Source organism: Girardinichthys multiradiatus, chromosome 10, assembly GCF_021462225.1.
Source record: "Girardinichthys multiradiatus isolate DD_20200921_A chromosome 10, DD_fGirMul_XY1, whole genome shotgun sequence".
NCBI lineage: Eukaryota > Metazoa > Chordata > Actinopteri > Cyprinodontiformes > Goodeidae > Girardinichthys > Girardinichthys multiradiatus.
The window spans coordinates 14,860,219-15,002,772 of NC_061803.1; the positions used below are offsets into that span (position 1 = coordinate 14,860,219).

General features: G+C 38.8%; 10 protein-coding genes and 1 long non-coding RNA gene across 18 annotated transcripts; 1 reads left to right on the forward strand and 10 right to left on the reverse strand.

Annotated features, from left to right (window-relative positions):
- Window positions 1-15,427: 15,427 nt before the first annotated feature.
- On the reverse strand, window positions 15,428-22,324 carry bub3 (BUB3 mitotic checkpoint protein). Of its 2 annotated transcripts, XM_047377371.1 has the most exons (8): window positions 22,116-22,322; window positions 20,869-21,063; window positions 20,716-20,785; window positions 20,329-20,480; window positions 20,075-20,233; window positions 18,187-18,364; window positions 17,587-17,803; window positions 15,428-15,792 (listed from the first exon to the last, which is right to left on the reverse strand). In XM_047377371.1, the coding sequence occupies exons 2-8, from the start codon at window positions 21,061-21,063 to the stop codon at window positions 15,783-15,785; spliced, it is 981 nt and encodes a 326-aa protein (XP_047233327.1). In that variant the 5' UTR covers window positions 22,116-22,322; the 3' UTR covers window positions 15,428-15,782. The 2 variants fall into 2 exon arrangements, with proteins under 2 accessions (XP_047233327.1, XP_047233328.1); XM_047377372.1 differs by lacking the exon at window positions 15,428-15,792 and having other exon boundaries at window positions 17,583-17,803; window positions 22,116-22,324.
- Window positions 22,325-27,192: 4,868 nt separating this feature from the next.
- Window positions 27,193-30,566, reverse strand: LOC124875411 (homeobox protein HMX3-B-like). Its single transcript, XM_047377557.1, has 2 exons — window positions 30,094-30,566; window positions 27,193-29,850 (listed from the first exon to the last, which is right to left on the reverse strand). Exons 1-2 carry the CDS (start codon window positions 30,374-30,376, stop codon window positions 29,270-29,272), a joined length of 864 nt encoding a protein of 287 aa, XP_047233513.1. The 5' UTR covers window positions 30,377-30,566; the 3' UTR covers window positions 27,193-29,269.
- Window positions 30,567-36,837: 6,271 nt separating this feature from the next.
- acadsb (acyl-CoA dehydrogenase short/branched chain) lies at window positions 36,838-42,856 on the reverse strand. Its single transcript, XM_047376359.1, has 11 exons — window positions 42,706-42,856; window positions 42,276-42,438; window positions 42,087-42,187; window positions 41,036-41,242; window positions 39,658-39,828; window positions 39,369-39,494; window positions 39,202-39,294; window positions 39,019-39,108; window positions 38,782-38,919; window positions 38,429-38,528; window positions 36,838-37,482 (listed from the first exon to the last, which is right to left on the reverse strand). The coding sequence occupies exons 1-11, from the start codon at window positions 42,736-42,738 to the stop codon at window positions 37,406-37,408; spliced, it is 1,299 nt and encodes a 432-aa protein (XP_047232315.1). The 5' UTR covers window positions 42,739-42,856; the 3' UTR covers window positions 36,838-37,405.
- Window positions 42,857-43,903: 1,047 nt separating this feature from the next.
- LOC124875257 (zinc finger protein Pegasus-like) lies at window positions 43,904-47,990 on the forward strand. Its single transcript, XM_047377292.1, has 3 exons — window positions 43,904-44,273; window positions 44,362-44,550; window positions 45,630-47,990. Exons 1-3 carry the CDS (start codon window positions 44,105-44,107, stop codon window positions 46,541-46,543), a joined length of 1,272 nt encoding a protein of 423 aa, XP_047233248.1. The 5' UTR covers window positions 43,904-44,104; the 3' UTR covers window positions 46,544-47,990.
- Window positions 47,991-49,058: 1,068 nt separating this feature from the next.
- LOC124874699 (L-seryl-tRNA(Sec) kinase-like) lies at window positions 49,059-52,215 on the reverse strand. Its single transcript, XM_047376173.1, has 6 exons — window positions 51,719-52,215; window positions 51,313-51,559; window positions 51,017-51,218; window positions 50,847-50,922; window positions 50,647-50,740; window positions 49,059-50,561 (listed from the first exon to the last, which is right to left on the reverse strand). Exons 1-6 carry the CDS (start codon window positions 51,935-51,937, stop codon window positions 50,335-50,337), a joined length of 1,065 nt encoding a protein of 354 aa, XP_047232129.1. The 5' UTR covers window positions 51,938-52,215; the 3' UTR covers window positions 49,059-50,334.
- A 1,179-nt stretch (window positions 52,216-53,394) lies between these two features.
- On the reverse strand, window positions 53,395-80,661 carry LOC124874690 (transmembrane protein 150A-like). Of its 6 annotated transcripts, none has more exons than XR_007039868.1 (9): window positions 80,377-80,643; window positions 78,327-78,416; window positions 77,732-77,779; window positions 74,500-74,586; window positions 72,813-72,880; window positions 70,178-70,305; window positions 59,299-59,476; window positions 56,493-56,569; window positions 54,665-54,800 (listed from the first exon to the last, which is right to left on the reverse strand). XR_007039868.1 is itself a non-coding variant. In XM_047376159.1 (8 exons), exons 2-8 carry the CDS (start codon window positions 78,389-78,391, stop codon window positions 54,553-54,555), a joined length of 825 nt encoding a protein of 274 aa, XP_047232115.1. In that variant the 5' UTR covers window positions 78,392-78,416; window positions 80,377-80,643; the 3' UTR covers window positions 53,395-54,552. The 6 variants fall into 6 exon arrangements, 4 of the variants coding, with proteins under 4 accessions (XP_047232115.1, XP_047232116.1, XP_047232118.1 ...); XR_007039867.1 differs by lacking the exon at window positions 54,665-54,800 and adding an exon at window positions 55,568-56,368; XM_047376159.1 differs by lacking the exon at window positions 56,493-56,569 and having other exon boundaries at window positions 53,395-54,803.
- A 4,362-nt stretch (window positions 80,662-85,023) lies between these two features.
- LOC124875783 (elongation of very long chain fatty acids protein 6-like) lies at window positions 85,024-94,595 on the reverse strand. The gene is made up of 4 exons (XM_047378191.1): window positions 94,329-94,595; window positions 90,745-90,876; window positions 90,312-90,463; window positions 85,024-86,289 (listed from the first exon to the last, which is right to left on the reverse strand). Exons 1-4 carry the CDS (start codon window positions 94,409-94,411, stop codon window positions 85,859-85,861), a joined length of 798 nt encoding a protein of 265 aa, XP_047234147.1. The 5' UTR covers window positions 94,412-94,595; the 3' UTR covers window positions 85,024-85,858.
- A 7,614-nt stretch (window positions 94,596-102,209) lies between these two features.
- pde6gb (phosphodiesterase 6G, cGMP-specific, rod, gamma, paralog b) lies at window positions 102,210-105,118 on the reverse strand. The gene is made up of 4 exons (XM_047376484.1): window positions 105,027-105,118; window positions 103,688-103,902; window positions 103,561-103,601; window positions 102,210-103,476 (listed from the first exon to the last, which is right to left on the reverse strand). Exons 2-4 carry the CDS (start codon window positions 103,831-103,833, stop codon window positions 103,400-103,402), a joined length of 264 nt encoding a protein of 87 aa, XP_047232440.1. The 5' UTR covers window positions 103,834-103,902; window positions 105,027-105,118; the 3' UTR covers window positions 102,210-103,399.
- A 4,613-nt stretch (window positions 105,119-109,731) lies between these two features.
- oxld1 (oxidoreductase-like domain containing 1) lies at window positions 109,732-113,091 on the reverse strand. The gene is made up of 2 exons (XM_047376354.1): window positions 112,889-113,091; window positions 109,732-111,365 (listed from the first exon to the last, which is right to left on the reverse strand). Exons 1-2 carry the CDS (start codon window positions 112,937-112,939, stop codon window positions 110,967-110,969), a joined length of 450 nt encoding a protein of 149 aa, XP_047232310.1. The 5' UTR covers window positions 112,940-113,091; the 3' UTR covers window positions 109,732-110,966.
- A 5,799-nt stretch (window positions 113,092-118,890) lies between these two features.
- Window positions 118,891-124,063, reverse strand: LOC124875466. The gene is made up of 2 exons (XR_007040035.1): window positions 120,832-124,063; window positions 118,891-120,381 (listed from the first exon to the last, which is right to left on the reverse strand). It is a non-coding gene; the product is annotated as an uncharacterized LOC124875466 (long non-coding RNA).
- A 604-nt stretch (window positions 124,064-124,667) lies between these two features.
- gprc5c (G protein-coupled receptor, class C, group 5, member C) lies at window positions 124,668-138,504 on the reverse strand. Of its 2 annotated transcripts, XM_047377912.1 has the most exons (6): window positions 138,421-138,438; window positions 138,252-138,309; window positions 135,128-136,147; window positions 131,332-131,432; window positions 130,227-130,352; window positions 124,668-127,514 (listed from the first exon to the last, which is right to left on the reverse strand). In XM_047377912.1, exons 3-6 carry the CDS (start codon window positions 136,113-136,115, stop codon window positions 127,482-127,484), a joined length of 1,248 nt encoding a protein of 415 aa, XP_047233868.1. In that variant the 5' UTR covers window positions 136,116-136,147; window positions 138,252-138,309; window positions 138,421-138,438; the 3' UTR covers window positions 124,668-127,481. The 2 variants fall into 2 exon arrangements, with proteins under 2 accessions (XP_047233868.1, XP_047233867.1); XM_047377911.1 differs by lacking the exon at window positions 138,252-138,309 and having other exon boundaries at window positions 138,421-138,504.
- Between the last annotated feature and the right edge of the window lie 4,050 nt (window positions 138,505-142,554).

The following is a 142,554-nucleotide window of genomic DNA, read 5'->3' on the forward strand; positions in this document are numbered from 1 at the left end:
TTGATAAAGCTTATAGTTAGAGTGGCTTAGTTTATCAGGGAGGGAGCCTTCCTCCCTCCCTGTTGGATGGAGTAAGGGGGAGTCAGGTTTATCCTAAACCGGCTCAGTTATGGTTGAGGTGCAAACGCACTCTCCATTTCTGCTACCTGTATGACTCCCTCTCTTTTCCAATGGTTATGGTCAATCCGACAGAGAGAAGTATCCCAATCGTTGTGGTTTCTAGTATAAGAAACAATGGCCATCAGTGGGCTCTAGATGGACAAACTGTCTACTTTTAAGGCTAGGCTTAAAATGTTCCTTTTTGATAAAGCTTATAGTTAGAGTGACTTAGGTTATCCTGAGCTATCTCTGTAGTTATGCTGTTATAGGCTTAGGCTGCTGGAGGACATAATGACCACTTTCACCCTCTTTGCTACATTCTCACACTACTATCCAATTTTGCATTATTTGCTGTTATTTTAGCTTTTAACCTTGTTCTCTCTTTTCTCTTCCTAGAAGCTACACCTGGCCTGACTCTGTGTCTACCTGTGACACCTTCCTGGAGAGGGGCATCGTCCGAGCTTCTGCTGGCAATAACTTAATGCTCACCCTCTACCGATGATCCACATGGCCCTGTCTTTTAGTGTTTAACCCTTTCTCTCTCCTAGACATGGCAATTGACTGAGCTTTTACTGTGACTAACTCTATGTGCTTTCTTTCAGACTCTAACCTTGAAAATTGGCTCAGAGTTTATCTGTTCTTTCTTTCTAGTTGAAACAACTAAAGGAGCTACATCCATTAACATTTACTTTACCTTCCAATAGAAAGTACTCCTGGATCAGTGCTTCTGTGTTCTCTTTGTGTCTCTGCTCTGTTCTCTCAAACCCCCAGTCGGTCGTGGCAGATTGACCGCTCACACTGAACCTGGTTCTGCTGGAGGTTTCTTCCCGTTAAAAGGGAGTTTTTCCTCTCCACTGTCGCTACATGCATGCTCAGTATGAGGGTTTGCTGCAAAGTCAACGTCAGGGACTGTCCACTGTCTCTACATGCTCATCCACGAGGAGGGAATGCTGCAAGTCACTGACTGGATGCAATCTGCTGGCTTTCCTTAGACAGAAAAACTTTTGATCCAATTTCAATAAATAACTGAATCTGACTGCACTGTTCAATGGTTAGGAATTACTTGGAATGTATGTCAATTGGCGCTATAAAAATAAACTGAATTGAATTAAATAAATAAAAAATAAAAAAACAGAACATGTTTAAGTCTGAACTCTGGCCTTTGAGCAGGTCCCTGGAGGTTTTCCAGGTCATGTGACTCGTTTGACCTTCTGCTGGACAGAAAGATGACATCACTCCTAAACAACACCTGTTACAGTAAGTTCCTGCATCACTGCATTATACAGGGATTCATTTAACATCTAGGAAAGAGCCCTCCAACATATTTGCTGCAGTTCCTTAGCTCTTCTTGAACATACGATCCTGTCAAATTCCAGCACATAACTAATTCAACAGTTTGACATCAATATCCAAATGCACAACCATGTGTTATATTATGCTTGAGCTGAAACAGCTTGGAGCTTCGACCCAGAATTATGTTTAGATTACCTAAAATACAAATCGGTTTCTATCTGAAAAGGCCAAGAGAGATGAAACTACGGTGCAAAGAGAAGCTGGTCCTACAAAAAAAACGCTATCAGTTCAGTGTAACCTGTATCAAGGATTATAAAGGTTTTACAAGAATCCATCATAGCATTCCTATGCTTTAAAGTGCATTTAACCAGATGCCAGAGAAAGCAGCCATCCCAAACACATATCAGATCTTGTTTGGGAATGAACAAACCAGGTTTCTGGAATGGACTTCCCAAAATCCCGACCTAAACCCAATTGAAAATATGTGGGCTATGCTTAGAAGCCAGATCTCTCAGAGGAAACCTATCAATTTTAACAACATCTACCAATTCTGCCAAGTACAGCGGTCTGACATGCCCGGGGAGGTTTAACTAAATATCAATGAGGGTGTATGCACATTTTGGAGCCTGCATTTATATTTTGACCCAGATTGGAGAAAATCAATGATTAATTACAATTTATGCACCAAATTATTGTTTTAAAAAAAATCTTTGAGATTGTATCGTTTTTCTACCCTGCAAAAAGAACAGTGCAAATGCATCCTTACAGGCTGAGGGTGGATGTACAGGGGTTGGACAATGAAACTGAAACACCTGTCATTTTAGTGTGGGAGGTTTCATGGCTAAATTGGACCAGCCCGGTAGCCAGTCTTCATTGATTGCACATTGCACCAGTAAGAGCAGAGTGTGAAGGTTCAATTAGCAGGGTAAGAGCACAGTTTTTGCTCAAAATATTGAAATGCACACAACATTATGGGTGACATACCAGAGTTCAAAAGAGGACAAATTGTTGGTGCATGTCTTGCTGGTGCATCTGTGACCAAGACAGCCGGTCTTTGTGATGTATCAAGAGCCACGGTATCCAGGGTAATGTCAGCATACCACCAAGAAGGATGAACAACAGGATTAACTGTGGACGCAAGAGGAAGCTGTCTGAAAGGGATGTTCAGGTGCTAACCTGGATTGCATCCAAAAAACATAAAACCACGGCTGCCCAAATCACGGCAGAATTAAATGTGCACCTCAATTCTCCTGTTTCCACCAGAACTGTCTGTCGGGAGCTCCACAGGGTCAATATACACGGCCGGGCTGCTATAGCCAAACCTTTGGTCACTCATGCCAATGCCAAACGTCGGTTTCAATGGTGCAAGGAGTGCAAATATTGGGCTGTGGACAATGTGAAACATGTATTGTTCTCTGATGAGTCCACCTTTACTGTTTTCCCCACATCCGGGAGAGTTACGGTGTGGAGAAGCCCCAAAGAAGCGTACCACCCAGACTGTTGCATGCCCAGAGTGAAGCATGGGGGTGCATCAGTGATGGTTTGGGCTGCCATATCATGGCATTCCCTTGGCCCAATACTTGTGCTAGATGGGCGCGTCACTGCCAAGTACAACCGAACCATTCTTGAGGGCCATGTCCATCTAATGGTTCAGACATTGTATCCTGAAGGCGGTGCCATGTATCAGGATGACAATGCACCAATACACACAGGAAGACTGGTGAAAGATTGGTTTGATGAACATGAAAGTGAAGTTGAACATCTCCCATGGCCTGCACAGTCACCAGGTCTAAATATTATTGAGCCACTTTGGGGTGTTTTGGAGGAGCGAGTCAGGAAACGTTTTCCTCCACCAGAATCACGTAGTGACCAGGCCACTATCCTGCAAGAAGAATGGCTTAAAATCCCTCTGACCACTGTGCAGGACTTGTATATGTCATTCTCAAGACGAATTGACGCTGTATTGGCCGCAAAAGGAGGCCCTACAACATACTAATAAATTATTGTGGTCTAAAACCAGGTGTTTCAGTTTCATTGTCCAACCCGTATGTACACCTTTCACCCGCACTGCATAAAGTATAAATGTTTGAATGGATGATATAAAGGGGATATTAGTTGAGCTTTAGTAGGTTCCCCCAAATTACATTTTGTTCAGGGCTCCATTCAGCCTTGGACCAGCTTTGGACATAATAAACAGCATATAGCAGCTGAACAGCAAAATAATATAGCTGTTAAGCAGCTGTATTTAACCCATTAAGACCTGATGTTACATATGGCTGTGGTGGTTCCCATTTTCAGAGGATGCCTCAACTCTTAATGGGTTAGTACAAAACTCATGTGTGAGAGGGTTAAGAGAGCCTACGAGAATAATGGACCAATGAAACACAGTCAAAAACCTCTGAATGCATTTTACAACAGGATAAAAATGTAATTGTGGCAAAAATACAACTGTAAGCTACATTTTGCAGGCTATTATACAACCACTCGAGCGTGGTGATGAAAGGAAAGACAAGCCATCCCTTTTCATTCCCACCGACCTCTGTTCTGTCTCTACAAAGCACTCCAAGTGTGAAAAGCAGGATTATTTATCTGAGATTAAATGTTATTTTTTTACTTCTTGCAGATGTTCAAGGATAAATATCATCAAAATTCTATTAAATCTTAGTTTTTATACAGGGAAACAGACAAATGAAAGGTTTTGGGTAAATGTGTTTTTACAAAATAAATAATTAAAGATATGGGCACATAAGGCAGCTACAGGTAAGAGGTCTGTGGAAATTAGCCAGATTTTCTAAACTACCTCTCAAAGGCAATGCACTATACTGGACAACAAAGGACACGCAGGAGTGAATGAAGCGAAGCTTTCTTCCCAATTAGTACTGCGAATGATGGGGCTTTCTGTGCTTCACACAAAACAATTTCTTTTCTCCTCTTTCCCCAGGCTATTGAGAGGGGATACATTAGCCAGGAGGGATGGATGTAAGGTGGAGAGGGAGTGAAGCAGTTTGCAGTCATACAGCTCACTTCACGCCTGATGTTTTAGTCCTCTCTTATGATTTCACTCCCAGTGCTCTCACGCAGCCTGATTTTTACCATGTTGCTTGCTGTTACCCTTTGAACAGAAAAATCACACAAGAACACACAAAAACAACTGTTCAGTTTTATCTTGTCTATGTTTTGTTGTTCATTTCTCATTTAGCAGATTCAAACCTACAATAGCTTGCAAAAGTATTCACAACTGATGAATCTTTACACATTTTGTTACCTTACAACATCAAACCTTAATTTATTGGGATTTTATGTGCAAGACCAACACAAAGTTGAGTATAATTCTGAACTGGAAGAAATATGACAGGGGTTTTTCTATGTTTTTTTTTTACTTAAAATCCACAAAATGTGATATGCATATGTATTTATCTCCCAGTTGCCAGTTGCCTTTGTACATCACGTAATTAGTAAATACAATAGTGTGTAATTTAATCTCAGAAGAAACCCATCTTGTAATGTTAAGCTCTCGGTTGTTTGTTGGAGAACATCATAGAACAAACACCATCAGGAAGACTACAAAATACACAAAACAAGTTGGGGATAAAGCTGTGGAGAAGATTAAAGCAGGGTTATTTTACACAACAATATCCCAACCTTTGAACATCTCAGAGCGCTGTTCAATCTATTGTCTGAAAATGGAAAGAGGAGAATACCACTGCATATGCAAGACAAGGCCATACACCTAAACCAGGGGTTGCCAGCTCTGGTGCTCAAAAGCCACTGCTCTGCAGCTTTGAGATGAATCCCTGTTCCAACACACCTGAATCAAATGAATGATTCATTACCAGGTCTCTGCAGAAATTGATGGTGTGCTGTGGAAGCAATAGCGCCATTTGATTTGAGTGTGCTGGAGCAGGATCGCCTCTAAAACTGTAGAACAGTGGGTATTGAGGACTGGAGTTGGAGAACCCTGACCTAAACTGACATGCTGACCAAGAAGAGAATTATTCAGAGAAACAACCAAGAGGCCCCTGGTAACTCTAGAGGAGCTGCTGATCTTTGCAACACAGGTTGAAATATCTGTGAATAGGACAACTATTAATCATGCACTAACATGATGCACTAAATTATGCAAGAAGGGACCCTGTTTGTAGCTTGCCACTGGCCATATAGAGGACATAGAAACCATGTGAAAGAAGGTGCACTGATCGGACAAGACAAAAACTGGATGCAAAAGGCTATGTGTGATGAAAAGAGCTGCACGTCACCCTGAACAGATCTTTTCCATGGTAAAATGTGGTGATGGCAGCGTCATGCGGTGGGGGATACCTTTTTTAAAAGGGTCAGGGAAGCTGGTCAGAGTTTATTGGAAGATAGATGGAGCAAAATACTGGGCAATCCTGGGTGAAAACCGGTTAGAGGCTGTAAAAAACCTAAGAATGTGGATATTCATTTTCCAGAATAACAACAACTCTCAACATACAATACAGTGGTTTCCAAAATAAATCCATGGAAATAAAGTGTACTATAAGGAAAAAACCTTTTGGAAAATAATATACAACTAAAACAAATGTAAGATTTAAGCATTTTTATGACTATCTTTTGAACATTAATGCTTATGCTTTAGGTAGGGGTATCAGGTTGAAAGGGGCTAAATCCAAATGCACAATATACTTTTTTAGATTTTATTTTGTACAAATCAAAATAATTTTCCTTCAAGTTCATAATTATGCACTACTTTGTGTTGGTCTATCAGAAAATCACAATAAAATAGACTTAGTTTTGTGGTTGTAACTTGACAAAATCTGAAAACACAAAATTAATATATGTACATATGTCACTACTAAATCCATTTTCAGTGGGATTTTAGACCACCTCAGTTTACAAGCTCTGAAGGGTTGCAGTTATGCGCTTATGAATCCAGTTCTTGATGTAGTGGATAACAACATCCATCATGCTATTTCATTAACACTGTCCCCTGACCTGTTCCACATAATGTTGTAAAATGTGTCAGGTACCGGATTATTGGGAGAAATGATGATCAATATCTGAATGGGAGAGTGCTCGGTGTGACCGCTGCTGGCAGGGCTGCCCTCCATCCAGCATTTTGCCGCCTGGCATATAACTAAAAAAAAAAAGAAAAACAAATGGACCAGCCTGAGGCAACAGCCATCAATAATAAAATAATGTGTGTGTAAGATGATGAATTAGGACCAGACTTCTCAATGCCCCACTGCAGCGCGCACAGAAACATTATTAGATGAGTGGATTGATCTCCTGCATTCATATTATTTTGCCTAATCTGCGACTGAGTCGATGGGGCAAAACACTGTTTCACTTTACCGAATTTAGAAACGTTAATAATGTCCAATAATCAAAAGCTATTTATGAAAATACCTACTATTTGTGGCATTGATTTGCCTCCATAATGCAGGACAAACAGTGATCTCTCAGACAGAATGCACTTAGGAAATGACAAATGTACTTTATATTCAATAACATAGATTTTAGGAGGAGTAAACACATTGTGGGAAAAAAAAGAAAAAAAAATGTTCCACCTATATAATAAAGGACATTTAATCAGGGAAAGACAACCCTGACAGCATGATGTAGGCAAAAAAAAAATCTCAAAAAGCAACACATCATCCATTGATCAAAGTATTTGAAAGGCAGATTAAAAGCAGCATTTTTGATCAGCCGTGTAAGGGTTACAAAGCCATTTCTAAGGATTTAGATGTTGAGACGCATTATCTACAAATAGAGAAAACATGGAACAGTGGTAAACCTTTCCAGGAGTGGTTGGTCCACCAATAATATTTCAATAGCCTATGAGGCTACAAAAGAACCCAAAATAAAGTCTAAAGCACTAGCCACCTCACCTGCTCCAGGTAAGATCAGTATTTATGATTCAATTATAAAAAAAGAAACCGGGCAAAATAGAATCCCTTGCAGAGTTCCAAGGTGAAGACCACTGCTGACCAAAAACAACAAAATGTTTGACAAAAGCATCTCGATGATTAGACTTATGGAAAAATATTCTTCAGATTGACGAGACAAAAGTTGGACTTTTTGGAGGATGTGCATTCTGTTACATCTGGCGTAAAACTAACACAGCATTTCAGAAAAAGAGCATCATATTAACAATCTAACATAGTGATGGTAGTGTGATGCTTTGCTGTTTCAGAACCCAGATGATTTGTCAAAACTGATCCATGTATTCTGCTTTCTAGCAGAAAAATATATGATTATATTAATTTTAACATAATGCAGTTCAAGTAGTATAGGACTGAGATTATGGCTTGCGAAATGCCTAACCTTAAATGATTCAGATCTGAGTCTGGGACAACAATACCTGGATGTCTCTTTTAATGTAGTAATTTATACTCATAAACTAATTAATATTACCTAAAGATAACAAAATGAAATGCTAAAAAAATATATCCTGCTTTTATTTTTGATTGGCATGGCACCTAAAAGTATCTCGAATTCCCTTAAAAAAATATTTTATAGGAATAGCTTTGGTGGTAGTGTTCCTGTTTGCTAAATACACCCAAAATATCACTTGATTTTGACCTAATTGCTTAAATGTCAGTGGACAAAGCACACAACTAATCAATTAATTATGTTATGAGATATGAAAGAGAGATAAACGCAGACATAATTGTGTCATATTGATCTGGATATGCAGCTCTGTCTGACATCCTTTGAGACACTTGTGTCAACAGCTATGTAACTAGATAACATGAAGCATTACTAGCAAATAAAATTCATAATCTCGATTTTTTTCCCGAAGAGCAAAACTGTGACGCCTACACTGACAACAGCCGGCCTGACGTTGTATTCTTCTGGGGATTTTGTAAGTAAGATCTATTAAAGCAGCTTGAAATGGATACAAGCAGTCAGTTAAATCTTGCCCGCAGTCAGTCAGGGGGTGCAGAGGAAACCTGAGCCTCAAAGACTGTGGTGCATTAGTTCTGCTAAGCTAACCGTGAATGCTAATTGCAGGAAAGGACAAACTGTAACCCTTGCCCTGTGGCCATAAAGCCATTGAATGACACAGGGAGCTTCATAGAAACAGACAGCCTACAAAGAGAGGTGCAATCTGATTTCTGTTTGAATGGAGAGAACCACTGTTTTTCAGTCTCCCCCCTTGGGAGACATCCATATTTTTTAACAGTTTCAACAAACCACAATGGGCCAAAAAAAAATCTACCTGTCATGAATGAAGCAGGTTCACTGGTTTCGGTTAGAATATGTTGTGTAATGTGCTGTATTTTCTTTTGGACATTTGTTCATGGCGTCATCCCTTGGGCAAGTTCACAACCATGTTGGGTTTGAATTTGATGTTAAATACCTGCAAACGTTATCCACAACTTGTGGTATAAACTTTTTTTGTGACACACTAAACAAAGCCTAAATATTCCAATTAGAGCATGAAATGTTGTTGGGTTTTCTTAGATAGCAACTGGAATGCACATTTGTTGCTGTGCATGTTCACTTTCAGTCTCAGTTATTCTAGAAGCTGTTAGACAAAAATTTCCAAACATGACCTGAATGACCTCTGTGCCTCATCTTCTTTATAAATAGATTCATCACTTTGACAGTTGACATCAGAGCTTATTTAAGTGTTGCACCATCCTTTACAAAAAATAAAAGTTCAGTACTTATTTGGGCAATTCAAATTAAAAAAATTAAACTCAGAGATTTTGAAGGAAAGGAAAGATGAGCAGAAGGAAAAAGCTAAGCAACAGGGGTAACAGGTCTCAAGAGAATATCGAAGGAAAGCCCATTCACGAGTTTAAGGGAGATTTTCAAGACCAAGACTGCAGCTGTAGTCAGACCTTTAGTTCATTTGGAAATCAAAGTCCCATAGCCCAATTTATGTTGTCTGAGAACATTTTGGACTGATGACCAACAGTCCAGTCACTTTTCTCCTTAGCCTAGAAAAGAAGCTTCTGACATCTCTGGGTCAGGAGTGACCTAACGCAAGTAATGTCCCACTTGTAGTCCATGTCCTGGGTATGTCTTTGTGGTGGCCCTAGAAGCATGCACTCAAGCCACAGCCGGCATCTTGTGGATCTCTCTGAAACTCCCCCCAAACTCCACTTTTTTCCTTCCACTCAACCTTCCATAATATACTTGGATACAACATTCTGAACAGACGGCTTTTTAAGCAGTAACCTTTTCTGGCTTGTCCTCCGTGTTGATGGTGTCAATGGAAGTATGCTAGACAAATGTCGAGTCAGCAGTCTTCCCCAAGATTGTGGAGGCCATCGTATGGCCGCAACAATGTCTGTGTATTAAAGCTCCTTATTTATTGGTTGATGTAATACTCCAATTTTCATGAGATGTTTAATTTTGGGTATTCGATAGCAGTGAGCTAATTGCATGAAATATGACTGTGTAGTGAATCTGTAGACTTCAAATTTCACTCTTTGAATTTAATTACTGAAATAAATAAACTTTTCAATGAAATGCTAATTTATTGAGAAACACCTCCATGTTTGTTTTTTAAATTTCTTTTTTTTTTTTTGTGTAGCTTTAACAGAACAGATATGTAGGACAATTTGTTTTTGTTATTAACGCAGGTGGTGCTGTTTCAGCATAATGCACATTTCTCATTCAGAATAAATGACGGAAGGCTGTTTATAACAAACTAAATCTGGGTTTCATAATGCTGCAAAGGTTTGGAGAAATACCCATTCCATACATCTCATTTATCAGCTGATTAATTTCCTTCACAACACCTCAGAGCAAAAATGAAACCTGAAATCCCAAATATATATCCAACCTCCTTGCCATGCTAAGAGATTTGTGATTTACTGCAGTCCAGCTGCCGGGTGAGCACACCCTTCACTAGTCAACTCACGCAGCCTGCCTGACGGGTCTGGACAGAGATGAATGGCTGTTAGTGTGACACCTAGCAGTGGGTTACATGGCCTTGAGCTTTATCGTCTAATTAGGCTCTAATGTAACTACAATGCTCTTGAGAAGATGTTGTCTTGCCCACCAAGGCTTTTTAAAAGCCTCCCTGGGGCAGGGGACAGCTTGGAGTGAGGTCCTGTGGCAGACCACAGCCATGCCCAAGCAAAAGTGTCAGGTTTCTTCATCCACTGCTTCAATGTACTGGAAACAGTAAGCTGTTGGTTAAACAGAATTTACAATTCGGCCAAAATCAAAACATTTTACGCAAAGTGTAGCTTTTCATAGTAACGATCTGATTTCTAACGTCACACTATAATGTCATTGAGCAAGTAACATCTTACAATGTCTTGTCGGTCAAGTGATAAACAGAACAAAACCTGTCTAAAATTATAAATATAAGCTACAAAATTAAAAAAAAGGTTTAGATTCATCTGATTCAATTTATTTCCATTGCTGTTAAAAAAAAGTATGTTTTACCCTTCAAATTTTCGTCTTTATTTTTGTTTTAGATCATCAAACTAATTTTAACGTAAAAGCAAAATGTTGATTTAAAATGGTAATTTAATTAATTTAGAGAAAAAGCCATCCAAACCAATCTGGGCCTATGTGAAAAAGAAATCAACCCCTTTGTTAAATCATGAATTGGCCTACCTGTTATTTAACTTTTTTTTGTTGTTCAGTGTGACAAACAACACCAAGGTCAGTTCACTGCCAGACCTGCATAAAAAAAATCTTTTAAAAAAGAACCTTTATGATAACACGAGGTAGGCCATAAAATCTCATATCCTGCTCTTATCTAAAAAAAAGATTATAGATAGATAAAAACTTGGCATCTATCACTCTGAAAATTGTTACGAAGGATCCAGAAGTGCATCAAAGATGCATTCAGGAGGTCACAAAACAACCACGAACTTTTAAAACACTGCAGGCCCAACTTTCCTCAGTAAAGGTCAGTGTTCATGATTCAACAATGAAAAAAAAAATAACTAAGCTAAAATGGCTTCCATGGAAAGGCTAGTACCCATGCTGCCCAAAAAGAACACAAAGGCCTGTCTCTCATTTGTGGAACCTTTTGGATGGTGCATACACCATTAAATCTGGTGTAAAACTAACAGCATTTAGGAAAAAGGATATCATAACAAACATGGCAATGGCAGTGTGATAGCTGGGGGCCGCTTTGATGCTTCAGGTCCTGGACCATTTGCCATAATTGATGGAACCATAAATTCTGTTCTCTAAAATCCTCAAGGAAAATATCCAGCCATCCGTCTGTGACCTTTAGTACAAGCACACTTGGGTTATGCAGCTTGGCAATAATCTGCAGCAAACTGCAAGTCCACCTCTGAAAGACTCAAGCAAAAAAGAAAATTTTTGAGTGGTCTAGTCAAAGTTGGAACTTAAATCTGTATGAGATGCTGTGGCATGACCTTAAAAATGCATTTTAGGAAGCCTCTGTGGTTCTGGGTGGGTATGTACAGGGGTTGGACAATGAAACTGAAACACCTGTCATTTTAGTGTGGGAGGTTTCATGGCTAAATTGGACCAGCCTGGTAGCCAGTCTTCATTGATTGCACATTGCACCAGTAAGAGCAGAGTGTGAAGGTTCAATTAGCAGGGTAAGAACACAGTTTTGCTCAAAATATTGAAATACACACAACATTATGGGTGACATACCAGAGTTCAAAAGAGGACAAGAGCCACGGTATCCAGGGTAATGTCAGCATACCACCAAGAAGGACGAACCACATCCAACAGGATTAACTGTGGACGCAAGAGGAAGCTGTCTGAATGGGATGTTTGGGTGCTAACCCAGATTGTATCCAAAAAACATAAAACCACGGCTGCCCAAATCACGGCAGAATTAAATGTGCACCTCAACTCTCCTGTTTCCACCAGAACTGTCCGTCGGGAGCTCTACAGGGTCAATATACACGGCCGGGCTGCTATAGCCAAACCTTTGGTCACTCATGCCAATGCCAAATGTTGGTTTCAATGGTGCAAGGAGCGCAAATCTTGGGCTGTGGACAATGTGAAACATGTATTGTTCTCTGATGAGTCCACCTTTACTGTTTTCCCCACATCCGGGAGAATTACAGTGTGGAGAAGCCCCAAAGAAGCGTACCACCCAGACTGTTGCATGCCCAGAGTGAAGCATGGTGATGGTTTGGGCTGCCATATCATGGCATTCCCTTGGCCCAATACTTGTGCTAGATGGGCGCGTCACTGCCAAGGACTACTGAACCATTCTTGAGGACCATGTGCATCCAATGGTTCAAACATTGTATCCTGAAGGCGGTGCCGTGTATCAGGATGACAATGCACCAATACACACAGTAAGACTGGTGAAAGATTGGTTTGATGAACATGAAAGTGAAGTTGAACATCTCCCATGGCCTGCACAGTCACCAGATCTAAATATTATTGAGCCACTTTGGCGTGTTTTGGAGGAGCGAGTCAGGAAACGTTTTCCTCCACCAGTATCACGTAGTGACCTGGCCACTATCCTGCAAGAAGAATGGCTTAAAATCCCTCTGACCACTGTGCAGGACTTGTATATGTCATTCCCAAGACGAATTGACGCTGTATTGGCCACAAAAGGAGGCCCTACACCATACTAATAAATTATTGTGGTCTAAAACCAGGTGTTTCAGTTTCATTGTCCAACCCATGTATGTCACCACAAAATAGGCTGCAGCCTCTAGCAACCCCTGTCTTCTAATCTAATACATGGGAGGAGTTTTGTGGAGTTTAGTGTTTTAGATATTATACAGACCCATTCAATAAATCAGAATATTTTTGAAAAGTTCATTTATTTCAGTAACTTAGCTCATTAAGTGAAACAATTTATTCTGTTAATTATGAGGATTTTCGGCTTACAGCTAAAAAAATGTGACATTTAAAATTAGAATTTTACATCGGATCAATAAAAAAAACTTTTTCAATACAGAAATATGGGCTTTTTCATAAATGCTTAAAGGTTATTTTCAAAAAATACTCTTAATCTGACAAACAATCCTTACACATATTCAATTCTTTTTAATATGACTGTAGTTAGTAGAATGTATCAAAGATTTTAGGGTATTGCTTTCAAAACATGCCTGGTCAATATAAATATGTTGATGCCAAGTCTGGGTCCAAACTGTTCTCAAATTTCTATAATATATTCAGGAATCGATTTAGAAATGTCAAATATTCCATCTATGAACTTATAACAAGTCTTTTACAAATAATAAGGGTTTTATATGCATACAGGCCTGATCAATTAGTTTGAGAAACAATGAAATAAACTCATTCTTTTATGGTATAAAATATATATTACTCTTCAACCCCTAATTATAAATAAATGAATTGTTAGCATTCTGTCGAATGTCAGGAGTAATGTAGGACACAATGTTTTGTCAATATTTTCCTGAAGCATCATGTGATTTCCCATAACTCACAGCAGCTCATGAAGGATGGTATCATTGCTTTCGTATTAGAAACCGGTCTTGAGGGATAAAGTGTCTGACTGAAGGTCATCAGTGCCCTCTTGAGTGAACATAAGAGCTCTTTGTGGTCAGATTAAATGCACCTGACAGGCCGTTGCGGCGCAGTCACCCTTTTTAATTGTCATGTAAAGGTTTCATGTAGAGCCAAACTGTCTGCAACACTTCAGCTGCTGGAAACTAGAGCTCAGCCACACACTGTGGTTACCTGGATTGTTGCCACATGAGCATTTAAAAATTAGAGGGCTCTTTAATCAGTCAAAAGTATTAATACTCTTTAAATCTCATATTGTCAATTTAGGCTTTAATGTGTTTTATTGGAAATGGAAAACGAAATGGATTTCAAAATATTTTTACAACCACTAGTCTTTAAAGTATGATGTGCTTATGTATTTGACCAATTTTGGGGCACATTTCTACCAGCCTTACACATCTAGAGACTGAAACCTTGTCCCACTGTTTCTTACCAAAGAATTCAAGCTCAATCAGATTGGAAAGAGTGTTTCTGAACATCGATGTTTAAGTTTAGCCATCAGCATCCCTGTCCCAGCTGAAGAAAAAAAAAAACGTTCCTACAGAATGATGCTACCACCACTATGCTGCCCAGTATTAGTTCTCCACCACAAAGTTTTGCATGTAGGGCCAAAAATGTTAAAGTCTCATCTCACCAGAGCACTTTCTTCCACATGCCCTAGATTAAATCACACAAAAGTGGAGTGATCCACATTTGTGACTTCACATGGCAATTTGTTGCATTTAAGGGGTATCACATTAAAGGGACTGAATACATATCACACATTTCAGACAAACCATGAAACCCATTTATTTAATTCCACTTAAACGTTATGCATACCTTATACTGGTCTATTCCTGGTTTGAGGTTGTAGGATGAGAAAAAGCTGTGTTTTAAACCTTATATGTAGCAAATGCAGTCATAGCTGTTTTCAAGCTGAACGGAAGTACCTTCTAAAACAAAATCTGAATTACCTTTACTTCCGAAAGCAGAACCTCCAACAGGTTTGATACATACTACCAAAACTAATCTTCACAATTCAGTAGAAGGACAAGGAAAAAAAATAATTCACTTTAGCCTCAATAACAAACCCCCAGCCATCCTGCGTCTGCCTCTTGGCAGTAATTATGGTCTAAAATGAAAGCCATTTCATATTAAGCTATGGTCAGAATCAGATGTCAAAGGAAGGCCTATTCCAGACAGTCACAGAAATGAGTTTTATAATTTCACCAAACCAACGTAATCATTTCTAGGAACAATGAAAATGTCTGCAACGTGACCATGTACAAAACAAATAGATTTAGATAATTCACATACAAAACATTAGTCCAGTGAAACTTAAGTGCATTTCTGAACCTGAACGCAATCATTGAAGTCGTAAAGGTGTTAGCCTGCTGAGATCATTCTATCTGATTTAGAGTAATTTTTTTCCTTGTCAGCTTAGTGGTTCTCTACCAGTTTACCCAGTAACAAAGTAGAATTTACCTTGGACATTACAAAGCTGTGATGTCCATCAGCACAGGTCACTGTCTGGGGGCAAGTGTAGCCCCCAGCATAACCAGAGCATGTCTCATGTTCTCCTACTGGTATGTGGCAAACGGTGGAAAATGAATCAAGTCATTGCTGAAAAACAAAGTTTTATTTGCAATTAAGTGTCAACTTTAGCCTTCAGTCAGTATTAAAACATGGAACCCAGGACAGTGACAACATAATGTTCAAATATGAACTTTAAAACAGAGCCTACGGTTTATTTAGACTTAAATCAGTTTAGCTCAGGGGAATACAAGACAACAGGAAACAATGAAATATTTACCATGTAAATAATAGCCAACATACATCACAGTACATATACATCAAGTAAAAAGTTGTGTAGGTAAATTAGAAAGAATTGACAGGTAATAACATCAGTACACTGGATGCCAGCAGAAACCCAACATGGTGAAGGAGTCAAGCACAGATAGAACCAGTACACTTCAGTTTTAGGTTGACCTGTAAACAAACATAAAAAAGAAATTAGCTTTAGAAATCATTCATTTAGGACAGAAAAGAAATAATGTATCCTGCAAAGTATTCACATCCACTGAACTTTTACATTTATAATGTTACAACCATAAACGTTAATATATTTTAGTTAGATTTTATCAGGTAAAATAACACAAAGTAGTGCATATGTCTGAAGTAGAAGGAATTGAAACTTTTCAAATTTATAAACGAAAAGTGTGGCGTGCATTTTGTTTGCAAACCCTCTGAGTCAACATTTCACAGCTGACAGTCCTTTGGGTTTGTCAATACCAGCTTTGCACATCTAGAGATTTAAAAATGTAAAGATTCTTTGCTAAATAGCTCAAGCTTTGTCAGATAGGACGGCCATATGTGAAAGTCAAATTTCATTCTTCATTTAAATTAAGTCTGAACTTTAACTGGGCCATTCTAATACAAATATGTTGCGATCTAAACCATTCCATTGTAGCTCTGGCTGCATGTTTGAAGGTGAACCTCATGCCATTCTCAAGTCTTTTTTATATTTCACAGCCTGTCCTGTCCTATATTTAGCTCCATCCAACTCTGTCCAGCCTTCGTGTCCCTGCTGAAGAAAAGCATCCCCACAGTGTGATGCTGCCACCATTGCCATGTTTCACAATGGTGAAAGTGTGTTCAGGGTGATGTGCAGTGTTAACTTTCATCCACCCAGTTTTGAATGGAGACCAAATGAGCTCATGTTTGGTCTCATGACCAAAGCCCCTTTTCCACCAATAGTCCTAGGATTTAAATTCCTGGGATTTTTTTTTTACCCGGGTAAAATGGCCTCCATTCTCAATCACAAAAAGTACGCTTAAATATGAATCTTGTATAAAGTAGAAAACAACACCACCGTGCAGGTCTTAAATATGGCAGGTGAGCGGAAGTCAGAACATTGAAACAGAGAGTCCACCAATCATTGTTGCTGAGCACATAACTCCTCCCCTCAACACTCCCAGGATAATCTGGATCCTCGTCTGCGGCTGGGCCCAGACAAGGACCTTTTATTCGGGGAAGTGCGGATTCAGGAAATTAAAATTACTCAGGTAAAACTGTGTCGAAGCACGTGGAGGGCTTTCAAAATTCTGGATAACAGCAAAAAGTCCCTACAATGAAAAATGGGCTATTGTCCTAGCATGGCTTGTGGCAAACTGAGATTTCTTACAGAGAACTCTATTTACTAATTAATGCCTTATGAAGGAACCTGGCTGCACTGGACTTATTTAGAAGTACTACAGCATAGGGAATACACATGAACACAACAGTTCTGAGTTGTATTACTAAATGTTTTTGTGGTTGTAATGTGACCAAAAAGAAAAGTTTAATACCCAATGCTTTTCCAAGCAACAGTTTCATTGTCATTCGTCACAGACAAAACTACTTTGTTATATGCTATTATACTAATGCATTAATATAGACATTAATAAATATCCAAAATACAACTTTTCAGAAGAAGTGGTAACATGGCTACAAGAAAATGCAATTTTCTACAAAACAATAAAGTAATGGAGCCAAATTGAGCCAAATTCATCCAATCACAAATACATTCATACACCAATATGCAGACCAGCAGGCAACTTAGAATTAAGTGCCTTGCCCAAGGGCACACTGACATGTTACAAGAGGAAGCAGGAATTGAACCAACAGTTTTCAGACAGCTACTCTTCCCACTGAGCCACTGTCACCCAATGCTCACAGGTATGGGCAATACAAAAACAGCAACAGTGTGTCTTACTGTGGCAAAAAAGAAACTGGAAAACTCACTTGGGCTTTGTTTCAGCATCTGTAACCTGACGAATAAAGATGGCATCCTCTGGGTGGCTGATGTCTCCTTTCTCGTGCATGTAGGAGGAGGCAATGGCAAGCATGGTGCCGTCGTTGCTGAAAGCCAGGGAAGCAATGCTGGTAGGATAGCGGTGGAACTGACACAGGCGCTTTTTGTTGAATGGATCCCAGATATTCACAAAACCGTCTGACCCACCTGGCAAGAGGAGAGGCTCATGGTTAACCTCAGAAGTTTCAAACTGAGTGACTACAGAGATTAGGACTTTATTAACAGGCAGGTAAGTGACAAAAGGTCACAGGAAGCGTTTCAAAAGCAAATCACTTCAAAAATACAATATTAAAACAGAAAACCAGTTTTCTAAAAGTTAGAATGAAAGTAAATTTCAGACTTTTTGAGACAATTTTTCCTTAGATTTTAGACCTGTTAGTTATTTTAAAAAATAGTTTACTTCATTTGGTGTTATAGGAGTCCAATATGTAACTGTGTTGCTTTTACAATTAAAGGTTGTCTATATAATGCCTTGTAAATGCACTTCACAGCCACAAATGTCAATGCGGTTTGCTGGAAAATCCATGTACCTGTGGCAAAGGTATTGTGAATGCTGTGAAAGGAAATGGCATTGACAGGGTAGACCTGTTCAATTCCCTCCTCCTTTAACCTGTGGCACTTGAATGCATATTTCTTCTTCTGCACCTCCTGGCTCGGATCCAGGTACTCCACAGCTACACGGCCTTCGATTGAACTTAACACATAGCCCTGAGGCCAAGAAGAAGAAAAAAGAAAGGTTTACAACATCCTCCCAATAAAAAATCTGTATTCATAACATTACAGGTCCTTCTCAAAATATTAGCATATTGTGATAAAGTTAATTATTTTCCATAATGTAATGTTGAAAATTTAACATTCATATATTTTAGATTCATTGCACACTAACTGAAATATTTCAGGTCTTTTATTGTCTTAATACGGATGATTTTGGCATACAGCTCATGAAAACCCAAAATTCCTATCTCACAAAATTAGCATATTTCATCCGACCAATAAAAGAAAAGTGTTTTTAATACAAAAAACGTCAACCTTCAAATAATCATGTACAGTTATGCACTCAATACTTGGTTGGGAATCCTTTTGCAGAAATGACTGCTTCAATGCGGCGTGGCATGGAGGCAATCAGCCTGTGGCACTGCTGAGGTCTTATGGAGGCCCAGGATGCTTCGATAGCGGCCTTTAGCTCATCCAGAGTGTTGGGTCTTGAGTCTCTCAACGTTCTCTTCACAATATCCCACAGATTCTCTATGGGGTTCAGGTCAGGAGAGTTGGCAGGCCAATTGAGCACAGTTATACCATGGTCAGTAAACCATTTACCAGTGGTTTTGGCACTGTGAGCAGGTGCCAGGTCGTGCTGAAAAATGAAATCTTCATCTCCATAAAGCTTTTCAGCAGATGGAAGCATGAAGTGCTCCAAAATCTCCTGATAGCTAGCTGCATTGACCCTGCCCTTGATAAAACACAGTGGACCAACACCAGCAGCTGACACGGCACCCCAGACCATCACTGACTGTGGGTACTTGACACTGGACTTCTGGCATTTTGGCATTTCCTTCTCCCCAGTCTTCCTCCAGACTCTGGCACCTTGATTTCCGAATGACATGCAGAATTTGCTTTCATCCGAAAAAAGTACTTTGGACCACTGAGCAACAGTCCAGTGCTGCTTCTCTGTAGCCCAGGTCTGGGGAATGCGGCACCTGTAGCCCATTTCCTGCACACGCCTGTGCACGGTGGCTCTGGATGTTTCTACTCCAGACTCAGTCCACTGCTTCCGCAGGTCCCCCAAGGTCTGGAATCGGCCCTTCTCCACAATCTTCCTCAGGTTCCGGTCACCTCTTCTCGTTGTGCAGCGTTTTCTGCCACTTTTTCCTTTCCACAGACTTCCCACTGAGGTGCCTTGATACAGCACTCTGGGAACAGCCTATTCGTTCAGAAATGTCTTTCTGTGTCTTACCCTCTTGCTTGAGGGTGTCAATAGTGGCCTTCTGGACAGCAGTCAGGTCGGCAGTCTTACCCATGATTGGGGTTTTGAGTGATGAACCAGGCTGGGAGTTTTAAAGGCCTCAGGAATCTTTTGCAGGTGTTTAGAGTTAACTCGTTGATTCAGATGATTAGGTTAATAGCTCGTTTAGAGACCCTTTTAATGATATGCTAATTTTGTGAGATAGGAATTTTGGGTTTTCATGAGCTGTATGCCAAAATCATCCGTATTAAGACAATAAAAGACCTGAAATATTTCAGTTAGTGTGAAATGAATCTAAAATATATGAATGTTAAATTTTCATCATGACATTATGGAAAATAATGAACTTTATCACAATATGCTAATATTTTGAGAAGGACCTGTATATTCTATTAAGAAAAAATACATGATCAAATCTGACAGCCTGCTGCTTTTATTTGTCATGCACAAACTACCTGTTTGTTGGGGAAGGCTCTAATGCAGCGAGTCTGATACTTGAGGCTGGACTCTCTTCTTTGCTGCACGTAGCCCATATTTCGCAAATCCCACACCAAGACTCGTCTGCCTGCTGTGCCAACAATCAGCCTGTCTCCGGCCACAGAGAGGGTGTACACCTTCACAAAAGATGGCAGGTTTAAAACCAGTGAGATGTTTAAAATGGTTTAAAAGGAAAGAGATCTATAAAGTACCCCCTAATGTGTTTTGCTACCTTGTCAGGCTGAGTGAAGGTGCCAGCGTTGCAGGGTGTCCGCGGGTCCCACAGTCGGACTGATCTATCCCAACTGCCTGTTACCATAACATTAACCTCTGGGCAGTACTCCACACAGCGAATGGGGGCATCATGTGTTCCAACTATTGTATCTGTTTAAAGAATAAAACTGTTTCATACGTTTTAATACAGAGGCACAAAGAAATTAGCTGGTGAACAAAATCAGACAAATTTACAACACCCTGGTTAGTGATCAGCAGCTCAGAAGAGAAAATGGAGTAGGGTGAAATCATTATCAGCAGGTCAGAGCTTTATAAAATCTGTCAGAATAATACAGATTCTATTGTTATAAGAAAATTTATCATTTAAAGGAAGTTTTTGGCATACCTTGGTCTGTGTTCAAATCATGAGTCTTTAGGTGAGCATCTAAACCTCCACTCCAAGAATGTGTCGGGTCCTACAAGAAAATTTGACATTATCCACTTGCATCAAGCTTGTTAAATAAGGCCATTGCATTAAGTCAAAGGCAAAACAACGTACATAAAAAGCACAGTCAAGAACAGGAGCTGTGTGCTGGTACTTCATCCTCATTGTGTTTCCTCCAACATCAAACAGACGGACTGTGCAGTCCCATGAGGAAACCAAGAGGAACTGGGCAGTGCTGGGACTGAACTTCACAGCAGAGATGCTGTCTTCAGGTCCCTGGTTTAGCTTGTATTCATTGCAGCCCGTCATCTAAGGAAGAGGAAAATAGGGTCTTTATGTGAATCTACACTTAGCAACCTTCTATATCAGGATGTCAATGGTTGATTGCAATCACTTTGGAATTATAACCATCAGCTGAGTTCAACTACCAGAAATATTAAAAAACAAAATCCCTCCCAAAGTTTTATTTAGCATAGTCTTGATATTTACCCCTCCGGCGTGTCTATGAATTATTACACCCATATGGGTCATGGAGCTAGATTTGTATCAAAACAGCAGAGCAAAAAGCTTTGGAAGGTAGAATAATGTCAAATTAGATTTCACACATTTCCAGATTTTTAAAAAAATCTAAATACAAACGTTTTCCACGACACTGTGGCAAACCTTTACAGTCGTAGACTTTACAACCGTGAGAAAAACAAAGCCTGGAAAAAAGGTGGTAAATATGGATGCATTGATAGACAATCAGCTGGATTGATGAAGGACAACTGGATGGATGTATAGACTAACATACCCCTTAGATTATGGCATAGAGAAGAAGAGTCTGTAAAATATTTTTACATTCTTTATTTTCTTGTAAATAAGTCAATCCCAAACTTTTTCAGACTGCGTAGGAACCCTGTACCCAACTCAGAGACATTAGGTAAAATTAAAATAAATAGATGAAAACAAATTCTAACACAGGGATAATTTACAACAGGCACAGCTAGGACTTCTAAACGGCGTTTTAGAATCGCCGAAACTCACAACTAGATTAAAGTTGAGAAAATTGACCAGAATTTGTGGTCGAAATCAACTACGAGCTACAGTTTAATCTTGAGTAAAGATCCAAGATACTTATTTTCCAAATCGTCATTTCAATGAAATAATATTTACTGCGTTAATTAAACCTAAAAAAATAACGCTTCTTGACACACTCTAGAAGTTCTTGGAAACGTTTCTGGAACATTCGTTTTTCATTTAACTGGAATAAAAGTAATTAATGTTCTTATACCGCTAACTGCAGTAATTGCGCCGAGCCCAGTTCAGCTAGTGCTACAAAGCGGCTACAAACCTTAGCGTTGCTTTTTCGCTTTACTTACCGTTTCAAGTTCGTGTTGCACAGGGGCGACTTGGAAATATATTCCACAAGGCCAAATAATATTGCTCACCACCAAATAAGAGATGAGATATAAACGTAGAAAATGCTAGAAGGCGATGCGGTAGCGTGTAGCCAGTTCGCTTCCTTGCACAATGAATACTGTCAACACACCAAAGTAACCGATTGGCTGGAATAAACGTTCAAATTCGCGCCTGCGATTTTATTGGTTGGTTTTTAAACTACGTAATATTTCCGTTGAATCCACACTAATCATGTGATGTGAGTCTCTTCTTTTTCTTCTTCTTCTTCTGCCCCGTCTTCTTCTTCTTCTTAGGTCTATTGGCGGTTGGCAAACAGTTTCATTACCTCCACCCTCTGAATTGGAGTGTGAACCAGAATGGAAACCCTATATTCGACTATTCGGTTCTGATTTTACAAGAAACTAAAAAAAAGATTAGACTCGCCAAAACTCCTGCTGTTTTTACTCTGAACATTGTCTGTAAAATTTCTATTATAATATATTGTCTTAATTGAGAGTGAGAAAGCTTTATGCTGAAGATAGCACTACTTGAGTCTCTGGCAAACAAGGCAGACTTTTGCTTATTCTACCGACAATAACTTTAAAAGGATGGCAACTAATTCACAGTATAAACTGATACATTATCACTGATTCTTTGATTTGACATGTAACCTGTTTCAAGTACAATAAAAGCAGATCCTGCCCTATAATCAATTTTTGAAACATCAGTGTAAATATTTTGATACTCTGAACATTCAATTCAATTCAAAAATACTTTATTACTCCCAAAGGGAAAGTAAATGTTGTTGTAGCTCATATTATGCAGGTTTCTTCAAAGAGCCGTTGTAGATGCTGATGGGTGTGGGCAGGAGGATCTCCTGCAGCGGTCTGTAAGACAGCAGATCTGTAGAAGCCTCTGATTGAAGACACTTTGTTATTGTACAACAGCCTAATGAAGAACATTATGGAGAACCCTGAGCATCATCTTCATTAGGCTGTTGTACAACAACAGTGTCTTCAGTCAGAGGCTTCTTCAGATTTGCTGTAAGACAATCTGTTGTTGTACAACAGCATAATGAAGATTCAATTCAATTCAAAAATACTTATTAATTCCAAAGGGAAATTAAATGTTGTTATAGCTCATATTATGAAGGTTTCCTCAAAGAGCCGTTGTAGATGCTGATGGCTGTGGGCAGGAAGGATCTCCTGTAGCGCTCCGTCTTACAGCAGATCTGAAGAAGCCTCTGACTGAAGACACTCTGTTGTTGTAGGACAGTCTCATGAAGAGGATGCTCAGGGCTCTCCATAATGTCCTTCATTTTATGAAGAATCTTTCATTTGTACAATGATCTCCAGAGGTTCCAGAGAAGTCCCCAGAACAGCAACAACCTTCTTTATTAGCTTGTTGAGCTTTTTTAAGTCCCTGGCTCTGCTGCTGCTACCCCAGCAGATGATGGCAGAAGAGATCACACTTTCCACAACAGACTTATAGAAGATATGCAGCTTCTTGCTGCAAACACCGAAGGTCCTAAACTTCCTCAAGAAGTACAGTCTGCTCTGTCCCTTCTTGTAGACGGCTTCACAGCTGCATATCCACTCCAGCCTGTTGTCCAGGTGAACACCGAGGTATTTATACTCCTCCACCACCTCCACTTCTTCTGCTATGATGGAAATAGTGTTTGACTTATTCCTGTTTCCCTTAAAACCTGCAATCATCTTTTTTAGTTTATTCATTTTCAAGATGAGATGATTGTTTCCACACCATGTCACAAAGCGGACCACCAGCTCCCTTTACTTAGCTTCTTGTCCATCTCTGATCCACCCCACGACTGCAGAATCATCCGAGTATTTCTGCAGATGACAGGAGTCTGTCTTGTACTGGAAGTCTGAGGTGTACAGAGTGAAAAGGAATGGTGAGAGTACAGTCCCCTGTGGTGCTCCTGTGCTGCTGACTACCTGGTTAGACACACAACCCTGCAGTCTCACAAACTGTAATCTGTTTGTCAGGTAGTCTTCGATCCAGGAGATTGTTGAGGCCTCCACCTGAGTCTTCTGGAGTTTCTGACAAAGTAAATCAGGTTGAATTGTATTAAATGCACTGGAGAAATCAAAGAACATGATCCTCACAGTGCTGCTGGCTTTGTCCAGATGACAGTGGGTTTGTTAAAGCAGGTGTATGATGGCACCTTCAACTCTAACTCTACAGCAAAAAGCAAACTGTAGGGGGTCCTGATGGTTTACTGTTTGCTTACTCAGGTGGGCCAACAGGAGTCTCTTTAAGCCTGTGATCTTCTTCATCCATGACCACACTTCTCTGATATTGTTTTGCTGGAGCTTGCTCTCCAGCTTCTTCTTGTACACCTCCTTGCTGTCTCTTATTTTTGTCTCCGTATACTCCTCAATAATTCTCTGTTTTCCTCTGAAGGCTGTTTTTTTCTTGTTAAGCAGGTTCTTCAGGTCACTGGTGATGCAGGGTTTGTTATTGGGGAAGCATCTCATCGTTCTGGTGGGGATGGTGTTATCCACACAGAGGTTTATATAGTTGGTTACACATTCAGTCATGGCATTGATGTCCTCTCCATGTGGCTGGCATAGTGCATCCCGGGCTGTAGCCTCAAAGATTCTGGACTGTATAACATCTTGTTTGTTCAGATTTTGTTTGTGTGTTTTATCATTTGCCAATGATGGAATTGTTAGTCCAAAACCAATGTTGCTCTTTCTCTTGGCTTGGTTGCAGTCCCAGCTTTGTAGGATAGACAGCCTGATGCCCTTTTAAATTGGCCCAGGACACCAGTGCCAGCTGTTCCTTTTTGAGGAATTTTTCCCAATTCAACTTGTAACCTGGCCACTGGTGTAAATTTAGCTGCAATTTTTAAATGTATCAATAGTTTTTTTTTCAATATGCACTGCCAGGTAAGCTTTTTATCAAGCTAAATCCCTAAATATTTGAAGGACTCCACTAATTCTAATTGTTCCCCATACATCTTAAGGTTTACTTCAGTAGGCTTTATTCTTTCAGTAATTATAACTGCTTTGGTTTTTACCACTGAAAACCTGAACCTCCATTTCAAGGCCCATGCCTCAACCTCCTTTATTGCCTTTTGCAATTTCTTAACAATAAATTCATCATTCCTTCCCCTTTTCTATATAAACCCATCATGTGCAAACAATGAAACTCCATAAGCCTGGTTAATACGATGAAACACATAATATATTATAATTGAGAAAAGTACCAGGCCAACAATACTTCCTTGTGGGGCACCATGTTCCTCTCCATAATCTGAACTAAATTCAGTGCCTACCCTAACACAAATTCTTCCATCTGTTGAAAAACCTTTTATCCATTTTCCAGTTTTACCCCTTATTCGAAGGTTATGCAATTTAATCATAAGTTCCTTCTTCCACATCATATCACACACTATCTCCACATTGAAAAACACACTACTGGGGCTTTCTTTATTGATGTGCTTTTCTGATCTCATCTTTCAGTTTATCCTTTGTCTTATTTAAAGTATTATTCAATTCCATGATAGAGAACCTAGTGTTGAGAATATTCTTAAATTCCCCTTTATATTAAAGTGCTTCTCGATTATTTTGTATTGTCGAATCCCTTTGTCTTTTTTCCTTATTAGTAAAATTATCTGTCCTATGCACATTAACAGATGCTCTTGCTAAAAGCTCTACTGTATCCTTATTTTCTATTCTAACATTTTGTCCCTCTTTCATGATTTTGTACCCATATTCTGCCCTGTTCCCACCCATCTTCTTAATCATTTCATTACCTTTCATAATGGTGTACATTGTCCAATAGAGTCAGAGATTTATCTTCTATATTCCTCCTTAGCACACTTCACAACTTTCCTAACTATTGCCCGTTTCCTTTAAATTAAAAGAAAATTATGGGTCAATTAAGGGCTCCAAAATGATTCATTTAGGCTCTTAACTGCCTTTGCAGTCTTCTGTCTGACTTCTGCAAACACAACTTAACACTTGCAGTTGAGACGTTTTTACGTTTTGGAGAAAGAATTATATCCAGCTTTAACCAGCTTAGCAACAGCAGTAAACTCAAACTTAGTAGTAAGCTGCTTTTCTTCCCTATATGAGGAAGTGCCAGTGAACAGCACATCTTAGCTATGGTTGTCAGAGAAAAGATCTGCATGCCACCTTTTTAAAAGAGATTTAAAAAGCTTATTACCATTCCAGTAAAGCTTTAACCTTAATTCCAAATCTTTTTTTTTAAATGCTATTTACCATGGAAAAGACAAAACGTTATTCTAATAATTAATGATAAATTAGGTTGAATTTAACAAATCCAGCTGAGTAAGTACAATTTAAAAATTGATTGTAATTAAAGGCTCCTCTGGCTACTCTTAGCCACCTGCATCAAATTCAGGATGGAACGACTCCCATGTACTTGAATGATCTTACAAAGGCTAATGTCACGACTCCGTCTCTCCAGTCATCAAAGCATTGCTGGCAAGCAGTGCCTACACCACGCTCAAGTCAATCCAGACTCTTTTCCTGTGTGGAACGATCGAGGGCTACAGAACAGGGGCGTCCCTGTCTATCTTGAAGAAACTCTGGAAGATTTAGATCATCAGAGAGCACCTCCTACCCTTGCACCTACCCTGTACTTATCTACCCCCTCAACTATACTCTGTCTTTGTGCACTTCCCTCTATGCCTGCACTCTGTTTCTACACTGACATCCTTGTCATTTCTGACAGAGCCTGACTAGTGGTCTTCCTTCTAAGTAGCTCATTGTTATCTTTGATATTATCTGCATTATTATATCCTCATTTATAAGTTGCTTTGGATAAAAGGGTCTGAAAAATGCATAAACATTCAAGTGTCTTTAAACTTGCAAAGAAAATATCGCCAAAGATTCAGCCAAATTAAATCTGCAAATCTCTACAGTTATGTCACTGAATTCTAACACTTTGTTTTATCAGTGCGTGATGCCATACCACTACCATTACTACTATTAGTACGACTAATACTAACAACAACAATAATATTAATAATAATCAAGTGATATTTTTAAAAGGCTACGTTGTGAATCTCTTTACTAGAATCTTTAATAAAACTGAAGAAAAAAAAAAAAAATACAAATGAACTTGTAAAATTCGAACCGATTCAACTGAATTAGTAAAATTATAACAATTTTTACAACATCATTTTATATGTCCCATATGGTAAAAAGAAACAAAAACTGCACTGTAGAAACTGACAGCCCCCTTAGGTCAAACACACTTATTATATATCACAAACTCCACTTGTTGTAATGTGTTTTTTACACAAACTGTTATTTGTTTTCCAGTGTTATAGTTGTAAATTATCCTGACTGTTCTTAAGCTTGTCAGTATTGATTCAACCCATGTCTACAAGTTAAAGCTTGCATGATCAAAAAAAGAGATTGGGGTGAAGGTGGTGAGTGCATGTGTAGCTCAAAATGTTTGCTGTGTGTGTTTTTTTTAAAGAACAATCTATAAATTACTGTAAACGTAATCATTTTCAAGCAGGACTAACTGTATATAATTGGACAACCACACTGTATTTAAATATCAGCTGAAATATCCATCCATCAATTGTCTATGCCCGCTTATTGCAAGGTACGCCGTAGACAGATCGCCAGTACAGCTGTAAAATTTTAGTTTGCATAGAATTTTACAAAACACAAAATGTATCACTAAATCTATTTACTATTATTAAGTCTATTCTAACAAGGTAGCGTGTAATCATTTTTCCTCACAAACAGAGGGTAGAATACATTGTTGTCTGGGAACACCTTGGCAACTAGTAAATTTGACCTTAGTATTGCCGCTGTTGCTAAACAAATTAAAACTACACACAAGCTTACATTCTTGCTCTAACAGAAAAATCCTCAACCGCAAGTCTTATGACAGTTCTGAACCTTTACTAAATGTATGTATTCATTCATAATTGACCCCCATCAACATGTCGTCCTTACCGTTCTCAGCTGGACACCACAGACAACAAATAAGAATTGGATTTGACTGAACGAACATATTCAGCTAAATTCTAGTCAAAATCTTTAGTTTAGGATTTGTTACAAAATTACATAGATGTTGTTATAAGAATACAGATACAAATTGCTTAGCACTTCATTAATTTTAATGGCTAACATTGAATACCCCCCAAAATTCCTTTTTTACAGTGTATATGACTGGCTTTTCTATGCAATATTTTAATTGACATGCCTTGACTTTTGACCTTTGTTGCTGCTTTCAGTAAGCTTTAAATACAGAGAGCTATTCCAAAAAAAATTAATTGAACAAGACTGACACTCTTGCAACATTACAAAAATGTAATCATAACGCATTCTTAACAGTATAAACATTAATTAAGAAAGACATTAATAGCCAATTAAAAATGAAGCCAAACATAAGCATTTAACTTAGGTAGGTGAATAGGGAAATGTTTTTTTATGGTTTTAAGGTTCGCCAGCCATCATTTTTAAACGACGCTACAAATTTGAACCTCGTTGCATAGACTGCAGATTCTAGGGACAACCCTTGCTAAACCTTAAAATAATAAAACGATTAATTTACTTCGCATTAATAACAGATGAGCAACATTTTTTAATGAAACTTTACTGAGCTTAATACTATGTAATATATACAGAATTTATTTATCAGGGGGAAAAAAAACAACCGAGGCTATTTTTTTGGCTCTGGTAACCTTCAAACTACAGCTGTCGTAAAAAAGCAAAAAACAACAACAACAACAAAAAAAAACCAACAACAAATAAATGTTTTGTACAGCTTTCGGGTATTCTTTCAAGAATCGCATGATTGTCCTCACTATAATAAAACCCCCCCAAAAACAGTGTTTCGCTTTTAAAAACTGAGCTTTAGGTGGCAAAAAGGCGGAGAAACCAACAGTATTGCACGACTTAAAGATATCAAAATATTCCCACATTTTTTCACACAAACACTGACGCCCATTTTTTTTTTAAATACAGACATGACCTTGTTTAAAACAAGCTTATATTTCCCCGAAATCAAATAACAATTTATTTACAAGGTTTTTGGTCTAATAATAATAATAATTTACAAAATGTACAAAATTCCATTTTCTCTTTTGAACTGCTCTCATTTAAAAACTCAGTCGGTGTTAAACGGGCCTCAGCAGCGGCGTGGGATGAGAGTAGTACATGTGATGAGGGAAAGCCAGCAGTGACTGACCGCCTGGTGAGTTCGTGCCTGGGCTGCCGCTTGCGTCCGCGGCCCCCCTCTCGTGGTAAAGTATCGGCACACGCACGATCCTCTGCGCCGCCGAGTGGCTCATGTTTGCCGCTTCCAGTTCGGCGGCCAGCTGCCTCTTCCATTTGTTCCTCCGGTTCTGGAACCAGATCTTCACCTGTGTCTCGGTAAGGTGCAGCGACGCGGCCAGGCCGGCCCGCTCCGAGCTGCTCAGGTAGCGCTTGATATCGAAGGTGGACTCTAGCTGGAAGACCTGGCTCCTGGAGAACACCGTGCGCGTCTTTTTCTTTCGGCAGGGCTTCTTGTCTGGGTCCAGTTCATCCGGCTTTCTCCTCCAGTCCTCCTCCTGGTCGGTTTCCTTCTTTGACTCATCGGCGTCGCTCTCGTCCAGGGCCAGGTCGTCGTCGGCGCTCTCTTCTTTGGCATCTTGGTCGTTTTTTTGGAGATCCGGGGTGCGCCTTTCTTCTTCCCTCTGGTTGACCTTTTCCAAACCTGCCGATTAAAAATATGATTTAATTATTTTTACCATATGAATATACGTTTTTCTGCACACAAAATATTGACCATATGTTTTTATGGTCATTATTTTCTACTAAAACAATATTCATTTGTGCTTTAAAACCGGTCGTAAATTTAATTTAAAGTATTTTGAACTTTAAGAAAAAATCAAAATCAAAAAGTTAAACTCACAAACATTTTGGAAAACAAAACAAAACAACAACAAAAAACATTTACCCGAAGCAGTCCTGAAATGCGCTCCCAGCGTGTATGGGTACCACCAGGCAGACGCTCTCTCCAAATACTGCGCTGACAGACCGATCCTCTGCGCGGGCAGCTCAAACCGAGGCAGAGACAGGTCACTGAGCCTGGAGAAAAAGCTCCCTTCGAACACTCCTTTGGAAGACCCGAGCGGGGGTGTTGGCTTCGGAGGCTTGTCTTCGATGCTGAGCAGGTTCTTTATGGAGAACGGGGAATCCTTTGCGGCTTGGCGAGTCTCCTGTGTGTCAGATTCTGCCATTACCGCTTATTGTCCTATTTGGATGACCATTAAAAAACTTCTAGAGGTAGAAAACAGTAAAAAAAAAAAAAAAAGCAGAATTTCACGAGTTTTTTTTTTTTTTATTATTAAAGTGAAGGATGTAAAAAAAGAAGTTGAGTCCTGGCCTCTCCAGAGGATGGAGTGAAAAAGCGCAGGGATTACTGCGTCAAACTCGCGCTGTATTGTAATGACGGAGAATAGAAATGCCATCTGACTTAAAGCGCGCTCGGTCTCTGCTATTGGGCAGGTACAATAGCAAATGGGATTTGAGATGGAAACGCGATGGGGGGGGTGTGTGTGACGGAAACAGGATCCAAACAGAAGAAGGCCGCGCAAGCGTTTTGGCTCTGGGCTCAATAGTAACGCACTCACTTATCATCCAATTAGATTAAAGAGGAAAATCTCTCTGGGTTTTGGTGCGGGCAAGGGGGCCGTGCACGAACCACAATCATCTGCCAGTAAATTGAATAAATGTGGTTAAAAGAGAAGGTTTTGGTTCATAATGCAAATTGCACGCTTACCCATTTACGCACAGCATTAACCTATATATATATATATATATATATATATATATATATATATATATATATATATATATATATATTCATTTGCATCTTGCAGGATGAGTTTAGTGGAATTTGATTTATGAACAAGCTAAAAAAAAACGATATTTTTTAGAAAAATGCAATAGAATTGTAACAAAACATTTATGGCATATATTATTCACTTCATTGTTACTTGTGCAGTACTGATGTCCAACTGTGCATTCGTCTAAGTGTAATTTTTGCCGTGAATTAATAATAAAATGATGACAGGGTAATTGTTCCAAATGAGTTACTACTATTTTAACAAAGAAATAATTTTTGCAAAACTCCAGACAGTTCCCATCTGTATTGGCAGAGATGTTTGCAGAAAGGAGTTTGTTTTTTTGCATAGCAGAAATATATCTTCTTTGCTGTTTTTTGAATACTGAGCTGAATTTTTGATCCACTGAATCCAGTCTGAAGTTGTAACCAATTGTAAAAAAAGTGGCATAGGTTTATATCCATTACTAGAACTTGATCAAAATGTAACATTGTTGAGTAAGATGTAACACAGTGTTTCAACTAAATAAGCATGGAACGGTATGAGAGTTTCACAATATGATGGCATGGTATCTACTCAACGTTTTAAAACAAAAAACATTACCACTGTTTGCTTTTTTTGCAGAATTTTCAGGACACATGGAGGATTTTTGAAACTGTTCAAAGTCCAGAATATAACTAGGCCAATCCAAAACCATAATTCTGGTTGTTTTGACCCATTCTGAGGCAGATCAGTTGGTGTGTTTTGGATCATTGTCCTGCTGGATAACCCAAGTGTGCTTGATTTTAATGTCACAAACTGAAATACAGACATCTTGCTTTGACAGACATCTTGCTTTTTTTTCCCAGGCCCAGGCCATCACACTACCACCACCATGTTTGGCTCTTGGTATGACTCTTTTCTGAAATGTTAGTTTTACATTTGATGTAACAGCATGCCCACCTGGCAGAAAGTTCCACTTTTGTATTGTAATTCCACAGAACATTTTTCCAAAACTCTTCAGGATCATCCAGATAGGCCTTTTTGTTCTTGTTGGTCATCCTATGAATGCCATTATTGTCCATTTTGTGCTTTAAATGTTGTTGTGGGTTCTTCTGTGACCTCCTGGATGAGTTGTTGATGAGCTCTTGGTGTAATTTTAGTAGGCTGGCCACTCCAGGACAATGTCCACCATCGTTTCATCTTTTCCCCATTAATTCATAGTGACTCTCACGGTGGTTGGCCAGAGTCCCAAAACCTTAGAAATGATTTTGTAACCATTTGCAGACTTATATATATAGCAGTTTTTTTTTTGTTTTTGTTTATTATTTGTTCTTGAATTTCTTTATATTTGTGCGTTGCTTGTTAAGACAGGTAGTGAAAGAGTTTTCTTCATTCTATGGGTCAGGCAGTAATTAGGTTTGATTGTGGCTTGTAAAATTGAACCAAATATATGTTCAATCAGAGTTATTTTTGATTTTACATACAGCCGAGTTGGTTTGGATAGCGTTTTACTACTTTTAATGTTGAAATATGTCAAAGCTTGCTTGTCCTCCACAGTGTTATCCAATGCAAGCTGATCAGCACAATTCCTGTTCCTCTTGAGATCGACCTACATACATACAAAGTGGAAATAACAGTTTTTTCCCTGTTTATTTCTTGAAACCTTTGTATTTTGTGAAATCTTGCAGAGGAATATTTTATTACTCTGCTGTGTTTTTACTGTCAATATAATATTAACTGTATAAATAGACCACTGGATAGTGTCTAAAAGCACAAAAACATACAGTAAAGCCACTAAATAATTATTGATTTAATTTGTTTAAGTGGGATCTGCTCTGATGCAGCCCATAGTTCATCTGTTCCACCTTCAGTAGAGAAATATGTGCAGTTTACCTGGACCAGAGCTTATTGACTTCAGTGTAATTTTATTAGACAGGAAATGCTGCAGGCAAGTTACAAACTGAATGCCTTCCATCCTGATAAAGCCTTTTCAGATCAGCTTTGTACTAAAAACCCCAACAGGTGACCTAATGCGGATGACAACAGTAATGTTCCTGTCAGATATAAATGCACATGAATCGAGCAGATTACATTTGTCGAATGAGATATTAGGGCCGAATCCCATTTCCTAGGGTTATCCCTCCCCTATAGAACTCCTCCTGTCCTTTAGAACTAAATTCAGAGGTTTAAATGTTCCACAGAGCACTCCTTAAAGAACCATAACATCACTCATTTCTTGCCTGCAAACATATGTAACCTACGATGCACAGCGGGTTGTTAAATTCCTGCAGTATGTATTGTTTTTATTCCTTTTTAGGTAGAAATATTACTATAGTGCCAAAAGTAACCCAGTGAAAAATTAATCTATTGGAATGTTTCTTCTAAATATTTTTATATTTTTGACATAGTATTGCTAGTATGCTAACAAAATATAGAATATGTCGTATACAGGTGCGTCTCAGCAAAACAAAATACAATTGAATTCACTTGAAAAACACCTGTGGTCTTTTAAGTGCTCATGTTGCTTTAATAGCAGCCTTGAATTTTGGGCAACACTGTTTCAACAGATTCTTGGACCATGTTTTATCAAATGAAATGCAAAATGTACTTTCATCTGAAAAAAGGTCTTGGGATCAATGACAAACAGTTCAGTCTCTTTTTCTCCTTAGTCCAGGTAAAAGGCTTATGACCTTGTCTCTGGTTCAGGGGTGGATTAACATAAGGAATGCCACTGTAGTAGCCCATGTCTGCACATAAGTCTTTGTGTTGTGGTTCTTGAAGCTCTCACTCCAGCCACTGTCCATGCCTTGTAAATATCCACCCAAACTCCTGTATTTCCTTTGCTTCACAATCTTCTCACAACTGTTGTTATGATACACTTTTTCCTTCCACTCAACTTTCCATAATAACATTATTATTGGAAAAACCCTCTGTAAAAAGCCACCATTTTTAGCAAATACCTAAATTTACAAATGTGAACCTACTTGTACCATTGTTTTTGGTTTGATTGGTATGCATTAAACTACTTATTCTAAAAGTTGTAATGGTAAAAGATGTTATATTAAGAAATATCTTACATTTGCTATTTTGTATGCTGATTAAAAATAACAGATACATGGGATTTTATCAAACTAGACATCAGAGTGGGTAATCGGCCAATTAAAAATATCTTAGTTTAGAAAATATTCACGTTTTTGAGTGTGTTTGCAAACAAATCTCTGTTTTAAAGAGCTACAAAGCCATTTCCCTGTGCCTTCGCCCTACAGTTGGGATGTCGTCACCCCTAAAAAACAAAGGAATAAGGGGTGAAATGGGACGTAGGGTGAAGAGATTAGATCAGATGCTTTCTGTTTTAACTTTTCACTGAAGCAGGGATAGGATAAATATTTTCTTTTGCAGAGCAGAATATATATATTTGTAGTTTTGTCTTAGATTTATTTATATTCTTACTGAAGAAAAAGGGGTAAAAACAAATCCATAAAACACACAATCTGCAGTTTGCATTTATCATTTATACCAAACCAGCAGCAGACGCAGAGAATTAATCAACCAAATTGAATTTGCTCAACCTGCATGCACACAGCCTGTCCTTTTAACTCATTGAGCGCTCTCCAACGCGAAAGGACAACACAGTGTTTTGTGGAAAGCTACTTGAATCCTTGCATAATTAGAGGTCTCATAGCTGTGTTGAAGATGGGGGTGGAGAAGAGGCTAGCTGAGCTGCATTTAGGGATGCAAAGTGAAAAGCAGCTGTGTTTCAGCGGATTGTGTTCATTAAACAGATAACTGAGAATGGATCAGAGGGGTGAGACGAGTAATCGGTGATGCAAACGAAGACCAAATTTGATAAGAGAATTTTGGAAAAAAACTTCTAAGCATCAATATTATATTGGGATTAATTGAATTTCCAGCTCAGTTAGAAAACTAAAGATTAATATTTTGTTAATCACATCTGAGGTAAGACTGCAATTCCAAATTCCTGTCCAGATTGGTTTCTTTAAAAAGTATTTTTACAATTTACTACATTTAAAAGTAGTGGATAAAAACACAATTAGAAATCACTGTCAGACCAAGGGGGAAAACATATTTCTGTAATCTGTAAAATCCTTTCCAAAATAGCAGCCTAAAATCCGGAGGTTGGATATGAAATACTTTAAGGCAATTTTACAGACGTTTTCAGTCTCCAGAGGTTTTTAGGTTCAAAATAGATAGTGTCTGTAAATAGAAATCAGAATGTTTTTGCTAAAGATTCGCAATTAGATTTAGTTCTGGAGTTTGACTGGGCCATTCTAACACATGAATATGCTTTGATCTAAGCCATTCAAATATGCTTTGGCTGTATGTTTAGGCCAGATCTCAAGCTTTAAGCCCAACCACCCCCTGAGTCCCAAGTCTTTTACAGCCTCTGAAGGTTTTCTTCCAGGATCCTCCTGTAATTAACTTATTTTATCTTTCTACCAACTCTGACCAATTTCCTTGTCTCTGTTGAAGAAACCCCTGCCCACAGCTTAAACTGCCTCCACCATGTTTTACAGTAGTTACAGTGAATGCAGGTTAAAGTGCAGTGTCCTGTCAATACATATTTTGCAAGTAACATATTAATTGGTTTCATCTGATCAGAGCATCTTCTTCCACATATTGGTTGTGTCCCAACCAAGACTTTTTTGGCATCTCCTTTGGCTTCCTTTTAACTATCCACTCTTCAATGAAGGTCAAATGTTTAGATTGCACAAGTAATATATGTCCTGTCAAGATGTTCTCCCACCTGAGCAGTGGATTTCTGCAGCTACTGTAGAGTGATCACTGGCCTCTTGGCTGCTTCTCTGATTAATGCTCTCCTGCCCTGTCAATTTAGGTATATTGCCATGTCTCTGTAAATTTTTGGATGGTGGATTGAACATTTTCTGTGAGATGTTCAAAGCTTGGGATATTGCTTTAAAACTTAGCCCTGCTTTAAATTTCTCCACAACGTTATCCCTATCTTCACGGTGCTGTTTGTTTACTAATGTGCACTAACAAACCTCTGAGGCCTTGACAGAAGAGCTGTAATTATGATGAGATTACAGACATATTGACTCTATTTACTAATTAGGTTACTTCTGTAGTTGGTAGTGCCTCTTTTTGTTTAGAGGGTATCAGAGTAAAGGGGTTTGAATGTATGAATGCAACAGATTTCAAATGTATTTGTAAAAACCTTTAAAAGACCAGAAGTCACTTCCCTTTCATCTCATTTGGGCCACTTTGTGTTGCATAAATTTCCACTAAAATATTTAAGTTTGTGATTGTAGTGGGAGAGGTTCAAGGGATATGAATACTTTTACAAGACACTATTAAATTATAACTTGCAGAGTAAAATTAATCCTGGATGAGGTTCAAATATTAGCATGGTTACAGATATAGATATTAATCATAGAATCTGGGGGTCAGCATAGTTGGCATCAACATTGCAAAGCATTTTGTTGTATTTTTACCCCTTCAATTTTTAATCTTTGCCTTTTTGTCACACAAGGCATTCTTGCAAAAACATAATACTTCCTAAGTGTTTGCGTGTAACAACTGGGTCTGTGCTCTTCGGAAACAGCATGTGTCTTAAACAATAGAACTTATTTTGCACAGCTGAACAATTTAATCAGCCTAAGCTACAAAATGATCAGTGAGTGAATTATGCAAAGCAGGCTCTTTTCATCTGAAGCACCAGTATAATTAAGCTGATATAAAATATCATTAGAGGTGACAGGCTGTTTAAAGACACAATAATTGACTGAACTCTCACTGAGGAGCTGCCTCCGCAACGAGTGCAGCAGTTGTATGGGGAAGTGCTGCCATCTAGCGTCACAGTTCAACTACAGCAAGGATGGTCACCTAAACATCACTGTGGCAAAATTCACATTTAATACAGACAGATCACATCTTTATTGTGATTTTTACTGTGGTGTAAAATCAGTCAGTCTACAGGATGCTGCAAATGGCTGAACTGTAACAAACCAACAGTTAAAGACAAAATCCTCTGAAGGCACTGAATCACCTGAAGAATATTTTGATCAAATGTTTTCAAACATTCAAACTCATATCCAAACCCATAGGTGTGTTAGGCTTGCAAAACTGATCATCACATGCAACAAATGTGGGAGAGACATGATATAGTGAAAGCCATAATGTCCTTCTACACTGCTTTGGTAGACAAATCGTACAGAAAAATAGTTGTAAAATTAAAAAAAAATAGAAACTCAACTTTAAACCTAAAGGTTGGTGATACAGAATTCACTAAATCAGTAACATTAGTAATATGAACTACTTTATGAGATGCAACAAAGCCCTATTAGATGAGAGCCACAGTGATACAATACTCCAGGGCTGAATCTACTAAAGTCATGACAGAAATGACAGGAACACAGGAGTGTTACAGCAAAACGGGATCAATCAGCTTGTGGCTTGATGGTTTCAGTGGTCATACTCCTTATCAATGAACTTGGCTATAGTGGATAGCTGGACATTTGTTGTACCCTCATAAATGGTTCCTACACACAGAGACAAAACAGAAACATTAGATTTCATTCCTGGATTGCACAAAAAGACCAAATGTGTCATTCTCCCCCCTCCCCTGGTACTCAGCGTTATTCATTAGATGTGTTCTAGCTCCATTATTTGACCAGATTATACTGTACAAGCTTTCTAAATTCAAATATAAATATTCTAAAGTGAAATATAAGAGTTAAACTGTATGTGGCAAGTGATTATACAGTATATGTTATATATGTGTTTACTACCCCTTTTGTTTTTCATGTTGTCCTCTGGGTATAATTTAGTGAGGATTTGTTTCGATGCATGTTTTGAAATAAAAAAAAAAGTCTAAGGGGACTTTTTATACTGGTCAACATCCCTGTGCAGAAGCTGGAGAACTGAAAGCCAACAAAAAAACAATAGTAATGAGTACAAACTGTGTGTTGGTGTGATGACACTGTGAGGGGCACTGGTGGGGGGATTCCTACCGGGTCCAGTTACAACAGTTGTGTCCCTAACATATTACAGCTTCTCCTGTAGTTACATACAGTACCTTGAAAATCTGTTCATTCCCCTTAAAACTTTTTCAGATTTTGTCCCAACCATAAACATCAGCGTATTTTACTGAGCTTGTATGTGGTAGACCAAAACAATGAAGTGCATAATTGTATAGTGGAAGGAAAATTATTTAGGTTTCCCAAACCTTTACAAAATAAAAGTCTTATTTATATTGAGACCCAGCTTCCCTGTCCCTGCTAATGAAAACCATCCCCAAAGCATGATACTGCCATCACCATGTATCAACATGGTAATGGTGTGTTCAGGGAGATTTCTATTTATAAATACTGAAAATCATGTACCCCTTTTCCTCCTACTTCTCAATTATGTGCTATTTTGGCTTGGTCTATCGCATTAAATCGAGCCAATTTTAGTGAAGTGGTGCAACATTTCGTCAAGGCTCACCAATTTTACAGTCTCTGTAGTATTTCTCTATGGGGTAGTCCTTAGTAAAGCCCACTCCCCCCATCCACTCGATGCATTTCGATGTAGTTAGAGTGGCAACCTGGTTAAAATTAAAACACAAACACTTAAAGATACTTGGCTCAAGCTGATGTTATCAAGTTTCATAAAAAAAATTCTTGCTAAAGATAGAGGCATATCTCAGAGAAAATAAATAACAGAAGAGGAATTTTACACAAAAAACACAAACAGGGACAAAATCAGTGAAAACATCCTTTAGAAATTGTTTCAATATCCTAATAGGAATGGTGAAAATACAGAAACAGCTTCCCTTTTTAAACAATTGAAAAGCGAACCTCGGAAGATAAATATTTGGCCATGCAGGCCTCTTTAATGAAAGGTCTGCCGGCTTCCTTCAGACGGGCAGCGTTGTACGTCAGCAGACGCGCCGCTTCGATCTGTGTCGCTACATGAGCTATTTGATGCTGCATGCCCTGGGGTACAAAGCAGTAACAGCTGTCAAACAATACACTGCCCTCAAAAGTGAATGTGCATGTACAGAAGAGGGGACTCGTCTTTAAGATCCTACATACCTGAAAGTCAAAGATCCGCTTTCCAAACTGCACCCTCTGTCTGGTGTAAGGAATAGTATGGTCAAAGCAACCCTGAGCCAGTCCAACCATCTGCAAGCCATGGAGGCAAAGGTAGCACATCCCTAAGTTAAATTCAGTACATTTTATTAAAAAACATTAACCCAAATAGGTGTTGCTGTATACCTGTGCTGCAATTCCAATCCTGCCTTCGTTCAACATTCCAATAGCATACTTGTATCCATGGCCGACCTCTCCTAAAATATTCTTCTCTGGTACCTACAACAAACGATGGAAATTAGTAAACACTCGGTTTACATCAGCCCAGTGCAGCTCAGAGTGTTCGGTTCCACCTTGACATTGTCAAAGTTAAGGGGGCAGGTTGAAGAAGCGCGCAGGCCAAGCTTGTTCTCCTTTTTGCAAATCTCAAGCCCCTGAGTGTCCCGGTCCACGATGAAGCAGGTAATCCCTTTGTATCCCTGCAAAACAAAAAACAAAAAACCTTAAACTGATGTACATTCCACCACAGAAAGAAACATCGACGGCATTCTGCTATGTTACTAGTTTTAAGAAATTCTTACAACCCCAAATTAGGGAATGCCATCACTGAAAATGCAACTTAGCAGCTTTAGTGTGTCTCACAGCAGAAGAATCCACGTTGGCCATCACCAAGAAAACTCCTGCATTCTCCGCGTTACTGATCCACATCTTGGATCCATTGATTATGTAATAGTCCTTGTGTTTTTCAGCTCGTGTCTTCAGAGAAAAAGCGTCGCTCCCAGATTCTGCTTCAGAGAGGCAGAAGCTTCCAATCTGTCATAAATCACAAGATGCAAAACATAATAGTAACTGTAGGTGCATTATCATAAATATAACAGTGCAATCTTTCCCTTCAGTTGCAGTGAAAGAAAATGTTTTCTTGCTGCAATTTTCATAGAAATATGAGCACCTAATGCAGTGAAACCCAAACAGTGATAGTTATTCAGTAGAAACTGATACAACTGTTTTGTATAAAGAGATATACAGGGGTTGGACAAAGAAACTGAAACGCCTGTCATTTTAGTGTGGGAGGTTTCATGGCTAAATTGGACCAGCCTGGTAGCCAGTCTTCATTGATTGCACATTGCACCAGTAAGAGCAGAGTGTGAAGGTGCAAGGAGCGCAAATCTTGGGCTGTGGACAATGTGAAACATGTATTGTTCTCTGATGAGTCCACCTTTACTGTTTTCTCCACATCCGGGAGAGTTACGGTGTGGAGAAGCCCCAAAGAAGCGTACCACCCAGACTGTTGCATGCCCAGAGTGAAGCATGGGGGTGGATCAGTGATGGTTTGGGCTGCCATATCATGGCATTACCTTGGCCCAATACTTGTGCTAGATGGGCGCGTCACTGCCAAGGACTACCGAACCATTCTTGAGGACCATGTGCATCCAATGGTTCAAACATTGTATCCTGAAGGCGGTGCCGTGGATCAGGATGACAATGCACCAATACACACAGCAAGACTGGTGAAAGATTGGTTTGATGAACATGAAAGTGAAGTTGAACATCTCCCATGGCCTGCACAGTCACCAGATCTAAATATTATTGAGTCACTTTGGGGTGTTTTGGAGGAGCGAGTCAGGAAACGTTTTCTTCCACCAGTATCACGTAGTGACCTGGCCACTATCCTGCAAGAAGAATGGCTTAAAATCCCTCTGACCACTGTGCAGGACTTGTATATGTCATTCCCAAGACGAATTGACGCTGTATTGGCCGCAAAAGGAGGCCCTACACCATACTAATAAATTATTGTGGTCTAAAACCAGGTGTTTCAGTTTCATTGTCCAACCCCTGTATATATTTTATTTATTTAACTTGATTATTGATACAGTGCAATGTAAATGACCTAACGCACTATTTGCCTGTTCCATCTGTTGAAGGGAAATTAGCTCAAATGTTTTTCACTTTTGATGCCCTTACTTTAGATATAGGAGAGCTTGTTTATCATAATTCACTGTTAGGATAACTAATGCCTCACCATATCAGTTGACAGTCGGTTGAGGTACTTCTCTTTCTGAGCCGGGGTTCCGAGTTTCACAAACAGAGTGTTAATGAGTGTGTTTTGGATGTCACAGAGCACAGCCACAGAGGCATCCACCTTCGCTAGCTCTTCAATCACCAGGATGGAGGAGAAGAACGATGAGCCAGTGCCACCATATTCTGGGTCAATTTCCAACCCCATAAGCTGGAGAGTAAAAGGAAGTAAAAAAAATTTTGACAGTAACTTCAATTAGAGGATATTTAATAATAATTACAATTGGTATTCTAAAGTCTTGGTTCACAGAAAGCTTCAAAAGCATCTCAGTGATCTTATTATCACAAGATATCAGTCAACAGAAAGATACAGAATAAATCCCAGAGCAATAGATATGACAATAAAGGACCCACCAAAATGTCTGACAAGTAGTCTACTTGGTTGTATAGTACCTGCAGCAACAATCTACTGCACTCTTCATATGTCTGGACATATGGCAAGACAGAAGCATTTTTTAGAAACCAAAACATCCAAGTCTGGCTAAATTTTGCAGAAACACATTTGAGGTTTCCCAAAAGCAGGTGGAAAAATGTCTTCTGGTTTGATGAAACCGATGTAGAATTTTGTTTAACATAGTTAAAAAATTATATTAGGTTCAAAATGTCCACTGCACGTCACCAGAGAAGTCATGCCACTCACTGTGAAGCACAATGGTGGTAGCATCATGTTTTTCTTTAACTGGAGCTGAGGCCTTGGTCAATGTGGAGATAATTAGTATAGACTTTTTATATCTGCTGCACTTTCAACAGGCTGACATTTATCTATAAAAATTATTTTTTACTGTTCTTATGTAATATTTAAATTTTCTGAGACATTGAATTTTGAGTTTTCCTTATCTGTCAGTCATAATTATCAAAATTTAGAAATAAATGCAGGGAATGCATGACCCTGAGTGAAATACAACTATACTGTATATGAGTTTCACATTTTGAACAAAATTTCTGAATCAACTTTTCAATGATATTTTAATTGATTACGATGCACCTGAACATACCCCTTGTTCAAACAGGGATTTGATGACTTCTTCATCCATGGTAGAATTTTCATCCATCGTTGGCACAAACGGGGCAATGCGCTCTTGAGCATATTTCCTTACTGTTAAACAGCAACAAAAAGCTTCAGTTAATGAGAAGGTTTTGTCTGCAGCTGTCTGCAGCAGGACGAACACAGCTTTGTAACTCACCTGCGTCCCTCATCATGCTCTCCTCCTCTGAATATGTCTGAAGGGGAGGGAAGGACACCACTCCACCTGCCTGGTTTGAAGCCACAGCTGAGGCAGAGGTGGTCCTGCTCCTCAATCCACACTGACATGCCCCCCATGATGGTCGAGAAATCTGTGTGAGGGCCTGACAGGCAACCGGAGAGAAAACAATGTATGCACATCGAGGTATCCATTTATAACATCCATTATTTAACAATAAAGTTGCAAACAGACATTTGTTTATGCCTTCAAGCAAGTTAGATAGTGCTTTAGCAAATGTTAGCATCTACTGGGTAATAAGCTAGCTAGGTTACAAAAATAGAAAATTTTGGACAAAATCAGTGAAAAATACATTGTTTTCGTTATTTAGGCCTGTTACATGAGATAAACTGACATCATTATATAGTATCACCTTTGAGAAAAGCCTGACCCACGGGGCAGCCATGGTTTGTTATGAAACTGCGACAAGAGGGCTGGTGACGCATTCAAGGAAACTTGAAAACTCTCCTTTTCACTCAAAAATGACGGCTCTTTGTTAAGATGTCTGGTTACGGGTTTTATTCCGACTATACCATGCGATAATACATCTATCTAAAAGTATTTTTTAAATTTTGCGCTGATATAAGCGTTCTGAGGCTTTTGAGAATTTTGCATCAACCTAATTGATTGTCTTTTATCTGATGACAAACGAAGGTAACATTTCCGCCATATTTGTTGCCCCGTGGAAACCGTACGTCAGCTTCTGCCATATCAGGAGTGGCAAGTTCACCCTTAAAAATAACACAACTATGCCTAGAAACAGGGTGACATTAAAAGGTACTGTAAAATAACTGAGACTGATCGCTTTATATGCAATTATTCCTGCAATAGTGTATTAAACCTAACGTAATATGCCCCCAGAAAACACACACACACACACACACACACACACATATATATATATATCATTTAACATCTAAAAGTACTAAAAGCAATTAATTTCATTTTCCACAGATTTTTAATTGAGGTTATGTCTGGAATTTGACCAGGCCATTCTAATTCATAATAAAACATAATACATAACTAATACATTTGTTATTTACTTTTCGAGTAAATATATACTGTATGTACAGTAAGCGTGTTTGTATTTGTTTATATATTTATTTTCTCTTTTTGGCACCATGCAACACTCTAAATGTCAGTGTACTATCTACAATAATTATAAATATATTCAAATGCAAATAAGACAGTAGGCCTACCGTCCATGGATAAACAACGTATTCTGATCTGACTTTTGAAAATAAGTAACTTAATGTATTTTTAGTCACAATTAAGTCGTAATTAATAATATTGATACCAATAAAGTATTTTAAAAACTATTATTAACAGCGCTATTATCGACACTGCTTGTTAGGAATAACGCATGACTAAAGATATTGGAAATCATCTAATTACTGGGGATTTTAATGAATAATTGTTGTAACTTTATGTATATGTATTCAGGGCGTAGTAAATAGTTTATACCAGAAATGTAGATTTTAAAGAACGTTTTATTTTAACACAATAAATTGTTATGCCACTCACAATATGGCGGCGACATTGACGTAAGACACTTCTATAGAAATAAAAAACATGAGCTTCATTTCCTTGTGCGGACTGAGCTTCAAGTCGAAACGTGAAATGGGAACCCAGATGAAGATGGTTTAAACCTGAGTTTAATAGAATGTCTTCAGAGAGATGAAGAAATAGCAATGGCATGTTAGCAATGATGCTAACAGATAACTACTGGAGAGAAGATCAGCTGCGACACGACTCTCTCTAGACATCTTTTGATGTTCTTTCAGGTTCAGCAGAGAGAACAAAACATGGAGGAGATAAAGACTGAGCCTGTGGATTTCGTGAAAGAGTTTCAAGAATACCTAACCCAGCAAACTCAACATGTCAACATGATCTCGGGCTCTGTTTGTGTTGAAAAGGAGACAACGGAGCACTTTCAAGCCGGTGGGAAGGAGTACAATGCAAAATAGTGAAAATATGTGTCAGATTATTCAAATAGTGAAGTCATATATGTATATATGTGTGTTTGTAGTTGCCCCCAGATGTGAGCAGAATGTCCTGCACCCTCCTTCTGTGGAGGTGAGCCTGCCTGTGGAGGATGGATCAGATATACAAGTGGAGGGTCTGGAGAGAACCTGCGATGGGAAATACAAGTGTAGCTACTGCAACTATGCTAACAAGGGCATGGCTCGTTTAATAGAGCACATCCGCATCCACACAGGTCAGAGCTCCTATTACATTTTAACACTGTAGGTGATTATAATAAACTGCTCACAAACAGTTCAGGCATATTTTATTGGCATCTTTGGTAAAGGTGTGTTTAAAAACATCTAATATATTTAGGGGAAAAACCTTTAATTTGAATTAATGCCAGTGGAAAAACAACAGAAAATATGAACCATTTCCTGTGTTGATTTGGCTAAATGTTTTAAACCTATTTTTGCCTGACTGAAATTGCCCCTTAGATTTCTACCTAAAGCGTGTCACCCTAACAAGGTTCCCAAGGCCTTTGGAAGAATAGGCCCACAGCCTCACAGATCCCCCACCATACTTCACCATAGCCATGCAGTGCTTTCCTATCTATTAATCACATCTGGATTGGTGTCGAAAAGCTAGTAGGATGGAAAAGGGTTGTTTTTTTCCAGGCAAGCCACCAAAACAACTAGTTGGTTTGTGGATACTATCCAAATATTGTTATTATTTGGACTTGATGACGCTAATATGCCACTTTGGAGATATGTCATCTTCTTTCCTGTCGTCCTCACTAGGGGTGGTAAGATAGTTCAATGTGTTTTAATAACTGACCTGGCTGTATGTATGTAAATTTAGATGAGTTGTTTTTTTCTTGTAGCCATGTTCTCACTTTTGAACATAAGCATTCACCTGCCTTACTTGTATGGGATGTTGTCTTGTCTCCAACTTCGAAGAGTCGCTAAAGGAAAGGTCTCTGTACCATGTCATATTTTACCCCAGTAGTACACTCTCATCAACTTAAAAAATGAAAGCATGCATCATAATTTATTTCATGGCGATCGTTAGGGATACCAATAATTAATTATTTACAATTAACAGATTAGACATGATGGTATTGCAATGAAACTTTAATTACATTCCTTTTACAAATTTTTACCAGGGTTGCCAGTAAATTCTGCTGCCGGTTTCTTACATCATTTATTTTTTTAATAAGGCATCTCTACATATTATTTACATATAAGATTTTTTTTTCCATAGAATATATTTATCAGTTATGCCTTATTACCTGTGTTGGGTAATAACATTTGGAAATATCCCTTTATACAGGCGAAAAACCGCACCGCTGCCAGCTGTGCCCATTTGCTTCTGCATACGAGCGCCACTTGGAAGCACACATGCGCTCCCACACAGGAGAGAAGCCATACAAGTGTGACCTCTGCGCCTTCCGATGCAGCGACCGCAGCAACCTATCACACCACCGCCGCCGCCGCCACAAGCTCCTGCCCACCAGGGCGGTCCGTTCATCTTTCTCCAACAAAAGGATGCTGAGCGCTTTGCAAAAGAGGACAGGGTCGCTGGGCTTCGGCCGCCGGCTTCTGATCAACCTTAACCCTCCGTCAGTTGTCATGCCCAGGTCTGACTATTTTAACGAATTTTCACACAAAATCCACCAGTTGAACAGCAGCGAATACAAAACCCCTCCTAAGGTAGACAAGAACGAGAGCCAAAACAGAAGTGAAAATGGTTTTAGAAACTCACTGGATCAGCTTTCCACTTATGCAGGTCAGTTGACCAACCCTCACCCTGAGTCTCAAAGTCCTGTGTCCCCAGACAGGCAGTCCTTAGAAGATGAGAAACCGATCCTTGTGGGACAGGTTGCAGTGTGCTCCAACGGCGTGCAAACATCTCCACCCAAAGAGGAGTCTTCCACCTCAGGTCACAAAAGCTGCAGTCCTGGGTCTGGCTGTGGCATGGAGACAAACATCAACACTTTCAGTGGAAGTGTTAGCAACAGCCAGGCGAGCACACCAGCTCCTGCTGCAAATGCTCCAAATGAAGAAGACCAAAACTTCTTACACAGATGCCAGCATTGTGATATTCACTTTTCTGATAACATAATATATACCATTCACATGGGCTGCCATGGCTATGAACATCCATTCCAGTGCAACATCTGTGGTCATATGTGCATGGACAAATACAATTTTGCATGCCATTTTGCCCGTGGACAACATAAGTGATATAAGTACTCAGGCATCTAAATTGGAAAAAAATAACGATTTCTTCCTGAACTATTTATCCCTTGAGCTTATGATTTGTCACATTAAAACCACAAACCTCAATGCATTTCTTTTTTTATGAGATAAACCAACACAATGTGGTGCATCAGTCTGAAGTGGAAGGCAAATAGTACATTGTTTAAACCCCGTTTTATTTGATACAACTAAACAAACTGCAGTGCAACCAATTACCTTCAGTGGATAGACAGCACTGTTGATTCTGTTAGCCGAAAATGGAAAGAGTACGGCACAACTGTCCACCTACACTGACAGGCCAAGTAGCTCTGGAGGAGCTGCAGGCATATACAGCTCAGGTTGAAATGACAACGATTATAATGCAAAACACACCTATCCAATAGTGAAACATGGTGGTGGTAGATAATGCTATGGGGAGGCTTTTCTTCAGCAGGAACAGAGAAAATTGGTGATAGTTGATGGGAAGATGGATTAAGCTAAATAGCTGGCAATTTGTTAGAGGGCGCAGATGACTTGAATCTGCAGCAGAGGTTTACCTTCCAGCAAGACAATGACCCTAAACATACAGTCAGAGCTAAAAGGTTTACATCAGAGCATATTTATGTATTAGAATGGCCTAGTCAACTTCCAGACATAACTTCAATTGAGAATCTGTGGAAAGACTGATGTTGACAGATGTTTTCAATCCAGTCTGACTGAGCTTGAGCTGTTTTGCAAAGATTGGTTTAAAAATAAAAAAAGTCAGTTAGCAGATGTGCAAAGCTGGCAGAGCCCAAATGTAAAGGACCTGCAGCTATAAGTGCAGCAACAGATGGTTCTCAGTGTAAAGACTCAGGGGGAGGGTGAATGAAAATGTCACATTTTTCAGATTAATTATTTTAAAAAGTCAAAAAACATGTTATTTTTCTTCCACTTCACATTTATGGATTGTTGTGTTGATCTGTCACATAAAAAAAACTAACTTCAATACTTTGAAGTTTGCAGTTGCAGTGTCAAAAGGTCCAAGGAGTATGGATAGATAAGCAAGGCACTGCAGGGTGTTAAAGCAAAGCAAAACTTGTTCATCCAACTCTGAAAGTTTCTGGTCTGTGCATATTATGTTAGCAATAAGCATACAGGGTCATTATAAAGCACATGGTACTCATTTGTGGTCCTGGTTTAAAGACTCAGGATCTGTAACGTTACATTACTCAGGAGACTTTTCAAAGGACCTGTCGGCTTTCACAGTAAAACCTAGAAGTGAGCTCTTTTAAGCACTAAGAAATACACTGTCTGGCCAAAAAGCAGCCACCACCAAAAAAGGTCACACTAATATTTTGTTGGACTGCCTTTAGCTTTGATTACGGCATGCATTCACTGTGGCATTGTTTCGATAAGCTTCTGCAATGTCACAAGATTTATTTCCACCCAGTGTTGCATTAATTTTTCACCAAGATCTTACATTGATGATGGTAGAGTCTGACCGCTGCACAAAGCCTTCTCCAGCACATCCCAAATATTCTTAATGGGGTTAAGGTCTGGACTCTGTGGTGGCCAATCCATGTGAGAGAATGATGTCTCATGCTCCCTGAATCACTCTTTCACAATTCGAGCCCGATGAATCCTGGCATTGTCATCTTGGAATATGCCCGTGCCATCAGGGAAGAATAACTCCATTGATGGAATAACCTGGTCATTCATTGTATTCAGGTAGACAGCTGACCTCATTCTTTGAACACATACTGTTGCTGAACCCAGACCTGACCAACTGCAGCAACTCCAGATCATAGCACTGCCCCCGCAGGCTTGTACAGTAGGCACTAAGCATGATGGGTGCATCACTTCACCTGCCTCTCTTCTTACCATGATGCACCCATCACTCTGGAACAGGGTAAATCTGGACTCATCAGACCATGACTTTCTTCCATTGCTCCAGAGTCCAATCTTTATGCTCCCTAGCAAATTGAAGCCTTTTTTTCCGGTTAGCCGCACTGATTAGGAAATGCTCTTACTTTCACTATTAAACATAGCCCAGAGTTCTTCTGTTCTTTTTGTTTGATTTCACCAAACATTTAAGTGATCACCAATCACAATCATCAAAGACGATGTGTCCCCACTATCCTTCCAATTTTTAATAAAGCGTTGGACAGTTAACCCAATTTTGGTAGTTTCTTCAATCTCCTTAGATGTTTTCTCTGCTTGATGCATGCCAATGATTTGACCCTTCTGAAACAGACTGAGATCTTTTCCACAACCACAGGATGTGTCTTTCGATATGGTTGTTTAAGAAATGAGAAGCAACTCATCGCACCAATTGGGATTAAATAACTTGTTGCCAGCTGAAACATAATCACCCATGCAGTGATTGTCCAATGGGAGGCTTGTACCTATTTGCTTAGTTGAATCCAGGAGGGGACTTTTTCTTGGCCTGGCAGTGTAACAGCCTGGCTTTTTCAGATACCAACAGTATATGAAAAACTCACTCAAGCACAATCACATATATTCTGCGACTTCATACCAATCAACTTTCCTAATTCTACTTGTTTTATTATTGATCAACTGTCAACAAGTTACACATTTTAGGAAGCTACTGTACATGTAATTTATTTCAAATAAAAGACCAAAGCAATATTTACATGTTTGTGTTCACACTGCCAACCTGTTTTACATCCAGTTCCTGGATGTGTAAAAAGCTATAAAGTTCATCTTTTATTGCATGTTGTCACACAAAAAAAAATGAAAAAAGTCCAACTTTTAGTTGGTGGGGGAAAGGAATACCATTTAAATCACAGATGGAAACCCTTTAAAATAAATGCAACTGAAGCATTTTTAAACAGTGTCAGCCCATTGATTTTCTGTTTCTCAGGGCTATAAACACAGCGTGACACAGACGTCCATTTCTCTTAGCCACTAGCCACAAAGCTAGACGAAGGCCTAGGTTGACCTAGTCACCACGTACAGTGAACGAGATGGTAAAGGAGAAAGAAAAAAAACTAGAGAGCTTCACCAGAGTAACCATTAGATGCTGTCTATATACCAGCCAGTTTGGAGCATAACAGAAAAATAGTATTTTTTTTGTCCAACCATCTTAAACAAAAACCCATGGAGTTTTCCTGGTGACCTTGTTATAATGCATGACACCATAAGCTCTTTGAAAACCAGAACATTGTAAATTAAAAACATGGTGGACTCGACTAGCTAATTAAGATGAGGCATCGCTGACTCTTTGAGCAGGATAATGATCTAAAACATCTAGCCAAATCAACAGAGAAATGGTTCACAAGATACAAAATCAACCAATTAATGCAATAAAAATGTATTTAAACTTTTTATCTTCTTTGTCAGAAGTACCCAATGCGTGTGGAGGTTGCTATATCTACTGTATACTTTAATAATAGTCAAGCTATTTTAGACCTTACTAACTTGCATGTTTTTTTTATTCCAATAGTTAGAGATTATCATTTAATTATGAAGTTCTGGACTTCCTGTGATTTAGAAGAAGAAAAAAAAAAAAGATCAGGTAACGTACATTTGTTTCAACTCGATTGAATGTCAGGAGTTAGTGATTTGGTTAAACTTTGCACCACATCACGTTGGACAGAAAAGGAAAAAGTTTTATCTTTCTTTGTCCTAGTTTGTCAAAGAACTAAATTATTCCAACATGAAACAACTTTCAGGAGATTGTCTCACTAACCTGTGAGCAAATATTCAGCAAACATACATTTTGTATTAATTTAAATATATACAAGCATCACACATTTATTATGAAAAGCACTTTGAAATTATCTTAAAGAAAATCACATTGTTTTATGGATGATTATAAACTGTGACAGGATTTCGTTCTTTTTGTCATCGAAAACACTCTCCACTGCTCTCTTCACCACCTGCGCCACATTGACGTCCTCCTCTTGAAGGAAACGGACCTCCTGCAGGAACTGTTTCCGTAGATCGAGAAGGAATGTTGCTTTGCATTCGTTCAGCCGAGCAGCCAGAACCCGCATATGTTCAGAAGGGACTTGATTTTCTACAAATAAAGGTGGCAACGGTCGTCGTTATGAAACGTGACAAATGCATGTAGGAAACGTTATCTGGGAAAGGCCTCAGCTGACCTGTGGCAGTCTTCATAGCCTCAGATATCAGACGTCGACAAGCCTGATCAGCCTGGTGGACCACGCTCATGGCACATTTGAGACGATCAGCTTCCTGCAAAATTAACAAAATACATTTGTGAGAAACTATCCACATGTGTAGCTTTCAGCTTTAAATTCCCGTTTAGTGTGTTTATTAGATTTGAGAAACAGCAACACACCTTTTGTTCAGTGTTATCTTCAGCGGGGCTCAATGGATTATTTAGTGCCGTAGAGATCAACTCAATTACTCTCTGGCTGATAAAAAGTCACACAGGAAGATAAACCCAAAAAAAAGCTTCATTAACTACCTTGAAATAAAAAACAAAAACTGTTAATTCTGCTGTCTTACATGTCGGACTTGGACACATCGTTTGTTGAGTTGAGTGAGATACTTGGGAATTCCCACGGGTTCTTATGTGGATTTGGATATTCCAAACGCTTCTCCATCTCCATGATCACTTTGACGGGAGTGGGTCGAGGCCTGCTTTGGTTTCTGCTGATGCAGGTCTCTAAATCACACTGCAGATACACCTGGCAGAAACCCAGCGAAACTGCAACCACAACTGACACGTTTTAAAACACCACCTCAAAGACCTCATGTTGATCAGGAGCATTTTTTTTTTTTTTTTGACTAAGAGTCCTTACGCTTTCTCGCAAGCTGGTACACTTCGTGTCTCATGCTTTGGTAGTAGAAGTTGTCATCTAAAAGAAAAAGCAGTGGCGTCCCATCAGTGTTTAACTCTTCAGGCTGCAGCAGAGGTTGAACACATAGTTGCCATGCAGCTCCATGGATGAGAGGGCTGCTTGGCAACTCCACAACCACTTCAGGCCTCTCCAAAAACTGCTCGATATACTGCAGCACTGCTTGTCTGTGGGACTTCCAATTAGTGTGCTAGAAAGGAACAAAAGAGTCCATGATCATTGATAGAAATCTGCCTATTTAGGAAAATTTGGAAGACAGACAGATTTTAAACATACTTTCTGTTATCGGGTTACTGAAATAAATGAACCTTTCGGTCATACTATCTTCTTAAACTATCCAAGCTCCTACCATGTCTTTCAGTTTGACACCATCCTCCTCCACTTCAGTGTAATAAGCCTGCTCGGGGATCAGCTCATCGTAGGACACCACTGCTGCTTTCCAGCCGTGCTCTATAGCGGTACCGAGAACCCTGTGGGTCAGCGTTGACTTCCCAGCGCCAGGCAGCCCGCAAAAGACGCACAAACAGGCCGGAGCCCTGAGGACCCTCTGGGACACCGCTGCGGCCATAAGCTCCTGCAGATACCGTAATTGGCGCAAGAAACATCCAGCTGCAAGGCAAGCGTCGACCTCAGTCCTCTTCCGGTTCACAAATATGTATTTACTCTCATGCCCTAACTTGATCTGAGATTTTGCCACATAACCATGGCTTTAATAACAAGCGGTATTTATAAGTCGTTATAAAAAGCCTGTGTTGTTTATTACGCTAAGCACAGTCTTGAGCCAGAAGAACATGCGCATGCCCCAACCACCCTGCCTCTTCTTCCCTTGGAAGTTAGCTGGTGGTTGGCAAACCAACCTAAGGTGCATTTACCGCCACCTACCGGACTGGAGTGTGGACGTCAAAGATAGAGGCAATTTGCTTATGTATGTACTGTACCTCGGGCTATATATACCCCGATGTATTATACAAAAATTGAATACGAAATAAACAACCCTGTGTTGTTTCAGAAATCCCATATTTTTCGATATATCTCTTAATAGATTAACTAAAGTAAGTGCCTTTCTCTCTCCACTTAGGGCTGATGTTAGATATTAACTCTCATCTTAGTATTTGTTAAACTTTACTAAGACAAGTTCAACCATTTCTTACTGACCACAATAGCTACATGCTCTCATTTGACGTTTTCCTAATGGGTAAAGAGAAAGAAACGTCCTACATGAACTAGCAGGTTTTTTGAACTGTGGGTCTTCAAAAAATAAAATGCAAGACTTTCACATTTAGAAAGTGTAAAGTACAGCAATCATGCATAAGGTTGTGAACACTGACAGGTGAAGCAAATAACAGAATTTCTTTCTATTAAGACAGTAAGTAAACATTTTGTCCTCAAAGTAGACTTGTTAGAAGCAGAAAATACAGACACTTTGCAGATTTGAGTGAGTATGGTGAGACCTACACTGTTATGGCTAGAAGACTAGGTCAAAGCATCTCCCAGCACTTGTGGGATGTCCATGATCTGAAGTGGTCAGTGCCTATCAAAAGTGATCCAAGGAAGGAACATTGGTGAATGTGTGACAGGATCATGGGTATCCAAGGCTGACTGGTGCACATGGTGTGTTAATGCTGGTGGGTGTGGTCCACTACTGTGGCTCAAACTACTAAGAAATTAATGGTGGTTCTCATTGAAATGTGTCAGAATACACAGTACATCACTGTTTGTCTGAAACTGCACTGACACCATCCTCCTTGTCTGCTAAAAAAAAAACTATCAGGGATTTTATGATAATTTTTGTGTTCATGTTTTGTTTATATTTAAATCATAATAACCTTTAAATTGTTAAAACTTTTAAAATTGGGTGTAATTAAAGGTGAAATTAAAGTTGCTTGTATAAGTATTCATAGGTCTTGATTTTTATTGGTTTTTAGATTTTGACACATAACTACAAGCATCACTGAATTTTGTTGAGATTGTTTGGAGATAGCAACAAAAGAAAGAACACTCTTCAAACAATACACTCTTCAAATATTTCTGCAAATATCAAATTTATTCAACCCCGTGGTTTAACACTTTGTTGTTAGTAAACCTCCACCCCAGTCTCAAGTCTTTTGCAGCCGCCCACAGGTTTTCTTCCAGTACTGCGCTGTATTTTGTTTTGTTCATCTTCCCATAAACTCTGATCAGATTCACTGTCCATTCTGAAGAAAAGTATCCCCACAGCATGATACTGCCACAACCGTGGTTCATGACATCCAAGGTCTGTTCAGGTTGGTAGTTTTCCTCTACACAAAGCATTTTGAAGGTTAGCCAAACATTCAATTTAGTAAAATTAAGATTCTCCGCATTTTGCAGTGAACAGTGAAAGACATTAAACTTGCAAATGAAAAAAAGAGATGGAGCTCACTGTTCCAATTGTCTCATCAATCTGACCACTCTTTCTTTAACACATTTCAATAATATTGAAAAAACAAGCGCCCTTTTTTCATTTTGCTTTATTTTCTTATCTGTATGCTCTTTACAGAATTTAATCTCTCAGAAAACTATTATTTTATCTGAATAAATGCAGGACATTTGCTTCAGAGCTGAGCTTATATGCAAATGAGGCAGCTATCTCAGCAGTATGTTGCATTAGCTTGCATATTGTAATCTGAAACACCAATTAGATGAGATGTTCATAATCAAGACAAACACCGATGTCATAAGATTTGGGTGGAAAATCCACTTCAGAAGAAAGAAAATTATTCTTGGCACCCAGTTACGTCCACCTATTGTCTGAAGCTTTCGGAAAATCTCACCTTACCGCAGCCAGAGAAGGTGAAAGGTGGTGATGTAACAGAACTTCCTGAGTGAAAACAATACCGAGGCTCTGTGTCTGAACATCTAAACTCTGAAAAACTTCTAAGGCACATTTTGAAGAGGTTTGTTCAGATGAAAGGCGACTCCAGCTGAGGATTCAAAGGGTGATGGTTACATAAGGACAAAATAACAAACAAACAGCGAGGACATGTCCACGAGTAGCTTGTAACTGGCCTCTGTCTTCAGGAAGGCTATATTGTGCAATGTTATGCAGCGTAGCAAGCTACATGTTTGTGAATCTTTTGTCTCTTCTGCACTGAGGCTACTGAATGTGCAACACGGTAATTAGGGTCTTCGATGTTTTACACAGTGACCTCCAGTGCTACTCAATTACAGAGTTGACAGGTTCTCTGCGTGGTGGTGACCGGACCCTCCACTGATCTCCGGCCTGTGCCCAGAGAGGGAGAAGCTTGGAAGTCCCCCTCTTCTCGAGAGAACAATCAGAGTGTCAGCTGACACGCCCCCAAACTCAAGGGCAAATGTCCCATAAAAGAGCATGATGATCATGCAGTAGACCCACTCAAAGATGGCAGAGGTGTGCTGCAGGGCAAAGCTCTCCTGGCAGAAGAAAACTCCACCTGGTGAAGGGAGGTTAAGGAAAACAACACAATGGTGATTGGTCACCCCAGATCTGATGGGCAATACGTCATTTTAATCAGCCCAATAACACTGGCAAATACACAGTTTGGTATATTGTTTAATCCAGGGCCAGTTGCCGGTGTCAGATTGTCAAAATAATTGCCAGCTGAGTCTGTCTTGAGTTCTTTTCAGATCAGTTTGTGATCTGAGCGAAAGCTGGCACTGTCTTACTTTACCTGCAAGTTTTGAAAATATGAACTCAAGGTTTAGATAGCTTAGTAGGGCATTGCAAATGTTCTCTCAGTCCCCTACTAACAATGGCGCAGTGAAGCAAATATGTGTATCATGTGTGGTGCACGAACTAATACTTTGCTTTTAAATAGTAACATTTTAATTAGGAGGAGTGTCAGGGAAGCTTCAGGAAAGCTTAACATTTTTTCCAAGTGTAATTCGTGTAAAGCAGTCTGTTCTCCAGCAGGGGGTGATGCTAAACAATGTACGCAGTGGCTTCAGTGCCATTCAGAGAAGCAGACAAGGATGATCTTTCTAAAATGGGAACTCAGTAACAGCCCAGTAAGGTGTTCCAGACTAGGAAGATTTCAATAACTTAAAAGAAAATGTTTTCACCTTACATAAAAAAGGATGAAATGAGGAATACTGGCTATGATTTGCAAATGGGTGTTAATTAAAGTTGGTGATTTTAGCAGCTTCATGCTTTGGTGTAAAATCTACAGTCTGCCAAAGTTTAAAGACTGATTTTTTTTTTATTTTACAGATACATAAGTAAATGCATTTTATTAATACGACACTTTTCACAGATAAGAACAACTGCAAGTGCTTCACAATAAAACAGAAAATACATAAAACACAAAAGTATACATAAAATGACAGTTAAAACTAAATACAAAAATGAAAACAATAAAAGAAGACAAATAACAGTTAGACCCTTTTTAACTGATTTGGTCATTATGACTGAGTTAGAAAAGCAGAATAGTTGCTTTAAAAGGGGTTCTAAAAATCACTCTTCTTTCGTCAACCATGGTTATCATTGGTATGCATGAAAAGGGCTACACAGGCAAGGATAAAAAAGCTTGGCACCACTTCACAATACTGCGTCCCCCTTATACAACTAATGAATAGAAATTAAAGTGCCTGTTATTTCTTTATGAACCCTTACTATAGAGGTACGGTGCATTATCAATGCAGGGTGAGAGAGAAGTTAAAACTGTCTAGTGCCTTGCCAAATAGCTGTTTTGCATCAGTGAATGGCTGCCTCATAAGGGCTTCTTGGTGGATTATAAAGTGTTAACAGCTTAAATAATATCATAATTAACTATTAATTTAAGATTGTTTTAAGCCTTTTTTAGTCTTGTTTCAAACTGTACAGAACCATTTATTGAACTTTAAAGAGAGAGGATGAATTGCTGTCAAGAAAGCTTCAGGCACCTAAAAGACTAGTCATCAAAGAAGGTGGGTTGCCACCAATGCCATGCTTGCTCAGGAATGGCAGCAGGAAGATGTGAGTGTTTCTGCATGGACAGTGAGGTGACGACATTTGGACGGTTGCCTTGTATCATGAAGAGAAGCAAAGAAACCAGTACTTTCCAAAAATAAAAAAAAGCACAGACTGACAATCTGTAAGAAGTGCCTGAAATAAACTACAGGGGGGATATTAAGTTATTTTCACTTACTTTGCCCAGTGATCCAGGAAACATTTAATGATGAATGAAGATTTTTTGAGCATCATGTTAAAAGGCGAAAGTTATAACTATGTTGTTAAGGGATCAAAACACTTAAATTTTGGATTTGAGAAACTCTTCAGATCATATTCCTATTGAAAACCAGTTACAGGCATTGCAATCAAAAAAATCTCAGAAAACCTGAGACACACAAAACCAAATAATATACAGTACAGACCAAAAGTATGGACACACCTTCTCATTCAAAGAGTTGTCTTTATTTTCACGACTATGAATATTGTAGCTTCACACTGAAGGCATCAAAACTATAAATTAACACATGTGGAATTATATACTGAACAAAAAAGTGTGAAACAACTGAAAATATGTCTTATATTCTAGGTTCTTCAAAGTAGCCACCTTTCGCTCTGATTACTGCTCTGCACACTCTTGGCATTCTGTTGATGAGCTTCAAGAGGTAGTCACCTGAAATGGTTTTCCAACAGTCTTGAAGGAGTTCCCAGAGATGCTTAGCACTTGTTGGCCCTTTTGCCTTCACTCTGCGGTCCAGCTCACCCCAAACCATCACCATTGGGTTCAGGTCCGGTGACTGTGGAGGCCAGGTCATCTGGTGCAGCACCCCATCAGTCTCCTTCTTGGTCAAATAGCCCTTACACAGCCTGGAGGTGTGTTTGGGGTCATTGTCCTGTTGAAAAATAAATGATGGTCCAACTAAACGCAAACCGGATGGAATAGCAAGATGCTGTGGTAGCCATGCTGGTTCAATATGCCTTCAATTTTGAATAAATCCCCAACAGTGTCACCAGCAAAGCACCCCCGCACCATCACACCTCCTCAACCATGCTTCACGGTGGGAACCAGGCATGTAGAGTCCATCCGTTCCCCTCTTCTGCGCCGCACAAAGACACGGTGGTTGGAACCAAAGATCTCAAACTTGGACTCATCAGACCAAAGCACAGATTTCCACTGGTCTAATGTCCATTCCTTGTGTTCTTTAGCCCAAACAAGTCTCTTCTGCTTGGTGCCTGTCCTCAGCAGTGGTTTCCTAGCAGCTATTTTACCATGAAGGCCTGATTCACACAGTCTCCTCTTAACAGTTGTTCTAGAGATGTGTCTGCTGCTAGAACTCTGTGTGGCATTGACCTGTTCTCTAATCTGAGCTGCTGTTAACCTGCGATTTCTGAGGCTAGTGACTCGGATGAACTTATCGTCCGCAGCAGAGGTGACTCTTGGTCTTCCTTTCCTGGGGAGGTCCTCATGTGAGCCAGTTTCTTTGTAGCGCTTGATGGTTTTTGCGACTGCACTTGGGGACACTTTCAAAGTTTTCCCAATTGTTCAGACTGACTGACCTTCATTTCTTAATGATGGGCACTCGTTTTCTTTACTTAGCTGCTTTTTTCTTGCCATAATACAAATTCTAACAATCTATTCAGTAGGTCTATCAGCTGTGTACTGTATCCACCTCCTGCACAACACAACTGATGGTCCCAACCCAATTTATAAGGCTTGAAATCCCACTTATTAAACCTGACAGGGCACACCTGTGAAGTGAAAACCATTTCAGGTGACTACCTCTTGAAGCTCATCAACAGAATGCCAAGAGTGTGTGGAGCAGTAATCAAAGCAAAAGGTGGCTACTTTGAAGAACCTAGAATATAAGACATATTTTCAGTTGTTTCACACTTTTTTGTTCAGTATATAATTCCACATGTGTTAATTCATAGTTTTGATGCCTTCAGTGTGAAGCTACAATATTCATAGTCATCAAAATAAAGACAACTCTTTGAATGAGAAGGTGTGTCCAAATTTTTGGTCTGTACTGTAGATAAATGTCGATTTCCAAGAATGTTAAGAGAAAAAAACATTTGTCTGTCTACATTTCCCACATTAAATCAACACGTCCATTCAATTTAATATTAATCCATTATGTATATCTCAATAAATGCCTTTGAAACCACTGACATGTTTATCATTGAGCTTTAGTATGCCATAAAAAAATCTGACAAAACAAATCTAACAGCAATGAAGCAGCAAGCCTTGACAAAATCAGTCTTAAAATCTTTGGCAATGACTATAAAGCCTCTGACAGTTATAAGACACAGAAATAAGTTACAGTTTAGGACACAGTTAGTCAACTAATTTAGGTTAAAAGAGTTGTTTGAGGAAATTATGAACAACCAGGAAATATCCAGTAAAATATCTAATATAACAAAAGAAACATCAGTCAGTCAGTCAGTCATTTTCTACCGCTTATTCCATAGTGGGTCGCAGGGGAGCTGGTGCCTATCTCCAGCAGTCTATGGGCGAGAGGCGGGGTACACCCTGGACAGGTCGCCAGTCCATCGCAGGGCAACACACAAACAACCAAGCACACAGTCATTCATACACCTAAGGGCAATTTAGAGTGACCAATTAACCTAACAGGCATGTCTTTGGACTGTGGGAGGAAGCCAGAGTACCCGGTGAGAACCCACGCATGCATGGGGAGAACATGCAAACTACATGCAGAAAGACCCCCGGCTGGGAATTGAACCCAGGGCCTTCTTGCTGCAAGGCAACAGTGCTACCAACTGCGCCACCGTGCAGCCCACAAAGGAAACATAAAAAACTTTAAACTTTTAAATTTATTTTAAATTTATTTCCTTTCAATGTTTTCTTCCCTGTGATATAAAAAATAACTGCTGTATTACTTGACCTCTAGAAGGCATTCCACAATGTAGGATATGGCCCTGTAGCACAAAGAGCTTGAAAACATTAGAAATTTGGAGGAAAATGTAAAATTAAACATAAAGGATACTGAGAACCAGGAAGATCAGTGCCAGCAGAGCCATCCCCACTCGTATGTGACCGACCCGGTACTCCTCCTGGGTTTTGGCCAGTCTGTAGGTAAGAGCTGCTTGGAGGCACACAAACAGCATGCTGGACGGGAAGGCAACTCCAGCTCCTACATAATGGAGGACTTTGGCAAAATCCACCTGAAATAAACACACAAATAATTGTGTTCTGAACAACAAAAAATAGGTAAACTTTATTTTCTAAAGGCCTTCTTGTAAGTGGATCAAGCAATACAAATAAACCTTACATAATAAGTTGACACAACACAGATCATAGCACTTAAAAATCGTCTTCTCTACCACTTTAAAAAAGCAACACAGGACAATAGATCGATTTGTACCAGAAAACTCTCTAATGCAGTGTTGTCCAAACTTTGTCCACGTGGGTCAAAATCATCAAAACAAAAGTTCTCATAGGCCACAAAAACATAATTTTGTTATTTAACAAAAAACATATTCACAGATTCTTTCTAGATGAAAACACTAAAGGAGTTACATCCATTAACATCTTACTGTTCCTTCCCTTAGAAAGTATTCCTGGATCAGTGCTTCTTTGTTCTTTTTGTGTCTCTGCTCTGTTCTCTCAAACCCCCAGTAGGTCGTGGCAGATGGCCTCTCACGCTGAGCCTGGTTCTGCTGGAGGTTTCTTCCTGTTAAAAGGAAGTTTTTCCTCTCCACTGTCGCTACATGCATGCTCAGTATAAGGGATTGCTGCAAAGTCAACGCCAGTGACTGTCCACTGTCTCTACATGCTCATCCAGGAGGAGTGAATGCTACAAGTCACTGACTCGATGCAATCTGCCTGGGTTTCCTTAGATAGAAAAACTTTTTATCCAATTTGAATAAATAACTGAATCTGACTGCACTGTTCAATGGTTAGGATTAATTGGAATATATATACCTGACTTTTGTGAAGTGCCTTGAGACAACATGTGCTGTGAATTGGCGCTATATAAATAAACTGAATAATAATTTGTTGTGCAGCAAATAAAGTTTTCTTATTTTGTGTGGGAAAGAGGTCTGGAAATCATTGTAGAATCAAAACATGGTGTTTTGTAGATGTGCCTTTTTAAAAGAAAGGCATGCAGTTTTATTTTATTGGCTTGAAAATATTTTCTATATTTGGCCAAGGTATGGCTAAATATAGAAAAATTAAAAGGCAGATCTGAATGCACCCAGGTCTCTCATACATTTTAATGTATATTTAATGCATATTTGAACAGCCAAAAGTAGATTTTGTTTTGAAATTTTATATAACTCGTACTCCTACTTGTCGTCTTCCGCTTATCTGGGAGCGGGTTGCGGGGGCAGAAGACTCAGCAGAGACACCCAGATGTCCCTCTCCCCAGACACCTCCTCCAGCTCCTCCGGGGGGAGCCCAAGGTGTTCCCAGGCCAGCCGAGAGACATAGTCCCTCCAGCGTGTCCTGGGCCGTCCCCTGGGCCTCCTCCCGGTGGGACGTGTCTGGAACGCCTCCTGAGGAAGGCGTCCAGGAGTCATCCGGTGTAGATGCCCGAGCCACCTTAACTGGCTCCTCTCGATGTGGAGGAGCAGTGGCTCTACTCCGAGCCCCTCCCAAATGGCCGAGCTCCTCACCCTTTCTCTAAGGGAGTGCCCGGCCACCCTACGGAGGAAGCTCATTTCAGCCGCCTGTATCCGGGATCTCGTTCTTTCGGTCATGACCCAAAGTTCATGGCCATAGGTGAGGGTAGGAACGTAGACCGACCGGTAAATTGAGAGCTTCGCTTTTGGGCTCAGCTCTCTCACAACGGACCGGCACAGCGCCCCCATTACTGCGGCAGCCGCACCGATCCGTCTGTCGATCTCCCGCTCCATTCTTCCCTCACTCGTGAACAAGACCCAGAGATACTTGAACTCCTCCACTTGAGGCAGGAACTCCCCTCCAACCTGAAGAGGACAAGCCACCCTTTTCCGGTCGAGTACCATGGCCTCTGACTTGGAGGAGCTGATCTTCATCCCAGCCGCTTCACACTCGGCTGTGAACCGCCACAGCGCATGCTGTAGGTCTTGGCTAGAGGGGGCCAGCAGGACCACGTCATTTGCAAAAAGAAGAGACGAAATCCACTGGTCCCCAAACCAGACCCCCTCCGGCCCTTGGCTGCGTCTAGAAATCCTGTCCATAAAAGTTATGAACAGGACCGGTGACAAAGGGCAGCCCTGCCGGAGTCCAACATGCACCGGGAACAGGTTCGACTTAGTGCTGGCAATGCAGACCAAACTCCTGCTCCACTTGTACAGGGACCGGATGGCCCCTAATAAAGGGCCCCCGATTCCATACTCATGGAGCACCCCCCACAGGGCATCCCAAGGGACACAGTCAAATGCTTTCTCCAGGTCCACAAAACACATGTAGACCGGTTTGGCAAACTCCCATGAACCCTCGAGTACCCTGTAGAGGGCATAGAGCCTTCTGAGGCGCCAGACAGTTTGCCAGAATCGCTTCGAGGCCAACCGGTAGTCCTTCTCCTTGGCCTCACCGAACTCCTCCCAGGCCCGTGTTTTTGCCTCTGCCACAGCCCGGGCCGCGGCACACTAGCCCTCACGGTACCCGTCAGCCGCCTCTGGATTCCCACAAGCCAGCCACAGCCGATAGGACTCCTTCTTCAGCTTGACAGCATCCCTTACTGCCGGTGTCCACCACCGGGTTCTGAGATTGCCGCCGCGACAGGCAACGCGGACCTTACGGCCGCAGCTACGGGCAGCAACATCAACAATAGATGCGGAGAACATCTACGTCTCCAACAATCCCCGGAATCTGGTCAAAGCTCTCCCGGAGGTGGGAGTTGAATACATCCTTGGCCGAGGGCTCCACCAGACGTTCCCAGCAGACACTCACTATGTGCTCGGGGCTGCCAAGTCTGTATGGATTTCTCCTCCTCCAGCGGATCCAACTCACCACCAGGTGGGAATCAGTGGACAGCTCAGCCCCTCTCTTCATCCGAGTATCCAAAACATGCGGCCGAAGGTCTGATGATACGACAACAAAATCGATCATTGACCTCCTGCCTAGGGTGTCCTGGTGCACTGATGGACACCCTTATGTTTGAACATGGTGTTCATTATGGACAATCCGTGACTAGCACAGAAGTCCAATAACAAAGCACCACTCAGATTCAGATTGGGGAGGCCATTCCTCCCGATCATGCCTATCCAGGTGTCACTATCATTTCTCACGTGGGCGTTGAAGTCCCCAAGCAGAATAATGGAGTCCCCGGGAGGGGCACTATCCAGCACCCCTAACAGGGACACCAAGAAGGAAGGGTACTCCACACTACCGCTCAGCCTGTAGGCCGAAACAACAGTCAGAGACCTGTCCCCAACCCGAAGGCGCATTGATGCGACCCTCTTATCCACTGGGGTAAACCCCAACACGAGACGACCGAGCAGGGTGGCAATAAGCAAACCCACCCCAGCCCGCCACCTCTCCCCGTCGGCCACTCCAGAGTAGAAGAGAGTCCAGCCCCTCTTGAGGAGATGGGTTCCAGAGCCCACGCTGTGCGTGGAGGTGAGCCCGACTATTTCTAGTCGATATCTCTCGACCTCCCGCACAAGCTCGGGATCCTTCCCCCCCAGTGAGGTGACATTCCACGTCCCTAGAGCCAGCCTAAGCATCCGGGGATCGGGCCGCTGAGGTCTCCACCTTTGTACGCCACACAATCCTCTTTGCACCGGTCCCTCATGGTTCCCCCTGCAGGTGGTGGGCCCACTGCGGGATGTCCTCGCGTCTCTCATTCGGGCTTGGCCCGGCCGGGTCCCGCGAGGAGCAACCCGGCCACCAGGCACTCCCCAGCGAGTCCTGACCTCAGGCCTGGCTCCGGGGTCCCACCCCGGAGCCAGCTACATCATGTCTGAAGTTAGGACATGCTAAAAAGTTTGTATTAAACGTGGAAAAATAAACCATAAATTGTTCAAAATTAAGACTTCTGCTGAGCTGCTGCCCTAATAATGATCACAAGGAGCACTCTACTTGCAGTGATCCCCTCCCTCTTAAATATAATTGCAGATAGTAATACTGCTGCTTACTGCATAAAAATTACTGTCATAAAAACAGTAGCCTGCAAAAGCATTCATACCCCTTGAACCTTTCCACATTTTGTCTCTTTGCAACTACAAACTTCAGTCCATTTTGTAGTTAATTTATGTGACAGAACAAGTCAAAGTAGTGCATAAGAGTGAAGTGGAAGGAAAAAATACAACTTGGTTTTCCAAATCTCCAAAGAAGGAAAAATCTGAAGTGCATCGTGCAAACCCCTAATTAGTAAACAGAGTCCACTGTGTGTAGCTTGAACTCAGGATAAATGCAGTTGTTCTGTGAAGGCCTCAGACGTTTGGTTAGAGACCATTGAACAAACAGCATCACGAGAAACGAGTAACACACCAGACAGGTCATGGATAACTGTGAGAAGATGTTTATATAGGGTCATAAAACAACATCCCCAGCTTTGAACATCTCACAGAGCACTGTTTAATCCATCATGGACAACTAAGCTATAGAGAGAGAATGGCCCTGCTACAACCTACAGCAACCATCTACCTAAACTAACTGGCAAGGAGAGCGTTTTTCAGAGAAGCAGTCAAGAGAACCATGATGACTCTGGTGGTGGCAGCACCATGTTATGAAGAGGCTATTATTTAGCAGAGAAAACAAGGCTGGTCAGAGTTGATAGGAAGATGGATGAGGTTGACTGTTTTCTATTTTCATGGTCTAGGAATTTTGTTATGTTTATTTTCATCAACACAATTGCGATTTGGGCCACTCTTTGAAAATGCTTGCCACATTTAGCAAAGTCTTGTGAATTTAGTTAAAAAATATATATTTTGGTGCACCCAAGTCTGCTGTTGAGTAACAGTCACTGGATAAATGTGATCAAATTTACTATCAAAAGACAAATAAATGATGTTGCATTCACTAACATTTATTATTGTAAGCAGATTTCAAGTGGTCAGTAAACAAAGTCTCTACCTGCATCTGCAGCCTGTGCAGGTCAGTCAATTTTTTTTACCATTCTTAAACTGCATTCGGGGGCCGCAAAGAATCAGTCCAGGGGCTGCACACTTTTAACACCTCTTCGGTGTAAATGTATGTGTTTCACATAAAAACTCCAAGATGCTCAACTCTGTAACATCTAAGTGAAGGCAGGTATGACTCCTTAGTAAATCTGTCTGTCCTAACAGCTATGCAACACTCCTTACAGAAAAATTGCTTTTCAGATCTCGCAACACCAAGTGTGTTTTCAGAGTGAACAAACAGAACATGAAAGAAAATTTACTTTGGAAAGTCTACAGAGAATGGACAATAGAGAACACTAGATGGGCTCAGCAGTCGGCACACAGCAGAATCTTCATGGGAACATGACTGGAGAGAGTTATCAATCCCAGCAGCACTTGGGGACTACCTTTAAGACATTAAATATGTGCTTGTTTTGCTGTTAAACCTTCTGCCTAAATGCTACCTGTATCCTCTGGACACATGAGTAAAGTTTCTTAATAATCTTTTATTCAATTGTCAAAAACTATTAATGATTATCCAAAGACAGGCGGGATGAGCTGAAAAGGTTTTGTAATCATATTACAGACTCTCTTCTTTTTTTCAGATGGGACTGCCACATAAATTAATACCGGACTCTGCGCTGCAGCTGGCAGGATTCCAGCTCTACAGAGCGGACAGACACACGGAACTCTCCGGCAAAGCGAAAGGTGGAGGAATCTGTTTTTACCTCAACAGTGGTTGGTGCAACGACGTGACAGTGATTCAGCAGCACTGTTCTCCAGACCTGGAAGCCTTCATCATAAACTGTAAGCCTTTCTATTCCCTCCGTGAGTTCGCTTCGTTCATCCTGGTCGGTGTTTACATCCCGCCGCAAGCTAACGTGCAGGTCGCACAGCGCATGCTCGCCGACCAGATACTGAGTGTGGAGCGGACCAACCCGGACTCCTTAGTTATCGTCGTTGGCGACTTTAACAAAGGTAATCTCACCCACGAACTCCCCAAATATAGACAGTTTATAAAATGTCCGACCAGAGAGGACAACATTCTGGATAACTGTTACACCACCATCAGAGACGCTTATCACACCGTCCCACGTGCTGCACTGGGCCAATCCGACCACATCATGGTCCACCTGATTCCTGCATACAGGCAGAAACTAAAGCTCTGCAAACCTGTTGTGAGGACGACAAGGAAGTGGAGCAGTGAGGCTGTGGAGAATCTCCAGGCGTGTTTAGGCTGTACAGACTGAGATGTGTTCAGGACTACTACCAACAGTCTGGACGAGTACACAGAGGCTGTGACTTCCTACATCAGCTTCTGTGAGGACAGCTGTGTACCATCATGCACCAGGGTGAGTTACAACAACGACAAACCCTGGTTCACAGCCAAACTCAGAAGGTTAAGACTGGATAAGGAAGAGGCCTTCAGGAGTGGGGACAAAGACATATACAGAGAGGTGAAGTACAAGTTTGGCAAGGCAGTGAAAGAGGCCAAACGACTGTACTCTGAGAAGCTCCAAAACCAGTTCTCAGCCAACGACTCTGCGTCTGTCTGGAAAGGGCTCAAGCAAATCACCAACTACAAGCCGAAAGCCCCCCACTCCATCAACGACCGACGCCTCGCCAATGACCTGAACGAGTTCTACTGCCGCTTTGAAAGACAAAGGGACAGTCCTGCAACCATCCCCCATGACGCCCCCCAACAGCTGCAGCCACAATCCACCACCCCCATCTCTCCAACCTCAAGAGGGGCCTTGGCACCTCCAACCCCCACCCTGAAGTTCCCCCCCACCAGCCCCCTACCCACGCCGAGGACGGCTCTTTCCATCCAGGAGAGGGATGTCAACAAACTCTTCAGGAGACAGAACCCCCGGAAAGCTGCTGGTCCGGATTCTGTCTCACCAGCCAGCCTGAAGCACTGCGCTGATCAGCTGTCTCCAGTCTTCACAGACATTTTTAACACCTCACTGGAGACATGTCATGTGCCAGCCTGCTGCAAGTCCTCCACCATCGTCCCTGTTCCCAAGAAGCCAAGGACCACAGGGCTTAATGACTTCAGACCCGTCGCCCTGACCTCTGTGGTGATGAAGTCCTTTGAGCGCCTTGTGCTCTCACACCTAAAAGACATCACCGACCCCCTCCTGGACCCCCTGCAGTTTGCCTACAGAGCCAACAGGTCTGTAGACGATGCAGTCAACTTAGCCCTTCACTTCATCCTCCGGCACCTGGACTCCACAGGAACCTATGCCAGGATCCTGTTTGTGGATTTCAGCTCTGCCTTCAACACCATCGTCCCAGCTCTGCTCCAGGAGAAGCTCTCCCAGCTGAGTGTGCCCGACTCCACCTGCAGGTGGATCACTGACTTCCTGTCTGACAGGAAGCAGCGCGTGAGGCTGGGGAAGCATGTCTCTGACTCCCTGACCATCAGCACCGGTTCCCCCCAAGGCTGTGTTCTCTCTCCTCTGCTCTTCTCCCTGTACACCAACAGCTGCACCTCCAGTCACCAGTCTGTCAAGCTTCTGAAGTTTGCGGACGACACCACTCTGATCGGACTCATCTCTGATGGTGACGAGTCTGCGTACAGATGGGAGGTGGACCATCTGTTGGACTGGTGCAGCCAGAACAACCTTGAGCTCAGCGCTCTAAAGACAGTGGAGATGGTTGTGGACTTCAGGCAGAACCCAGCCCCACCTGCCCCCATCACCCTCTGTGACTCCACAATTGACACTGTGGAATCTTTCCGCTTCCTGGGAACCATCATCTCCCAGGATCTCAAGTGAGAGCCAAACATCAGCTCCCTCATCAAGAAAGCCCAGCAGAGGATGTTCTTCCTGCGGCAGCTGAAGAAATTCAACCTGCCAAAGACTATGATGGTGCACTTCTACACAGCCATCATTGAGTCCATCCTCACCTCCTCCATCACCATCTGGTACGCCGCTGCTACAGCCAAGGATAAGGGCAGGCTGCAGCGTGTCATTCGGTCTGCTGAGAAGGTGATTGGCTGCAGTCTACTGTCGCTCCAGGAACTGTACACCTCCAGGACCCTGAAGCGGGCAGGGAAGATTCTGGCTGATCCCTCCCACCCCGGTCACAGACTCTTTGAGACTCTCCCCTCTGGCAGGAGGCTGCGGTCCATCCGGACCAAAACCTCATGCCACAAGAACAGTTTTATCCCATCTGCCAACAGCCTGGTTAACAAAGCCCGGAAACCACCCTGACACTCTCCCTTTCCCCCACACCCCCCCCTTTTTTGCTGACAGGACACTTGTAACTTGTAACTCTATGTGTTACATTAATGCTCAACTTGGACTCCTGCTTTACTTGCACTGCCATACTTGCACAATGATCACCTGCACTGTTGTATTGCTCTTGCATCTTATACTGCTCTACTTTTACTCTCACTCACTTAAAACTGTGCACATATATTTATATTATATTGTAGATATGTTTATACTGTTTAATTTGTACTGTATTGCACCGACTACGCCAAAACAAATTCCTTGTATGTCCAAAAACGTACTTGGCAATAAAGCTTTTCTGATTCTGATTCTAAATCATGTTTTATCTAAACATTGACATCTGCATGTAATTTGGGGGCGAAATAGATTATTTGATTCCCATTTTTTATCAATTATGTGTGAAATTACACGTCACAATGCTATCAATATATTTTCTAATTACAAAGGCCATATTGTTATGTACAATAACACTACTTCCTACTGGTGTTTTGTTCTGATTAGACTTGGAATTCCTGCAAAAAAGATCAAACATCCATTTAAAAAAAGACAACAGCACAAAAGCCGGAAGTGGTGTGAATAGCTAAGAGGGAGAATACAGTCTGACTGGAAGTTATATAACGCTATAGATGTTTTAAAGGTCTTGAAATAAATACATCTTGCATTATTTCTCACAGACACTCTTGACAGTGTGAAAGACAAGATAACATGCAACTCCAGTAAGGCCTGTTGTGTGGCTATGGCATATTTAACCTTAGCATGCAAGAATAATGATAACCTCACAAAATAATAAAATTTTTGACAGAGTTCTCCTCATGTCCAATAAGATGTACAACAGAGACTTCGAATCATGTACCTTTGGCATGAAAAGTCTACACACTCATGGTAAAATGCCAGGTTTATTGACGTTAAGAAAAATTAGTGCGATAAATCCTTTAAAAACCTTGACCAGATGTAACAAATAAGAAAAAGCTGCAATGACATGCGTATGCGCACACATTTTTGATATAGTTTCAGCACTTTTTTTTGGTAGGACGTCATCAACATTCAACTTGTTGTGGACAATACTGGCCCAATCTGCCTCGCAAAAGTTCTCAAAATGTTTCAGCTTGTGAGGACATGTCTTGTACACATCCCTCTACAGGGGACTCCACAGATTTTCTCCCTGATTTAGTTCTGGACTCTGGTTAGGCCTTTCATTTTCTTCTGGTGAAGCTATACTATTGTTGGTGATTTGAATGCATGCTTGGTGTTGCTGAAAAATAATATCCCGATTAATCTTCAGCTTTCTAGCACACACCTGAAGGTTTTCGGTCAAAATGGACCAGTGTTTAGAACTGTTTATGATTTTCTTTCACCTTGACAGAATTCTAGTTTTATCTGCAGAAAAGTAACCCCAGATCATGATGCTGCCATCACCATGTTTCACTGTGGGTATGGTGGTGTTTTGGTGACGGGCTTCGTTGTTCGTGTGAAACATACCATTTGGAATTGTAGCTAAAAAAGATCAAGTTTGGTTTCTTTCGACGACAAGGCATTTGGAAAGGTTTGGGGAGATTTCGGGATATCTGGATGGTTTCTTTGGATAAAAAAAGTCATCCAACCCTGCTCCTTAGTCCAGATATATGGAGAATGCAGAAGGCTCATGTAAAACACAACAGCTACTAACCAAAAAACTTTGCAGCTCACTGGCAGTTCTTTCTTGAAGGGTGCCCTGGGTTAGCCTCCGCTGTTGCCAACCTAGTCTACCTATTTCATCAGGCAGGGGTCTCTATTGACTGCACGTGCATAAAAGAAATGGAGCTCTTGTTTAGACAGATAAGTTATATTTGTATCTGTTGCTTGTGTCCCCCCTTTTTAACGTCACCTTAGGCAACTGCATACAACCCATATCAAGACTCTCCATCGTGTCTTTTTTTTAATCAGTTATGGAGAAACGCTGAGTATTAGCAAGGGTCATGTTTTCTTTAATTACTTATGACTGTCTTTTTTAAGCCTTCTACTGACTGGTACTGTTGTACAAGAAGATCCTTCAAATCCATTGTAACTATTCTGCTAATTGTGGCTTTAGATGAAGCGTACAAATAAGCAAATGTTAGGAAAATCCTACCGGGACAGTTCACAAAAATTGATAGCAGGTATTTATTTACCAAATATGACTGAATGGTGGAAGTGAAGAACTGCTTCAGCAATAAGTTTACGGATGTGCAGTTATGCATCCAAGTTATTGCAGCATTTTTTATTTATCGCATTTTTCCCGCAGACAGTTTTGGTTTTATTTTAGTGGAATTGTAGAGGATATATGTGACATTAAAGGTGGAAAAAGCTTTGAAATGGTTGATTGGTCTATTTCCTTCTCATATTTAACCAATGTTTTAATTCTACTGTTAAACCTTTAAAAAGATTGTGGGCAGACTTCCTAGAGCCTGCAGAATTCAGAATGGGTCACCTTTGTTAATCTTATGTTTAATTTACATTCAGTAAACAATTACAGCACAGAATGCTGTGAGCAAAGGTGAAGCTAACATCTTGACTGTTACTGCACTTCTCTGCTAAGGGTCTAAAGATAAACCGGAACTTAAAGGTGGTCGATTACCTGGAAGTTTCCCACCATAGTGAGACCAGCAGCACAGATCCAACCAGTGGAAAGGCTAGCCATGTTCAGAACGCAGTTCTGGTGCTTCTCAATCACGTGAGCGTAACGCAGCAGGGTGATTAGCATCACTGAAAAGAAAATTAAACATAGAAAGAAAGACATTACACATTATACGGTCACATCTTGTTATTACTAGGCAACTGGCCATTTTTTCTTATTTCTTATTTAGACATTGTGGGGAAGTTCCACCACTGGTAAAACCATCATCTGAAAATGGAAGAAATCTGAGACATAGCCATCCACCTAAACTGACAGGCCCAGCATGGAGAACCTTTATCAGAGAAGCAGCCGAGAGTCCCATAGTAACTCTGGAGGAGAATCCAAACCTCAGGTGAATTTGTTTCCATACAACATATTAAGGCACCACAACGGTGGTGGCAGCATCAGACTATGGGACAGACTAGCTGGTCAAAGTTGATGGGAAGTACGAATGAATCCAAGCAATCCTGGAAGAAAACCGGCTGCAACCTACTTCAGACTGAGGTGGAGGTTCACTTTGCAGCAGCATAACATCTCTAAACATTCTGCTAGAGCTACAATGAAATGCTTGGATGTAAAATATAAAACACTAGAGCTGGTGGAGGTATTATAGTTTTGGTTTGATTATATTTATTGCTTTTTGCTTGTTTTCAGTTCTGGATTCAGTTAATTTGACATCCTGCCTATCATCTGATTTCGGTTTCTGGTTTCCACTCCTGTCCTGCATTTCATTTTTAGCTACTTAGTTTGTATGTTTATTGTTCTTTTCTGTTTATCATAGCACGCCATCATTGTTGAATAGTTTGTCAGTTTCAGCTTTGTTCCTGTTTATGCCCACCCATGTTTTCTGCGTTTATCATACTTGCGTCTGCAGCTCCTTCTTGTTAGTTTAATTTTTTTTTATTCTTTAAAGTGACTCCTGCCTGTTTGATCCTGGTATGAACTGTGACAGGAGGAGCAGCAAGCTCACACTTTCCTCCTGCACTGTGACGTGATGCTGCAGATTTCTGGTATCTGTTTATCAAACAGCTACATCGAAGTTTCACATCAGAGTCGTTGTTCACATCTGGTGCTCATCATACTGCAAACTGCTTAGAGCGCCTGCTCGGACGCTTCTGTTGGCAGTCCAGTGGTGAACGCAGCGGTTCGTTTTAGATGGTCAAGGGAAAACTGGGAGAGGGTTCACTACAAAGGTTTGTGGATATTCTGAGGGTTTCAAGGGGCTGATGGACCGCCAGTTATCGACTTTCTGATCTGCCCGACCTCGACAATTACCATTCTTCAAATCTGTACAAACACCACAACTCTGAGTTAAAACATTCCAATAAAAACACAAACTCTGGATTGTTGATAAAAGCAGAATCAAAACAGGAGGAAATATTTTTAATGCCTGGAAAGTTTCCCGAAAACCCTCCCGACTTTCTCTGAGAGCAGAAATGCCTGGGTGAACAGCTGTTTACAGTATCCTGTAAAAGTATTCACCCCTTGAACCGTTTCACACTTTGTTACATTTCAAGGTATTTTATTGGGATTCTAAGTAATAAACCAACACAAAGAGGCACGTAATTATTAAGTGGAAGCAACACCTCAAACATGCTACTTGCTCATATGAAAAATCAGGAGAAATCAGGAGACAATTTTGAGGTACCTGAAGGTGCCACATTCATTTGTTAAAGCAATTATATTCACGCAAACATGATAGGAAACTCAGATTCTGTGTCCCAGAGATGAAATTGTTTTGGTAGGAAATGTGCGTATCTGCACCAGAACAAAAGCAAAAGATCTGAAGTATTTGCTGGCTGAAGCTGGTAAGAAGGTGTCAATATTACAAAATTACAATTTGCAAATGCACTCAGGAGACATGCCCTGTGCTGTTTCGATGTTTGTTGATGCATGGGGCTGGTACCACAAAAAATACAGTTGCAAATATGTATACTAAATGTGTAACAGATGAAAAACATGTACAGTATTTCATACGTTTAAAACTTTCAGCCCTAAACCACCATAAGGACCTTCAAAATGTGGAAAGTTATGTAACACTGGAAAACACATTTGGGAAAACCATGTGACCTGTCTTTGATGACAGAACCCTTCTGAGCATGCTCTTTAAGGCCCCTTTCAAACATCAGCTTGTCCAAACTTTGCAGCAAGTCATGAAAATCTGTGTAGAGCATTTTTCAAAAGCTCTTTCCTATAGGCCTCCCATAGAAAAATCCACGTGGACCATAGCCTAAATTGTAAATATAAAACCAACATACACACAGCACAATAGGTCCTGAACTCAGAGAGGACCACCCAAAATAGATGGTTTAAATACGTTTTGGCACACAGTGGAATGGAAAAGCTGCCCCTTTTGTCTAGAGGGGGAATGCTTGTGGTTCATGTGGGGCATAAAAAACCCCTTTCAAGGAATTGAGTATTTTTTTTTTCCCTTTACATTTTGAACTGAGACTTGAACCTAGCAGTGGGTTCTGGGGAGAGATGAGTAGGCTGGAGCTGCTGCAGCTGGGAAAACAAGTCTGGGCTGTTTGATGTGTATGATGTCTGTGCACACATTTAAAAGTGGGTATCTCTCACATTCATTGTTAAGACTTACCCATAAAGGCTCCTGTGCTGCATATGAGGCTGAAGAAGCAGCTTTCAGGTGGCAGAGTTCCACATTTACTGCAATAGAAACAGAGAGAATCACAAGAGCCAACTCTGAAGTACTGTAGGTTAAAGTACAAGTTCAGTCAGATTCAGATTTAATCAGATTGAGCATCACTCTTATTTATATATGTAGTCCTGACTTTAACCCCTAGCTGCCCTTTAATATAGTCTTTGTCCATCTGCTTTTAAATGGTAACTTAGTTGAACTTCAAGAACATACTGAGAGAGATTTTTAAGCAATATTTGAAGTATGAACAAACCACATCATTACAGCTGTCTGCTTCAACATTTGGAAAAAAAAAACTGAAAATGTATCCAACATAAACTCATTGTTAATTCCCCTGCAGGGGTGGAGTGGGGGGGATTATTGTTTGCATTCTGTGGTAGAATTCAAAGACTGGTAAAGGGTCTACTATTTACAACAAGATCTCCAGTTCCTGTGGAGGTGAAAAGGTCCCTTATCTCACCCAATATAGTAATCCTCATTCAAGCAGCTTTGGCCTCATTGGTGAATTGTATTTACTTCTGTGTTGCCCTGTCCCATCCATCCATACATCCATACATACATCCATTGTCTATACCAGGCTCAAGGTCAGGCTGGTGTGTATCTCCAGGAGTGATTGGATGAACGGCTGGGTACTCCCTGAACAGGATGCCAGTCCATCACAGGGCAACACAGCAGAGACACACTTGACAAGCAACCATGCACACTCACTCCTAACAGAGTAGTTGATAGATTACTTAATTACAAAGAGTCATTAGTGGCATCCCTTCTGTATTCAAACACTAACACAATGTGTCACCAGCAGACATTGAACAGTACCATGTGTATGAATGATTTAATGAGATGCAAACAGACAGACATGCAAATAAAGATTATTCTTACTGTTTATCAGTACCTATTATAAATGCAGCAGGCATAATGGATTTAATATTGGGGTTGATCAGGAACTTCTGACTTTCCAAGCTGAAATCCAGAACTTCCAACTTCTGTGTACAAATGGAGTGCATCATAGTTCATCACACCAGTTGGTTTAACCAATTTTTAAAAAGATATCACTGAGTTAGTACTCAGATTTCATGTAAAAAATGACAGTGGAGAGATAGATGGATAATTTGAAGGATATGTAGAAAGTGAATGGATAGATGAACAAATGGATTGATAGGTGGTAAGTGGAAAGAAAGAGACGGTTCTGGTATAGCCTGTCCTTTTTTCTCTTTTATTTATTTTTAGAATAAGCAAGGTCGTTCTGATTGCCAAATAAACTTCTATTTACTCCAAACTAATTGTTATCCTCTTTAGCAAAAAAAAGTTGATGACTTTTTCTAAAAAAAGAAACCATCCAATTATTTTCATTTGAAGAAATCAGCATACATAAAAAGACCAGAAGTCACACACCACAGCAAGACAAACAGCTATGCCAGATGATAAGCATGAAGATTCACAATGAGTACTTTCATTTGTTCGAAAAATGCAGCGAGAACTTTGGGTTCCCTAAGGGTATGTTCCCCCAGGGACATATTGTTCCTTAAAATGCATAGCATGACGGGAATTGGAAAAACTATGAAATCTGCATGTAAATACACATTAAACAGAGTTAAACTGTTAACAAATGAAGCTTGACACCACTAACCTGATTAGTGGTATGTTGTCCAAGGTGCAGCACAGTTCAGGTCCTATTTGTGATGGGAGCTGTTCTTCACATGACTCGTTATACAACCTGCAAAGACACATACAGTAGGTTGGCATGCAGTCTGGATTTTTTGGTTCTTTAAAAACAAAGAAAATGAGCTCTAGACATTTTATTTTCTGAGCCAGCTTTTCACAACACACACCAACAAGTCCTATCTCCATTGTTGGATTGTGAATCTTAATACAAAGGAAATGGGAAACGAAGAAAAAAATGCTATTTAGTTTAAAGTCAAATGTTAACATGATGGGTAGAGTTTTTCTGAAAAGGTTTATGTGTGTGGGTTCAAAACAGTGAGTGAGACTTTGGGATTCTGTAAACTAAAGTTTAGCAAAGATAAAGAATGCAAGCAGATAGCTCTATGTCAAAATAAAGGAGCTTCTTAAATCTGATATGGATGGATTTGGGTGGTATGTGAACATTAATTCATGTAGCTGGTCTCAGTTTGAAATACACTATATTGCCAAAAGTATTTGTCCGTCTACTTTTACATGTACACGAACGTTGATGAGATCCTATTCGTAATCTATAAGGTCCAATTTGATAATGGACCCTTCTTCCCAGCAATAGCAACTTTAACTTTCTGTCAACATCTTCTACAATGTTTAGGAGTGCATTCATAGTTAGATGAGAAAACCAGAATTACAGCCGCCACTCTAATTAATCTCAAAGATGTTCAAAAAGGTTGAGGTCAGGACTCTGTGCAGATCAGTCCAGTTTCGCCACACCAAACGTTATACACCTGCAGCCATGGAGATGATGTGACCCAATACTTTGGCAATATAAAGTATGTTCATGACTGGTACTGGTACTGTGTTGAGGTTTTTTTTCATCATACTAAGCAGAAATGTATTTGTACACTTCACAGAACACCCACATGTGTATGTCTGTGATAGTTTAGAGAGGAAAGAGGAAATTCAGTTCTGGGTTTTTTTCATTGAGGGTTTATGTAGGATAGGTATGAGCAATCAGTATCTTATCAGCAGCAACAGTGATCGCAGTTTGGAGCATCAGGGACACAGTTAAAAGCTATCAAGAGCAAAGAGCAAATGCTATGTAAGAGAAATAGGCCAAAGATCATGTTCTGAGGTACTTCAAACAAAACCCCAGCTGTTTAGGATTTATAATAGCCAATAGCTTCATAATTATATTAATGGAAATAATTCTAATTTAGATCAGTTTAAACTCCTTTCAGCTTCATGAAAATCTGAAGGAAAATATGTACAAACATTGACAGATCTGTTAGCCCCACTGGCATAAATGTGTAAAATGCCTTAAAATGAGTCATTACTTAAATGCAGTAACATAATCTCATAAAAAAATCTGTGTTCATACAAATAACTGTTTTGAACAGTATTATTCTTGCCACCAAGCACAGTGAGAAGGATGGAAAGGCAGGTAAAAAAATTCTCACAATTAAAGAACTGCAGCTAAAACTGACATCTTAGTTTTACCTTATACATATAACTAATGAATGCTATCCATATTTCAACTGATTGTTTGGCAGTGATGAATGTAAAAAGCCTATTCTGTTCTACAAAAGCAAAGGTAAATGTGTGGTGTTCAGCCACTAAGATTCAGATACTAAGATTGACAGAAAGCATTCAACCTAAGCTTGGTATGATACAAAGGATTAAATTGAGGAAAAGTACCTCATACTCACTGTCAATTATGGTGGAAGATCTGTGATACTGTGAGCTTGCTTCTCTTATTTCAGAATTCATGGCATCATGAACTCTGAAATAGCAGAAAAAGTTTGAATAGTAATGTGGTGGACTACTGGTAAACTGAAAATGGGTTGTCATCAGGTCCTTCAACAGGACAATGATTCAAAATTATGGTCAAATCCACACCAAAAAGGTTCGGCAGACACAAAATCAACCATCCTCGATGTCCATATCAGTCCTCATATGTAAATCGTATAGAAAATCAGTGGGCGAACTAAAGAGAAGATTGCACAAGAACCAGGACTTTGGACAATTTAGAGCAGGGGTCTCAAATTTTACGTATATGTGGTGTCCTGTAACTTTTAGTCCTGTTTTGCTTCAGAAAATGCATTAAAAAAATAATTAGATTTTTTTCCCAACACAAAACAACTGGAAGAATCAGGGCTTGGACGGAAAACAGGGGACAAGGCTTGTGTTATATCATATCTAAGACAGGGAATCATCCAATGAATTATGCTAATTTATTTTGTCACAAAAATAGAAACATTTAGCTTTATTTTACTGTTTTAACCCAAAGAAGTTGTGAACTGCTGTCTCTGACATTAAGCAGTGATATCAACTGAAAATTAACAAAACAGTCTCCATAAAAAAGATATTTGGTTAATTTTTTACTGTCATTTGCACAAAATGAGACCTGTTATGTCACATATGTTCAATCCCATCATTTAACCATTAACATTGTGTTGAAAAATAAAACAGTCCTCTTCCCTATTATAGTCTCACTGCCTATCTGAGAAAATCCAGCTGTTTCAACTAAGTTACATTAAATATGTGACGACACTTATCTCATGCTGTCTCAAAGTTTCACTAAGTGGGATATTCAGTAAAAAGAATTGGCACAAGCACCAAACTCTGTGGTACTCCAACAATTAACTGGTGTGTGAGTAAGATTCAACATTATAAGTATGATCTAAACCAGTTGAGTGCTCAGGCTGAAATTATGTTACTGCAACAAACAAATATATTTAAAAAAATGTAAGGCTTTCAATACAACTTTTTTAGGGAACCATATCTACAAACTGAATGCGTAGGCTACATACAGTACATACAATAAGTCTTTTTTTATGTCGACAGAAAAGGTTTTAAAATTTAGCCGCTTCACCATAACATCCAAAACACTGTAATTTCAAACAGTTTGCTCATTTTGTTACTGATTGAAAGAAAAATGCAAAACATAAAGCTGCACTAAACTGGTTGCACTATTGCACAAACTAATACTTTGTTTAAACACTTTACTCTTTTCATCAGTTATGGAGAAACATACAATTTTAGTAAGATGACTTCATAAGATTACAGTAGTCTGACCTCATGGAATTAAAAAAGCAAACAAGCAAAGACATGAGGGGTCACTGAAGACTATTGCACTTTACATGATTATTATTATTATTATTACTATTATAATTTTAATTATTCATGGTGTAAATTAATATACGGTTTGTGTCTTTTACCAGTTGTGCACAGGGCAAACATGCTGGTTGTACAGGGCCATTGCATATCTGTAAAAAAAAAAAAAAAGTTCATATTTAGTTTTAAAAAATTTGTAACAGGAACGTAAAAAGAAGAGATTGTTTCAGTCAGCAAATGCTTTAAATTCTGGCCTTCTTTAGTTGTGTTTGTACTTATTTTTACTTCTCTTCCCTTACATAACATGTGATTAATAAAAGATTCAGCTATACATAGACTACACACCCTGAGGCACCTTTTCCCATTGAATTTAATCAAAGATTGGTGGCTATATTTTAACCAGCACAGTGAAAGCAAAAAAGAAAGTACACCCTGTGTCAGCTCTAGGTTCTTATTTTATCTTTACCAGTCTCTAAGATAAAGATGTTTATTAAAAATTAAAAATCCTAGACCCTAACAAAACCTTTTAATTTTCCCACTGCCAGATGGCAACTTTTAAATGTCATTTAGCAATATTCTTTTTTGTCCCACCCTTTATTGTTCAACTGCTGCACTGCTTATAATTAGAAATACATATTGCAGTTGTTTTACTTTCCCCATCAAAGAATGGTGCCTGTGAATAAATCTAAATGTACTCACACAACCCATATTCCTGTAATGGTGAAGACTGGCAGGCTGACAGGAAGAATCATCCACACGGACATGTCGACCGCCGGCAGATATTCACACCTGAGGGACCAATCAGAGCGTGAAACCACCGGGGCTTTCAGGAGAAACAAAAACCAGGATGCACTTGAACTGCTAAACTCTGTTTTGAGTATGACTATTATTCCTTAAATCATATAAAAAACAAAAACTATCGCTGCCTTTATGGGACACACAATGAAACAAAGTTGGGAGGAAATTTATGCTAATGAAGATCCTAGCATGGCTTTTAGAACTTTCCAATCATCAGAAATTAAACTGTATGATAGTATTTCTAGATGAAATTAAAAGGACTACTATCACAGACTTATAAAGCAACACAAAAATAATACCGATTTTTTCAACGACTACTATTGCTACTACTTTTTATATTTTAAATAAATGATATGTAATCTATCAAACTGTCTAAAATTCTGTTAATTTGCTAATTACATCGCATGACATTCATCTCGTAGAAGTCTGAAACAGTTGAAAGGAAGCAGACACTTTTTCAAGAAACGGTTTAACAAAAATAAATTCACTGTAAATCCCAGTGGGCATGTAGAGTTTGTATGTATGGCACCTAAAATATCATAATCCTGTAAATAATACATCCAAGTATTCATCTGAATTTCACACATCAATCTTGCAACAATGACTATTGCTCAATATATCGAATGTATAACAAATACAATCTGTAATGTTCAGCAATAGGCAACTGAAAAATAAGGCTTTTTAAGGAATGATATTCAAACTGATACACACTATGAAACGGAGGAGTGGTAACTCAGTTTAAATTCTGCCGTCAGCCTCATATGTAGACTAAAATGTCAACAACCATTGCAACTTTATATAGAGCAAAATATATTTTAGGACTACAAACATTAAACCTGCTATTCCCCTCCCTAATATTGCCATACATGACTGACAGGGGAGAATTATGGGGAAATACATATAAACACAAAACTGGTTTATATGCAACAGAAGAGCTGCAAGAATTATAAATCTTATCTTTTTAGTACTTTTTTCCTTTTTGTTGTGTTAATACTGTGTTAAGTAAATACTGACATTTCTATTCAATAAATTGTCATGCGTCTGCCTGCACTTTGCACCATTTTCATCAACACTACTGAACATAATTTCAGCCTAATACAAACTCAACAAATATTAAATGTACAAAAATTCAAAATTTTTCTTCTCCTTACTGTAAATCAAATCTCTTGGAGTTTTTCTTAGAAAACCAAACAGACATTTGATGATTTTTAAACTGTTTATGCTACTTTACAGATTAAATGGCTGAGGCATTAATCATTTAGGAATGCTGAAGAATGCAACTGTTAAACAAGACAAGATAAGACAAAAAAAGATCATGACAGCATTCCTGATCATGAGATTTTGTGTACAATGTGATAGTTACCACCGGTCTTCAGTGGAGATTATGATGTTTAATGACTCTTAACATTAATGCAGTTGTATGTCGTTGCAAAAAACAAGGTTTATCGTGTTTGTTCACAAGTGCTATGCCCAGAGAAGTGAAATAATTCTAATTTATTTTACTTAAAATGTGAGCACAAGAAATACACTATGTAGCAACTTTAGCCTATTGCTACAAGTCATTTCTCCTCGCCCGGTCCCCAGTTTCTTTGCCGTAATGTAAAAATCTGATTATTGCCCATTTTTTTCAAAACTTTTAAGGACTAAAGAAAGGAATGGGAAGTTTTTAGCAAAACTGCAGCAAAGGTCAGAAAAGAAGAGGTAATTGGACCAAAGAAAAACATTTAAAGAGAATTATCAATTAAGACTGCAAGTCTCATTTACATCTAAGAATTGGGACTTTGCTTAGTTGGCATTACAACATTCTTGAACTCTGTAAAACTGATCCTAAATGCATAATTTAACCAGTTCTATCTCATTGAATTGATGTATTTTCATTTCTTTCACTAGAGAGGCTGGGGGTTAGACTTTCTAGGTTTTCCTACATGCACAGCTTCAGCACAGTTCTTACCTTGTTTGTTTGGTCAAAGGTTCAGTCTCTGTGTCTCATTTCAGCTGTTCCTCACTGCAGGAAAACTTTGCTCCTGCAGGTTTCATGTCCAGAACTAAAGCTGTCACAGGTTTCTCACCTTACTGGGATCGTAAAGGAGGCAGCTGCTGGTCTCTCCAGTCTTCTTTCATCACTTCTTTCTCACTCTTTTCGGATGTGTTGTGGTCTGTGGAGGAGAGCAGCTGAACTGTGGTACTTTTGACTCCTCCCAGCTCAGCTCTCTACCTAATGGGAAGGGAATATCATCGGTGGACATACTGACTCTCATTTTCATTTTATTTGTGTAAGGAAAGTGGTCCGTTTTAATCATCTTTTTTACTTTGAATTGTAGTGAATTGACTCCAAGATCCAGTAGCTCTGGAGCACACTTTGTCCTCTTTGTAATTCCTGGAAATAGGTTTCCGAATGAGAATCTGCAGTGTATCTGAATGTGTGTTTTGTTTCTGTCAACCTTAAAGAGCCCACAATTCAAGAAAGCACATATGCAGCTTTCTTTGCCTCTCTTCCAGTTTTAGACCTTGCTTCTAGCCTAACAGTACATTTATACTGACTCCTAGGGTTCAAACTGAGCATTACCCAAATTTCCAGATAAAACCTGAAAGTTTAAATGGAAAACAGGAAAAATACTAGAAATAATGTCTCCTAGATTGACAGTTCAATGTTTTGTATCAATACTATTAGGAAAAAGAAACTGACTGATGTTGCAAAAGACTACATTACCTTAAATAAATGGAACCGACCGATAGAGTAAAAAAAATGTTTCACATGGATCCTTGTGTCTGGGTGAGTCACTGTTGCTTTTCGTCAACGTGCTGAAATGTAAATAATCAAAGGAGCTACACAAGAAACACTGCAACACTGTAGCTATAAAAAAGAAAAAAAAACAAAAACCTAAAGACTCACTGAAGCCACAAGAGGACGCTAAAGTCCTTATTATAGCGTCAAAGTGTTTCATTGTGGAAATACATTTTCTAAAAGATGTTTTCAATGACAAAACAAAAGTTGTATGTATTTACAAAGTGAGAAATACCTTCACTTACGTAAGAAAAGTATACTCACACTTTTAAATGTACAAACAGTAGCACTGCGATGGTGTTATTAGATTTTTTTGAAAGTAGGTAAGCACATTTTATCTATATGACCTTTCACCTTCACAAAGTCCCTTACAAAGACAGAATATAAAAAACTGAAACATGATAAAAAGGCAGACAACAATTAAATGATACAGATAACAACACCATCAAACCTGCCTTCAACACCATCAACCCCAACATACTCCACCAGTATGGAGGACCAGGAGAGTCACTGAAAAAGAAATACAACCATTTCAAATTTAACATTTAAATGCTACGATTAGAAATCCATTTTGAAAGGTTTTGTAATTGCACATTTTAAATTTAATTATTAAAGAGGAACTGTAAATTGTTTTTATTAATCCATTATTAAATACTGCAATTTGAAAATATATTTTCAAATCCTATTGTATCACTTAAATGTTAAATTTGAAATGGTTGTATTTATTTTTCAGTGACTCTCCTGGTCCTCCATACAGCAGAAGCTCACCCAGCTCAAAGTCCTAGCCTCCACCTGTCAGTGGATGACAAGCTGGGCAGTATCTTCTCCCACACAAGACTAATAAGCACTGGCACCCCCCAGGGGTGTGTTCTCTCCCTACTCCTCTTCTCCCTCTACAAATGACTGCACCTCAGCGTCTGTGAAACTCCTGAAGTTTTCAGATGTCACCACTGTCACTGGTCTGATCCAGGACAGTGATGAGTCTACATACAAATAGGAAGTGCATCGGCTGGTACACTGGTGTGGTCAGAACCACCTGGAACTTTACCCACTCGGAGAGCACCACCCGCACCCACCCCCCTCACCACCCTCAACAACACTGCGGACCACCTCTGGTTCCTAGGAACCACCATTTCACGAGACCCGAGATGGTCCTCACACATTGACAATGCTCAGAAGAAGGGCCAGCAGAGGCTGTACTTCCTGAGGCAACTCAAGAAGGACAACCTTCCACAGGAGCTGCTGGTCATCTTCTACACTGCCATCATTCAGTCTGTCCTGTCTTCGTCCATCTCAGTGTGGTTTGGCTCATCCACAAAACAAGACAGGTCCGGACCGTAATGAACAATCAGGTCTGCAGAGAGAATCATCAGGGCCTCCATATAGGACTTATACAGGTCTAGGGTTAGGAAAAAGGCAGCTAAAATATCTGCAGATCCCACACACCCTGCACATAAACTGTTTAGGCTTTTACCTGCAGGTCGGTGCTACAGAGCACTGTCTGCTAAAACCAGCCGCCACAGAGACAGTTTCTTCCCCCAAGCTGTTTCTCTGATGAACACTTGACAGTCAGTTTCAGAACATACCATGCATACTTGAATTGGTCTAACATTATCTCTCTTGTAAAGTCACTTGTGTATATATATATATTTTTTATTTTTTATTCCCATTTATATTGAAAAAAAAAATCTTCATTGAGAGGATAGAGTACCGGAATCCAATTACTTATTTGTGTGCACAAACTTGGCAATAAAGCTGATTCTGAATTTTTAAAAAATACACCTTTTATTTAAAAGATCTTAAGCAAAAGCACATTTGAAAAAGAATGTCCTCTTCTGCTTTTTAAATGAGTCAAGACCCTCAAGACAAATTAAAAACAATAAAAGCTCATTCCACAGTCGAGGTCTGAAAAGAGGGATCCCCTCCAGTTTCATATGAAGTCCGGGGGACAAAGATTAGATTATGGTTTGAGGACCTGAGGGCTCGAGTTGGACTACGTGGCTTTAATAATTCATTGATATAGGAAGGAGCTTGCAGAGCCCTGAAAAGTTGTAATTGTAAAATGAACAGGTAACCAGTGCAAAGACATTCTAAATGTAAATTCTATATTTGTGCATTTATGAGTATTTAGCAGCTGCACCGCAAATGTATTTCGTTGCAATATATAATTAAATCCATACTTTCCTAGAGTTTACAGGTTAATTTCCTAGGATTTACAGGTGATTTGTTTTGCAACTTATTGGATACTTTACAAAACTTACTAGGTATTATCCTTAAATTTACAGACTGCTTTTCTTGGATTTAATGGGTAATTTCCTGGAAGTTAAAGATTATTTTCCTTGAATTTTGACTAACTTTCCCAGAATTTACAGGTGTCTTTTCTATGTACTTCCCAGATTTTGCCAGTTCCCTTTCCAGAACTTATAGATTGCATTTCCTAAAAAATACAGGACACATTTCTTGAATATCAAGGTTACCTATCCAAGAAGTACATCTTGTTGTTTCTGTATTTTCCTGTAATTTACAGATTATTTTCTTGGAATTTATAGGTCATTTTCCTGGTGTTTAGAGGTAACGTTTTCAGAAGTTACAGGTGACTTTCCCAGAACTTGCCATTTACCTAATCAGAACTTATAATTTTTTCCTAAAACATACGGGGTGCATTTCTTGAATTTTCAGGTTACCTTTTCAGGACTTACGCATAACTTATTTTGTATAGGCTATTTACCAGAATTTAAGATTATTTTCCTAAAAATGATAGATTATTTTTCCGCAATATTCACGTTTCTTTCCCAGAACTTACAAGTTACTTTCTGACAACTTACATGTTACTTTCCAAACCTTACAGGTTACTTTTCAAAATGTACAGACCTCTTTCATAGAAACTGAAATCACTTTTATGCAACCTGTAAACTCAGTTGGAAAAATCATTTTTTCTAATTATTTTTTTCTTTACTTTTTTAGATCATTACACATTAATGACAATTAGTTTTATGTTAGGTTTGAAGTTTACACTTTTATAGTTAGTCCCTTGACTTGCAAAAATCTTTAATTAATTATGTCATTATGTACTTTGTTGAGAGCTATGTCAGCTTATGTCCAATGACTGTGTAGAACATAACCTAAGAGAAATGGACCAGTGAGAGGAATAAAAACCTTTAGAACAGAGAAATATTCCTCCTGGGGAGGTGGAAAAGGAAATGAGTGGTAAACCTCAACTGATCAGACTTGCTGTAAATACCTAAACAATCTTTCACTGCAAATAGGGTAATGAATTATCCAGTAAACTTTGATGCAAGGAGTACTTGACTGTGGAAAAGCTACCCCAAATGTTGCTTCATGTTTTTCAGCCCGAGTACATTATTTTACTGACGAACAAATCAGAACGTAACTGTTGCATTAGAAATGCCGCAGGTATGGCTTTAAGGAGAATGTGATGCAGAGTATAGTTGGTTACATTCTCTGGTATCTCTCCAGACAGCTGAGACTTAGTTTTGGCCTCCCAGCAGTCGGTCTTTCAGTAAGAACAGTTTGAGAATGTTTTGTTTCTGTGAATTACAAATTCAACTGGATATTAATTACTGTACTATGCTGTTCTCATGGTATCATAACTTCAGTACAGTACTCCTATTACAATGCCATTTAAAAAAAATGAGGCAGTAACTTACCAACTCCTTTCCACATTTAATGTGCACTAACCTGATTTCAAAAGTGAGCAGTGGTACTTACCCGAAACACTTTTTGATTAAATGTCATCATTCAGACCTATGCTTACTAATAAACCACAAAGACAAGAAACTGAATCTGTTAAAATTAGGTTAATTGCACACAGAAGCCCTTAAACTTTATTTTTCATACATTTGACAGATGTGTCTCTTTTTTAAAAAAGGGATTCAATTGAATGTAAAAGCAAACAGCAGCATTCTCAACCACCTTCTTTTTAATAAAATGGAATCAGTACAAGTTTGTCTTCACTGAACTGGGAAACCATTAATTCTTTTGGTCCTGACAACAGAAATGTAAACAAAATGACTATTTAAAAAAAAAGATGCTCATAACTTGTTTTCATCAGAATCTTCTTATTAAAACAAATCTGTACTTCAAATATATATAAGAAAATAAATTTGGACAATGGTCAGGTAAAACAGTTAGGACTGGATGGAGTGGATAAAACATCTCTGATCACCCATCGGTTAAACTCAACTGAAAATATATTAATGTTACAGGTGCAGATACAAGCATTTTAATTATAGGTTAAACCAAGGTTCTTATCTAACATGCTTGTATAAATAAAATTGACAAAACATTCCCTTTAAGAACATGAAATTAGTAACTGCTTTTTTCCCTATGTCACAGTTCATTTAGCAACATTAAGACAATTTTTTTACGACATGTGACCACAAACATTTGCTGAACACATTTCACAAATATTTGGCTCTTATGTGTTACAGAGGCAGTGCATTAAATTGAGCCCTCCCACAGTGCTCTTTTATTTCCTTCTTTGATCCTTCCTAATACAGTATTCCCAAAATCTCACGGGGTCATGTGAGAACTGTCTATATTTACTGATGTATTCCTGCTTTAAGAGGCAGAGGCTGATAAAATCTAGAAAAACAGAAAACAGGCAGTAAGCTATTTTATATGGCCATTACTCTGCCTTGGATTTTCTGTCTGTGGGTTGACCTTTAAGGTAGTTGTTGTAAAAGAAAGAAGCAAACAGCACCAGATAACTGAAGTACATGAGTGAGCCCCACATGACGTTGTCCACGGTCGAGGGACAGTGCACGTCATGCATCCAGCAGTACACTAAGCCAAGCACGGTCAGGCCCATCACCATCTGCAGGATCTGGGCAGCAGTGATCATCATAGCGCATGGTCGTGGCACCTGCATTCCAGCCGCCCGGGCCGCATAGTACGAATACATGATGGAGTGAACCATATAGTTCATGGTCATGAACCAGCCGCCACCTACCATCTGTTCCTTGTAGGAGAACCAGGAGTAAAGCAGCACAGTGATGTGGTGGTACCAGTGCAGGAAGATGAGGCGCTGCTTCCGCAGGATGATGAATGCAGTGTCTCCTGAGAGAGACGGGGAACAGAATTTAATCTACATGAACTAGAATCTAACACTTTAGAGATCAAAATGTTAAAGATCACATCACATTTCTAATTACAATATTTACATTTTTATTTGGCAAAATATTCTTAAAATATATCAGAAATAAAGGGCTCAATAAACACATTAATAAATCAAATTCTATAGAATCTAGTATCAAAGGATTTATTCTATAATAATTTATTTGCTCTTTTCTCCTGTTTGCAAAATAAAGTCTACTTTATTTTTTACTCCTTTTTACCATATAGGCTTTTTTTTATACGCTTTATGAAATTAAACTTTAAATGAGCACGGAATTAAAAATTTCCTTTATACATGTTTTGCTTCGTTTTCACTAAGTTATTTAATTAAAATCCAAATTCATCACATAGCTGCACATTGTGAAGTTCAATTTTTCCACCCTTTGCTAGTTGTAAGAGCTATTAGCACTGTAGCAAAACCAGCTAGCATAACATTAAGAAAGACATGCTAAAGCAAAAATAACTTTCTGAATAAGCTTTTAATTCAGTGAAATTACTGTTTTCTCTCGGTCATTCAAGTCTTTTTTTTTTCTTTACAATAATAATAATTTAAAAAAACAAGGTATCCATTTTCTTTCTGCTCTCGGTGGAGGAGGACGCTTTTTCTCTGTCTCCCACCCCCTCCCATATCTGCCCTGCTTCAGCTCTGTCTTGTCTTTGGAGCCTCTTCTTGCATATCTTCCAAATTCTTAGTTATGGATTTGGTCAGCTGGCCTCTCAATGCAATTGATCAAATTTTCTCGAGGAGAAGACAGGGTGAAGGAGAGCCCAACTTGTCCGGCCTGGACGTTTTTCTCTGGATACACGATGGACTCCTGGCAGAAGTGGAGGATTGTGTGTTTGTCGATAATGTTAGTTGAGGATGTGGAAGATGTGTATATAATTGGATGTTTGATAACAGGATTTCTGCTTTTTGGAGTCAGCGGTTACCTGGCATATCGAGAAATTCGGAGAGTGTCAGCAGCTGTTCTGGCCATTGTAAGGCTGCCTGGCATGTGTGATGGGATCTTCAGAGCGATCAACACTCAGACTGAGATGTTACGTGAGCTGAATCGCAGACTGGGTGTGATCCTTATACAGGATCGCAGGCAGGTTGCGGTTCCTGGACTCAGGGGTGAAATGGGATAAATCTTGGAGAAAGTTGTTTGCTCGGATCTGGCGAAAGACCAGGAATTTGGCTGTTTAGATTCGCCTTTGAGAAGCACCAGCGAGACTCTCAAGGCTGATGGAAAATTAAGAGTCAGCCTGACCCAAATAATTAGTGTTTTTCTGAATCTGGCTCCCCTGCACGGCCTTGATGGCTGGCTATCTTCAACTTCACCTGGAAGTTATGTAAACATGACGCTCTGCTCCCTCCCTTCCCTGAGAACATCTGTGGACCTGCTCAGAACTTTGTGGCCGGTTGATGAACATTCCAACGTATCATCAAGGACAATGGCCTCTGTGACAGTGCTTCATGGACTTACTTGCACACACTCACAAGCACACACACACATGCTCAGGATAAACATATGCGCCTACTTACACCGCCTTCACCAATCCCGGCATGATGTTGTTTTGCATACGTGTTGCTTCTTTGTGCTGAGGTTTTTCGCAATCTCAAACTGTATCCTGCTAAGAATAAAGTGTGAAATAGGATTTTTTTCCCTCTACTTACCTACTGCTCTATATTTACTCTCACTCACTTAAAACTGTGCACTTATATTTATATTATATTGTAGATATGTTTGTACTGTTTAATTTGTACTGTATTGCACCGACTACGCCAAAACAAATTCCTTGTATGTCCAAAAACGTACTTGGCAATAAAGCTTTTCTGATTCTGATTCTGATGTGGCCTCTTTTCTCATCTACCAAGGGCAGCGCCTGTGAGTGGGCAGCAAAGCCTCGGTGACCCGTCCACCCCTTGTCTTATGTCATGATGTATGTTTGGATGGGTTGTACTGGAATTCTAATTTCCCCTCGGGGATCAATAAAGTATCTTTGAATTGAATTGAATTGTAATAATAAAAATTGGCTATTTGTATCACACACACCCAACATGAACTGACAACAACTCTTTTTAGCTTTTAGCAACTCTATCATCCTTATTGCTAATGGCTAGCTTAATTTACACTGTGTAGTAAAACATTTTGTAGTAAATATATAAATACACATTTTACAAGGACGATTTAATGACTAAAAGAAAACAAGGTCTTAGTTCACTGAATCCCTGAATTTAAAAAGCATATTTGTATCAACGCTGCACAACAGAACCTGCCAATTTTATGCACTAAGCTAGCCATTAGGAACAGTGAGACTCCCAAAATAATTGTATAACTGTAACTGTATAAAAGTCATTTTATACAGATAATCTACTTTAAAAAGTAAACTGTCATTAGCTATGCAATGGGAGTTAGTATTAGCATCATTAGCATTGCTAGCTCTAATGGCTAGCTAAATTTATAGAAAGAAGACTATAGACTATATAAGACTAAAAGTAGTAAGCTTTGAAGTGTAGCTTATTATTATAAACCAATTTGTGCAGATCAGTCAATATATGTGACAGGATGTTATTTAAAATTATTTTTCATAATTTATTCATTATTGTGTCCTTAACTGTATCTATTATTACAATTAGCAGTATTAGTGCTAAAAGCTCCCTTAACTTATGCAAAGAATTCCAGCCTGAATCTAGTCAAACGTAACTTCTTACTGCAACATTTGAAGACGATTGTATATGGATCAGTTAGAGTCAAAGAAAAAGAAGGTCTAAGGTCACAAAAAAAAACCTGTTTCTATCATCCTTGCAAGTGGTTAGCACCATCAACACTGTTATGTGTAAACCAAATATATTTAACACACCAATATGTGATGAACAGCAAAATATTTCTGTCCATTGTATAATGAAAGACATTTTTTTATAATATGTGTCATTTTTCTGTTCAACAATAAATCCCCTGCAATGGAACCAGTTTAGTTTTTCTGAACTATGCAGAAAAAAAGATACCAATCATTTAATGACAGAAAAAACCAAGAAGTCAGTTAACTGATTAAAAAATGTATCAAGCACAATGGTAATGGTTCATATCACAAGGTTGTGGAATAGGAAAATTATTTAAATCACACCTAAAGACAAAAGTCTTTTCAACCTGCTTTTCACACTACTTTGTTTATTTTTCTTTGTATTCATGCAACTCTTTTTAAAACTGTTATTAAAGTAAAAAATAACTTTGCGAATTTTCACAATTAAAGCTGAATATCTCAGTCATGCCCTTAATTCCAATCCCTTTCATTTACATAAAGAAGCAGGAATGCATACAGAAATAAAGAGACATCCTGCAGTTCTGTAAAATTCCGACCAGTGGGAAAACGACCACATCCTTCCTCATTGCAAGTGAGGAAACATTCTTCATTTCAATCCTGCACTAATAGAATTTTCTCACTGCCTGAGCATCAAACTCAATTTTATAGAGCAATCAGCACCATCTCGCCCTCAGAGTGCCTTGCAAAGGGCCAGAGCTGAGGCATTAAGAGCATTATAAATTTTCCCATTGACAATAGAGGTTTATTCTATTCTATTCTGTTTCCAAATGTTAGCCTGATAAATGCTGAACTTTTTTCATTTTGTAATTTGTTTATACCCCCAGGTGAAAAAACAAATTAATATTATGTGTCAGTCATTCAATTTGATCCAACGCATAATGCTGCATAATCTTAAATTCACCCACTGGGAACTGGGGGCACCATTAGTCAGTTTTCACGGGGTTGGCAAGGCATGTGTGCATCAAATCTAAAAGCCCAAACAGAATTTTTGTTTCATTTTCCTCCTGTCATACAGTCACTGGCCGCTTGTCAACGCAAATACTAAATCAGCCAATTGCATGGCAGCAACTGCATTTGGGCATCTAGATGCCTAACCAATCCTTCAACCAATCCTAATCCAGCTTTAAACAAGACATTCAAGTATAAACAAGAAATCTTACCCAGCTCAGGAGCCTTGCTAATAGTAAAAGCATAGGCCCAGAACTTGGTTAGGGGTGCCCTGTAGAAATGGTTGTCACACACAGATTGCCTGAAGCCGCTGCTTGTGAGAACATGCACCATGTACGTTCCAGTCCTGATGGTTCCTACAATACTGCATTGTGAAGAAAGAACATGAAAAAAGGACATTTTAAACTTTTACTAAATACAATACAAATTTCGATAACCACAAAACTCAAAATAACCTGTCAATGTGAGGTCAACAAACTGCTCTGCGGTTTTCTACGCATGTAAAAGGAACAATCAACCTAAACATCAGAAGTTTCTATGTGCTTTGTGTGTTTTTAATAGTTTTATGGCAGCAACGGCGCTCCAGTGCAAAAACATGTTGATGAGTAAAAGCTTTTCTTCCACCACAGACCAAGTTGGACTCACCTAAAAGCAGCGAGGCTGAGGGACCACAGGGTCAATGTTCGCCGCAGGTTCAGTTTCGGCCTTTCCCTCATGAAGTGTCGACCTCCGAACACGAGCGCAGCATATAGGCCACAAAATATAAATGACTTGCTCCTGCAGAGATGAAACAGACGGTGACCTGCTGAGCTTCTGCACAATTCCAAACACTGTAACGCTTCAATATGCTGAAACGTACAGGGACGCAACAATTGCTTAGCATTTGACTGACATTGTTCCATTTATATGTTTAGCCGGTAACCAGCTGAATCAAGACTCAAAAGTCTGATATTCTTCTTCCCAGTTAATCAGTGGATCACAGCAAAAGAACTGAACTGATTTAAATATATCCAGAAACAAAGGCATTCTTTTTAAATTATTATTTTTTACAAATTAAAATCTGAAAATGTAGTTTTTTTTATATTTTGCAAAGAAGAATTTGCAAAGCCCCAGTCTCTAGATGTGCAAAGCTGAGAAATACCCAAAAGACTTGCAGCAATTATTGTGTTGGTCTATCACATAAAACCTCCATAAAATACATTTAAATGTGTTATTTGGAACATGGGGTGGGGTTAGCAATACGTGTCCTGAAGAGGAGGAACAGGAGCACTGAACACAGAGCATCATGAGCTTACCTGATCCACAGGTCAACATTCAGAAGTGTGAGGTGTGTATTTTTGTGTGTTCGTATGCCTTACTTAGAGTACGTCTACTGATTTCCAAAGATTTTCAGAGAATCGACTGACAGATTTAGCCATGTTTGCTTTTAGTGCTGTTTTCTGGTCCATTCACCCCAACTGTTATCAGAATCAGCTTTATTGCCAAGTTCGTACATACAAACAAGGAATTTGACTCCGGTACACTGTGCTCTTTGGTTTTGATTTTGTATTACAGAATACACATATTTACAATGTATAATATACACATATATAATAAAATGGTGCAAGAGGACTTCGACTTTGTTATTGTCAGGTGATTCCAAATTTCAGGTGACTGATTGTTATAGTATTTCATCAGTGCTCTTTATCAGGGAAATAAATTATTTTTCTCTTTGATTTGTAACAAGATACAGATTGGATTTTCCACTGAGTGTCCAGACAGCAGAATTTGTATATTAAAACACAGAAATTAACTGTTTTAATCACATGTTGTTGAGCAGTGAACTACCATGTCTTGGAATGTTTTATTACCAAGGTTGAAGTTTGTTTTACTGGACCTTATTCTGGGGTATCAGGCTAAAGAGGGCTGAATACTGATGCAGAGCATACTTTTCAGATTTTTTTTTTTGAAAACCATGCTTCATTCTTCTCCCACTTCACAATTATAAACAAGTTTGTCTTGGTCTGCCACATTAAATCCCAATGAATTACATTGATGTTTGTGGTTTTAACTTGACAAAAGTGTGAGAAAAGTTTAAATGGTGTTTTTCCAGCTACTGGATGCATTCCGACCCTTGCAATATGCTTGTTAATAGATGTCGCACATTACCATGAGTAAGACTGATTTAATAGCATATGCACTGTCAAAAGTGCTAATAAACCATTTATTACCACATCTATCACTATGTTGTGTAAGTGGAGTAGCCTTATTAGATATCAAAGTCCAGGCTATTAATGAAGTTCAGTAATTTTTGTATGTTATATATTATATATTAAAGTTGACGTTTTCAGTGAGTTACTGCAGCAACATATGCCGCCGAAAAATGAGTTAAACAGTAATGTGTACTGTTCAAATGTATGAAAGTAATTCCTCATCTATACATCCTGCTGGTCAGATTATATATTAGGAATGTCAACTTCATAAATCCGACCATCCTGTTATTTAAAATCACAAGGAAATTAGGGATTACCTCCTAAATTTTAGATGACCAGTTGGTGCTAACATACAAACAAATCTAAAAACATCTCAATAAGACCTTCAACTGAAATGACTACAGTCAAAACACCTGATCTGGGTGAATTTAAATTGTAACAAAACAGTTTGTTTAATCAAACAGCTTTGAGATGTTAAACAGTGAGCCCACCAGCAGTTATTTCATTAACTGATGTTCATTACTCGAAAGGACCAGGATTAGGAGGCTTGTTTATAACGGCTGACCGATCCAGGTTGGCTCGGTTCATTAGGCTTTTATTAGGCTGTTATAGGCAAAACCTTTTCTCAGATGATTCCAGAAAAAAAATCAAAAACTTTTTGCCTCTACAAACAGGAACTTGTTGTTAAATGTTAATAATATCTAACATGTTAATTTTGTACCATGCGAGATATAAAAATATAGAATAAATTATTTTATGTTGAAGGTGATTTTAAAATTAGTTTCTGCCATTCAGCTGTTTTATTTATTATTTGCAGCTTAATAAATGATACAGATATTAAAATATAGAGGTTGGAAAATTAGTCTTTCACCAGTTGAAATATGTACGGAAAAAAAAAAATCATTTGTGCACGAGACCTTAATCTCTCTTTTACCTTCTGAATTATTACCTACTCAGGAATCCAGCCTGAGTAGGAAACACCAACCTCTCAAATAACTTTAGCAATTATCTTATTAAAGTACGTGCAATGGAGAACGCAACCTTCTTCAAAAATGTAGCCGCAGCAGCATCAGACCTAAAGATGAGAAAGAACTGATAAAAAAGGGTGTCTTTTTGTTGTTCAGGTGATACTCAGATACTGATCATCTAAATAGGAATGCTGCACAACCAAACAGTTTGAAAAATGTTTTCGTCACCCAGAGGAGTAACAAAAGAAGAATGCTTGCTCTGCCCTGCAAAAGAATTTACACATTTCTTTTTTACATCGTGTCACATTACAACCACAAACGTATTTTTAGGTGCGATTTTATTTAATAGAGTAACACAATGTTCTGCATAATTGTGAAATGGAAAGATAATTAAATAAAAGTGTGCCCTCAGTTTGTATTCATGCGACCTGAGTTAATACTCTATAACACCACTTTTTGAGGAAACCACAGCTGCAAGTCCGATGAGGAATGTCTCTTTGAACTGTGCAAAGCAAGAGTGACATTTTTTGGCAGTTTACCTTTGCAAAGGGCCAAAGGGTCAAGAGCCTAGCCAGTCAAGACGAACCTTTTCAAAGTAGCTCTGGCTCAATGTTTAGGGCCGCTGTCCTGTTGGACGATGAACCTCCACCTCAGTCTGAAGTCTTATGCAGGCTCCAAAAGGTTATCTTCCTGGTTCACTTTACATGTAGCTCCTTCCATGCTCCTATCTAGTCTGAATGACTGCCCTGTTCCTCTTAAAAAACATCCTGAAAGCATGATTTTGACACCGCCATGTTTCACAGTGGGGATAAAGTGTTTAGTGAAATCTGCACAGTTAACTTTCTGCCACACATAGTACTTTATATGCAGGCAAATAAAGTAACACCTTGCATCCTTGAAGGCCATTTGAAAAGGAAGCGCTTAAATCTACGATGCTGTAGTTTTACAAAACAAAATGGGACCGGTTTAAAAATGTCGGTGAACAACAGCAGGAAACAGCCGTGTTGTGTCATCTGACCTAAAGAAGGTTTTAAACGAGAAATCTCCTTACAGTTTTAAATCTACTCACCAGTTTTCCTGCATCCATTCCAGCGCTTTCGTTTGATCGAAACGTCGCTCAAAATCAAAAATACTCAGCTCGCTCTTGTTCATTTTCTTCCACAGTGGAAGTTTCTGGATGGTTTTATCGAGGGGGGATTAATAAATTAACCAGACCTATTGAAGCAACTGTAAGCTACAGGGTGACTGCTGCAGCTTTATCCGAGTTCTACGTCTTGAGCAGGAGAAGAAGATGCCTTGTGGTCGGATGGAGTTTTCTGCACACTTTCTCACCGCCTACAAAGCTAGCATTAGGACAACAATCCATTTCCGGCACAGACCTTCATAATAAAAGGCACTCGCGACATCTGAAGAGAGTGCTGTCTATTCTTGATCAAAGGATTAAAGGAGGCACAAAAAAAAGGAAAACCTATAATAATAATGATATTATTAGGTCTTCACACTCTTAAGATAAAATAATATATTGTTTTATTATTTTTAACACCAGAATGTAAAAAGTGTGGCAAGCATTTTTGTATTTTGTGCTCTTCACTCTGATACTTCTAAATAAAATAGCCTTCAGAAGTCACCTAATTATTAAATAAAGTCCACTTGGGTGTAATTTAATCTCATTTTAAATTCGGCTGTTCTATGAAGGCTTTAGGGGTTAGTTAGAGAACATAGTGGACATCTTAGCAGCATCCTGAAAACACACCAGACAGGTGAAGATGCAGTGAAATAGGAAAGCAGTACGACACAACTGCTAACCAAACAGAACAGGTCTGCCTACCTAAATTGGCCAGCCAGGAAATTAATCAAAGAATCTACCAGGAGGCCCATTCTACCTTTGGAAAACCTGCAGAGACTCTTGTTGAAGGGACAGCTATTAGATATGCACTCCACAAAATTAGGTTTCATTCAAAAGCCATTAGTAGTGCCATTGACAGTTTACCAAAAGCCATATGGGGGGGAGTTTTGGCCTAGTGGTTAAAGAGCAGGAGATCTGCATCCTGGAGAAGCCACAAGTAACCTTGTTCAAATCCCATAGCCTGCCACTCTGGGACCCTGAGCAAGACCCGGAGCCCCTGAATGCTCTCAGGGCACCTCACAATGGCAGCCCACTGCTCCCTAAGGGATGGGCTAAATGCAGAGGACGATTTCTCTGTTGTGAGATGATCAATAAAGTCTAATTATTATTATTATATAGGGGAAAGGAGCAACATAGTGAAGTAGGTGGTCTGAGAAGACCAAAAGGAAACTTTTTGACCTACATGAAAAATTTTATGTGTGGTGGGAATCTAAAATCACAAATTAGACTGAAGACACAGTGAAACATAGTGGTAGCGGTATCTGCTATGGGGATGTTATGCTATGGGGATTTGTTTAGCTGGTACTGGCTGTAAAAGACTTGAGGCTGGGACAGAGGTTCAATAAGACAATAACCTTAAACAATGGAAAAGTTTCAATCAAAGCATATTCATGTTGCTGTACAGTAAAAAGGCACATCTAAAGTTCAAACCTGAAATGTACAGAGACTCTGTAGCAATACTTGGAAATTGATCACTGACTGTCTCCATTCGATGTGACAGATCTTAAGCTATTTTGCAAATAACAATGAGCATAAACCAGAGTTTTTGCTGAGTTTAAATTTCCATTTTGTTAAATGGACGATTAAATTAATTGATTAATTGATCTATATTATATATATATATATATATATATATATTTATATATATATATATATATATACACAGTAATACTACATTTTATTTGGTATTTGCATCTTTAATCCAACACTTGATTTTTTCATTATTTCTTCATTTTCTTGCACAATCATGTCACAAATGTTTAATATTGCATGAGTACTGTGTGTGTTGTCACCAATCATTGTGAAATTGTTTACTCTATAATGATTTTAAATTGTAAATGATTAATGTTCCCTCTGTTGATGCTCCTGGTAAATTGTAAATTCTTAGTTAAATAAATGTATCTACAAGACACTGAAAATATTTTTTATGTAGTTATGTATCTTAATCAATTGTGCAAAACCAGTTTTTATAACTCATTTTTTGCATCTGACAGAGTTTCTCAACTTTTTTTACTAGTCCTTTTTCATATGGGGGTTGCTTTAATCTTCATTTATGAGATCTACAAAATTGAATCCCTGGCCTCACACACCTGCTCATCTTATCTTTACTTTTACAACTTTTACAATGCAATCTTCTTATCTGTCCTTAAACTGAACTTACTCACGTGCTCTTTGATTGTGCACAGAAGGGCACATACAAAACAATTGGAGCAGCAGCAACAGTTGCATAACATCAATTAAATCTGCGTGTCTGAATCATCATAAGGAGTGGTGTGCATGAATAAGGTGCTTGGACAAGTTTGCAAAGGTCTGGTTCCAGTTTAAATTGTTCCAGGGTAATTAAGATTTGCACAGTTGAAAAAACATAAAAAGGTTCCTTATGTGCCAGCTTGAACTCTTAGAACTGTCAGAAATTCATTTAGGTATAGTTATTACAGATCAGACATGTTCTTGCTTATACAAAGTACAAGAAATCTATTGTTAATAAATTCATGCTTTTTTCCTTACACATTTATGAGATTTCAGAAATCCAACTTTTAGAGACATTTCACTCTCTGACGAGGAGACCTTCATTATGACATAGAAGAAAAATAATCCAGTCTGAGACAAGGTGCAACTCTTGTCTCAGGCTGATTGACAGATAAGTCTGTCTCTCAGACATATCTCTGAATCAGGTAAAAAAAAATCTTTCAATTATATCCAAAACTGTTTGATTAAAATTTCCAGGAAAGACATTGATTATGTTAGACCTTTAATTAGCTAATAACATTCCCTTCTGATTTTTTCTTTGGACTGAGTTTATACAGGCAACCTGTCCAGGGTGTACCCTGCCTCTCGCCCATAGACTGCTGGAGATAGGCACCAGCTCCCCCGCGACCCACTATGGAATAAGCGGTAGAAAATGACTGACTGAGTTTATACATAGATCATTTACATTAGAGCCACATTCACCCAATCACACACCGGTACACAGATCAGTAGGCAACTTCAGCGTAAGTGCCTTGCTGGGGCTTATTGACATGTGGCAGGAAAAGTCTGGAATTGAACACACAACATTCAGATTGCAAGCCCTCTACTCTTCCCACTGAGCCACGGCATCAGGATCTGCCTGTGTGAGAGGTTTTGAGTTTGAGTTCTGTCTGTTTCTCTCCACTTCCCTGTTCTTCAGTTGCAGTTATTTCAGTCCATTCATGTTGTTTGCTTTCTCTTTCATTCTTGTGTTTAGATTACATTCCTGTGTTAGATGTTTTAGTTTTTATTTCCTTGTGAATCTGGTTCCTCCCTCTTTACATTCTTTAGTTAATTCCATTGTTTGCTTATTTCTGTTCACTTAGATGTTTTGTAATTCCCCTGTATTCCCTGCTCATCTGTGTTAATTAGCCTCCCTCCTACAGCTGTCTCATCCTCACCTGCTGCTCCAGATTTCTCCTGATTAGCTCCCATTGCTCTTTGGTCTATTCTCCATCCTGCCCCAGCATTTATTCTCTCTGGTTTTCACTGTCCTCCACCAGTTCCTCCTGACTTTCACCCACTCCATGTACGTTACCAAGTCTGTGGTACCTTTTGTAAGTTTTCCTGTTTATTATTATTATTACTATTATTACAGAAAGCTTTGTTACTCACCATGCTGCTCCCGAGCGTTGGTCTGACAAAATCTCAGCATTATATGACACACAGTCAGTGATCAGAGAAAAGAAAGACCTCACCTTCACACAAATGTTTGATTATTGACTGATGAGATAAATTATATACTTAATATGACTGAAGGCTTTTCACACTCAAATATAATTGATAGTCTGTGTTCAAATAGATTGTTGAACTCAGTGCAGCAGATTAATGGCTAACGACCTGCACTTGTATAGCGATTTATCAAGTCTGAGGAGTCCAAAGCGCTTTGCACTACAATCAGTCATCTACCCATTCAGTGGTGAGCCACAATGAAGCCACAGCTGCCCTGGGGCAGACTGACAGAAGTAAGACTGCCATACAATCGGTGTGACCGAGCCCTCTGACCACCTTCAGCAGGCAAAGAAGGTGAAGTGTCTTGCCCGAAGACACAACGACTGAGACAGACAGAGTGGGGTTTCGAACCGGTAACCCACAAGACAAATCTCTGCCACCGTCTCCCTGAATAAGATTACGTTATCCCCCCACTCAGTGAATCAGTTGAGTGGAACCGAAGAATTTTTGTAAGATTGTAGATGACAGAGGAATAATACAAAAAATAAAATATAGAAAGCCGTTTAGCTGCTGTCCTTAGGCTGATTGGGGTTGCACAATGCAGAACTGTAGTCATTGGACACCAGGTGGCAGCAAGGAGCAACTTTTCCAGTTTTTTTTTTTTTTTTTTTGCATATCCAGTTAAGGTTGATTTCCAACCTGAGGATCTTGGCTGAATGTCTTCAGTTCCGTTCAGCTTACTTTTATATTGCCATTTCACAACAAATGTCATCTCTAAGCCCTTTACAAAAAAAAGTATTGTCTCTCTCCGCATTTTATGTCTGAAACGCTGTAAACAAAGGTGTGTCATTACAATTAGTTACTCTTAACTTTACAGTAAAAGACTGTTCAGTTTACATAAATATGTCACAGTGTCGGGCTTTCTTCCTGATGCCAGACACCAGTGGTGAGGAGCTTGGCTTCAAAATCACTTTGCTGCTTGCAGCCACACAGAAACTGCAGATGCTAAATCCACATCCATGATAATAAAGCTGCTTTCTCTGCTTAGTGGTTTATTGCAATGGGACATTTACTGTTCATTTTATAGTTAAATATTGTGTCAACAATCAATCAAATCAACCTAATGACAGAATATGTCTTGCATGACAATCATGTCACTTTTTATGATTTACACATTATGACGTCATTTAAGAATGAACTGTCTGGGGAATTTTTTGTCCTAAAATAGACTAAATACACACAGTCTTAGGAAATTACATAAATTTTTGGGTCCATTGCCAGTAGGCAACAATTTTACCGTAATGGTGAATAAGTGATTTTTTCCCCAGATTATCATCAATCATTTATTTCATAAACATTTGCAAAATGTTCATAACTTGGGATTTAACTTGTGCCATCAGAAACTGAATTTGAATTTCTCAGACTGAATCTGTATTTGTGTAATTAGAAATTAAATGCACTGATTTGAAACTGAATTTAATTATTTGAAACTCAATTTAATGGTTTGAAAACTGAATTTAATGGTTTGAAACTGACTTAATTTGCACTGAAAATGTATTTCGTTGTTTTGAAAATTCAGTTTGACCACTTTCACTTTCAGTTCTAAAGTTCAGTTTTTTTTGTGTCACACATCCGGGTCCTTGAGGATAGCCTTGGATTAATCAAACACAGATTCATCGATTTACGTTTCACATCAGCTTAAACTTCCTTCACGGCATGTTGAGCTGGAGCAGTGCAGCATACATGAGCTTGGCGGATGTCCATCACCAAGTCAAATGAACATCTAGAAGAAGCGTGATATAAACAAATGGTGGTCAAACAGTAACACTTATGCTACCTGTAGCTATTAGCTAAACATGCCAGATTAGCATGGTGCCGCCGGTGTTACGTCGGTCTGCGTTTCCACTGCCTTTATCTCAGCGTAATTTATGTTGCCTAGCAACCGTGATAGCGTGAAGCACAGAGCTGTGAAGCCGAACAAATGGAGCCCTAATGGCTTATTTTCTTGTTTTCTAATCTTGTTCATTATTCAGCCATTTAAATTGTTAAAGTTTTGTGTTCATATATATAAAAAAAAAAAAAATGTAACAATCTATTTGTAAATCTATTTGTAAAAATTTAACAATTTAAACACTAACATATTAACTTTAGGAACAACGTTTAAATCAGTTTATTTGTAGAGCATAAAAATAAAAGAACCAAACATCAACATTAGATATCATCTGACTGAATTCTTTCTGTGTTTAACTTCCATCCATTGGGGAAACCCAGCAGGAGCTTGAAAACAACTATGGAGTCAGCTGTTCTCTCGGGGTTCATCGCACCTCAACCTCTCGGTCAAAGGACAGCTGGCGAGGCGAGCCGGGAGCCGCAGCACTGATCTCTGTAATCATTCCTCTGCCTTAACTTAGATTAAAAAGAGCTAAAAGTTAGAAACTGGTTGAGAGTCGTTACTTTAATAGTCTTTAGATAGAGTGTGTGATCGCTTCATGGGGACCAAGTACCGGAGGAGCTCCGAGGCATCTGACCGCCAGCAGGGTGCGGTACCCCGGACAGTTCACAGCTTTTCCCTCTCCTCCAGGCTTTGCTAATTCCGTTAGCACAATCTACTTTGACCCGCAATGAATCATGGGATAGGGTGGCCCACGAAGGATACACCGGACCCATCCTTCATATCTGGGGAAAAGAAGGACGCATTTGTCGGCCCTATTTGGAGGAGCCTGCGAAGTTGTAGACTTCATTGCCTCACAATGACGTAATCGGCAACAAATGCATCCTTCAAAGAATGCAGCCCCTCAAGTTGGACACACCAATAGCAAATGACATCCGTGAATCGGTGAATCTGTGTTTGATTAATCTGTGGCTTCAAGGACCCGGATGTGTGACACAAAAAACTGAATTTTAGAACTGAAATTGAATTTTAGAACTGAAAGTGAAAGTAGTGAAACTGAATTTTAAATTCAACAAAATAAATTTTCAGAGCAAATTAATTCAGTTTCAAACCATTAAATTCAGTTTTCAAACCAATAAATTCAGTTTCAAACCAATGCAATTAATTTCAAATTACACAAATATAGATTCAGTCTGAGAAATTCAAATTCAGTTTCTGATGGCACAAGTTTCTTCCTATACACACAAGGAGCTCCCTCAAATTTGATTTGTTTTGCAATCCTCTCAAAGCTGTGGTTACCTCAGTTGCACCTTTTCCTACCTACAACACTTTTTCCTTCCACTCAACTTTCTATGAATATACTTGTTTTTCATATTTTTCAAAATATTCTTTTTTCTGACACACAAAATCTGGGGTTTTCATTATCTGTAAGCCACAATCATCAAAATTACAAGATAAAAAATTCACTTTATGAGTAATGAATCTATTTAAAATATGAGTTTCACTTTCGGAAATGGGTGACATTTTATTTTTTACTTTTTCACGTTATTCAAGTTTTTTTTAGCTGTAGATGTACTTGGTCTGGTAACTTACTGATCTGACATGTTTATAAAATAAAGCCTGAATATTAAAAGTCAATTTAGGATAAAACCACCAGGCCAAAGCGCTGAATAGTCAGCGTTGATGGCAACTCAGATGACGCAGCCTTCCAGCAGCACTTGAAACCAATGGGCATTTGTGTTTCTTACAGGAGCCTGGCAGCGTAAAACAGTATGAGAAAGCTGTGTGTGCATGCTACTGATTTGTGTTTGAATGTTAGGAGAATCCATGCACTCCAAGTGATTTGTATGTGTGTACTGGATTATTTGTAAGAAAAGGAATCTAATTGAGTGTGAGGACTGCCATATATGTGAATTTGAAGATGAAAATCTGTATGTAAAATGTAAATATAGTATGTTAACTTGGGTGAATTTATAAATGTTTTGAATGTGGATTAAAGTACAAATATATGGCTATCCTGACTTACACTTCATTCATTGTACACATTTGTTAGTTATTTATTATGCATTTATAAAGAGTTTTAAGTCTTTTTTTCTTTCCATATCAGACATCATGTCACTATCTCCTGACACTTTTTCTTAAATAACATATTAAAGCTTTGGAAAATGTAGCTTTTTTCTTCTAACTACATAACATTTCCCTTTAGCTGACCTATTTTTTTCTGAGAGATTAATTTAAAGAAACAAATTCAGTTTATTTTACCCTTTTTTCTTTATTTTTTTGTTCCATCGTCCTGTAGAGAGGAAAAAGCTCCATTACACATCTCATTAGACGTTTTTTTTGTTAGTATTAATCTCACGGATCCCTCTGCCTTCTTTCACTTCCACTTTGTGTCCACAAACTCTTTCATTGATACTCATATTCTCTGCTGCAGTGGAATGATTGCAGATCTCAGTGGGATGAGAACGATAAAGAGGATTTGGAGATGAATCATAGAGAAATGATGCACAGAAGATGAAGGGCAACATTCACAAATGCAAAATGTCCCAGTGTAGGTAGGACAAACAAACAGGAGCTACAATAATGAGCTTAAAAAACACCAAATACAAACTCACAGGACACCACACTCTCATGTGAAAGTAGAAGAAATATGTATGCAATGACAATATAATACATATAGATTAACATTATACAAGGGAGATGTACAAATTAGAGGGGTGCTACTGGAATCATGAGCAAAGACAAGGGTGGAGGTAGCGTGATCAGGGACTAGTACGATTGTAAGTTGTGATACAATTCCAGTTTTTGGGCTGATTTAGTCTTAATTTGTACAGTACAGGACATTTTTATTTTGCAATGAACTGTGGCCGTGCGAACTGCACTATGGGGGATCTGATTATTGTTTTTCCTTAGCAATGGCAAGCTGGTGTCGGCTCTCTGCAGAATTCAGGTTCAGGATTTTATACATTCGGCACCGGTGGAAGAAGCCTCTATGATGGAGAACGAGGTGCCGAGGCACGTGAAACTGGAGCCCACCTGCTTCACGGGTCTTTCACTTAAACTCACTGTGAGGCTGCCTTGCTTGCGTAGGTTTCTTGTTTTGGTCCGTGTTGAGGATAGAGAAGAAGAGAGAGAAGAGAACGCGAAAGAGCAGGAGCAGATTTCTCTTTTTGTTGGTGGCAGAATAACGGAGCAGATCTACAGAGTTAAGTCATGAGAATCAAACAGATCCTAAACAAGCAGATGTGCAAGAGCTGGAGCCAGGAGAAGAGTCCAAAGTCGGAAAACAGACTTTTTTTGGTCACTTTTTTCTCTTTTTCCATTTTTTATGTTTGTTACAGTTCGTTATTTTGTTTTTTTGTGTTTAGAACAGTTCCGTTTAAAAGTTTGGGATGAGACCTGAGGCAGGTGGTTGGAAGTACACAGCCCATAATAGGAAGGCTCAGATGATACCGTACTGGGCCAGCTCGTGCAGCTCCAGGTGATTGAAGGCCTCCCAGGGGCAGATGACAGTAATATCTGCGAATAGGGGTGGAAATATGAAGCTTTTAGGGACCTTCCCAATAGCTGAAATGAATATAATAAACCTTACAGTAAACTCACCTGTGCCCAAGCCCTCCATGCCAGGGATGTCATCTCCAAAGCTGAAAAAAACAACACAGATCACACACTAATACCTGCATTCAGTTTTGTGAAATCTAAAGTAGAAAGAGCTTTAGTCAATGCGTACCCCTGAACTCCTTTCTTCGGTGGCTTGCTCTTGAACTGACGGGTCTGCCTCTGCTTGAACTTGGGTGGGCCCTTACGTGGCGTAGCGGGGCCTCCAGTTACACGGGTAGCTGACTTGATTTCAGCTTTGGGTGGCTCAAGATTCATTTTGAGCAGTTAGAAAGGATGTGTGTGATTAAGTTGTGGGGTTTCTCAGAAGTGAAGCTGAGATGAAATCTGCAGAAAAACAACATTTTAACAATTCAGGATAGAGAAAGAGTGTCACTTGCACCTGCCTCCAAATCCAGTCAGATTTGACATAAACACCCCTGTCTGTCATTATCAGCTCTAATCCTCTTACAGAGCTGACGTTCTCCTGTAACTGAACGTCCCAGGGGTTCTGCACTGCCGCCTGTCCACCAAAGACGACCCAATTTCCTATAATCCATGGCTCAGGTTAAGAAGTTCTAACCCTCTCCATTTCAAGCTGGTCACATTCGTGTAATCTTGTTAAAACAAGGACGACTGGGAGAAATTGCTGAGCTTTGCACTAAGGATCTAAATGTACAATCTGCTCAGAGTGTCTCAGTTATAACAACTGACTGGTGTGGGTTTTTTCTTTTAATGTTGCTAAGGTTGGATTGCAATAAAAAAGCACAGAATTTAGATTTCAGTCCATTATACTAGTTTATATCCTATTCTGTGTCTACAAATGTGATTTTGGAATTTTTCAGATAAACCTGGGAATTGTGCATTGTTTTTGCAAAACAAATAAAAAATCAAATGAGAAAAAAAAAGAGCAAACTCATGGTATTTGGACCGCAATCTCTCATATTTTGCAGAAACAGACTAGATTAGAATAAATATTTTGAATTTGAGGTGTTAAAAACTGGTGCATCGGTATTTTCATTTTACGTTACACAACAATTTTTTTCATCTGCAGGAGAAGAAATTTAAATTTCCACATTTTCTCCTCTATTTGCACTATAAGTTGTATAACAAAACAGTCAAAACAAAACATGTCATCCATTAATACTGCTTGATTTAACTCATTTATACACCAGTTCACAAGAAATTATGTCCCAAGAGACTTTGCAATAAAAACAAGTTTAATCTATATCCAACCATAAACAAATATATAATAAAGTCAAGCCAACAAAATCCAATCATGAAGACAGTTTCAAATAAATGACCTACTTTCCAATTTAAACCTAAAACAGTCAAATTGAGTTTATAATAGACTAAAGTCTAAACATTTCATAAATTTTCAGCAGGTAACATAGAGTAAATGTGGCTTCCAATTGTCTGCAGAACATCTTCAGTCTTCTGTAATAAATCGACCTGTTTTTCATTGTACTCACCAGCTGATTGGTTAAAGCACAGCCAGACGAGTGGGTGTGAGTGCAGCAATCCTCGGTCTACCAGATGAGTGGACTTCTAAGCTAGGCTCGCTGTGAGGGCTGGTTTGGACATCAGGGCCTTTTATATCACAAGTCCTGCAGGAGATTATGAAGGCGCCGCCTCCAAACATGACAACCGATCGATTGTTTGGGTTTGGATCAAAATGAAGTTTTCAGAGTTCAGTTACATTTTTATTTCAGTACATTTTTGATTACTGTGTTTTAATTTTCATGTCACTTTGTACTAAATCAACAACTTCACAACTTAGAGTGAAACTGCTTTAATTGAAGGGCTTCTACCTCTTGTTACCTCAAATAATATTTGTTCACCTTTTTTCAATGTAAACAGCCTAAAATGTGCTAATCTAAACCCAAGCAATCTGTTCGTCACAGTCTCTGGATTGTACTAGCAATTTGTAAATCGTAAACTATTAAATGCAGATTCTTTTTTGTTGTTTTCTCCCTCTTTTAGGTTCTGAAAATTTTACAGGAAATGTGACTAATCGGTAGGTTCAAGAAATGTCTCTGAAAGTCTCTAGAAATTTCACCTCAACACTAGGAAGCTAATTAAATTACTGTTTTACTTAGACAATGAATATGCAGGACGCAACAACACAGATCAGATTATGTTCATGCAGATTATAGATGCACCAGGAAGATTCCTGAAGCCACCAGACTCGTCCCTTCATTTTGCTATACTTCACCATCTGCTGTTTTTCGTTTTGTTTTTCTCACCAAACTGGTTTCATTGCAACTTTACAGCCAGTTTCTTCCAGTGCCAGCTCCTGACCTGATATGTATTCAGAAACTCAGACAGAAAGAGAAGAAACATGTCGGAGATAGAAAATACTTTAATACTTATATTAAAAAAACACCCAGAACAAACATGTTATAACTGCACTTTCACGTTTTATATAAATGGTGGCCATATTGGATTGTGGATCCAATACAGTAAATTTTCAGTTTTAAACTTGGAAATTGTAGTTTCCAGGTATAAATGTAAATTGTAATTTACTCAACAGAAGCTTGGCTAAAGCATACTTGTATGAGCTAGCGTCAGCTGTGCAGTTTAGCTAGCAGCTACAGCTGTGTTGCATTTGTATTCAGAGGTCAGATAATTCCCAAATCCACCAGGAAGGCTTGCTAACGTTTGAATTACTTAAATTAGATTTCCACCAACCCTGACCAAAAAATTCAATATGGCTACTAGTCAAAACATTATGAAAATTGCAATAATAAACTGTTTACTTCTGACATTGTGTATCCTTATTAATTATTGGCATACATTAGTACTTTGCAGTATATTTTTGTGAATGTGTGTGAACATTTTAGTGTTTTTAGTGAATGCATCAAATGCATACAACTATGTTGTCTTGCACTTTTAAAAGTAGCCACTGAGGACAACAGCTGACTGAAACATTATCAGAACCCATTTCTGACTTTCAGTAAAATGCTTCATTAGCAAAGTAGCTGTGAAAACACCCATAATCCATTGCTTCAGTCAGTCATTTTCTACCGCTTATTCCATAGTGGGTCACGGGGAGGCTGGTGCCTATCTCCAGCAGTCTATGGGCGAGAGGCAGGGTACACCCTGGACAGGTGGCCAGTCCATCACAGGGCAACACACAAACAACTATGCACACACTCATTCATACACCTAAAGGCAATTTAGAGTGACCAATTAACCTAACAGGCATGTCTTTGGACTGTGGGAGGAAGCCAGAGTACCTGGTGAGAACCCACACATGCACGGGGAGAACATGCAAACTCCATGCAGAAAGATCCCCATCCAGGAATCAAACCCAGGACCTTCTTGCTGCAAGGCAACAGTGCTACCAACTGCGCCACCATGCAGCCTCCATTGCTTCAGTGCATTGTTAATCTTCTCTTTAGGCTTTTGTGCCATCTGAAAACTACAGCTTTTTTGAATGGGTGAGAATGCTGTTTTCACAGTGGTGACTGATTCATTAAAAACATTTGTTTCCAGTGCTACAGCTACAGAAGGCAGAAGAAAAAACCCTCCACTATGTATCCACTGTATGTAAAAGAAGTACTACTTTCTAGCTATATAATGTAAAACATTAGTTCTAAAATGTATTGAGCCCTGTAAAGATTTCCTCTTGTTTGTAAAGGAAATGCACAAAATATTAGCAGAGTTGAACCAATATCCTTTTTTTTTTTTTTTTTACAAAGAATTAAAGGCAGAACAGTCTTAATCTGTGCATGGAGATAAATAATCAGATTGGGATTTTGTTTCTTCATCCTTCCCTTTTAATTTTTTGCTTTGTTGTTTCTTTGTTTGCAGTGAATTTTGTTTTGTCGCTTTCAGGCTGTTCATGCAGCTCATTTGAGGCCTGAGCTAATCCTTCAACAGGATGATCAGAAGGGAACATGTGTCTGACTCTTTTGTTACAGAAATGAATAGGCTATGTCAACATAACTCTTAGGCTAAATGTGAACACAATGTACAGCATTGTGACAACTGCATAGCTTATTCTTTACACTGTCAACATCTGTGCTTCCCTTTTAATCCACTAGGCTAGAAACAAAATATTCTCATATCCGAAATCAGAAAAGCGTAAGATTATATCACATCAAAATGATGCACTGTGTGTGAAATTTTGTTAATTGGAGATTGTGTGAAGCTCCACACCAACAGGTAAGGAAGTATAGAGAATATGTATTCAATACATTTACTCTCACTAAAAGTAAAACCGGCCAACCAAGATGGACCAGTCTGCTTCACACTTCACACAGCTGCAAACTGCTCCGGTTGCACAGAAGATAATGGCTTAAAGATGCCAATGCAACCAAATCATCTGCAAATAACAGATGGGACCACAAGTTTCCTTAACAAGATATCCTTTCCATGACTATAATTGAGTTCCAATATAAGATCTAGTCCAGATTTTGTCAAATTGGACCAAAGGCAAAGTTCAGCCTTGTTAAACTCCAAGCCTAAAGCATAAAGAAGCAATGTTTTTAAATTTTTAAAGCATGACTCTGCAAGTCTATGTCAGGTAATTAACACACAATGCCATGACGCAAAGTGAAACTGAAGCCTTGGCATGGTGATAATCTGTCTTGACTTTATCTTACACTGTCAGTCATCGGGTTCAGACTTCTGTGTATGATGAGTAAAATCTGATGCATAACCCATATCAGGGCATCACTGTGCGAGGCTGGAGCGGCTGCATTGAGCTCTGTATAAATAACAGTGTAAAACTGCATCGTATTACTACGCTGATGCTTACTCAGAGCATAAGATCAGGGTCACCGTCGCCTTGGTGAACTGGACCTGAGGGACTTCAGGCCGTTTGCTGCATTCACCAGCTGAGTAACTGACAGACGTCAATTATGACACATGCCTCCATCAGTCCTCTAAATCCTATTAACATCAGGAGAACAACAAAGCCTTGGATAATAAATATTCAAAATGCAAATCCGTTACACAGAACACTTACTTTTTTTAGATTTATTATCTAACAGTCTGTAAAAATCTGTAAAATCTGTTCAAGAGTGAAATTATTTAAGAAAATGAATAAGATGTTTATTTGATTAGGACACGTCGCACTTTATAACTACCTCTAGAGGCCATTGAGAAACCTTGCTCCTGTTTGAATTTATTGTGACCAGTAAAGTTAGCTTTAACTGACCAGTTCAAATTAACTTTTAAAAAAGATGTAAAGCAGGACGTCCCTTTTTAATTACTGATTCCTGTGCTTTATGAAGTATTCTACAGTGTAAACTTTAAACGAGCTATTATTTGGTAACATTTTAATAAAAACTGAATCAGATTTTGCTGAAGATACATTTCAAAGTTTTTTTTGGGATGTTTTCTTCTTTTTGCTGCATTTTCCATCAAGATGAAGTGCCCACTGCTTTAACAGGTTTTGACTCTGGGGTTGTCAGTCTGTGATCAATGTAGTATTTATCATGTGTTTTCTATCCAGATTATATGTTCCTGCAGGTTTCCTCCTGGTTTTTTGGGATCATTCTGGTAAAAAAACGATGAAGCTATTCTATATCGAATTTTTCCTACATGATAGATCATAGAGAAAAATCGGCCTAATTGTTTTTTTTATTTGAGAAGACATCCAAGACAATGGCTTGTACTGCAGCCCAAACCATGACAGAGTGTCCACTGTGCTTTACAGATGGATGTAGACTCTCAGTTTTACCTTTTTTGCAGACCTCCTCTGCACTAGGTTAAAGGTTTAAGTACAAAAAACAAACTTTAATGTCATTCCGTAAGGGTTGTTCAAACTTTTAGTTGTTAATTTGCAACATTTTGACTTTGTGTTCCTTTTTTTTTCATCCTTAAAAATTGCTTTTTTGTATCTCTATTCATTTAAAGGCATGACTTTCAAATACGGTTCATCTATTGTTTTATTTTAGGTCTCAAACTTTTGTTTTTTTTCCTTCACATGTTCCATTTTAGACTTGTAAAAATTGTATTGTTCATTCCTTCTACTAAACTTATTTGAATTGTGTTTTTCTTTCTTTGCTATTTACAACAGGTTCCAAGGAAAAGAGCAAAGTAAAACAAAGCTACAATATAAATCGGCATGATTTTTCTTCTCCCTTTCACAGATCATTGATTTATACATTGAAGACAAAGTTCAGATTTCCAAGCATGCAACTAATAAGTTATAACAAATGAATGTCTTATGGTAAACTAGAGTTTAATTTAACTACTCTTTGGGTGAACAGGTTAGTTTCAGAAACATCTGTGAGTCAAAGCAGAACCAAAGCAAAAGTTGATGGAATCTGATCTGCCATGATAAAACAACTCAACAGGTAAGATACTATTTATAGGCTTTCCAGAAAACCTCAAATACTCCAAACGGTCCCTTTAAAAAACCTTCATGACATGAAAACGACTATTAATGAGGCTTCAGTTAGGAGTAGATGACAAGCTAAATGTTTAAATCTTGTGTCACATTTTCAGAGTTCTTGCATGTTTTTCATTTTAAAATTCAATTGTTAACCAGAATAAAGTTTCTAATTTTTTAGAACATTCTCAAAATCTGAACAAAGGCAGATCAGATTAAATAACTTGGGTCTAGGAAAGTGTGCATTATCTTTCTCAGTCATTACTTCAAAAACCTTTATGAGGATTGTACATATTTACGTACAACACACACAGCTCACATTATGGAAAACCCTTCAAACTTTAGGCCATAAGACCTTTGGAAATCAACATGTTCCCCTACACAAAATCTAAGTCATTTATAGAGGAAGGTTTGTGGTAAGCAGCAAGATGTAAAATTGCATTTTATTTATATTTAGACAACAGCAGTTCATTCATTCATTCTTTTTACTGCTTGAATTGTTGATATATTTACTTATTTCAGTCAGAACTGGTAGGTTTGTTTGGATATTTGGACTATTTCTCTCTGGAAAATAAAATCATTTAAATTAAAACAAATAAATAGAATAAACATTATTTTTAAAAAGTCTGTGCAAAATATATTACAAATGTTATATCAGAATTAATGCCAAACTGGTTATTTTAAAAGATGTTGGTGATTTCTACGTACAGGAACCTAAAACTGATTAAACAATATACAACACCTATTTCTCCACAGTCATAACTTTGAATGAATTAAAGAGACACAATGCAATTTCATGCGTTAATGAAATGCCAAAGGTTGGTTCAACATTTAACAAACATTTGATATTTAATTCAAAATCCACCTAGTTTCGAGTCATCCAGCTGTGGATTTTATTTTTACTAGAAACACATTTTAAACTAATTTTCTTGTCAAACTGTGTGGCAGCTGGCAAGATAAAATACGCAACTTAAATATTCAGCTTTCATTAAGCCCATAAACAAGAGCCCAAATCTGTCCACATGAGGTAGGTGGGAGCCACCATCTGATACTTCACAGTAAAGCATCACGTCTTTTTCAGCAATTTGATCTCCATCTTAAGATATGCTTTGAGATTCTCATCAAGAACGCTGTCCTCGATGGCAGCGAGCGCTCTATCTCCTCCATCCTGATAATACGCCAAGAGCTGCTCCGCATGCTCAATCCAAACGCAGTTATGGCAGCCGCTCATGCAGCAATGGGTGGGAGCCGTTGGAGGCCCCTGCTTGGGGGACCAGGAAGAAGAGGAGCCGCGGTTCCGCTCGAAGTCAGAGTTCTCAGCTAGGCCCGTCTGTGCAGGAGGAGTGGTAGATTCCGGTCCGGCTGGCATGGAGCGAATGATCCCATTGTGAAAATGTCTCCATGAATGTAGAGGACAGAGACCGAAGCGATGAGCTCTCACATGTAACAAGGAGAGGAGGAAGAGCTGGAAAACACAACAATGCTTTAATTATTCTTTGGGTTTTTCATTTTAGAGGTGAGGAACAGCAAAAACTACAAGACTTTATCAGCAACTAAACTAATAAAACCATAAAGTGTAACATTTCAGAGAGCAAAACTCTAAGAAATCTTTCTACAATGCTCTGCTGCTCGTCTCAATCAGACTTAAAGGCAGAAAAGGCGACCTACAATTTTCTCCAAAGTACTAGTCAACCTCTCCCTATAGGACAGAGTTTAAAGCCCCAATCAGGTGAGAGAAAGTTTTCAAGTAGTTTTAGACATATCATTGGAACTAATGCATCTCTCCATATGATTGGACTGATTATATTTTTCTGTGTCTAAACTGGTACACTTTGTCTTGTAAAAACAGGTAAACTGAATTAAATCATAGTGAAACCTAACCCAGGTCAAAGTTCATATGGTGATGTTTGCGCACATCTGTCGGGGTAATAAGATTAGCAAATAATTATTATGTGACTGTTAATTAGCAAATAATGGCAAATCTTTTTCAATGTATATTGCACGGGTTGACTACCTACAAGAAACATAAAACCTCTTCTTTTAATGTAACCTCATTAAACTAAAAACGTTAATAGATTTGGGTTATTTACTGAGTTATTTACATGTTCAACCGTTTTAGATTGACCACAATAGCTACACGCTCCTGTCTGATGTTTTCCTATTTGGTACAAAGCCTGAATGACCAATCCTCAAGCAAGTTATCACTGCCTCCTCTCTCCTGCTCCCATCCCTCCACCTATTACCCCCAACATTCCTTTGTATCCGATACAGATGTCTACCAGTGTCATTATTATCCCATTGTTCTTGCCACATCTTAATGACCCATTCCTGAATCACCGATTTCCCCTCAGCTTTGCTCAATGGGATGTTAATGTTAATCTCATCCAATTTAAGGGCCTGTTTGGCCAGTTTATCAGCCTCTTCATTTCCCACAATGCCTACATGAGCAGGAATCCAAATAAACTGAACATTAGTGTTATTATTATTATATAATTGGAGCAATATCCATTGCAGTTTATACAACAAAACAAGTCTACTTGATTTACCCGTTTTAATGCTTATTAACGTAGCTTGACTGTCTGATGCAATGACAGCTTTGCTAACAGTACCGAAACTGTGTGAACCTATATTCTGAGCCTGTACATCCCCAACCCATCAAAAACTCCTGTAGTTAAGACTCCTGATGTTCAAACAATTCTTCAGCACAGCTTTTACATGTTGATCATTATTATTCCCTGGAGATTAATCCAATACTTAAACATTAATTTCAGTCTTCTTAACCTCTGCAGAAGTTCGCCAGTCTCAACCTGTAATCCTCTAGTGATTAAATGTTAAAGTAACAATTTATTTAGGAATAATTTTACTGTTGGTGAGTATTATTCTGGAAGATAAAACCTAAAGGCGACCTCTTGCTTTTAACATAAAGGGAATATTAGCGGATATTTATTTCACGCGTAAGTAAAAGTGAGTGTTAGCTTAGCATCCAACCTTGTGTAAAGACACCGACGACCTCCCGGATATAACGCCGAAACAGAGCATCTTACTGATTAGCGGGTCACTCGGTTACATGTCCTTTGCTTTCATTTCCTTTTAACTACCGTTTTTATTAACACTCTCGCTTTTCGAATTAAACGAACTCATGATTTGGGACCTTTACAAATCGGTGGCGTCACTTCCGCTTTAAACGTTCACCTCCCATGAACAACTGTAAACAAAACGTTAATTGGTCAACAGAAAACAAATGTAACCAATCACATTCTAGTTCTTGACACTTTAAACCAATGGGGAACTTGAATCAGTTAGAAGGCGGGCTAAACACGGTGAACGTACTTCTCTTTGCTGGCCGCGAGATGGCGTTATTTCCCCATCTCAATTTAAAATGGTCCTGGCGTGAACGTCAAAAAGCAACACAAAAATATCAAAATCAGCTACTTAGATGTATTCTTTGTTTTTGTCTTCGTATCAGTCTAATATAAACAAGTCTGATATATAAACAGATACGGATAAGTCTTATATAAAAATATGTATACATATATTTTTTGATTTACTTCACAAAAAACAATTTTAAGTCGTAGTTTTTGTCAGGAATCAGAATTCATCAAAGCTTCATACTCTGTTATAGCCATGCAGAAGGTAACAGGTGGACCAGATTACAGTTTTAAATACAATTAGGGACAAAGATCTTAATTACTGGAGACATGTCCTGCGGTCTGGAGAAAATAAAACTGAAATGTTTGGCCATCATGACCATTGCTATGTTTGGAGGACAAAGGGGGAAGCTTGCACGTCTGAGAGCAACATCCCAACTGTAAAGTATGGGACTAACAGCATAATGTTGTTTTGCTGTAACAGGGACTGGTACACTTTACAAAATAGATGACATTAGGAGAGAGCAGTATGTTGAAATATTATAGCAAACTCAGAAGACATCAGCCAGGATGTTTAAGCTCAGGGAAAAAGGGGTAAATGGGCAAATACCCAACATTACCACCAAATTAGTTACAAAGTGGCTTAAGCACAAAAAAGTTGATGTTTTAGGTGTCACCATCACAAAACCCTCATCTAAGTCAAAAAAAAGGTGTGTGCAACCAAGGTGCCCTCCAAACATGACTTAAGGGATATATGGTCCAAAATTTGTTGTGAGAAGCTTGTGGAAGCATACCAAAAACATTTGACCCAAGTCATAGTTTAAAGGCAATTCCACCAAAAACTAAGGAAATTTAAACTTCAGAATTTGAATAGAATAAAAAAAAAATCTAATTACTCTGGCATCTACAAATAGAGTAAAATGATATTCTTAACTGACTTAAAGAAAAAAGAAAGTTTAGTCTTTTTTATAGTCAGACAGGGTGAACAAAGGGTTACGTGTCTTTTTATGCAGTGTATGTAAATATCTGAAATATCAGTTTTTGTTAAATAAAAATAATGGATGAGGAAGCAGCAGACCACATGATGGTTCAAGTTTTGATTTAGGAAACTGAAGCTCAACACATTTTATAGTTATGTAAGGAAAACAGAAACTTCTGAAAGATTAGGGGCGTTTTTCAGTCACTGCCTCTTATTTAAGTGAATTGTGTCTGAATGAACCACTGAGAAACTGGTTTGGTCAGCAAAGAAACTGAAAGAAGAGCTTCATCTGATGTGGTTTTTCTCTGTTGATGATGCCAGCCCCATCAAGTGTTTGAGTCAGTCAGCGAAACATGTTGAGTTGAATGTGTGTTTGTGCTGTGAACTGACTGCCCCACAGACCTCAGTGTTTGTGTCCATAGTGATGAGCTGTGTTATCTCCCCTGTGATTTCATCCGGAGGAGAGACATTCAGAAGCTCGAACAGAGCTTCTTTTCTCAGTGCCAAGCGTCACCGAGGAGAAACAATCAGACTTCAGAAGGGTAGCTGTACAAACACAAGCTTAAACAAATGCAATTATTTCAATATGTTTGTGAAACAGTCCCTCCAACAATGGTCTGCTATGAAAGCAAGCAGGTGAAGGCTCTTATTGCAGAACAAATATATCAAATCAACAATAAACTTCACTCTATTTACAAAGAAACATCATTAAAGACAATAAAAGCAGTCATTTGATCCTAATATAAATGTATTGATTTATGGAAATTTAAACAAACCTCACAGATGCAAACCATACACAAAAAAATACAAGTTACACTTTAGAAATGTTTATTCATGTAAAACAAGTATTTTACTTTATGCTTATTGAAAAAGAAATAACTTTTATGTGAAACTGTAACACCTAAGGAGGATGCAGATCAACTCAAATATACAGAAAAACAGCCTACAAGTAAGAAAACTATATTTCTAGTCAGTTTTTAGATATACACATCAGGCACATTAATGGCATATTAATTTTGAGCTTTCAATTATTTATTTAAAGTGTTCTTTTACAAGAATGGAATGATTATAAAACTGCAGTGATGCTTCAAAAATGGATCAGACGTTTGAATTTTTTGTGGATTTGCTTGAATCTCTATAAGGGTCACAAGTATACATACATACATAAAATTTTTAAAGCGTCTTTTAACCCACCTATGCCAAGCGGCCTATAACAAAAACTGCTAGAGACGGTTAGAGTTTTGTTATAAGCCATACGGGCAGTTCCCCAGGGCAACACAAGAAGAGGCGTGCATGAGCATTATATTTTAAAAAAATGATGTATTTATATTACATTTGCATCCTGAATGTTTAATTTGCTTTCATGTTTGTGCAGGCTAACCCCAACCCCCTGTAATTCAATTCAATTCAAAAATACTTTATTAATCCCAAAGGGAAATTAAATGTTGTTATAGCTGATATTATGAAGGTTTCCTCAAAGAGCCGTTGTAGATGCCGATGGCTGTGGGCAGGAAGGATCTCCTGTAGCGCTCCGTCTTACAGCAGATCTGAAGAAGCCTCTGACTGAAGACACTCTGTTGTTGTAGGACAGTCTCATGAAGAGGATGCTCAGGGTTCTCCATAATGTTCTTCATTTTATGAAGAATCCTTCTTTCCACAATGATCTCCAGAGGTTCCAGAGAAGTCCCCAGAACAGAGCCAGCCTTCTTTATTAGCTTGTTGAGTTTTTTTAAGTCCCTGGCTCTGATGCTGCTTCCCCAGCAGATGATGGTAGAAGAGATCACACTTTCCACATCAGACTTATAGAAGATATGCAGCATCTTGCTGCAAACACCAAAGGACCTAAGCTTCCTCAAGAAGTACAGTCTGCTCTGTCCCTTCTTGTAGATGGCTTCACAGTTGCTTCTCCACTCTAGTCTGTTGTCCAGGTGAACACCGAGGTATTTATACTCCTCCACCACCTCCACTTCTTCTCCCATGATGGAAATAGCTTTTGACTTATTTCTGTTTCTCTTAAAATCTACAATCATCTCCTTTGTTTTAGTCACATTCAAAATGAGATGATTGTTTCCACACCATGACACAAAGCGGTCCACCAACTTCCTGTATTCAGCTTCTTGTCCATCTCTGATCCACCCCACGACTGCAGAATCATCCGAGTATTTCTGCAGATGACAGGAGTCTGTCTTGTACTGGAAGTCTGAGGTGTACAGAGTGAAAAGGAATGGTGAGAGTACAGTCCCCTGTGGTGCTCCTGTGCTGCTGACTACCTGGTTAGACTCACAACCCTTCAGTCTCACAAACTGTGGTCTGTTTGTCAGGTAGTCTTTGATCCAGGAGATTGTTGAGGCCTCCACCTGAGTCTTCTGGAGTTTCTGACAAAGCAAATGAATAGGCACCCCACCCTGCTGCTAAGAATAGAGGGATCAGGCTCTGTTTGCTGTCATTTTGAATAAGGTACCAGTTACCCTGTGTCTAAACACTATCTATAGCATTTGCAGGATGTTCGTCTGCAGCTTTATCAAACAATTTCTATTAAACATTAAAGCTAAAGGTCTCGCATATAGGTCTCAAATAAAACACTGAGATGAAACAAACACAGCCTCTATCTCAGCTTGTGTGTCTGAGTTAAAGAGTTTAGCTTGGAGTTTAAAGGCAAGGCAAGCCAAGTGTATATTTATAGCACATTTCAGTAGCAAGACAATTCAAAGTGCTGTTCATGAAAAAAAGAAAGAGACATAATAGGAAAAGTACATAGTGGCATAAAGGTAATTAAATAATTAATGAGCACAAATAATTAAGAGAATAAAAATTAATAATTAAAATGATAATATAATAATAAAAAGATAAAAAATAAAAAATAATAATGATAAAATGATTGATAAGAAAATGAAAGGAAAGTTGGACTGAAAACTTAACTAATAATGTTTAGATAGGACAGTCAGAGGCCACTCTAAACAAATACGTTTTTAATCATGATTTAAAGCAACTTAGGGTTCCGGTGCTTTTACAGATTTCTGGGAGTTTATTCCAGATTAGTGGAGCATAAGAACTAAAAGCTGCTTCTCCATGTTTGGTTCTGGTTCTTGGTATGCAGAGTAGATTTGAGCCAGAAGACCTGAAAGGTCTGGCTGGTTGATACACCTACAAGTCTGTAATGTACTTTGGTGCTAAGCCATTCAGTGATTTATAGACTAACAGAAGTATTTTAAAGTCTATTCTCAGAGCTACAGGGAGCCAGTGTAGGGACTTTAGAACCAGGGTGACGTGCTCCACTTTCTTAGTTCTAGTGAGGACGCGGGCAGCAGCGTTCTGGATCAACTGCAGCTGTCTGATCGACTTTTTAGGCAGACCTGTGAAGACACTGTTGCATTAATCAATTCTACTAAAGATGAACACATGAATTAGTTTTTCAAGGTCCTGCTGAGACATTAGTCCTTTAATCCTGGAGATGTTCTTTAGGTGATAGAAGGATGACCTTGTTACTGTCTTTATGTGCCTCTGAAGGTTAAGGTCTGAGTCCATCACTACACCCAGGTTTCGAGCCTGACTGGTGGTTTCTAGCTGTAATAACTGAAGCTGTGTGCTAACTTTTACTTCCTTTGGTCCAAAAATTATTACTCCAGTATTGTTTTGATTCAGTTGAAGAACAGTTAGGCACATCCATCCATTGATTTCTTCTAAGCATTTACCAAGGGCTTGAATGGGTTCATGGTCACTTGGTGACATCGTAACGTCTGTGTGTCATCTGCATAGATATGATAACTTACATTGTTGTTTATTAAAATCTGAGTTAGGGGCAGCATGTAGATATTGAATAGGAGGGGCCCTAAGATGGACCCTTGGGGAACGCCACATGTTATTTTTGTGGTCTCTGATGTAAAGTTACCTACTGACTACTAAAACATCCCTGTCCTTCAAGTAGGATTTAAACCAGTTGAGTGCTGTACCAGAAAGGCCGACCCAGTTTTCCAGGCGCTCTAATAAAATGGAGGGATCAACAGTGTCAAATGCTGCACTAAGGTCCAATAATACCAGCACTGTGGTTCTTCCACAGTCTGCATTTATACGGATGTCATTAAACACCTTGACAAGAGCAGTCTCTGTACTGTGGTGAGCAGGAAGCCTGACTGGAAGACATCGAAGCGGTTGGTCATTGTTAGGAAGTTGTTTAACTGCTGAAACACAGCTTTTTCAATTATCTTACAGATGAAGGGGAAGCTTGAGATAGGCCTTCAGAAAGGCTTTCAGAGATGTGTTTTTGTCCTCAGGTGTCCTTCAAGGTCCTGCTGATGGACTCACAGCACCAGCTTTGTCCTGAACACACAAAGACTGCACTGTAGGCAGACCGCAGTGCTTTTATAAATGAGTGACACACTTTGGATGATGACTTCATAACAATCAGATAATGTTTTGGTTTGAGAGAAAAATGCAAGAAATCAGAGCATAAGGCAAGCTGTTTTTACATATGTAAATATAGAAAATAATAATAATAATAATACAATGCAGTAATGATGCTGCTGATGTCTTCTGAACATGAACACTTAAACCAAATATTGCCTTAACTTGAAAACTTACAATTTTGTTGTCATTTAGTTGGACGTTCAAACACAAAACACAATCAGTTGGATTTGAAGCAGCCATACACAATAAAGAATTTAATAAACAAAATCATAAAAACATGTATGTGTCAGGAGTGACAAACTAAAGAGGAGGGCGGTTGCCACAATGGTCCAGCTGAGAACTACAGAAACCACACAGATTGTGGGCCGAGGAGCTGATAGTATAGATAATAAACCCATAAGTGGTGATTCGTGTAGCTCCAGATAAAAAATAAAAAAAACAGCCAGGTTTTCAAAATAAAACAGGAAATAAAGTGAATCCTACCTTAAAAGCAGAACATTACAGCAACAAGAAAAAGCGGAAATAACAGAACTTCCTGAACTGAAAAAATAAGAAACTACTACACTTAACCTCAAAACATCTCAAGAGTTTGTGACACCTCACACCCAATTTTTCCATACCGACCTATCCCATTTTGTAATGACTCCCACAACTAAAACGTTCTTCCCCAGAGATGGAGTTGATAACTTCAAACAGGCAACGCAGAAGAAACATCCAATTGAAACTGTACTGTGGAGAGGTATTTTGCATGGAGCAACAGGAACTTCCAGTAAACTTGCCAGGAAAACTGATCTACATTGTGATAAAGCAATGTAGGCCAATTGGAATTTATTTGGCTAATCTGGGGAAGCATCATAACTAGTACCTGTCATAACTGAAACAAAACAAATAAAAACTATTAGCAAATGTTTGAAGTTTTAACAACTTAAGCTAAATGATGTAACACACAGCTGGCTGGTAGTACACTATAGATCAGGGATAAAATTACAAGTATTTGCATTTCATTCTGCTGGATCAATACCAGCCTTTAAGCATAGCTGCAATATGCAAAATGAAGAAACAGGAGGAAGAGGAAAAACAGTGTGTAAATCTCTTCTTTAATGGATCATATAAGGTTTTTGCTCTGTTTATTTCTGCAAAGGGACAGGTTCACTTTGTTCATAATTGCAAGGTGCATGATGATGATAATTTTTCTTTCCTTTATGTTGCAACGACTGAAGAAAACTTATAAAAGGTAAACCACATTTAATGCCATCCATGCACCTCATTTTGCATGAATGTGATCTTTCAGAATGACCCTGTAACCACGGTGTTAGTGACTGCACCGAATGTTTGCCCTGCTGGTAAATCATTCTCCAGTTTGCTGATGAGGTCACATGAAGGTCTGAAATGGTTGAGAAACTGCAAATAAAGTAACTGAATGCATCGTGTGTTTCACTCTGAGGGGCTACAGGCAGGCTGACCAATCAGTGGCCTTCAGGTACTGAGCAGTGTAAAGAGGCAGCAGTGGCAGGTAAAAGTGTCAATGAACAATACGCTCAAGAATCGCAATTTTAACATTCATGCAGCTGAGGGCTGTAAAAATGTATCTCCTGGCAGCTGATGTGGATTCTGCAGTGTTTGGGTGGTGTGATGTTTTCAGGTCTCCTCTTTGGCAGGAAAGTGACTGTTTTGACTTCTGAGTCACATTCCTGCTGCCAACTTTACTGTGCTGAGTTAATCAGTCAGTGCTGAGATAAAAAAAAAAAAAAACAACACAGAGTTAAGTGGAAAAAAACATATACTCAATGCTTAAAACATGTACTTGTATTCTACCGGCACATTGTTAATTATTATACCACAAAATAACTGGAATACTGAAATTTGTATAATGTAAAGAGAGCTTTAACACATTTAGAGTAAAGTCTTCTCAGTTAGATCAACTTTTTAAATATAAACTATACTATGTAAAAGCATTTATAGTCAATTGAACCTTTTTACATATTGTAACATTACAACCTGAAAGTTTAACGTATTTTAGTACATAACTTTGAAGTAGAAGAAAATGGATGCAAATTGTTTCATAAAAGTGTAGTGTGCATTTGTATACTGCCCAATGCACATGATCTCAGTCGTATTGTATGAAGGTCCAACCCAACTGAGATCTAGACAATAACATTTGAAAATGTTTAAGTTCAAACCATTCCATTGTAGCTCTGGCTGTGTGTTTAGGGTTGTCCTAACGGAACCTCCACTCAAGTCTTGTGTAACATGTTTTCCTCCAGGATTTCTTTGTATTTAGCTCCATCCATTTCATATCTACTGATCAGCTTCACTGCACCTGCTAAAGAAAAACATCCCCACAGGACAGCTGTACTCATACAGAGCTTAAATAACACATAGGTGGATTCTGTATATGTGACTGCTGAAGGAAATAAATATACTAATGCTATAAAAACTAAAATCATACCTGTTTTTGGGAACTGCAAAATTGTAAATAGCTACATAAAAGGTTTGAACACTCCCTGCAGCTCTTGTAAAATGTGCATACACTACAACGCCCACTGGGCTTGGTGTTTAAACTGGTTATCTTACTTTCTAATAAATTTTCTGGAAATTGAGTCTCACCTAATGAGGCTCCCTTTCACTGTATGTAAACAACTGGTTACTGTACATATTGTTCTTCTGTTGGCTAAATAAACATAATGTGTGTGCATATGAAAGTAACTACAGATTCCCGTCTCATATTTCAGTGATTTATTTCCAGGTCTCAATCACATACTGTGTTTGTGTTACTTTAAGTGATTGGACAAACTGCTCGGCATGATATCAGCAGGATGCAGGCCTCCGCTCCAAGCATCAATTAGCTCACAGTGAGACGTCTAAGAAAACAACCATAAAAGAACTTAAGAAGTAAACACTAGGAGGCCGAAGAGGGAGAAAAGAAAACATGATACAAAAACCAAAATAGAAACATCTAAGCAAAAGGTAAACAAACACAAAGCCACAAACAGAGTCCAAAAATGTCACTCCATGACACTCTGGTACATCTGCGAACCTTATATGACAAATTATCTTAGCTATTTATTAGTCTGTTAAAAAATCTGTGATGTTACTGCTGTTGTAAACAGCAAGATCTGACAGGACATAAAGGCAAGTTTAAAAGAAAATTTTAATTTTTTAATCATTGAACGTTCCATTTGTCTCGTCCTCCTCAGAAACCTTCTTTGCATAATTTGCACTTCCTGATTAAAACACTTCATAGACACAGGCTGAACACAGGAGGTGGCTCCATCATGAATCTCTGCCCACAACAGGGCTCACGTCAGCAGCAATTATCCTGAGCCGGTTTATTGAGGACAATGATATACGAACCTGGAGAAGGGGCTCTAGATCTGTGGGAATACACGCAGAAGCAAGCATGATTATGTGACCAGGTGACTGATGGGGGATCATAATGTGTTTAATATTCTAAAGAAACAGAAAGTGGTTCTCCCAACAGCTCATTGCTACACCTATTTCTTGGCTCAATGTCTGCCCTGCTTCCCAAGTCAACAAGCCAAAGCTTCTTCAATAACAGAGAATCTTCAGTTTTATTAGATTTTTGATGAGGAAAAAAGTAACATTTGTGTACAAGGCTTTTGCTGGCAGGCACTTGTAGTCAGCTGTTTATTGTGAGCTCTATGCATATTTCTGTTTAAAATATGGTTCCCAAACTTTTCAGCTTCCAATCCATTAAAAAAACCGTTGCAAAGACCTGTGAACTCCACTTTTGATATCCAAAATCTACAAAAAATGCAATAAGCAAATTAAAACAACAGCAAATAGTCTTAGAAATACACAAAAGCCAGGCCTTTTTGCAGAGATGCCACACTCTGACATAGGCTGTTGAAAAGGCTTTTATCATGACTTTGCATTTAGCTAAAATTATCCTTTTTTTTGTACAGATGATGCTCCTGTAATGGTCAAAGTATAAAGTCTACAAAGTAGTTATGATGAACTGTTTATTTAGAAATGATAATTATGTTTTTCAGCAAATTAAACATACTGGGCTTCTGAACATGAATGAATTCTCGTGTTTACATTTTAGAAGGAACTGTGCCAGTTTTATATAATGTTGCCATAAAACTGTGCCTGTTTTATCTAATGTTATAAGACTCTCAGAGGCATAAACTAATATGACTCTGAGAATCTAATATAATAATAGCAGAGTCTATCAGCTAATGAAACATGGAAAAAACTCCTCCGTGATCATGATGGGGTGATGTATGACAGGGTAAATTGAGACGGTGAAAAGGAGTGATGGGCTAATCAGGAGGGTCACAGTACCAGAACCATAAAAGGAGAGGCTCAGTCTATTTAGCTGACTTATCATCACTTTGTACAGTAAGATAGATTATTTTTATTATTTTGTTCAATTTGGTCCTGATTTCCAGATAAATAAACACTCAAGACACCTAGACTGTGCCACAGAACCGACAGTGTCCCGACCTTAGAGGGACTCCCTTGGTGAGACACAATAGTTAAGTCGCTCTGGGCAACAATCCCTCAAGTTTAGAGAGAGAGGAAGATATTTCATTAATGAGACCGATAAGATTTTATTGCATAAATAGAATTCAATTGTCACAGTTAATGATCCCCTATTTTGAGATGTTATCTATTCTTAAACTTTGAAAGGACAGCTAAAATCTCTGCAGACCCCACACAACCTGCACACAAACTGTTTAGACTTTTACCTTCAGGTGGCACTACAGAGTGCTGTGTGCTAAAACAAGCCCCCACAGAGACAGTTTCTTCACTCAGGCTGTTTCTCTGATGAACACTTCCAGAACAACACCATGCATACTTGGACTGATCTCACGATATATTTAATTGTAAAGTCAGTTGTGTATATATATATATTTAAAAATATATTGAGTATTACAGCATGTAGAGCAATGAACGAAGCTTTGAGTGTGCCCCTCCCAAGTGTAGCTCAGCAGGACACAGGCAGTCATAAACCTTCCCCCAGCAAGGTTGTAAAACTCAGCCCACACAAAGGATCATAAACCCTTTTGGTGGCAAACCAGTAAAACGTTGAAGTTTAAGACAAAGAAAATGGTTGATTTTCACCATAAGGTTATTATAGCGGTCCAGTTTGACAGCGCACCTGCGTGCAGGTGTTCGCACGATAAAGACACACTTGCGAGACACGGCGGCATCCGACAGTACCAGCAAGTTTCAAAACAATGGCATGCACATACAATTCAGGACACATTAGACCCTAAATGGCGACTCTAATCGCACTAAAACCTTCTACTCTATCCTGTGAAGCTCTTCAACAGAATGCCAAGAGTGTGCGGAGCAATAATCGAAGCAAAAGGTGGCTACTTTGAAGAACCTACAATATAAGACATATTTTCAGTTGTTTCACACTTTTTTGTTCAGTATATAATTCCACATGTGTTAATTCATAGTTTTGATGCCTTCAGTGTGAAGCTACAATATTCATAGTCATGAAAATAAAGAAAACTCTTTGAATGAGAAGGTGTGTCCAAACTTTTGGTCTGTACTGTATATATATATATATATTTTTTTTTTTAACTCTCAGATTATTTTTGTATTGTGTAACCAGATGAAAAACATAACACTTTTACTGGGTTATATTTTTGCAGGGAAACAATTGTTAGTATTGTAAGAGATTATTTAGAATTGAATACTGTGAAGACCTCCGTGGTAGAAGAGGTGCCCCATACACAGAGGCTGAAGAGTTAAATTCCCTATCTGGGATATTTACTGCATGTCTTCTACCTCCTTTTCACTCCTCCTTCTGTCTAACTCCTAATGAATTAAAAAAAACAACATTATGTTTGTCTTCTCTGATGAATAAATCTATTTGATTTTGATGAAGCAGATTGATCTGTTTGAACCAGTTGATGAGATTGATTTAATCCTCTCATGTGAACACACAACTGAATGTTCCCAAAGAACTAATGTCATGGGTTTTATGCAATCTACATGTAGGAGCATGAAATAAAACATACATAAAAATGCAAAGTCAACTTCTATTTCTATCTTTTTTTGTAGATGCTTTGGATACATTTTATTCATGTTGTAGTTTTTTACACTCCCAGACAGATTACCCGAACGCATACAAACACAGGTTATTTTTTCTATTATTGTAAATTAGCAAGCTGTGGCTGTCATCTGGTTTCTGTTAACAATGAAGGAATTAAATCGAGTAAATCAAAGTTTTGGGGTTTCTTTTAGCTTCAGTCAGACAATACAAGTGTTTTTACTACATTTCCCATTTTAAATACTATTGCTAAACTGGAAAAATAATTAAACCAACCGAGCACAGGCAATTATTGCAAAAATGTAAAAAATACAGATTTTTGTTTTTTCAAAACTCTTTATGTTTAGTTATTCAGCTGTTTTAAGTAAATCTTCTCCTGGCGTTTTCAAATCAAGTTGGCTGGTTGTTTCCTTAGAGCACAACACACTAAAAAAATACGATATAACGAATCACAATCGTCATGCCAGTGTCACATTATTTGGTAGGAAACTATATATCAAAAGCTCACAAAGGACACTGAAGACATTATGTAATGGTAAAGAAAGAAAAGAGTCAGTAAATATGGGTTAATTGTATAAATATCATTATTACAATTTTTAGCCATAACATTGCAATTATGGCTTTTTCTGATTTCGTGCAGACCTACTAAAATGACATACAGGCGTATCATTTCAACTTTGTAACTATGCATTTTGAAGGACGTTTACTCTGTTTAAGCCTCAGACAATACGTTTTGTGCTCCTAACTGTTAAAGTGAGAGTGAATACCATGGCAAGATTGAAAGAACTGTCTGAGGCCATCAGATAGAAGACCGTGGCAGTTTATAAGTCTAGTAAGATATTTAAAGTGAAATGAGTTTGAAATCAGCCTAAGTACTCAAAGTAGTCTACAGATGAAAGATAATTAAAACAACTGCCATCATGCACAGGTCTGGCCATCAGCAAAGTCATCCTGAAAGCCGATGGCAAAAAGAAGTCTCCAAACACCTTAAAATGTCAACAATGGACCCACAGCGGGCTCTTGTACTGTTCACATGAAACTGCATGGCTGTACAATCAGAAAGAGGAAGTATAAGTTTAGCTTTCATTTGAAATGTTCAAGGGACAAAGCTTTGCTCTCTAAAGAAAACATGAAGGCCAAACTAAAGTATAGCAGAGAACAAAAAAACAAACATGACTTCTGGAATAATGTTCTTTTGGACCAATGAGTCTAAAATGTAATTATTTGGACAGCTGAACAGGGGACATGTTTTGTTTAAACCAAAATACAGCATTCCAGGAAAATAACCTAATATAATCTGAGAAACATACAACTGGAAGTCATGGTTTGGGGAAACTTTGCTGCAGCATAACCTGGCCAGCTCACCATCATAGAAACCATCATGAATTCTACCATGTATAAGAGTCTGCTTGATGAAAATGTAAGACCATCTGTAAAAACATTAAAGCTGAAGACAATGACCCAAAATATATAAGGAAATCCACCACGAATTGACTGACTGGAGAGTCCTGCAGGTTAAGGTCCAGATTTCAATCTCATGGAGATCCTGTGGAGTAACTAGAAATTGTCCCCAAATGCAAGAAACCCCTCAAACATCTCACAGCTGAGAGTGAGGAGTGAGCCAATTGTCCTCAAACTGATATCAGAGACTGGTAGGTAACAGGAAGTATTTCACTGAAGGTATTAGACCAAAGAGGGTACAAATAGCTATTAGGGGGGTAGTCTGTCCTAACTTTTCCTCAAGTATAAAACGGTACATTTCTTTTGTTTAAGTGCAATTAAATGACTTTATTTTCGAGAGTTAAATTAAGGGTAAGATTCGACAACAGTATTTATTGTTTTTCTATTTTTTCACCTGAATGTATGTAATTCTTCTAATGTAAGTACCGAACATTTTAAAATAACTTATTTCCTTCCTTCCAGCATGCAGGTGCTTTGGTAGTTAGTTCAAAATGCAGACATACTGAATGAGAACATTTAAGATAAACTGTCTGCATTATTTTCAGACATCACAGAAAATCCTTGACAGGATTCTGTAGTGAACAGTTACTTTGAAGCAACAACAGACCACAGAAAGAGGAAAATAATAGGTTGTTAAATATCACCATTGCTTGATTGGTACACATATTTCAATGATTAAACACACAACAGCACTTTGAATAGATTTAAAATACAAACACTCAAACAATACTTCCATGCAGTACATAACTAATGACACAGACACAAACATACTGTATTTACAATAATTCAATACCAGAAGCTCAGTTTTATTTGTGAAAACATAACTAATTGCATCAGTAATTACTACTTTAATCACACCTAAATGTCCACAGCCATCAATGACAATCAATTTCATCTGGTTTCTTAATTTTCAGTCAAAAAATGATTGAATGATTAAGAGAAGTGTAAATATAGAGTATATTATGTCCCAAAAATTCATGCACCTTCAACACGATCTTTGTGCATCTGTGTGGTTGCAGCTGAGAGGTGAAAGTTCATTGGCAGCAAATGGTATCTGTTGCAGAAAGTCTTTGTTCTAGAGCAAAGCTTCATCCCTGGGATTTATCTTCTGAATTAAGCAATTTACTGTCTGATAGCCGGTGGTCCGGCATGCAGAAAATCAGTCAATAGAGGGTTTATCTGACCTCCATCAGTGCGGTGATCACCTCCATGTGTTGGGCCCATGGGGTTCCTCTTAGAGCCAGCTAAGAGAACCATGAATAACAGCAAACATACAGCCAGTGCAAATGAGAAGACATGAACCGAAGTTTTAGCAGGGTTACAGCCATGGCATGATCACCATTGGGGTGTCTTATGCAAACCTTGACCCTGTAAAGGAAAACAAAGATGTTAGAAATTCTGCATAAAAGTTCATATTATACAGTATGATTGCAAGATCTCTGGCTATTTGTTTATAACAAGTTAATAAGACTTAAAACGTGACTCTGATAATGTGCAGCATTCTCTGTGGTCAAAAGGATGTAGTTCAATCTGTGCCAATTTACTTTTTTCTGTGGTTATTCTGCCATAACACCACTCAGTTGTTAGACCACAATAAATCCTGAATAAATATGCTTGATCCTTCTTTTTGTAGTATATATATATATATATATATATATATATACACTGCTCAAAGAAATAAAGGGAACACTTAAACAACACAATATAACTCTGCGACGTGTAAACCAAAATTTAATAAATATATCAGATTTTCCTTTAGCCATAAAGTTAGTCTGAAGATTGTTCCACCTCACCAAATCACGGCCGTTTCCATGGCCAAAAGTCGGAACATTTCGCTCCTTGAGTCGGAGCTATATTACTTGATTTCTCGTTTCCTAACGATGGGTCCGTGTCGCTGACCCCCTCCCCCCCCCCTCCACGGTTGCTCCCGCTTTCTGCACAATATAACAAGTAAATCAAACTTCTGTGAAATCAAACTGTCCACTTAGGAAGCAACACTGATTGACAATCAATTTCACAGCTGTTGTTCAAATGGAATAGACAACGAGGGGAAATCTTTGGCGATTAGCAAGACACACTCAATAAAGGAGTGGTTCTGCAGGTGGGGACCACAGACCACTTCTCAGTACCTATGCTTTCTGGCTGATGTTTTGGTCACTTTTGAATGTTGGTGGTGCTTTCACACTCGTGGTAGCATGAGACAGACTCTACAACCCACACAAGTGGCTCAGATAGTGCAGCTCATCCAGGATGGCACATCAATTCAAGCTGTGCCAAGAAAGTTTGCTGTGTCTGTCAGCGTAGTGTCCAGAGCCTGGAGGCGCTACCAGGAGACAGGCCAGTACACCAGGAGATGTGGAGGAGGCAGTAGGAGGGCAACAACCCAGCAGCAGGACCGCTACTTCCGCCTTTGTGCAAGGAGGAACAGGAGGAGCACTGCCAGAATCCTGCAAAATGACCTCCAGCAGGCCACAAATGTGCATGTGTCTGCACAAACGGTTAGAAACTGACTCCATGAGGATGGTATGACGGCCCAACGTCCACAAATGGTGGTTGTGCTCACAGCCCAACACCATGCAGGACGCTTGGCATTTGCCAGGGAACACCAGGATTGGCAAATTCGCCACCAGCGCCCTGTGCTCTTCACTGATGAAAGCAGGTTTACACTGAGCACATGTGACAGACGTGACAGAGTCTGGAGACACCGTGGAGAGCGATCTGCTGCCTGCAACATCCTTCAGCATGACCGGTTTGGCAGTGGGTCAGTAATGGTGTTGGGTGGCATTTCTTTGGAGGGCCGCACAGCCAGAGGTAGCCTGACTGCCATTAGGTACCGAGATGAGATCCTCAGACCCCTTGTGAGACCATATGCTGGTGCGGTTGGCCCTGGGTTCCTCCTAATGCAGGACAATGCTAGACCTCATGTGGCTGGAGTGTGTCAGCAGTTCCTGCAAGATGAAGACATTGAAGCTGTGGACTGGCCCGCCCGTTCCCCAGACCTGAATCTGATTGAGTACATCTGGAACATCATGTCTCGCTCCATCCACCAACTGTCCAGGAGTTGGCGGATGCTTTAGTCCAGGTCTGGGAGGAGATCCCTCAGGAGACCATCCACCGTCTCATCAGGAGCATGCCCAGGTGTTGTAGGGAGGTCATACAGACACATGGATGCCACACACAATACTGAGCCTCATTTTGACTTGTTTTAAGAACATCACATCAAAGTTTCCACTTTAATTTTGTGTGTGACTCCAAATCCATGCCTCCATTGGTTAATAAATTTGATTTCCATTGATAATTTTTGTCTGATTTTGTTGTCAGTGTTCCCTTTATTCTTTTGAGCAGTGTCTATCTATCTATCTATCTATCTATCTATCTATCTATCTATCTATCTATCTATCTATCTATCTATCTATCTATCTATCTATCTATCTATCTATCTATCTATCTATCTATCTATCTATCTATCTATCTATCTATCTATCTATCTATCTATCTATCTATCTATCTATCTATCTATCTATCTATCTATCTATCTATCTATCTATCTATCTATCTATCTATCTATCTATCTATCTATCTATCTATCTATCTATCTATCTATCTATCTATCTATCTATCTATCTATCTATCTATCTATCTATATATTGATATATTTGTAATAAATATTAAGTATTACATTTTGTTAAACAAAGGGAAATACTGCAAATTTCTCACAGCCACTTCGTCAGACTTGAGGGCATAGAGACAGGTAATGAGTAACCAAAACCCTTTTCACCAGCATTATTCGTTGCATTTGACCAAGAAAAGAAAATATGTGTGGAGTGCTGCATAGAGCAGGTATGAGACACAAGGCCTTGAAAGAAGAGACGGCTCAAGGTAAGAAAAAAAAATCCAGACAAAGAAGTGATTCATGGTCAAACTGCAAAAGAAGTTGCCATGGACACAGCAGGAGCTGACAGTTCGACATGCTCAGAAACAGAGAATAGAAAAGCATCTGGAGGGCAGCAAGAGATAATGAGAACTGTGAAGAAAAGGAAATGTGTTGGAAGAGCAGTGGGGGTGGGGGTTTTGACCTACGCTTGTGTGTGAGCGTGCAATGTTCCCAGGCTCGGTGTGTGTTGAGGGGGTGCTGCTCCCACTGTTGGCTGCTGAGCCCATGGAGGCTCTGGGGATGACCATGTCAAAAGAATGCTCCCGTTGTTGCTGTATGAAGTCACAACAGGAGCCGGAACAAAAAATCGAGGCGTTAAGGCAAGAACGTCTCTGTAGCTTCTTTTACATCCTAATTCAAGTTACCCCTCCCAGCTCTACAACAAAAATCTTCTTCTTTGAAGTATTGATATATACACACATGTACCTCATCTTGCCTTGTAAAACGTCTCTGGTATCATTGCAGCATATTACAATTTTAAATATAAGAAACGTCAGAGCTTTCAGCCCAAACTAAATTTGTCATACATGATACAGGACACTTTCGTGCTTTTAAAAAAAATATTTTTCCCAGCTAGATCAAAAGGAACCACAAAAATAGCTTCATATCTTAAACAGAGACCTCAGCAGAAGGTTTTCTGCACAATATGCCATAGACGATTTATGTTTCTGCATAATTATCTAAAGAAATCAGAGATAATCTGTCTAAATAATTAGCCTCCATTATTTATCGTAAATAGAAATAGAAAAGAAACCCAATACACACTTCTACTTTTAATTTGGAAATATCTCATTTAAGTTAAGTTTTTATTGGAAATAAAGCTTTCTGTTGATAGCATTTTGACATTGTTCTGTGGTCACTCAAGTTGATTTGCTGTTTTTACTTTTTACAATTTTTTAATGAGTGCATTTATGACATGGATTTAGCATCAGTCTTAAATCACAAACTTTAGTAGAAAAACCCTGCTCATTTTCAAACACGACATTTAGGTTTTCAAACAACGCAAGTTTATGGAGTAGCTGTGGCTGTAGCTAGAAAACTGCAACCCTTTTCAAGTGTGTGTCACTGCTCCTAATAGAGTGTACCTCATTTGTTTTTTTCTGCAACAAAATGTTGCCTCTAAAATGGTCAAAGGTTCCTGATTTCCATATTTATTTACCTACAAGGGGAAAACAGTGGTTGCTGGTGTGAGTGTTAGAGTGTGCTATAAAGCTACGTGTAAATGACATATTCAAATGTGGCTCTACTTACATTTCCAACCGTTTTGGTGATGAGAGCCAGCTCAGTAGGTTGGTACACTGAAGCACGCATTTGACCAGTGTAATTACTGTATGGAGACACAGGCTTGTTTCCTGAAATAACAAAGACAGAAAAACAATAATTGTCTTTTTTGCAATCTCCCTCACAATTTACACCCTATCGCTTCAAACGTCTAACAATTCTGCCTCAGATGAAATCGTTGCCACACCCTATTCTCTGTGGGAACAGTGCAAACACAGGGTGTGATGTATCTTTTGGGAATTGGTTGATCAAAGCAGGAGCGATGGAGACTTATTAACAGGAGGGTGTTGACATCTGAATCAAACAGAAGTACTGCTAAATCCTTAAGTATCAGGTTGAATTTTTCAGCCAAGATGCTGACATTGTGTTACTGGTGTTTCCTGATGGCTCACAGAGAAACACTGTGAGGAGTTAATCATTAAGGGTGCTGCTCTGTGCTGTTCAGTAGTCAGTATTAACCAAAGTAGTTTACATTTAGTCTAAGTAAAGATGAAGACATCTGTATTTTAAAGGATAATTATATAATTTTGTTCCAATTAGACACTATATTGTTTCTTAGCACAGAAGTAGGTCATATGAAGGTTGCATTCCTCTAGGGGTCGGGAGCAAATTTATAAACAAACTAAACGTTAGCAGAAACTAATCCCACTAGTCATAGGCCAGTTACCAGTATCAATATACACAAATGTTTTTAAAAATTAGTTTTAATGCTAAAACTTGACAGTACCTGCGACTCAGCACAAAGCAACACAGCCTTGCTCCTCCCCCCACTTGTTACTCTGAGCTGCCTGTCAGCTGGCTGAAAGAAGCTCCTACACTTTTCCCTTGCTTTCAAAAAAGACAAGTTCATCTGTTTGTTAATATTTCTGGTCACAAAAGATGCAGACAGTCGTGGCGTAGAAACAAAAGGCGCCCCACTCATCACTCTAAGATAACAGAGCAGCATGCCTGTCAACTGCAGTTTCGCTTCCTGAGTAGGTTATCTCACTCATTTAGCAGCTAATTTCAGATTGGTAGATTCCCGCTGCTGCTTTATGAGGAACAGAAAGGCAAAAAGGTATGGCATTTTGTACAATGCATGCTTACTTGAAAAGTTTATTTGGTGTTCTTTATAAGTTCATGCATAAAACTTTGTATAAAAATCCAAATAGAAATAAATTTTATTGTGGATAATATTAAAACTGTAATAATCAGTGTGTTATTTTTGTAGCAGTAGGAATAACTGGTGTTTTCTGTTTAGTTGAAAGTAAAAAGATCATGTTATACATTTTGGTATCAATTTGTGTGTAAATACCAGAAACAAATCTTGCTCAAGGTAATCACACTTCTTTATATTACCCTATGGACATTATGGCTAAAATTCATTAAAGTTTGTCAGGCATTTGAAATCAAAGTATAATAAAGGCAGAAAGCAGAAACTGACATTGGATTTTATAAATATGTAGATTTAATATAACTCAGATATCCAACAGAATGTGAGTCACTGAATTTTTTTTAATACATTTTTGAATATCTTTTCAAAAGTCTAAGAAATCCTAATTATTGTTGCAGCGGAAGAGAGTTAAATACAATACAAATCCATTCCCAAGTTTTGCCATTTTGTATTTTAATCCCACTATGAAATTTGAAATTGAAACAACATGCCAGTTTATCACTGATCAGAAAGTTTCTAATGAACTAGACTAAAGATAAAAAGTCAGATATATGTCTGAAAATAATCTAAATCATAAATTCAGTGGGATAAAAACTATGAATAATCCTTCATATGACAAGAATATTTTCCAGAATACAACGTATGTAAAGAAAATGATCAAATATCACATATTTCTCTATACTCTGCAATGCTGCAGAGAAACTGCAACATATCACATTCTGTGTGGTCATCGTGCAGACAGGAAACAACCTCCTCAGAATATTTTCTGTTTGCTTTGGTGTTCTATTCACAGGTCGTTAAGTGAAATCTGATAAGTATGTGAATAGATAGCTATAATGGCTGATTTGATGTGAATCTAAAGGGAGGAGATGGTGGGTGTGACCGATTCATCATATACGATGTGTGATTGTGCTTTACAACCCTTCAACACTCATTACATTCAAAAATAGAAACATTTCCAATCTATCAGCTGGGCAAGTATTTGCTCTGGACGAGACCATAAACTCTTTTCATTCAAATGGAATTTGGGATTTGTCCAGGGCTAACATGTTTAGTAATATGTATTGGTTACATAAGCCCCTACATCATCCAGGAGAAGTACTTAATCTGGTCATGACTCATTATTTAAATATCTTTTTGCAAGGTGTTGCATGAATTTATCTGTTAGTCTTGGACTGAAAAAAAAAAAAAACATTTAAAAACCTAATAGATAATAACATTAAAAAACCTAATAGATATTATGGTTTTTGAGGAATTAAATTATGCTTTTAATTAGGAAAATGTCTAACAGGTTATAATACTTCATGTTCTAACACAGTAAAAGTTCCCAATTTTGTTTTTCATGACAATTTGTGAAATTTAGTGCATACTTCATTGGACTGTTTGCAACGTATTAAGATATTGTTTTGTTTTTTTCTTGTTTGCTGGACAATATCTGTTTTGTTTTTAAATGTACAGACCAGATATTGTTTATTTACATACAATTTGTACCTTTCTATTTTTTTAGAGTGCTTTGCAAAATATTAATATCCCTTAAACTTCCCCACATACCTTCCGTATATTCTATAGGGGTTTTATGTGTTATAACCAACACAAAGTAATACATGATTCTGAACTGGAAGGCATATGATGCATGTTTTCAAAATGTTCAATAAATAAAAATATAAAAGGTGTATTCAGTACCGTTTAGTCGGATATGCCTAGATAAAATCCAGTGTCACCAGTAGCCTTCTGTAGTCACCTCATTCGTAAATAGCAAAACGCAATGCCTGGCAGAAATCCAACACTTATTATCACCCTGAACACGCCATGCCTACAGTGAAAACATGGTGGTGGGGGTGGTATCACTCTGTGGATATGCTTTTCTTCAGCACAGATATGGAAGTTGGCCAAAGTTTATAAGACGGAGATAGAGATGTTTGGAGCAATTTAAATGCAAATCATGGAAGAAAACCTGTGCCAGGTTGTAAAAAGTCAGAAGACAACATCCCAATAGGAAAATGACAGTAAACGTACAGCCAGAGCTACAATAGTGGTTAAAATGCAGGCATGTCATGTCTTATAATGGCCTAATCAAAGTCTAGACCTAAAAAGTTGAAGTTGTATGAAAACTTTCATTTAAAGACACATTTCCAACACTTCAGCTTTGTTCATGACTTTATTTTATTTTATTTTTTTTGTTTTTTTTTTAGTATTTAGTCTTGTGGTCAAGTTATATTACTCCGTATTTGCTCTTTTTCAGATGTCTGTAGGTGTTTCATGGGTCAACAGGCACAATTGTTTATTAAAGAGAAAATGTTTAAAAATGGTAGAGAAACTGGAAACCATTCCCACCTTTATTATGTACTTTCAGTGGATTTTAGTGAGTCTTTACTGATATCTTTTTCAGTCATGAGAAAGTAGCTTAGCTTAGCCTGATTATATTTTCTTTCTACAGATCTACTGCTAATCCTTGGGATATTTGGGATTCTGGATACAAGTGGGCTTTCTATAGGTATATAGGTGGAAAGTAACTAACAACTATTAGGCCTGAACAGCTGAATTAAAGTGCAGAGTGAAATTTCAGAAAAAAAACCTTGAGAAAAATCTTTGACTGATATAAGGACCACATACCTTGGCCTGGCTCATCCATTGAGAAAGCCTTATTTTCCATGAACATGTTCTGAGAGTTGTGTTCCTTCAGGATCGTCTCGTATCCGACTCCCCGGTTCGCGTATGCATTCTCTGTGTACTCTTCCTCGGTCTCGTCATCGCTGTTTAAACAGCAAATCTGAGGAATGGTGTAGAAAATGATGAACACCCAGGCATTTGCCACCAAAGCAATGGCCAGGGTCGGGTCATCCCATGTCGGGCCTCCAATTCGCTCATTCCCATACACGTACATGACAATCCAGGCCACCCAAATGCCCACAGAGATCAAGCTTATCACTTGAATGAGAGCACCTTCCTTTTTCCACTCTGCGTATTTGCCTGCCATGATGGGCAGACTTGCCACAACCACAGCCAGGATGAGGGCCATCACGTAGATTAGGGCCATGACAAAGTCCTGGTTGGCAATGTTGCAAGGCGTTGCTGTGGCTCTGATGGGTTCAGTTGTGGCATTTAGAGTAGGTTGTGGGTTGCGAACGACTGTGATAATGAGCCATTCCGTGTTGATGATGACCTCCACCAGCCACAACCCTAGTGCTCCCAGCCAGAGGACCCAGGCCCGGGGCCCGGCGTTTCTTCTGGCCAGGATATTCAGCCTGACACACTGCATCAGGAGACAGGCAAAGCACCCACCAAACAGCACCCCAAAGAGAAATCTCCGCGAGGCACATGTGGAGAAGTCTTTCCCCACAATGAAGGCGAACGTCAGGCAGAAGAGTCCAGCTGTGCAGAACAGGAAGCTGGCATTAAGCGCTACAGAGGTTTTATGGTTTGGGTTGTTGATGAACGGCAGGCTGGCCAGAATGGAGATAAAGAGCACAAAAGAGAAGATGATGCCAGCTGCCGCTAAGGCCTCTAACACGACGCCCCAAGCAGCACTGAGGTTGCACAAGTTGTAATAGAGGGAGTCCAGGTTGGGGCCGCAGCCTTGCGGGGTCATATTTGCAGCCATAGGGCCAAAATAACGTTGGTGTTGGGCAGTACCTGTTCAGACAGAGAGACAGGAAGTGACTAAGAAAGATCTGGTCAGGGCTGACATTAAATCGGACTCACAAATGGGTGTAGATCACAGTGTTTCTGAATTATCTCTGAAGGCGTACGTCATCAGAGATAATTCAGAAACACTGTGGTCTACACCCGTCTGCAAATATTCCACCTGTATGAGTCAAAACCCACTTTCAAACATACAAGGCTGGAATGTTTGATTAACAAATTTGTAATCAGAAACATCAATGATATTCAGTATTGCATCTAGAAACCATGGAGACCAGAGGACAACTGGAGGTTCTCCCAGCCCTGAGGTTAATCAGTAACAGGTTCTACTGATAAGGACTGCAGTCTTATAAAACAATAACAGAGTTTACCAACTGAATCAGAAAATAACACTGTTTTTAAAATTGTTGTTTTAATAAACCACATAAAGATGATGTTTGCTTTGTGAATGAACAGTCAAGCTTTTTGTCCTTCTGCTGCCTATTTCTGTTTGACCCGTCAGATCCAATTACACCGAACTCTGACCGGTGTCAGAGCGATCGATCCAAGTGTGGTGGCGAATGTCCCATCATTCAGTCACACCAATGATATTTCTAGAACAAAGATATTTTTTCTAGTTCTGTTTAAGTATCTGCTGATGTTAGCACCTAAGTTCTCTATCATTTCAGGGGGTGACCAGGTAAAGTGGTTCACTTAAAATTTTGTCATCATAGTTTGTGGCATTTATTAGTGTAACAATAAAAGTGGCAATAAAAAGCTTTTTTAAAAATACATCTGTCACTGCATACAGTTAAAGCCCCAGAATCGAAAACATTGCTCTAAAAATGAAACTTAGCTGTTATCAGATAGGCTACTTCAATACAGCAGCTGCACTAAGTGCAATTACATTAGTGAACAGCATAAAATAATTGTGTTGGATTATATTGACATTAATTAATGCTCTCATTGGTAATGGAAAAATATTTTAAAACAACAAAAGTGACAGTCCCAATTATACTGCCAGGTTTTAGAGTTTGCAAACATCATATTTATCACTTCTCACCTCTGTTCCCACAGTGTCTCTGCTGTAAACCACAGAAAGCAAACGGACAAAATGTTTTATGGCATTCTGAATGTTCAAGGTGGAAAACCCAAGTTGCATGCCTTCATGAAAAAAAAAAACTGTTTTTAAATATCTAACATGCCGCTGCGTCCATCAGCGCCAGGAAATTCAGAACAATTAGATGAAGGAACTAAGTGGAGGTGAAAGTCTAGAAATACTCAAACTGGGGTACCTTAAGTAGCAAAACTGTACTGAGAAAATCAGAAACAGGGTCTCAAATCCAAAACAAATCAAAATATAAATAAAACTAGATTATTTTACTGTAACTTACAAGAAGAAAGTTAACAATATAATTTAGTTGGTTCCATGTGATTATTTATTTTTTTATTTTATATGTCTCCTGGCATTTCAGACATACCATATGGAGCAGATGATTGCCTACATGTGTCAGCCCAGTTTTGCTCTACAAAAAGGACATCTCAAGATACAGAAAATCAGTTCAATAGTTGAACTGATTCAGCTCCATCGTATCAAATCATGTTTGTTCTGCTTAAACATTAAGAAATGATTCACTTAAAAGCTGTATTTAAAAAGTTTGTGAAAAGTGTTACTTGTTTTGGGGTTTTTTTCAAAGTTGAGCCAGTGTATTTTTCTTTGGAGTGTGGATAACAGTGCCTTACTGTCAACGAAACAGCATTTTAAGAAAAAGTCTTTAAAAAAAAACAGTACCTAAACCAGAGCATTTCGCATCACGGAAGAGTCACCACAGCAGACAACAGAATAAGACAAAGTGACAAATGTTTTATGTAAAACACATCCTAAGCTATCCTAAGTACATACATGTGCCCTTTTTAACTAATTCAAATTCATACCGTTCTGAATAAAACTTAAATAATTCACTTAAGCCAAACGTTTTAGGTAATAGCTCAGAAATAACCGTTAATAGATTGAAATTGTAAACACTGATTAAAACTTATATATAAAATTAACAAAAATAACATGAAAACAATCATTTGAAGTAATGTTGATACAAAGTAAATACGTTTGACCTACCAGACACGGTCTCCTTTAGCAGACACAGCTGGTCAAGCACATGTCAAACACTGTTTTTCTAAAACACGCAAAGCACACACAGCTCTAACTCAAAGCTAATATTCCATTAGAAAAGCTTCAGGAGTTTATCATGTAATAAACCTGAAGGTGAGTGTGAACTCAGGCTTACCTGGATGTTGCCAGTAGTTTTGACCTCAGAGCGAATCGCTCAACTCCACCAGAAACAAACGCGCCGCACAGATGGACAGAAACTCTTCCGCTGAAAAAAAAAGTCCGGCAGTTGCCGTGGTGGACTGATACACACACCGGAGAGAGTCGAGGGGATACAAATTTGAATCTACCCCTCCCTATGTGTCACACACTAACACTTGTTTTCCTTATGCCGGAATATCAAAACTTCAGGACAACGGCATCTTTTGTTTACGCAATAATTCAAACATTTTATACATTTAACAAAGGTTGGAGCGCCTTGGAGGAAGAACCCCTCACAGACAAATAACCACATTCAAGGGTTAAAAAAAGAATGTAAACTTTCCTAAATTACTCTAAACATATTGGACCTCTTTTTTTGTTGTAACGTATATGATAGTCACTGTCAATGTGGATTGATACTTGGACTGGAACTGAGAATTTGAATTTCGTGACACTGGGCCAGTGTCAAACAGCTTATCTACGCTCCAAAACAGATTCGATCCATATCCAGAAAAAAATCAATGCAATTTAATGCTATCATATTGACAGATTCAAACTCAGCCACCTATTTTAATCCTAGTTATAATACAATGCAGTCAAATTCAGTTTACATGCTAATTACTGAGAATTTATCAATCTGGAAGCCCAGTTGATTGCATCAAGTCATTGACTTTGCAGCAATCCCTCCACCAGATAAAGGATGTGGCAACAGTGGAAAGGAAAATGTCTCTTTTTAACAGGAACAAACCAACAGGCGAACCAGAACCAGGCTGAGTATGAATGGCTATCTGCTGCATGGTAGGCTGCGGTTAGTATTGCTGTTTCACAGAAGGAGGGTCCAAGATCAAAATTACAGCCAGGTGTTATTTAGCATTTACCCTTATTTGCACATTTTCAAAACATGCATGTTTGGTTAATTAAAGATTCTAAATATGTGCGAATGGACACTTTTGTTTGTGTTCTCCCTGTGGTGGACTGATGATCTAACCAGGGTTAGATCAGTGGGTGCTTTCACCCACTGACTTTAGGCGATGGCACATAGATGGCTGAAGAAGAAGGAAACACAACTTCGAACTCTGCCTGACAACAATGTTGTGTGCCACTTTCAGTGTTTATTCCTTAGTTTTACAGTGAAACCTCTTTGGTCTACTTGAACAAATCAGGATGTTTTTTTACAAACTGATTAGACTTGTGTAAAATGATTCTTTAAACAAAATACTGACATTACAGCGACCGCTTGAGCAAAATTTGAACCATTCTGTTTTAATACAGTATTTTTTTTTTTGCTAAAAGTAAACAAACTTTTCCATCCAAAGCCTTTAGATTTAGACATCCACAATACTAAAAGTTAAACTGTTTACAGTAGTTGATTTTAAACGGAGGGCATTAGTCTCAGCTGGCCCTCAGGGTGTATTTTGCTCATGTCTGTGCTCTACAGACATGATTTTTCTTTCTGTACAGAATGTTTAATGCTCATTTGATGTTTCATTTTAAAAAGGGCACAAAGAAGTGAGAACATCCAGTCCTGATAGAAACTGAGTCCATCCATTTGTTTTGCCGGAATAAATCCCGATATGTAAGCGACCTCATGGCACACACAGATCAGATCTTCCATCTGTGTCTAAAAAAAAGAGCAATCTCAAAGGTTGATTTATTACTTAATTAACTGCCCACATATAGGATACATTGATCTTCCTGCCTTTGCAGAGGAATACAAATTCATAAGTGATTATTTCTCATTGATTATCTTATTTTGATCATCCTACAGTTTCAGCTCTTTATATGCAAACTAGCATCCATTTATTTTGCTTGTAACCAACCCGGAGGCCTCTTATCATTTTATTATTACTTTTATTTATTTATTTAGAATCCTTTATAATGCATTCTAACTACTCATAAGTACAACCTGGAGGTTATTTTATCGTGATTAAACAAGAAAATCTATGAAACTTTAAATGCATAGCTCACTGAAAATGTCTGCATGAGTTAGTTTGTATGATTTTTACTTTATATAATTTATGTCAACAAATGTGCTTACGGAATGATTGGATAATCTTGTTTTGTTACATAGAGACATCTAGTGGTGGAAGTAAGAAACGTAGCAGTAAGAAAGAAAAAATATATGACTTCATGAAAAAAAAGGTTTATTTATATTATTTAGAAAAATCTAAATATCACATGCGTTTAGAAATATGTGAAGTTAGAAATATTTTTCTGTTGGTTTTGAACTTACTGGGGATATGAAAGATCATACCTGTCAGCAAAATAAAGTCATGTTATGTCTTTTCTGCAAAAAAATATCTGATCATCTCAATATTGCACAGTAAAATTAAGTGAATTGCAGCTTAACGAGGACATATTCATGAAAACAAAATAATTAGCAAAAGACAGACCTTTTATGATCATAAGGGAAATAAAGCGTTCCTTTGAATATGTAACACAATTGATATTTAGCCCACTCAGAAATATTTCGAACTTTTTTGAGATGTTTAGTTAGTCAAACAAAATACTATGTTATTCAATACTTTGTCCAAACGTGTGAACGTTCTGAAATTTAGTCTCTCTGAAAAAAGTTAGCCAGAAAGAATGATCTAAGTTGGAACTAAATTAGTCGACGTGCACACCGCGAAGAACTATTTGCAACAAGCTCACTTGTATAGAACAGGCACAGGAGGGTATATGGGAGGCAATGTTCAAAATATTCCCAAACTACCAAAAAGTGGATAACAAAATGTTACCTCCAGGTAAACAGATAAACTCATATCAACTCGTATTTAACTTAACAAACAGGGGGCAGCAAACAGTGCAATAAATCTAAACCACATTCACTTTGAGATTCATTCTAAACCAAATACCGGGGCAGGTTCTGATATAAGCCACTTTATAAAATGCGACTTTGAATTTCTTACAGTTTCTTGATGAAAGTATTCTCAGATATGCTCTTACATTTATTTTGCTCCTTTTTGTTTATACAGTGTCCTCCACACTTCTTGGTGCACATGTTATAGATGTGTAAAATCCCTTTAAATAAATCCCCCCTTTAGTGTAGTACAATTTCACACTAAAAATTACAATTTTTTTGATTATTTTGACCAAAATTGCAAGCACAACACGTATTGGCATGCATATAAAGTAAGTTTGCTGTGTTCTTTTAAAGTCAGGGTGGTGTGTATCCAGTATGAAGCAGTGGTTAGCACAAAAGGTAAGAGAATTTGGTGTATTTTTTTCTTTGTTGTATCAATGGTTTTGGATGTACATCTTATGCTTGTTTATTTCCCCTTTTTACATTTATTTATACAGGATAAATCTCATTGATAAATAAATTCAAATTTTCAAGAAAGACCTGCTCCAACATTATATAAAGTCATAAAGGTTACATATAACAACAGTACAAGTGCATATTAACATACATTGTCAAAACATTTGACATAATAAATAATTACAAAGCCATTAAGAACAAAGCAGGAGCCTACTGCCATTTTCTTGATATCTGACCCGCATTTTAGATTTACCCAGAGAATTCAGATCAGACAGTTTCAGTTCCTATTGGAGATGATCCCAGGTTAATGGTGCAGAGTGAAAGAAGGCTGTCTTCTCTAATTCTGTACAGACTGATGGAAAACAGAGAGTAATGACACCCTGGGATCAGAGGTTGTGACTGGTGAAATTAAAGATAAATATAAGGTCACCAAGCCAAAAATTAATTTATAGATAGTGTGATAACAAGCCACACACAGCAACACCCTACTGCGATTTGGTTTCCCTTTAATTTACTTTGTAGTCATTACTTTAAATATTCCTTAATTATATAGTTTCTTAGTTTATTCCTCTATCACCTTACAATGTTTATATGAAGTGCACACATATTAACACTGGAAGGTCAATTTAGTTTTATGTTGTATTAATACTCTTCTTTGTTTGAGTTTACCTGGGTGTTTGGTGTTTGGCATCCCCTTCCTGATGGGCAAAAGGCGTGGCTTAGGGCTTAGATTCCTGAAGTACTGCTGATGGCCTCATTGGACTGAACCAAATGCTACATGCCAAGTGGGGGGAACCTTAGGGTGTGTTTTGGATTTCTTTCATTGTTTTGTATAAGTTGTTATGTGGCAGC

Coding starts and splice junctions, on each gene's coding strand:
- bub3 (XM_047377371.1), bottom strand. CDS start 21,063: ATGACGGGCTGCAATGAATACAAGCTAAACCAGGGACCTGAAGACAGC. Junction 20,786..20,868: donor TTCTTGACTGTGCTTTTTAT/GTACGTTGTTTT, acceptor ATTTTCTTGTAG/GACCCGACACATTCTTGGAG. Junction 20,481..20,715: donor TGATTTGAACACAGACCAAG/GTATGCCAAAAA, acceptor TTCTTTAAACAG/ATACAATAGTTGGAACACAT.
- LOC124875411 (XM_047377557.1), bottom strand. CDS start 30,376: ATGGCAGAATCTGACACACAGGAGACTCGCCAAGCCGCAAAGGATTCC. Junction 29,851..30,093: donor GCATTTCAGGACTGCTTCGG/GTAAATGTTTTT, acceptor TTTAATCGGCAG/GTTTGGAAAAGGTCAACCAG.
- acadsb (XM_047376359.1), bottom strand. CDS start 42,738: ATGGCTGCCCCGTGGGTCAGGCTTTTCTCAAAG. Junction 42,188..42,275: donor GAGCATGATGAGGGACGCAG/GTGAGTTACAAA, acceptor GCTGTTTAACAG/TAAGGAAATATGCTCAAGAG. Junction 37,483..38,428: donor CTACAGAGACTGTAAAATTG/GTGAGCCTTGAC, acceptor CTCTGTGTGTAG/GAACCATTTATGAGGGTACA.
- LOC124875257 (XM_047377292.1), top strand. CDS start 44,105: ATGTTCTTTCAGGTTCAGCAGAGAGAACAAAACATGGAGGAGATAAAG. Junction 44,274..44,361: donor AACGGAGCACTTTCAAGCCG/GTGGGAAGGAGT, acceptor GTGTGTTTGTAG/TTGCCCCCAGATGTGAGCAG. Junction 44,551..45,629: donor GCACATCCGCATCCACACAG/GTCAGAGCTCCT, acceptor CCCTTTATACAG/GCGAAAAACCGCACCGCTGC.
- LOC124874699 (XM_047376173.1), bottom strand. CDS start 51,937: ATGGCCGCAGCGGTGTCCCAGAGGGTCCTCAGGGCTCCGGCCTGTTTG. Junction 51,560..51,718: donor GTGTCAAACTGAAAGACATG/GTAGGAGCTTGG, acceptor GTTCCTTTCTAG/CACACTAATTGGAAGTCCCA. Junction 51,219..51,312: donor GTACCAGCTTGCGAGAAAGC/GTAAGGACTCTT, acceptor TTGTGGTTGCAG/TTTCGCTGGGTTTCTGCCAG.
- LOC124874690 (XM_047376159.1), bottom strand. CDS start 78,391: ATGTCCGTGTGGATGATTCTTCCTGTCAGCCTGCCAGTCTTCACCATT. Junction 77,780..78,326: donor ATTACAGGAATATGGGTTGT/GTGAGTACATTT, acceptor TTTTTTTTACAG/ATATGCAATGGCCCTGTACA. Junction 72,881..74,499: donor GACAACATACCACTAATCAG/GTTAGTGGTGTC, acceptor TTTCTATTGCAG/TAAATGTGGAACTCTGCCAC.
- LOC124875783 (XM_047378191.1), bottom strand. CDS start 94,411: ATGAACAAGAGCGAGCTGAGTATTTTTGATTTTGAGCGACGTTTCGAT. Junction 90,464..90,744: donor CTCAGCCTCGCTGCTTTTAG/GTGAGTCCAACT, acceptor TTCACAATGCAG/TATTGTAGGAACCATCAGGA. Junction 86,290..90,311: donor TAGCAAGGCTCCTGAGCTGG/GTAAGATTTCTT, acceptor CGTCTCTCTCAG/GAGACACTGCATTCATCATC.
- pde6gb (XM_047376484.1), bottom strand. CDS start 103,833: ATGAATCTTGAGCCACCCAAAGCTGAAATCAAGTCAGCTACCCGTGTA. Junction 103,602..103,687: donor CCGAAGAAAGGAGTTCAGGG/GTACGCATTGAC, acceptor TGTTTTTTTCAG/CTTTGGAGATGACATCCCTG. Junction 103,477..103,560: donor CATGGAGGGCTTGGGCACAG/GTGAGTTTACTG, acceptor CCCTATTCGCAG/ATATTACTGTCATCTGCCCC.
- oxld1 (XM_047376354.1), bottom strand. CDS start 112,939: ATGCTCTGTTTCGGCGTTATATCCGGGAGGTCGTCGGTGTCTTTACAC. Junction 111,366..112,888: donor CGTCGGTGTCTTTACACAAG/GTTGGATGCTAA, acceptor TGTGTTTTCCAG/CTCTTCCTCCTCTCCTTGTT.
- gprc5c (XM_047377911.1), bottom strand. CDS start 136,115: ATGGCTGCAAATATGACCCCGCAAGGCTGCGGCCCCAACCTGGACTCC. Junction 131,433..135,127: donor AATGGATGAGCCAGGCCAAG/GTATGTGGTCCT, acceptor TTGTTATTTCAG/GAAACAAGCCTGTGTCTCCA. Junction 130,353..131,331: donor TCACCAAAACGGTTGGAAAT/GTAAGTAGAGCC, acceptor GACTTCATACAG/CAACAACGGGAGCATTCTTT.